At 35.1% G+C, this 144,179-nt stretch overlaps 11 protein-coding genes, 1 long non-coding RNA gene and 3 pseudogenes across 18 annotated transcripts in view; 7 read left to right on the top strand and 8 right to left on the bottom strand.

Annotated features, from left to right (window-relative positions):
- Positions 1-15,442: 15,442 nt before the first annotated feature.
- Positions 15,443-17,532, bottom strand: LOC146935911 (G2/mitotic-specific cyclin S13-7-like). The gene has a single exon (XM_085749117.1). The coding sequence runs from the start codon at positions 16,385-16,387 to the stop codon at positions 15,443-15,445; it is 945 nt and encodes a 314-aa protein (XP_085605243.1). The 5' UTR covers positions 16,388-17,532.
- Positions 17,533-31,982: 14,450 nt separating this feature from the next.
- On the top strand, positions 31,983-34,734 carry RPL27 (ribosomal protein large subunit 27). Its single transcript, XM_085750941.1, has 3 exons — positions 31,983-32,361; positions 34,111-34,212; positions 34,303-34,734. Exons 1-3 carry the CDS (start codon positions 32,062-32,064, stop codon positions 34,480-34,482), a joined length of 582 nt encoding a protein of 193 aa, XP_085607067.1. The 5' UTR covers positions 31,983-32,061; the 3' UTR covers positions 34,483-34,734.
- Positions 34,735-36,128: 1,394 nt separating this feature from the next.
- Positions 36,129-40,151, bottom strand: ABA2 (NAD(P)-binding Rossmann-fold superfamily protein). Its single transcript, XM_085750940.1, has 2 exons — positions 39,703-40,151; positions 36,129-37,109 (listed from the first exon to the last, which is right to left on the bottom strand). The coding sequence occupies exons 1-2, from the start codon at positions 39,744-39,746 to the stop codon at positions 36,311-36,313; spliced, it is 843 nt and encodes a 280-aa protein (XP_085607066.1). The 5' UTR covers positions 39,747-40,151; the 3' UTR covers positions 36,129-36,310.
- Positions 40,152-43,434: 3,283 nt separating this feature from the next.
- Positions 43,435-46,324, top strand: LOC146935908 (nascent polypeptide-associated complex subunit beta-like). The gene is made up of 6 exons (XM_085750939.1): positions 43,435-43,490; positions 44,759-44,826; positions 45,112-45,260; positions 45,349-45,405; positions 45,782-45,820; positions 45,905-46,324. The coding sequence occupies exons 2-6, from the start codon at positions 44,759-44,761 to the stop codon at positions 46,069-46,071; spliced, it is 480 nt and encodes a 159-aa protein (XP_085607065.1). The 5' UTR covers positions 43,435-43,490; the 3' UTR covers positions 46,072-46,324.
- Positions 46,325-51,161: 4,837 nt separating this feature from the next.
- LOC146935907 (disease resistance protein Roq1-like) lies at positions 51,162-61,463 on the bottom strand. Of its 2 annotated transcripts, XM_085750937.1 has the most exons (4): positions 60,819-61,463; positions 58,787-59,891; positions 58,312-58,584; positions 51,162-52,771 (listed from the first exon to the last, which is right to left on the bottom strand). In XM_085750937.1, the coding sequence occupies exons 1-4, from the start codon at positions 61,313-61,315 to the stop codon at positions 51,557-51,559; spliced, it is 3,090 nt and encodes a 1,029-aa protein (XP_085607063.1). In that variant the 5' UTR covers positions 61,316-61,463; the 3' UTR covers positions 51,162-51,556. The 2 variants fall into 2 exon arrangements, with proteins under 2 accessions (XP_085607063.1, XP_085607064.1); XM_085750938.1 differs by lacking the exon at positions 58,312-58,584 and having other exon boundaries at positions 60,819-61,440.
- Positions 61,464-73,150: 11,687 nt separating this feature from the next.
- On the top strand, positions 73,151-73,667 carry LOC146935906 (uncharacterized). The gene is made up of 2 exons (XM_085749116.1): positions 73,151-73,483; positions 73,602-73,667. Exons 1-2 carry the CDS (start codon positions 73,154-73,156, stop codon positions 73,665-73,667), a joined length of 396 nt encoding a protein of 131 aa, XP_085605242.1. The 5' UTR covers positions 73,151-73,153.
- A 4,972-nt stretch (positions 73,668-78,639) lies between these two features.
- Positions 78,640-79,170, bottom strand: LOC146935905 (uncharacterized). Its single transcript, XM_085749114.1, has one exon. The coding sequence runs from the start codon at positions 79,168-79,170 to the stop codon at positions 78,640-78,642; it is 531 nt and encodes a 176-aa protein (XP_085605240.1).
- A 588-nt stretch (positions 79,171-79,758) lies between these two features.
- Positions 79,759-98,641, top strand: LOC146935903 (disease resistance protein RUN1-like; annotated as a pseudogene).
- Positions 86,945-88,541, top strand: LOC146935904 (uncharacterized). Its single transcript, XM_085750951.1, has one exon. It carries the CDS (start codon positions 87,080-87,082, stop codon positions 88,076-88,078), a length of 999 nt encoding a protein of 332 aa, XP_085607077.1. The 5' UTR covers positions 86,945-87,079; the 3' UTR covers positions 88,079-88,541.
- Positions 98,642-99,913: 1,272 nt separating the features above from the next.
- On the top strand, positions 99,914-100,844 carry LOC146935902 (uncharacterized). Its single transcript, XR_015030395.1, has 2 exons — positions 99,914-100,445; positions 100,623-100,844. It is a non-coding gene; the product is annotated as an uncharacterized LOC146935902 (long non-coding RNA).
- A 75-nt stretch (positions 100,845-100,919) lies between these two features.
- On the bottom strand, positions 100,920-105,803 carry LOC146935901 (G-type lectin S-receptor-like serine/threonine-protein kinase At4g27290). 2 transcript variants are annotated; one of them, XM_085750949.1, is made up of 7 exons: positions 103,747-105,803; positions 103,213-103,329; positions 102,923-103,068; positions 102,630-102,840; positions 102,284-102,521; positions 101,747-101,897; positions 100,920-101,646 (listed from the first exon to the last, which is right to left on the bottom strand). In XM_085750949.1, the coding sequence occupies exons 1-7, from the start codon at positions 105,008-105,010 to the stop codon at positions 101,353-101,355; spliced, it is 2,421 nt and encodes an 806-aa protein (XP_085607075.1). In that variant the 5' UTR covers positions 105,011-105,803; the 3' UTR covers positions 100,920-101,352. The 2 variants fall into 2 exon arrangements, with proteins under 2 accessions (XP_085607075.1, XP_085607076.1); XM_085750950.1 differs by having other exon boundaries at positions 103,204-103,329; positions 103,747-105,802.
- A 784-nt stretch (positions 105,804-106,587) lies between these two features.
- On the bottom strand, positions 106,588-111,049 carry LOC146935900 (G-type lectin S-receptor-like serine/threonine-protein kinase At4g27290). Of its 2 annotated transcripts, none has more exons than XM_085750946.1 (7): positions 109,502-111,049; positions 109,130-109,246; positions 108,803-108,957; positions 108,510-108,720; positions 108,178-108,415; positions 107,277-107,427; positions 106,588-107,017 (listed from the first exon to the last, which is right to left on the bottom strand). In XM_085750946.1, the coding sequence occupies exons 1-7, from the start codon at positions 110,796-110,798 to the stop codon at positions 106,727-106,729; spliced, it is 2,460 nt and encodes an 819-aa protein (XP_085607072.1). In that variant the 5' UTR covers positions 110,799-111,049; the 3' UTR covers positions 106,588-106,726. The 2 variants fall into 2 exon arrangements, with proteins under 2 accessions (XP_085607072.1, XP_085607071.1); XM_085750945.1 differs by having other exon boundaries at positions 109,121-109,246; positions 109,502-111,027.
- A 1,089-nt stretch (positions 111,050-112,138) lies between these two features.
- On the top strand, positions 112,139-113,302 carry LOC146935899 (uncharacterized; annotated as a pseudogene).
- Positions 113,303-138,744: 25,442 nt separating this feature from the next.
- LOC146935898 (G-type lectin S-receptor-like serine/threonine-protein kinase At4g27290) lies at positions 138,745-142,608 on the bottom strand. Of its 3 annotated transcripts, none has more exons than XR_015030393.1 (7): positions 141,295-142,608; positions 140,996-141,112; positions 140,679-140,833; positions 140,386-140,596; positions 139,818-140,291; positions 139,578-139,728; positions 138,745-139,319 (listed from the first exon to the last, which is right to left on the bottom strand). XR_015030393.1 is itself a non-coding variant. In XM_085750947.1 (7 exons), the coding sequence occupies exons 1-7, from the start codon at positions 142,589-142,591 to the stop codon at positions 139,032-139,034; spliced, it is 2,466 nt and encodes an 821-aa protein (XP_085607073.1). In that variant the 5' UTR covers positions 142,592-142,608; the 3' UTR covers positions 138,745-139,031. The 3 variants fall into 3 exon arrangements, 2 of the variants coding, with proteins under 2 accessions (XP_085607073.1, XP_085607074.1); XM_085750947.1 differs by having other exon boundaries at positions 140,054-140,291; positions 140,987-141,112; XM_085750948.1 differs by having other exon boundaries at positions 140,054-140,291.
- Positions 142,609-143,874: 1,266 nt separating this feature from the next.
- The window catches only part of LOC146935897 (G-type lectin S-receptor-like serine/threonine-protein kinase At4g27290), a 4,106-nt pseudogene continuing 3,801 nt past the window's right edge, over positions 143,875-144,179 (bottom strand). Inside the window, exon 7 of the transcript XR_015030394.1 lies at positions 143,875-144,179. This exon is cut by the window's right edge and continues 541 nt beyond it. The product of XR_015030394.1 is annotated as a G-type lectin S-receptor-like serine/threonine-protein kinase At4g27290 (transcript).

The following is a 144,179-nucleotide window of genomic DNA, read 5'->3' as shown; positions in this document are numbered from 1 at the left end:
TTCATGCAGATTTTTGAAATTAATAAGAAAAATACAGATGTTTTGGTTTTTTCTGGCATTACCATTATTTCCAAGAAAAAAGGCACTAAAAAAAGTAAAAAAACAAAGAGTCGTGAGAAAAACGACAACTTTTTATTGATTAACGGCAATGCCGAAACAAACACGCCCTTACAAAGATATCACTTTCGCCTTGGGCAGAGCGAAAGGATTGTTATTTTGAAAACAAGAAACATGAGCAACAAAACACATTACATGGAAGCATGCATGACTAAAGGAACATCAATGGCTTCCCAATTTCTCACAGTGCCTCCTGGTACAACAAATGTAGGCACATGGTTTCTTTCAGCAGCATCTTCGGTAATAGCATTGATGAACCCAGCACTGTAGAAAGTTCCCTTTGAAACAGCAGATGTCGGGGAGAATCCAAGGCCTTCTTTACGCTTGTTTTCCAGAATCTGAATCACTTTGCCCCAGCCAGCAGCTTGCCCTGCTCGAACAGCCTTCTGGGCATCTTTCAGTGAAGCCATGCTAGCACCAGCCCTCCGGGGCTCTGCACCCTCAACAGTCAAGCCTTGAAACGATGTCCCTTCCGCGGACCCTGCTTCAACACAAGAGAATGATGATATTTGGCTAACCAGAAATGCCTCCTCACCATATACAGTGACAACCTTACCATTCCTCATGAACTTGAGCTTCTGATGCAAAGTGGAAGTTACTGCTCCAGCGTCATGGATCCATGGTCTTCCGAGGAGACAACTGTAAGAGGCATTGATATCCATGACTTGGAAAGTTATTTGGAATGTTTCGGGACCAACAGTAATTGGCAAGTCCACTTCCCCGAGAACATCCTTGCGGGATCCATCAAAAGCTTTAACCAGGTAACTGCTACCCCTCAGAGAAATTCCATGATGGCTCAATTGCCTTAGTGTGGATTCAGGCATTACATTCAGAGACGATCCAGTGTCTACCAATACGTTGGATATCAGGTCAGATCCACAATGTACTGAGATATGTAGAGCCAAGTTGTGGCGTTTCCCTGCTTCGGGGAGCTCATCATCTCCAAACCCTAGGTTGTTGCAGGCAGTAATATTACTCACTATTCCATCAAATTGATCCACAGAGACTTCGTGGTCAACATAAGCTTGCTCCAGTATCTTCATTAACACCTTCCTGTGAGCCTCTGAGCTCATGAGCAGAGACAAGATGGATATCTTTGATGGGGTTTGTAGCAGCTGGTCAACAATCTTATAGTCACTTTTCTTGATAAGCCTCAGGATTTCGTCCAGATTGGACTCTTCAATAGATTGGCCTGCTGGGCTGGTGTTCTTGTCAACAGGAGGAGCAACTGGTGGAGTTACCGTGGCAATAGGTGTTACCACCTGTCTTTGAAACAAGGGCGGACGGACTTTTCCACTTCTCAGAGCTGTGACTTCACTAGCAACATTATCAACTATAGCTGGGGATACCAGAGGTACTTCCACCCCATTTTCAACCATGGTTGCATTGTATTTGTAGGGAATTGCTTTGGTAGAGGTATAAGATACAGGACCAGGTAGCCTGATCACCAGAGGCTCAACATTCTTTGCACTTTCAACAGGAGAATCATGGAACACTGGTACAATCACACATACATCACTGGCAATCAAGTACTTGTCATCCATCAGGCTCTGGATATCACTTTGCACAACACAACAGCCCATAGAATTCTGCAGACATTCTGAACAAGAATCATGATCATGATTGAACAGAGAAGCCTGGCAAAGTTTGACATGTAATGGCACCAAGGGAGTAACGACATTGCGGACATCCAGCCTGGGATCCTCTTGATGGACAGGAACCCTTTCAAAGGCCTCAATCATATTGACAGCAGCATGGTTTGGAAGCGGGTTGTCAAGGACATGGGGAACACTGTTCTCAAAAGTCAAACGTCCCTTTTCTATCAGATCTTTCACAATATATTTCAGAGCAAAGCAACCTTCGATATCATGGCCTTGAGCACCCTGATGAAATTCACATGTTAAATCCTGACGGAACCTCGGAGGTAATGGATTAGGCGGAGGCTTGCCTGGTCTGGTGACACAGTGTCCCTTAGCCAATAGAGTTGGGAGCAGCTCACCATACGACATTGGTATTGGTGGGAAAGAAGGCTTGGGTCGGGGACCCTGTTGTTGCTGCCGTTGCTGTTGAATAGGAGGTTGTTGTTGTGCTGGCTGAGGAATAGCATTGACGGGCATTGGTGGTTGACCCGGTGGCAGAGGGTATTGCTGGTAGAATGGTGGGAAGAACGGATGCTGAGAGTATTGCATGTAGTGATAAGGCAGAGGTAGTTGCATGGCTGCTGCAGACGGGTTACCAGACACCATCCCTACGTCAGATTCTTTCCTCTTGTGATGTCCGTTACCGTACTTCTTTGGTGCACTGTTTGAAGATTCACCTTTCTCTAGGACAATAATACCATCTCGGACAGCCTCTTCTAGACGGGTTCCCATTGTAACCATATCAGAGAAGTTGTTTGGGGCAGAGACTATCATTCTCTCCTTGTATTCCTTCTTCAGAGTCTTCAGGAATGTCTGTGTCAACTCTTCCTCATCAAGTCGAGGAGAAACACGGGCAGCTGCCCCTCTCCACCTTTGAGCATATTCACGGAAGGTTTCATCTGATTTCTGAGATAGGGCTTTAAGAGAGTCCCTGTTTGGCCTTAGACGGGTATTGAATTCATATTGACCTTCGAAAGCAGCAGCGAGTTCCTCAAAGGTATGAATGTTATCTTTGCTCAGACTAGTGTACCAATCTGCTGCATCATCTGTCAAGCTACTCTGGAAGCAATGGATCATTAGTGCATCATTGTCGGCATAGTTAGCCATCTTTCGGACATACCGGATAACATGGTTATGTGGGCAAGAAGTCCCATTGTACTTGTCAAATTCTGGCTCTTTGAATTTCTTAGGAACCTCAAATCGGGACACCAAGCATAGATCACGAGCTTTAGCAGGAGCACCATTGTTTCCTCGGCTAGCCTTGACTTCACGGAGTTCTCCAGCCAACTCCCTTAACTGTTTCTTCATAGCTTCCATTGCGGGGTCTTGTCCACGCGGAGTGTCAATATCAATCACCTGTTGCACAGTGTGTACAATAGGGTCGTTAACAACAGTAGTTACTTGAGGCATAGCAGTAGACACAGGAATCTGTCCTTGACCAGCAAAACCAGAGACACCAGCAGCAGTATTAGGAGAGTAGTAAGCTGAGAGGCCATAAGGACGGCCGTTGGGCATAACAAAACGAGCATCAGTAGCCACAGTAGATAGTGGGATAGAGGGAATCACCTCAGCAGTAACTGGAATAGAAGTGGCTGGCTGTTCCTGTGAAGCCATCATAGCGGACATAGCGTCATGAGCCTTAGCCAAGTCTTCTTTCATAGCAGCCAGTTCGGCACGGAGCTGAGCATTCTCTTCTTCAAAATTAGCCATCATCCTTCTCTTGTGAAATCTTGTTTGATGAATTCTGTCTGGTTGGTAGACTTTGCGAACACGAGCCACTTTTCAGACTGCGGCGGACAAAACCAGGAGGCAATGAGCACGAGAGAAGTTTTTTGCAGCCAATGAATGCACATGATGCATGAAATGTGTTAATGCATATGCAAAAAAAGACTCTTTTTAGGTTACCGAAGGGTTTTAGACAAATTATAAACTTGTAAACATTACTAAACAACAATTAACATAAACGGGAAACAAACAACCAACATATAGTTTTACAAGACAATTTCAACATAAACAAATGGAAATAACAACAGAAAATGGCAATCCTCAAGCGTAGGAAGTGGAAGCGTCGTCCTCAGACTCAGACTCATAGTCGCAGTATCGTGCATAGAAGTCACGGGCCCCCCTAGCTCTCTTGGAGTCCCTCATAAGCAGCCTATCTTTCTCCTCAATCTCTCTCTTAGCCTTAGCTAACTCTTTCTTCAGTGTCAAGACCTCATGAGTCTTCTGCTCATCCTTCCCATCCAAAGTCATGATCAAATTCTCAGCCTCATAGTATCTAGCTCTCCACTGATGCTTCTCCCGACTCTCCATAGCTAGGTGCTCCTGATACATCTCCTGGGTAGGTGGGAGTAGAGGCAAAGGCATGGTAGGGACAGATGCAGACACATATCTCATAGGGGGGGTAAGGCGTACCAGCCTCCTCAGCTCGGTTTATCACCCACTGTGTATAGGCCTCATGAGCGATACCAGACCTCACACCCATATGCTTTACCTCTTTCTTCCGAAGCTTGGTCCAAGCTTGCATGAAATCTTCTCTAATTCCGGTAGGAGCATTGGAGTAGTGAAAGAAGTAAGGAGCTGTAGCAAGATTGATGGGTTTATCCTTCATCGGGAAACCGAATTGTCGCAAAGCAAGCTCCGGGTTATAGTTGATTCCACCCCGGGTACCAAGAAGAGGTACATTAAGAAACTTTCCACCACCGAAGATGATTTCCTTGACCCTAGAAGCGGGAGTGAGCCAAACCACTTCATTAGGAGTGAGAGCCATAATCCTCTGTGAAATAGACCAATTCCTCGGATTGTCGTGGAAAGACTGCGGAAGGTGCGAAATAAACCACCTATAGAGGAGAGGCACACAACAAAGAATGTATCCACGACCTTTGCTGGAACGGTCGTGAATAGCATGGTATGTGTCAGCTAGCAAAGTAGGAACCGGATTCTTGGAGTGGAAGATCATAATAGCATTCATGTCCACGAAGCCATCAAGATTCGGAAAGAGAATAAGCCCATAGATGAGAAGTGCAAGAATAGCCTCGAGAGTGTCCTGACGAGTGGTATTGAGGTTGGCTTTCCCAAGAAGATACTCTGAAGTGAACCCTCGGATATGTGCCTTAGTAACAAGATTCTTGGAGACATCGGTGGTCTTGAGATAGAGATCCTTAGCAATAACCAATGGAGGAAGAGGATTTTCAGGTCCTGAGAAAGGTACCCCCTTAGCAATAGACAAACCCATCAAGGAAGAATAAGCCTCTAGAGTAGGCACCAACTGAAAGTCTGGAAAAGTGAAGCACCGATACCCCGGATCATAGAATTGTACTGGAGTGTGCACAAGCTTCTCATCCACATTAGTATGGAGAATAGGAAGTAAAGCCCCGTAACGGCGTCGGAAACCAGTCGGATCCTCAATCTTGAGTGCCAAATCCCTCAAACTTGCCAAATCCACTTCCTTGAACTTGTAGGATTTAGTCATCTTCATCCCTACAATGTTTACAAATTCAACTTGTCTAAGCCCTTCGATAACAATGCATGACAAAAAGTTTATGCATGTATGCATGTATGCATGAATGCATAATTATGTTCAAGTTCGGAGAAAACATGGTGGGTTTGAAGTTCAAAGTCGAGGAGTCATGGGTGGACACGGTGTCCGGTGAAACTAGGGCTTTAGGATAATAGTAACCGGGTTCTAAAAAGGTTCCCAAGTTGCAACCTCTCCGACGTATCTCATGGTGTCACGAGACAACCCTCGCTCCATGATTATACGTGGAAGGTCTAACTTGAGTGTAGTATCGCGTGACGACTAAAACTCGAGACAACACCCGGTTTAGCCTCCGCACTACATCCTAGAAAATGGCCATGGATGGGTTTGGTAATCTACGGTTCATAGCGTCATAGAACAATTAGAAGTAAAGTGCCTAAACGCGACAACTCGCGCCGACAACATCACCTCCAAAATGCCTCAGCTATGTGGGATTGATCGCATAATCCAAAACACGAGGCAACCCCCGGAATGAATTGTCGATTATATCCCCCCTAAATCCTAAGTTCACTCAGCCCGGGTGCAGGACTTTTGATATTCTCACCCCACACGTTTGCAAGAAATTAAACATTTATTCAAATAGGAAAGCAAGTAAAAGAACAAGTAAAAATACAAGCGCAAGCGTGGAAATAAAGACTAGGCGTAACTCTCGAATCTCCCCAGTGAAGTCGCCAGCTGTTTTATCTTGGTTTTCGGGTGTCAAACATTGATTACGTTTGAACCTTTTAAACCGGTGATATCTTATTTTTTCTTGGGAAGGGAAAAAGTAAGCAAAACCCTTGAGAATCGAGGTCCGGGAGTTGTTTTCGCTACGGGAAGGTGTTAGGCACCCATAACGACTATAGTAACCTATAGGAACCGTCTTTAATTTCTACGCGCGCGCTTTATTTTTAAATGCTATTTGAAAATGTTATTTACACCTAAAAGTTACTAAATGAAGAATTGGGGGGAGAAGAATGTTTTTGGATTTTTATTTTAGTTGAATTGAAGGAATTTTGTTCCTTGCCTACGTACCCGATTAAGGGATCAAATCCACCGTAGTTCTCTTTCAAAAATGTTTTTGTTTTTGTTGGTTGATTTTAAGTTTGAAAATGGAGTTTGAAGAATAGAAAGAGGCCTCAAGGGCATGGGATTGGAAAAAAGTGGGGTTGGATTAGTCATTTGCAAAATATGATCTAAACATGGTTATTTTCATTGAAATTTGATTAAGAAAACAAAAAAGGAAAATACAATGGGATATTGGATCCCAAGGTTTATTTGGAAAAGATTTGAGTGAAGTTGTTCACATTTGTTTGGAAAATTGATTTTTTCTAAGTATAAGTCCTAGGCATTCATCTAAGCATACAATCCTAAACATACATCTAAACATGAATATTCTAGCTATAGTGGTGTGTGTGCATGTGTCGGTGCTTGTGTCGGTGTACATCATTAGAGTCCATAGTCCTTTACATCATATCCTAGATACATTCTATGGCCTCTTTGCCAAGAAATTAAAATGCATAAAGGAAAAATATTACAAAAACTCCTAAGTGTTTACATTCTAACCTTGGTACAAATTAAATTGCAAGAAAAATAGAAATGAATATGGGATGAAATGGAGATGCTTATGATGAATATGAAACATGAAATGAAGAGGTTAGTAGCATAAGGCAATATCAAAGAGGTGAAGTAAAAGAAAAACTAGAATATAAAAGATAGAAAATAAGTGCAAACATGGCTAAAATTTGTCCATAAAATGCAAGAACCAAGTGACCTATAATTCTCACATTCCAATTGCATTTTGAAGGTTTAGAAACAAGTTTTGGAATGAGAATTGAGGCTACTTGATTTACTTGACATTTTAAAACAAATTTGGGGCATATTTACATTATTTAACTACTTAATGACTTGTAAGCTAAGTAACCTACCAAAATTCACAATTATGCAACAAAATTAAACACAAACAGTAACAATAAACTCACAAACTTCAAGCAACATGTCCCACAAACAATCACCAAGAGCTTGACATGGAGTTAGACAATTTTTACAAGATCTTTCACATGAAATCAAAAAAATAATGCAAGAAAATGTGATAATATTTCCAACAAAATTTTCCAGTAAACAAAATGCATAGAAACATCACAAAAATAACAAGAAACATTCATGAAAATTTTCAGAATTTTTGAGGAATTTTTAAAGGACTTTTAGACTTAATATGTGCAAGAAAATCACCAATTTCAACAGGAATAGTAAAAAAAATGCTACACATATTTTTTATCAAATTTTATTATGCAAAAATGTTATAAAAACATCAAGAAAGTTATCAAGAACTCATGGAAATTTATTTGGAATTTTTTTAAGAAATTTTGAATGAGCAAGGGGCGTAAAAAACAAGATCCAGTGGTGCACATAGCAAGAAATAAGCAAAAACGAAGAATCTGCAAAGAAAAGATGCCCAGGCCCAGAAGGAGATGGATCCTGGATCATCCAAACGAATCGGGAGCGTTGGATTGATCCAGGGAGCCAAAACCCTAAATCTAACGTCTCAGAACGTAGGGGACCATGGTATGATGACGCACGCGCGCGCGTGTGATCACAAGGGAGTATAAAAACAGAATCCCTTCACAAACCCTCATTATTCTCTTCTCCTTCTCTCTCTAGACTGAAATCACTCTCCCTTCTCTCTAGAATCTGCAGATCGGAGAAGAAGGTGGGGACGGCGGCCGGACTTGCTCCGACGCGGTGGTTGGCCATGGCCGCCGCCGTGTCGGAGCTCATACTTTATTTTTTTTGAAAATTTTTATACCGGCGGCTTCGTCTCTTCCTCTTCTCTAAGAATCCGAAACTAGTTTTCTGATAACATGCTTCATAAACCCTAGATCTACAGTTTTTGATTCGAATCTTTTTTGAAACAACACTTATGAACACGATAACGGAATAGAGAGAAGAGAAAGTCACTTACCTTCGTGTTAGATCGGAGGAGGAAGCCTCAAGATTCGCGTCCTCTTCTCTTTTGCTAAGACCTGTTCGAATCTTCTTCTTCGTCGCTTGAACACGTCCGAATCTTCTTCTTCTTTGATTCGTGTTTATTCTGATTCTGTGGATTGATCCGTTCTTGGCTTGATGTATGTGTTGTACTGTGAATTTGTGTTTGGATTTTGTGGGATTTGAGCTTGAACGCTTGAATTCGACCTGTTGATGTTGATAATGAGTGATTTCAGTTTCTGTGATGATAGTGACGGTGGTTTGTGACTGTTGCGGTGGTTAGAGTGGCCGGAAAGGTTAGTTACGGTGGCTTGAATGGTGGTTATGGATTGTTAGGGTTTGAACATTCAAGAGTGTTCTTGAATGTTCTTGATTTTTTTTGTGATTTTTTGGTGGTTTTGATCGAAAAAATAGAGAGAGAGAAAGGGGAATTTTTTTTCTGATGAGTTGTTGAAATCTGAATGGCACTGCAATGATTGGAGCCTTTTATAGGCTGCCAAGTGTAGCTTCTGGACCAATAGAATATTGCCACGTGGCACTGGGCCTTGTAACAAACTCTTGGACAAATGGACCAATAAGGAACTGACACCTGTACAGACCTAATGACTTGGACAAAAAATGGACTAAAATGCAATTTTTAGGAATTTAGGACTAAAAAATAAAATAAAATGAATTAAAATTGGTAATTGGAAAATACGTAAAGTGAAACGTCTAAAATTTGACAAAACGGACTAAAATGAACCAATGGCCTAAATGAGGTACTTTAAAGTACCTCTCTGCCGAAATTTCGTGTGAAATGACCAAAATGCCCCTGGGGCTGAAAACGACTAAAAATGACTCAGATGCAGTTAAAAAATGGATTTTTGACAGAAATTGAATCAAAGACTCACACAGGCAAAATTAAAAGACTCAGGGATAATTTTTTAGGATTTAAACAGTGACTTGACACTTGAAATGACCAAAATGCCCCTAGGGGCAAAACTGACTCAAAATGACTTCAAATGTAGTTTTTGAAATGGATTTTGACATAGAATTGAAATGAAGACTTATTCAAACTATTTGAAAGGACTCAAACAAAATTTTGAAAGACGGAGAGAAATTTGGAAATGACTAAAATGCCCCTGCATGTGAATTTTGCAAATGAAATTGAAATGAAGCGCAGAGAAAGATGCAATTGATCAGAGATAGTTCAAATAACTTGAAATGCAAGGAAAGAAAAATTGACTAGTATTTTTAGGTCCAAAATTAGGGTATAACATATGGCAAAAATGGCATATGAGAGTTTAAGCCGAGATAATCGGGTAGATGATGAATTAAGAAAGGGAATGAATGTAGAGCCTCAACATAGTTGTCGGGAACTAGAAAGATAGCATGAATCCCTAAGTATGACAAGTATAGGAATATGAATGCATATGTAAGTAAGACGCGAAGTGTATTCTCTTCGCATGCATATGATTAAGTAAGAGTATGCACGCATGATAAGCCGTGGATTGATAAGTTAATCTATCCACAATGATTAAGTATGTAGTTTACCGTTAATCAGATCGATCCTGGATCCGAGGTAAATGAGAAAGCATGTATAGGTTTAACCTTACAAGAATGATTAAGACTATGACTTTATGAATGATGTAGGTGCCATGTCTCTTGTGATCCCGCTAGGTTGGATCCCAAGGGGTTCTCTTCATGGGAACGGGATAAGCTCCGCAAGGGGGGCCCGCATGTCACTGAGTAAGCAAGACGTAGGTGTCGTGAGCACGGGATAAGCTCCGCAAGGGGGGCCCCCACTTCACTGAGGGAGGTATGGGATTGTACTTGGGGCTACTCCACCTCGGGACTCTCCATAAAATGAATCAAGATGATGATTGTTTGTTCAACGCTAACATAATGAATGTATGAATGAATATGACTATGTATGATACAATATGAATATGTATGATATGATGTTAGCTATGAGAAAGTCGTGCATTAGATCAAGATAAGAATGTATACCGATGACGATCTTAGGTTTCCCTAATCGTCCAGTTTAGGACCGTGTTATGAAAATGTTATGTTTATGCCTCAAATGCATTTAGTGATTCTTGGCATAGCGGTATTAGGTTCCCTTTAACCGCCATGACACGTATGATGGTAGTAAGACCTATGACAAGTAAGATGAACCTATGACGGATCTAGCATGCACGATCGTCTAGGAAGGCATGACCACACACGTATAATCAACCGTCAGGTTGTATTGTAGACACGTGGTGACCGTAGGTTTTCCCGAGGTTACCTATAGCCTAGGATTAGGGGAAATCATTGAGACATTATGTCTCATCCCAATCCTTATTTGTTTCAGATAAGCAGGATGATTATGCATGTTCGTAGCCTGATGGATACTTCATCAAGGGTTCGTTCGTATCGCTGCAGGATGTCATGGTCATCAAGGATGTATTTTTATGTATGGACGAGATGTATTGTATTATTGCTTGTACGAACGTGACTTGCTGTATATATTATTCATTTTAAGCTTGTGAGTAACAGTGCCGGAGGTACAGTGCCTAGCCGGGACCCACCTGGGCTGTTACAATAAAAGGCACCTTTTTTTTTGTAACAGCCCTGCAGGGTGGGTCCTGCATGCACACCTTGGTGGCACCGGCCTCGCCTTACGACCCCCGGCACTATTACTCACAAGCTTAATCACTACTCCCTAGTAGTGTTTTTGCCTCCCGTGGGAATCGAACCTAGTACCTGGGGAACACGTCAGCACTGTTAACATCCCAACTTGACGGAGGGACTAATTTGATTGACATTTGACAACTTCGGGGACTAATGTGATATTTCGACAAATTGGGGGACGAATTTGGCTGGCCCTTGCAAATTCAAGGACGAATTTGGGTATTTGCTCATTAAAATTATCTTTTTTCATTTGGTTTGGTTTTGAAAAGTGATCTGAAATCAGATCTATGAGCGGTTTTTACAAAACACCCACACACAAGAAAACCAAACCAGCTGCAAAGTATATCAAAAAGATAAGGAATAACCGCCTAACTGAACAAACTGAATCAAATAATCTGAAATTCAAGGCGGGTCAACTAGAGAGATACCTAACCATTTACGGATAAGAGACCAAATAATGCCAAAAAGATAACTACAAGAACAGAAGATCAATTGTTTCATCCATCCCGCACCCACTGATAAAAAATGAGAGATTGCTTAAAGAATTTATCGCCATATTAAATTGTCCTTTATTGGAAGCCGATTACGTAAAATACGCCACACAAAAGCCAAGATATTCAAAAGAACCTCCTTATACCATATGTTAACCTCCCCAAAAGGTTCAACCGAGGGCTCAAAAGTTACAAGAAGTTGATAATCACTATTGACTGAATACCCTTTTACATGATCAGGAAGCCATTGTCACTTGTTGACCACCGCAACCTGCAAAACAATATTGTGAATCAATTGCACAACACACCCCAACCAAATTTTCCTCCCATGCAAACAACCCCTGCCTCCAGTTCCAAGCTTATCCCCCCTACCCCAACCCATCTGACACATATCTGCCACCGTCGTCAACCTGTCATGATACAACTCATTAAACCAACTAAATCTCATACCCCTTCATAAATCTTTCGTACATCTCTCCACAACACATAACTATACCCCCCCCCCCAAAAAAAAAAAAAATCACCATAACGGGTTACTAGAACTTAGTATGTAACATCCCAGACTGCTTACAGGATTGCCGACTAACCCCACAAACCAACACGAGTCTTTTCAGCATGCTTTGTCCTCACTCACATGCTTACCGGGAAACTTCCCCGGTAGGTCACCCATCCTAGTACTACTCCAAGCCAAGCACGCTTAACTGTGGAGTTCCTATGGATTGAGCTCCCGAAAAGAAGATGCATCTTGTTGATATGGGTAGTATCTAACAATTCTTATAAGCCTTCCTTCAACCATGTAGTCCCATACCTACACGGCCTCCGGATCCCTCTTATTCCGATGTGTTTCGGTTCCTACTATTGTCGTGGGGGTCCCTTGCGGCTTAAACCGTTCCCCTTAGGTCGGGAACCTTTCGTATCCACCTAGCGGGATATCGAAAGCCACGACGTGGGTGTTACATAGTACCACAACCATCCACTATCTATATGCATCCTCCAACACCATTTACCTAACAACACTAAATTGAATTCCCTCATCCTCCTAATCCCCAAACCACCATTGTTTTTTACCTAAACAAACTCCCAACTGACCCATGGCATTTTTCTAGAATCCTCCCCCTCCCAAAAAAAAAAGGATTTTAAAATAGAATATATAGAGGTGATTATATATGTGAGAGCCTTGAAAAAGGAAAGAAAATAGATCGGAAGAGAAGACATGATAGATTTCATCAGAATCATATGTCCTCCAAAAGACTAGTTTTTATTCGTTCACCTTGACAATCTAGTTTTAATTTGGTTAATCAACGGGTCAAATACATGCTATCAATAAACATAGAAGTTTCATAAGTCAAAACTACATTAGCAAATCAAATTCTTAATCCCAACGATCGAACTAAAATCTTCCACATATGGTTAATTGGTAAGAATAATGAAAGATCTACAATCTTTAATTACATCTATCTTAAAAAAAATAGTATTAATGTTCTTTCATTTCAACCATAGATAGTGTTTAAAATGACTGATTCAACCACATGTTAACAATTCATTTTAAAACAAAGAATGTTAAATTTAATGATAATCACAATAATTTCTTTACTCAAAATAATAAACCAAGCTTATTTTACATTCCAGATTCAATTAATTTTTGCAAAAGTAAAATAAAAATCAATTGTTTTTTGTAAGTAATCTAGTGGTTACAAATTCATCTATAAAGTGAATAAGTGTGAAATCCATATTTCAAACTCAATCGTGTATAATTAGAGGTGTAAATGGTTCGGACAAAACCAATGAAACCGAAATTCCAAACCAAAAAAGTATCCGACCTTGTTTGGTTTGGTTTAAAACCGAACCGAACCGATGCTAACCTCACTCCCCATTTTAGTAATATTATCCCTTCTCACACACACTTATGATTAAGCTCAAAACTAAAGGCCGCCATAAAATACTCCGTAACTCACTCTATAAAGAACCCTAGACACTAGTCACACCTAACTCATTGTTCCTCACCGCCGCTGGGATCATCCATCTCTTGTTAGTTTTTTCATGTTAGTTATACAAAGTAGTTTGAAAAACAGAGAACATGGAAAACAAAGTTCTATAAAATATTTGAGTATGATGTAAGCATGAAATATAAATTTGTGAAAATATAAAAAATATGATACTTAAAATTGATATTAAAAAATTTATAGAAAAAAAATCAAATACACTTTCCAGTTTCTAGATGTTCATGCTTCTGCGACGACATCATGCGAGAGCAACAAAAATTCTAGAAAAAAATTCCAAAACCAACAAATTCAAAATCTCAATACATGAATGTTACAACCATTGTTATCAAAAACGCGACTTAAGTCCCAAAATCCTGGTTTTTGCGACTTTGCGTAGCTTCAACGACTCAAATCCATAGCAAAGTCCCAAAAACAGACAAAATCCTATCAAAATCGCACAAAATCGCATAAAATCGTGAAATTCGTTCAAAATCGCAGGATTTTGATGGATTTTGAAGGATTTTGTTCATTTTTTGATAAGGGTCAATTTTTGACCCGGTTCGTAAATTGACCCGATTTGAATCCATGACCCGGTTCTATAAATACCCAAAAGGCCAAAAAATTTCATTCTTTCACTTCCCCCACACTTCCTCAATAGTTACACGGGCATTTAGGATTTGCCTTTAAGTATTTTGTTTAGATTATTTACCATTATTATGACTACTAAAGAATATTTGCATCTAGGCTTTGAGTCATTTATGTATATGTATTTTGTGAACTTTGAACTTTAGTCATTTATGTATATGCAATTTATAACATATATTTAACTTTTTTTTTTGGTAGAATTCTCGATTTTGATTGCGATTTTACGAGTCCCGACTTTGCTATCCTATATCGATTCTACAAAAGTCCCTGAGTAAAATCCTTCGATTTTGATTGCGATTTTACGAGTCCCGATTTTGCTACTCCCTTTCGACTTGAAGTAAAGTCCCGATTTTGATAACCTTGGTTACAACCCCTAGGGAAAAACTGAGAAAATATTTTTCTAAGTTGTGCAAATTTGGAAGAAAAAAAATTGATAATTTTTTGAAACAAAACAAAAATTAATACCTCAAAAGCAACAAAGGAATCGAAAAAAGTTAGGTTTCAAATAGAGGTGCTATTGAAGATGATGATAGATGAAGGATGGAAACTAAGAGGTGTTTTGCTTTGGTTTTTGGTGTTTGACATTCTACTCAGCTGCTTTTGCTTTGGTTTAGGAAAGAAAACGAACGCTCTGCTAGGGTTTCCTATCAAGAGCGTCGTTTTGCAATTCAATTAAATTCTTCACGCAACTTTTATTGAAGTAAGAAAACCAGAAAAATATTTCTGGGTAAAAACGGAAGGATCTTTTCATTGAATCAAAAGTAATATTGTTTTACAAATTGATTAATTAAATCTAAAGTACCTAGTGGGCTTATATAAGGCAAAAGGGGTCAAACTAATTAACTACAAATAGGAAAAAGCCTAACAAAGTAACAAACAACCCAACATAAAGGTAACAAAATACATCTAATACAATCAATAATCCTAATTTTGTATATTTGATACTCCCCCACAAGCTGGACTATGCAGGTTGATGAGGCCAAGCTTGGATACAAGAAAGTTTCAAACGCGGGTTTGAAAAGTGGTTTTGTGAGCATATCTGCAATCTGGGCAGTAGAAAGATATTGGGAATAATTTGATGAGGCAACGTTCAATTTTCTCTCGAATAAGGTGACAATCAATTTCTATGTGCTTGGTACGTTCATGGAAGGTTGGATTGTGGGCTAAATGTATTGCAGACTTGTTATCACAGGAATGAGATGTGGGTTTGGTAAAAGTGATGTGAATGTCAGATATATTCACGTTGTCAGATATATGTAACTCTCCTTAAAACTAAAACACAGAACGAAATAGAGCAGGGACTAAAAGAATCAACAAATTCCCATAAATTGGTACAGAACTTTCTACATTAAATGAAGAAAAAATTACAAAAACATGTTACAAACACTTTATAAACCTAAAAGAACAATGTTAAATTCTAGGATTAAAACAATTGTTCGAGAACTCTTGTTGAGCAACACATGCAACCTTAAAATAATCTGGACTTGAAAATTTGCTAAAAACATCCATGCTTCCATCTCTACAAGTTTCATTGCACAATTTCATCATAACCTTAGCACAAGACCTTAACTTCTTCTCTGAGTACCTTGTGCAGATCTTCAAAGCCTTGCTCCAAAACGGGTATCTTTTAAGAACAATTCTTGCACAATACACAGCAGAAGCAGCAATTATAGAAGGTTTATAGTCACACACAATTGGATAATGTGTCAAACTGAGCTCAGAAAAGAAAATAACCATATTCTCCATGATTTTGTCCTCGTCAGATAAAAGACACGCCTTAATGTTTCTGACAAGAAATACATAAGGTGTTGGAACTGTTAAAACCCAATCAAGCTTTTGCAGTATAACATGCTCCGTATCACATATTTCATCTAAAGTACAAGAATATTGTGTTATATATTCCAACTCATAAACACCAAGTTTACCTCTTTCTTCGTACTTGGAAGCTATTAGCAATGAGGCGAGGCCGAGAAATTCAATTTTCTTCTTTGTTATTGCTTCAAAATTGGATTTGAAAAGAAACCGATCAAGAATGTTGACAGATAGGTAAAGGGTTTCTGGTGCAAGTTCAAGACCATAGTGTGTGTCAATCAAAAAATCTACCACGTTTTTTCTCATTTCACAATCTACCTTACACCCTTTTGAGATGGTGTTAATCTGACACTCTTCAAGATGATGGAATTGGTAGAAATCATCTTCATAGCCACTCCAACTTAACTTTTCTTCATCGTGGTTGTGATTTGTAGAGTGGTGAATACGGTAACAATCTTCCTTAACAGCTACGGAATAAGAGCGAAAACAAAGCATCTTGATTATTGAGATTGAGAGAAAGAATAATAGTGCTGGAAGAAACATGAAAAAGGGAGAATAAGAATGATGTTTCGGGTGTTCAAAGGTGAACAAGCATGTGTATTTATAATAAAGATTTAGGTTTTTTTTTTTACCGTTGGTACTTGGTTGTGGTATTTTAGGAACCTTCCTAGAAGAGAATGATTGAACACATATACAGTGGCATTAAACTCTCAACTAAATATTCCGAAAAAACCGTAAGAGAGAGTTAGAAAAAAGTCATGTGATGTTATTTTTATAGAAAAGATTTAGGGTTTTTTTTTTACCGTTGGTTATGTGATGTTATTTTTATTTTATAGAAAAGATTTAGGGTTTTTTTTATACCGTTGGTTGTGGTGTGGTATTTCACGAACCTTCCTGGAAGCTAATGATTGAACCTATATACGTTGGCAATAAACACTCAGCTAAATATTCCGGAAAAAACGTGAGTTAGAAAAAGTCATGTGATGTTATTTTATTTTTTTAAAGATCAGGTTTTGGTTCAAAATAAAATTTATGCAATTAAAAATTAGATTTAAGTCATACTTACATTAAAAAGCATACAAAAGATTAAAAGGCATACAAGAGATAATTTATGGCTTGTTAACAATCTAAATTTTTCTCTCTTCCCCTTCTCTCTTGGAGCCGTTACCAAAATCCTAATTTCTTCACCTTCATCCACTAAATAGGGGTGATTTAGGGTCAATTTTTGACCCAAAATCACCCTTCTAACTCGTTTTTTCTATTTCCCTTTTATTGAAATAAGTGATTTTCACATCTAATTCGTTTTTTCTTTCGTGACTTTGTCGTCTTTGTGCGACGTTGTTTTGTTCGTCGTCTTTGTGCGACGTTGTTTGTCTTTTTTGTTTCGTTCAGGTATTTGTTCGATTCAGATTGTTAGATCAGCTTCGATCCAGTGCAGATCAAATCAATGACTTTGGAGTTATCAATGTTGCAGATCCGGAGACATGGGCATTCCGGTGATTTAAATATAGTCATATGTGTAGGCTTTATTACTTTGTCATTTTATGCTATTAACATGGATGTTGTAAGTATGTTCACATATTCATCCTTTTTGTTTTCGGCGAATTTTCATTGTATCGATGTACTCTATCAATTTGAATGAATGAATATCATTTATTTTTGTCAAAAATAAAAATAAAAATAAAGAAAAAAAACAATGTAAATTTTTCTTTCAAAAACAATGTAAATTTTCTCCTCTCAAATTAAACAATGGAAATTTCTTTGTCCTCGTCAACATAGAACAGTTGGCATTGGGGATATTCGCGATGCGATTTAGATCCTTTTTGAGGTAAAAAAAATCATCTAATCCAAAATAAAAATTACATGCGGTTCGGTTCGATTTTGATATATTAAAAAATCTTATCCGATCTAAATATGTTCAGTTTTATTTGCATCGTTTTTTGGATATCCAAAATGCAGCATGTATTTTTGTATTAATATTAGTATTACATCTTACTTACTAAAGCTTGCCAGGTCAAGCTAACACTAACCCTAAAATTAACCTAGCATTTTCCCTCCTATTTCTAACGCATTAATTCCAGGTTTGACCTCCTCACCCTTAATACACGCCATAAATACATTTAAATCTTACTTACTAAAGCTTGTCAGGTCAAGCTAACCCTAACCCTAAAATTAACCTAGCATTTTCCCTCATGTTTCTAACGCATTAATTCCAGGTTTGACCTCCTCACCCTTAATACACGCCATAAATACATTTAAATTCAGGTTGTTTGGCAATTCATTTCATTTAAACCCTTAATACACGCCATAAATTCATTTAAATTCAGGTTGTCTTGCAATTCATTTCATTTAAGGACACAGTTGTTTGGAAAATAAAATAATATGGTTGCAACATTTCAATAATAGAACACGGTTGGAAAATAAGATAATATGGTTGCAAAATTTCAATAATATGGTTTCAAAAAAATAAACACCGTTCAAATAAAAGAAATGCATTAAATAATTTAAAAAAATAAACGATATTGCAATTTAAAATAATATGGTTCAAGTCAAATCTTACTTACTAAAGCTTGTCAGGTCAAGCAAACCCTAACCCTAAAATTAACCTAGCATTTTCCCTCTCATTTCTAACGCATTAATCTTACTTACTAAAGCTTGTCAGGTCAAGTTAACCTTGTAACCTAAAATTAACCTAGCATTTTCCCTCCTATTTCTAACGCATTAATTCCAGGTTTGACCTCCTCACCCTTAATACACGTCATAAATACATTTAAATCTTACTTACTAAAGCTTTTCAGGTCAAGCTAACCCTAACCCTAAAATTAACCTAGCATTTTCCCTCCTGTTTCTAACGCATTAATTCCAGGTTTGACCTCCTCACCCTTAATACACGCTATAAATACATTTAAATTCAGGTTGTTTGGCAACTCATTTCATTTAAACCCTTAATACACGCCATAAATTCATTTAAATTCAGGTTGTTTGGCAATTCATTTCATTTAAGGACAAAGTTGTTTGGAAAATAAAATAATATGGTTGCAACATTTCAATAATAGAACACGGTTGGAAAATAAGATAATATGGTTGCAAAATTTCAATAATATGGTTTCAAAAAAATAAACCCCGTTCAAATAAAAGAAATGCATTAAATAATTTAAAAAAAATAAACGATATTGCAATTTAAAATAATATGGTTCAAGTCAAATCTATCTTACTAAAGCTTGTCAGGTCAAGCAAACCCTAACCCTAAAATTAACCTAGCATTTTCCCTCCCATTTCTAACGCATTAATTCTAGGTTTGACCTCCTCATCCTTAATACACGCCATAAATACATTTAAATTCAGGTTTTTTTGCAATTCATTTCATTTAAACCCTTAATACATACCATAAATTCGTTTAAATTCAGGTTGTTTGGCAATTCATTTCATTTAAGGACACGGTTGTTTGGAAAATAAAATAATATGGTTGCAACATTTCAATAATAGAACACTGTTGGAAAATAAGGTAATATGGTTGCAAATTTTCAATAATATGGTTTCAAAAAAATAAACACGGTTCAAATAAAAGAAATGCATTAAATAATTTTTCAAAAAAAAATAAACGATATTGCAAATTAAAATAATATGGTTCAAGTCAAATTATCTTTGTTTCTAAAGCTTGTCTGGTCAAGCAATCCCTAACCCTAATTTTTACCTAGTTTTTTCCCTCCCATTTCAACGCAATAAATTCACAGAGTTTCTAAAGCTTGTCTGGTCAAGCAAACCCTAATTTTTACCTAGTTTTTTCCCTCCCATTTCAACGCAATAAATTCGCAGATTTGACCTCCTCACCCCTTTGTCATGCAATAAATGTCATTCATTTCAAATTCAATTGTTTGAATTTCTCATTTAAATGTCCTTAAAGCATTTCGAATTCTCATATTTGACCTTCTCACTACTTTGTCATTCGTTAAATGCACTTTTACCATTCATATCAAATCTGAAAATTCTCTCCTCATTTAAATGCAATTGTTTGACATTTTTCTTTAAGATCAATCATTTAAATGCTCCTTTACCACACAATAAATTCTAACATTTGACCTTCTCACCCCTTTGTCACGCAATGAATTTCATTCACATCAAATCCAAAAAAATTCTCCTCATTTAAATGCAATTGTTTGACCTTCTTCTTTAAGATCAATCTTTTAAATACTCTTTTACCACACAATAAATTCTAACATTTGACCTTCTAACTCTTTGTCACGCAATGAATGTCATTCATATGCTCACATTTATCTCTTATTATTAAAACTTAACCCCTTCAGCAGAAATCATCTTCACCCTCTCACGGGTCAACATAATCAAGGAAATGTGTGTTTTTTTTTTTTGAGGTATTATAGATACACCATATTTTCTTTGAGTCAGTCCATGTTTTAGAAATTTCTAATTGGGGTTTTTCAAGTTGTAGATAAAATCGAATTTTAATTGTATTACACGAGATTCAGATATGGTTAGTTCTACGTATTTTTCTTATATTTTTTTAAGTTGTTTCTGTTTATAATCTGAGACTTACCAATGATGATTTAGAGATGTATTTTTGTTTTATGTTTTCAGTAACGTGTAAGATGTTTCCTTATCCTCATAAAATCTAATGAATATGTCTTTTTTGCGTTAAGTTATATGTCCACCTTTATTTTGATTCAGTATAATATAGTGTATTTGCAAATTATTCCATCTGATATAGTGTTAGAAGAAAATATAAAAGACAAAAAAAATTATGCGCTAACATAGGGTAAACAAAATTTAAATAAGTTAAACAAAGTTTGGATACATCGTTAATACTCAAATTTAAATAAGTTCAACTTATTTTATGATTTTAAGAGATAGAAGCAAAGTTATAAGACATCAAACAGGCTGAGATAGAAGCAAAGCTACAAGTTAACAATTATCGGACATCACATAATATATAGTATAAGCAAGTCACCTACATATAAATTTAGAGGATTTAAAATACTCAAATTTGAACAAGTTCAACTCAGTTTGGATACATTAATAGTACGATCAAATTTTAAAAAGTTCAACTTATTTTATGATTTTAACATGCATCCATATGGAATTTCAATCCGAAAATGGCCAAGATACTTTTCTATCATTAGTTATCCTTTTTTAATGTAAGTTAGTTGGTCATATGGTAAAGCACACCTGACTATGATTGAATGTATATGTTTGAAACCATTTATTTTAAGTAACATAATGTTGAATGAACGTGTAACCTCTCTTAAGCCTTAGAGGTTAGCATGTCGCAAACATCTGACCTCCACTATCTTCATTCCCATTTAGAGTTTATAAAAATCAAAGGTAGTTATATATTCTAATGTAGTAAAAATTTGCTTTGTAAATTGTCCATGTAAATTCAAGAACGTGTTTGCATAAATTGTTCATGTCTCTTATTTGTACTTTAATGATGTCACACTCTAACGATGTCAACTTAATACTAATTATGTAATACATCATATTCCTTATGGAAGTATTAAATTACAACCCAATTAGACGATATAACTTATTCATCGTTTTTCTTCGTTGGTTGGACCCGTGCGTTGCACGGGTCGATGTTCTAGTACACAGTAAAATAATAGGTTTGAATTTAGGGATGTCAATAGGTATCCATGGGTACGGATAGTATGATATTTGTCCCCGTCCCGTTGGATAAATATGTTACCCATACCCTCATGGGTACCCGTGGATTTTTAAATTTATTTATTTTTTTAGTACAAAAGTAACTTTGCTTTAATTACCAAAAAACTTAACTTTTAAAGATCAATACATAATATCCATTCAAAATTTCATAAATCATACAAATAAAAATGAAATAAAAACATAATGCATTCCAAACTATTTCATAAATCATACAAATAAAAATGAAATAAAAACATAATACATTCCAAACTTCAATAACTTCACTTGACTTTCCAATTTCTAAAACAAAAACATATAAATCTCTAAATAAAAATCCAAATAACAGAGGAATGAGAGGGAAATATCATGAGTCAATTAGACGAAGGACAATAACAAAACTACTGACCTTTTTGCACAATAGAAACATATAAAAGAAACCATAAACCTAGAAAATAACAAAATGAAAACTATAATTGAGGAAGGAGAGGGAAAAAATCAAATAAGAAAAATCATGAGGATATTTTAATAATTTAATTAATTTATTATCGGGTATGGGTACCCGTGGGTACGAGTACAAACAAATCTGTGTCCGTATCCATATAATAATGTGTAATTAAATACCCATTTATTATACTCATGGATACCCGTTTAGCTACCCGCTACGTGTCCGTGACGGATTTTACCTGTGGGCATGGGTATTTTTGCTATCCCTAGGTTTGATGCAAAATATATCATAAAATGTATTAAAAAAATTACTTTGCAGAATAAAAATGATCGATTATGTTCGAAATATATGAAGTAGTAAGAATATAGATTAATTAATGCAATATATATAAGATTAAAAACCAACAACAAATATATTAATGCAATATGTACACTACTAAAAGAATGTCTCCGTGAGCTTAGTTCAGTTGGTAAGGACAATGCATAATATATGTAAGGTCTGAGGTTCGAACCTCGAACACCACAAAAAAAAACAACTAAAAGAATAAATAAGTATTAAAATTTAAGTAAATACCCAAATTGTTCCTTGAATTTGCAAGGACCACCCAAATTCGTCCCCCAATTTGTGCATGCTCTGTTGTGTTGTGTGTCAAGGGAGCCACGTGTACAACGACCAATTTATTGGAAACGCAATAAATTTCAGTTTTAACTTTTCATTTTCAATTTTTTTTTTTCATCCAATTTGACCCCTTTTTACCCATTCCTTTCATCCTCACATTCCTTCCAATTTTGCCCCTTTTTTACCCGGTCCTTCCATCATCACTTGGCAAACAAAATAAAATTTCTTTCTTCGAAGCATTCAATAAACCTCCCCTCTGTTAAACTCAATGAAAAAGATATAAAAACGTAAAATTTCCCCATTAATTAATCATACAAAAGTTTGACATAACAAGAAATAGACACATCTCAAAAAATAAAATAAAAAATAGACACAATGTTAAGTACAGTCAAACAATGTTGGTCTAGCATGTAGCAGAGTCTAATATAAATAATAGTCTAACATAAATAACCTAATAAATAGTTCAACTCATTTCAAAAGTAAGGCAATCAAATCCATGCCATTAAGGGAACAGTACAATGATTTACTTACATTCAGAATAAGAGGGACAATCTATCCCTTATTTCTTATCTGTATAAACTTATTATGAGATCCAAAGCTTTAATAACTTGAATTTGATATCTAAACCTTTATTGATCTTTAAATTATCACCCTCTCTATTATTCCCTGAATTTAGAAATACAATAAGTAACCTTTACAAAAATTTAGACCATCATAGAGTTTATCCCAATCCCAAGATTTTTTAAAAAGTGATTCAATGATGCCTATTTAAATTATGTTTTTGGACTTGTTTAAATTATCCCCTTAGTTGGGTTTCTTTTTGGCTATGTAATATTTAAGAACATGGAATGTATGACTTATTATGACTTGTTAATGCCACATAGTTGGGTTGCTTTTTGCATATGTAATATTCATGCACTTGTAGTGCAATGACTTAATTATGGCTTATTTGATGGTATTTTCAAGAATCAAACTATGTCTCTTTGCTTTTTTACTTTGTTATGCACATATATGCATCAAGGATCACGTTGGCATATGTTTAACAAATTCAAGGACTTATTTGATGGTATTTTTATATAATGTAGGGATCGATTTGATACATAGACAAATATTTTAAGGACCAATTTGATGGAAATATTTTGACAAAAAGGTTGCATTCATTCATCTTCGACCTCTTTTCATTACAACATTACACACACCTAGTACAATAGAGTAGAATGTTAAACAACACAAACAAACAAATTATGACTATCAAATACTTAATACTTAATCAGCGGAAGCTCAAATTCTGGACACCAACATTCAAATACTCTCACATCACAATTAAACATAGAGCTTGAAGATGAAGACCGACTTTGATAACTGTTTTTGCCCATATGCCCACCATCCATCATTTTCGATTCAACCTGAACACCAAAGCTTGAAGAAATTTTGGGAATTTTTGGATTTGAGATTCAATCAAATAAAATTAGGTTTTCAAGTTTTTAGAATTGGGGAAGAACGTTGTCATCAATTAATGGAAGAAATTTTGGGGATTTTGGACTCTAGCTGACAAATTGTAAAATTAGAGTTCCAATTTTATAGATTTGGAGAAGAAAGAGCCGTTGTATATGTTTTATCTTGGTTTTCGGGTGTCAAACATTGATTACGTTTGAACCTTTTTAACCGTTGATATCTCATTTTTTCTTGGGAAGGGAAAAAATAAGCAAAACCCTTGAGAATCGAGGTCCGAGAGTTGTTTTCGCTACGGGAAGGTGTTAGGCAGACATAACGACTATAGTATCCTATAGGAACCGTCTTTACTTTCTACGCGCGCGCTTTATTTTTAAATGCTATTTGAAAAGTGATATTTACACCTAAGGGTTTACTATGTTGGAACAAAATGTGTTTAACAATGGACCTTAAAGAGTTTTGATGATAACAAGGTATTAAAAATTGTAAATTGGACTAGCTAATATTTGTTCAAGTGTACAGGACCACAGTTAAAATGTTACATCATTAATTGGTTCTGAATGAGCAAATAAAGAGCAAAAGAAGATGAAGCTTAGACAATTCTGAAGGCAATACGCTCCTGAAAGTGGAAAGAGCTCCTGAAGTCAAGCTGCTCCTGAAGATAGTAAAAGCGCTCCTGAAGAATAGTGCTCCTGAAGACAAGAGGTCCAGAAGCCACATCATCAGAAGTTGCATCATCAGAAGCTGCAGAAGCTGCATCATCAGAAGCTGCCTCATCAGAAGTCATTTCACTAGAAGCTGAAGATCAACTGAATTTGCAAAAGATTCAAAGATTGAAGAATCTACATTGCAAAAGCTGTCTATTGGATTCGAAAACATAGCAGAAAATTAGTGGAACATTGCAACGGTCATTTCAAAGGTGTTTGAAGGCAGGTGCTTGCAATTTGGACGAAAGCGTTGACATTGTACTATTGTACGAACTGTACAACCACCTTCTCCACTACTCTGTTTTGTGTCCACGCTACAAGATAAAAAAACAGCTCCAGAATACAGCTTCGCCTGCATAGATGTTCCTTTGGATAAGGAATGGATTTCAAATTGGTTCTTCATAGGACAACAACCAAATCAGGCAAAAGATCATTGGTGAAAGATCAAGCTTCAAACAACGACTCTTTGGTGTGCTGGCAATTTCACAACGTCTCTTTCACACCTCTATATAAAGGAGTGAAGACCTAGAGATTTGGTAATGCTGAACGACAGACTCTCAATATTTTTACAAGTGCCAAACCTCTGCTGAAATTGTTCTGCATTCACTTAGAATTTCTGTGTCTTAAAGTCATATCTTAGAAATTCTTAAGTCCATTGAGTCTGTATCTGATTTGTATTGTGAGCACCTCTGATTGTATATCAAGTGTTCAACCTTAAACAATTTTCTGTGTAATTTTGTTTAGTTAGGAAGTCTCTTGCAGTTGTGCTTGAGCAGGAAGTCTCTTGATTGTGTTCTTGAGCAAAGGAAGTCTCTTGCTTGTGTGCTTGAGCATTTGTAATCAGATATTACTCATAGTGAAATCTCCTTGGAAGTGCAAGGGGGACTGGACTACTTCCAGATTGTGGAAGGAACCAGTATAATTGCTTTGTGTCGTTCTTCTTCTCTCTCTCTGTTTTATTCCGCTGCATTTAGATTCTGATTATCACTTCAGAAGCTGTCTCACTTAGCTTCTGACCAGTGTGTTCAGTTTTTAGGAGAAACGAAGAATTTTCCAAAACACAATTCAACCCCCCCCCCCCCCCTCTTGTGTTTTTCTCACCTTCATACTAAGTGAAGAATTGGAGGGAGAAGAAGATGTTTGAATTTTGTTTTATTTGAATTGAAGGAATTTTGGTTCCTTGCCTACGTACCCTTTTAAGGGATCAAATCCACCGTAGTTCTCTTCCAAAAAATGTTTTTGTTTTTATTGGTTGATTTTAAGTTTGAAAATTGGAATTTTGAAGAATGGAGATTGAGAGGCTTCATGAGCATTGAGATTAGTGGGGTTTGATTAGTGATTTTGGAAAAAAAGTCAAGTATGATTAATTTTCATTGAAATTTGATTAAGAAAATAAAGAGAAAATGCAAAGGAGTTTTGACTCCTATATTTTTGGGAAAAGGTTTTCAAGTGATGTTGTTCAAGTTTTTTGGAAAATTGATTTTTCTAAGTGTAAATCCTAAGCATTCATCTAAACATTCAATCCTAAACATACATCTAAACATGCATATCCTAGCCATACATCTAAAGTAACCAAGTGAGGTGTGTGCTAGTGTCGGTGTGAGTGTCGGTGTACATATTAAGAGTCCATTGTCCATATTACATCATTTCCCTACATACACACTACTTCCATTGTGGGAACTTAATCCCACATAAATGAAATTTAAAGCAACATAAAAGTGTAAAGGGAAAGAAATGAAGAATTGAGATGAAGATGAAAGTGATGGAAGATGCTTACGAAACAATGAACAAATGGTTAGTAATAATAGGCATAGGATAGTGGAAAAATTGGCAAGGAAATAAAGCATAAAACATGGTAAAAATGCAAGAAAAAGTAGCAAAAATGCACTTAATAAATCACCAAAACTCCAAGGCAAATGCAAGAGACTCATAACTCTCCATTTTGGCATTCTTCAAAGGGTTTAGGTTCAGCCCCAATATGAGAGTTATGAGAAAATTACAAGTCAAGAAACTATGGTATGATATTAAGCCTATTTTTACACTAATTCACACATTTAAACATCAAGTAACTTGCTATGTAAGTAACCAATTATCACATGTTCAAAACAGCCCCAAACACTACTTATCAAGCATCAAACAACACTCCAAGATCATACGATGAAGAGGAAGAGGAAGAGGAAGAGGACGAAGAGGGAGAGGAAGAGGAATAGGGAGAGGACGAAGAGGGAGAGGAAGAGGAAGAACTTGCTATGTAATTAACCAATCATCACATATTCAAAACAGCCCCAAACACTACTTATCAAGCATCAAACAACACTCCAAGATCATTCAACAAAACACAATCATTATGAGCCAAAAGATTGGAATTAGAAAGTGCAAAAAACTTCATAAAATTTGGACAAAACAACACAAAATCACAACAAATCCTACAAGTATATTTTCCTAACAAATTTCAGCATACAAAAATCCACATGCAATAATCCTAAATCAATCAACACAAATGCAAAAAGAACTCACCAAATTTTACAAGCTTTTCATCAAGATTTTTCAACAAAAAGTAAAAGAAAAAGCATTAAACCAAGGCAAAATAATTTTCTAGTATTTCTTGATCAATCTTGACATGTAATATATCAAAATTGATCAAAATATATTAGAAAAATTATAGGAAGAAGCACAACAAGAAAATTTTCTCTCTCTAAAACCAAAACAACACATAAACTCTCTCTTCTCCCTCTAAAAAAACGTGTTGCTCTCCCTCTCTCTACATGAAGACTTCATCTTCCTCACAAAGCCTCGCCGGAAACTTCATAGAGTTCGCCGGAATCTTCAAAGGTTCGCCGGAAAATTCACAACTCCGGCGACACTTCCGGATTCCGGCGAGCTCCGATTTAAAAATTTTTACACTTTTAAAACCGGATCGTTATCCTCTTTTCGAATATGAACTCGGAAACATTCAAAACACAATCAATCCACCTAAATCTAACACATACAGCAGCGCCAATTTGAAAAAAAAAGTGGAATAAAAAGCTTGGATCAAGGACAATACCGTGATGCTTGACGAAGCTTTGAATGGCTTCGGATTCTTTTTATGTATTCGAATTTGGTGCTGTTTCTCTTCTCTCTTTGCTTCGATTGAATTCCTTTCCTTCGTCCGATTCCGGTTCGTCATTAATGGAATTGATTGAAGGTTGTTGTTTATGGATGTGATTTTTGTGGAGTTGAAGGTTAATTTGTGGTGGTTGAAGTTTGTTAGAGATGAAGATTGTGGTGGTTGAAGTTTGTTAGAGATGAGGATTGTGGTGGTTATGGAGGTTTTGTGGTGAATTTTAATGGTGGATGTTGTTGATGATGATGATGGAGGAAGAAGATTGTGGTGGTTAGAGAGAGATTGAAGATGAAGTTGTGGTGGTAGAAGTTAGTTAGGGTGGTTAGAGGTGGTGGAAAGAGTTTGTTATGGAGGTTAGAGGTGGTGGAAAAAGTTTGTTATGGAGGTTGTTGTTGTTGATGAAGGTGGCGATGGAGAAGAAAGAGGGAAAAGAAAATTTGATTTTTTGTGATTTTTGTGTATTTGTGAAAAATGATTAGTGTGTTTACTCTTTGACCATGGGACCCATTATATAGGTGATGTGTGAATTTTTGGACCAATAGGAGTAGGACATGTGGCGTAACTAACTTCTTGGACAAAAAATAAACTAAAATGCAGTTTTAACAACTTGAGGACTAAAATGCAAAATTAACTAAAGTTGCATAAAAAAAGTAATTTGAAAATTAACGTAAAGTGAAACGATTACAAATAACAAAACGGACTAAAATGAACCAATTACTGAAATGAGGTACTTCAAAGTAACCTTTCTCTGTCAAAATTTTACGTGAAATGACCAAAATGCCCTTAGGGACTAAAATGACTCAAAATGACTCAAATGCAATTTTTAAAACGGTTTTTTAACAGGGAAATAAAGCAAGAGTTTATACAAGCAAATTAAAAGACTCAAAGACAATTTTTTTAGAGATTAAAAAGAATTTTAACACAGGAAATGACTAAAATGCCCCTAGGGGCTAAACTGACTCAAAGACTTCAAATGTTATTTTTGAAATGGATTTTAACATGGAATTAAACAAAAATTCATTCAAACCAATTGAAAGGACTCAGGGACAACTTTTCAAAGATTGAAAGAAATTTTAACATAGGAAATGACCAAAATGCCCCTAGGGGCTAAACTGACCCAAAATGACTTCAAATGTAATTTTTTGAAATGGATTTTAACATGAGAGTGAAGCAAGGACTTATACAAATCAAATGAAAAGACACAAACAATTTTCAAGCACTAAAATGAATTTGAATGCAGGAAATGACTAAAATACCCTTTTTCATGAATTTTGTAAACAATATTGAAATAGAATGCAGAGAAATATGCAATCGATCAGAGACCAATTCAAATGACTTGAAATGCAAGAAAGATGTTTTGGATGACTTGAAATGCAAGAAAACATGGACAAATACACAGTTGAAAAGATTTTCAGACATAGACAGTAGAAATATGCAAATACAGCAGCGTAAAATATCAGAGTAAACAGTAACAAATAGGCAATCTTTCAAAGGTCCAAAGACACATATCAGAGATAGAAAACATCTTGAGAAAATATTTTTAGGTCCAAAATTAGGGTATAACAGTATAACGGTCATTTTTTCTGCAAATCAGGGTTCCAATTTTCTACAAATCAATCAATTTGGTCCTTAGAAATTCTGCCACTTCTGGCCAAATTAGTCCCTGCTTGTGTGGCATCTGACATGACAAACCTTGTGAGAGGTTAACAAAACACGTTAGCATTGTTAACATCCCAACTTGATGGAGGGACTAATTTGATTGACATTTGACAACTTCGGGGACTAATGTGATATTTCGACAAATTGGGGGACGAATTTGGCTGGCCCTTGCAAATTCAAGGACGAATTTGGGTATTTGCTCATTAAAATTAACTTTTGTCGTTTGGTTTGGTTTTGAAAAGTGATCTGAAATCTGATCTATACAAAATACCCACACACAAGAAAACCGAACCAGCTGCAAAGTATATCAAAGAGATAAGGAATAACCGCCTAACTGAACAAACTGAATCAAATAATCTGAAATGCAAGGCGGGTCAACTAGAGAGATACCTAACCATTTACGGATAAGAGACCAAATAATGCCAAAAAGATGACTACAAGAACAGAAGATCAATTGTTTCATCCATCCCGCACCCACTGATAAAAAATTAGAGATTGCTTAAAGAATTTATCGCCATATTAAATTGTCCTTTATTGGAAGCCGATTACGTAAAAGACGCCACACAAAAGCCAATATATTCAAAAGAACCTCCTTATACCATATGTTAACCTCCCCAAAAGGTTCAACCGAGGGCTCAAAAGTTACAAGAAGTTGATAATCACTATTGACTGAATACCCTTTTACAGGATCAAGAAGCCATTGTCACTTGTTGACCACCGCAACCTGCAAAACAATATTGTGAATCAATAGCACAACACTCCCCAACCAAATTTTCCTCCCATGCAAACAACCCCTGCCTCCAGTTCCAAGCTTATCCCCCCCCCCCCCCCCCCCCCACCCACCCAAACCCATCTGACACATATCTGCCATCGTAGTCAACCTGTCATGATACAACTCATATAACAAACTAAATCTCATAACCCTTCATAAATATTTCGTACATCTCTCCACAACACATAACTATCCCTCCCCCCCCCCCCCCCCCCCCCCCAAAAAAAAAAAAATCACCATAACGGTTTACCAGAACCTAGTACCACAACCCTCCACTATCTACATGCATCCTCCAACACCATGTACCTAACAACACTAAATTGAATTCCCTCGTCCTCCTAATCCCCAAACCACCATTGTTTTTTTACCTAAACAGACAGACTCCCAACTGACCCATGGCATTTTTCTATAATCCTCCCCCCTCCCAAAAAAAAAAAAGATTTTAAAATAGAATATATAGAGGTGATTATATATGTGAGAGCCTTGAAAAAGGAAAGAAAATAGATCGGAAGAGAAGACATGATAGATTTCATCAGAATCATATGTCCTCCAAAAGACTAGTTTTTATTCGTTCACCTTGACAATCTAGTTTTAATTTGGTTAATCAACGGGTCAAATACAAGCTATCAATAAACATAGAAGTTTCATAAGTCAAAACTACATTAGCAAATCAAATTCTTTATCCTAACGATCGAACTAAAATCTTCCATATATGGTTAATTGGTAAGAATAATGAAAGATCTACAATCTTTAATTACATCTATCTTATATGTTCTTTCATTTCAGCCATAGATAATGTTTAAAATGACTGATTCAACCCCATGTTAACAATTCATTTTAAAACAAATGTTAAATTTAATGATAATCATAGTAATTTCTTTACTCAAAATAATAGACCAAGCTTATTTTTACATTCCAGATTCAATTAATTTTTGCAAAAGTAAAATAAAAATCAATTGTTTTTTGTAAGTAATCTAGGGGTTATAAATTCATCTATAAAGTGAATAAGTGTGAAATCCATATTTCGAACTCAATCGTGTTTAATTAGGGGTGTAAATGGTTCGGACAAAACCAATGAAATCGAAATTCCAAACCAAAAAAGTATCCAACCTTGTTTGGTTTGGTTCAAAACCGAACCGATGCTAACACTCACTCCCCATTTTAGTAATATTATCCCTTCTCACGCACACTTATGATTAAGCTCAAAACTAAAGGCCGCCATAAAATACTCTGTAACTCACACTCTATAAAGAACCCTAGACACTAGTCACACCTAACTCATCGTTCCTCACCGCCGCTGGGATCGTCCATCTCTTGTTAGTTTTTTCATGTTAGTTATACAAAGTAGTTTGAAAAACAAAGAACGGAAAACAAATTTCTATAAAATATTTGAGTATGATGTAAGCATGAAATACAAATTTGTGAAAATATAAATTTTTTTAATTGTATTTTCAAACAAACCGATCAACCGAACCGATCCAAACCAGACCAAATCGACTAGTTTGGTTCGGTTTCTTTTTTGAAAAACAGTAAAAATCAAACCAAACCAAACCGATGGAGATTTATTGGTTCAAACATTTTTTTGACCAAAAACCGATCACAACTGAACAGTTACACCCCTGGTCGTGATATCTTATCAATATGCTTAGGCAAAAAAATAATTAATATAAAAAAAAATTAAAAAAATAAATCAATTAAATTCCAAAATTCCCACTTTTCCCCTTATCCACCTCCTCTTCATTTCATTCATCCCTTCCTTGAGTCTTATCTCTCACTTCTTCAAACAACCCAGCAGTTTCCACCATGGCTGTATGCATGGGTTTCAACATAGCAACAGCATTCAAATCCCTCACTCTCTCTTCCCCCTCATCTTCATCTTCATCTTCCTTTTTATCAGGTTCCACCACTCTTCGTATGACTCCATCAGTAACTCTCCCTCGAATTCATCATCGGTCAGCACTGATAATCCGGAATGCTCACAAGAAAGGAGCAGGAAGTACCAAGAATGGCCGTGACTCGGCCGGAAGGCGTCTCGGTGTTAAAGTTTATGGTGACCAGGTCGCTAAACCTGGTTCCATCATTGTTCGTCAGCGTGGAACCAAGGTGCGTTTATAATCACTCTTCTCTGTTCCATTTTGAAATTTTAGAAAGAAAAGAATTGTGATATGTTAGTTAATTTAATTATCCTGAATTGTTATATGAATTTTGAAATTATGGCCATGTTAATTGTCATTAAGAACTATACTTTGGGTGAATTGAAAGAAAAAAAAAATGAAATTGGTGTAGTTTCTGTTCAATTAGGGCCAAACTCAACGACCAATGGTGATGTTGCTAGACCAGACACTTTTACTCGGTTCGAAAACAGGACCTCACACGGTTGTGCGTGTGAGTTTTAGGTGGTGTTTGTCACTTCGTCAATAAACAAAACAAAACAAAAACTTAAGTTTTTTAAAAAGTATATTTGCATAATTGAAACTTGACGCATTAATATTTTCATAAATTGATTCTTAAACTGCTTACCAAGTGCCTAGTTCTGTTCTGTTATGTTTAAATAATAATGAAGCATGATTAGTCGAGTAATTGTTGGTTTTATCTTTGTATGCGCAATTTGTGACTTTTGTCCTAAATTTTATCATTACTGCAAACAGGGTGTACTTGACATTAAGTGCGCTTTGGGCGGAACAATTTTTTGTAGTTTTACGCTGACATTCACACGAACATTCAAAAGAGAATCTATTATTTTGCCTCTTCGTATCATTACTTTATAAGAGTGACCTGACGTGGAAACTTAGTGTGTCATTCACGGATATTAGTATAAAACTGGTTTATACTAAGTGTGTGTTCTCTTTATATTATTAATTAAGAGTATATTTCAAAATTTAATTGCTTCAGAAAGAATGTTAGAGTGGAGGTTTATGGTTTGATGTGGCCTTCTGTATGAGTTTTCGATTGAGCTCCACAGTTTGTGCAATCTCACGGATTAAGGGTGTTATAGGCACACACAATATAGTAAATACGTGCATTTCCCCTCTGAATAGGTAGATATAGCCTGTTTGCTATGAAATCTACTGTCGGTGAATAAAAATTTGGCACAACTGAGGCACAATTTGGATCCATGTAGTTAACCCTGTGTACTGAGATAAGATTTGATTGTTATGATTTGGCACAATTTGGATTATCTTTTATTTTATGTGAATTTCCCCTTTTTTAAGTTTATGGATTTGTAAGTCAACTTAAACGTAGAGCTTCACTTAACTCAACTTATACTGCAAGTTATTTTGTTTTTAACTTGTTGTAAGATTCTTTTGATATTTCTTGGATACTTTTGCAACGTATAGCCTAGAAATGCATACAAAGAGAAGTAAAAATGAGTAAATTCGCGTGAATTGTTGAGTTGTATTGTGTAATTGACAATATTTGCATTAATACTGATACTTTTGATCAGTACAGTAAATCTGTAAGCTATTCCATAACTTTTAAAGAACTTCTTCATGTTTGTTCTATATTCAGAGTAATAAATGCTACTGTGGAAGTAATGAGGGTCCATGTTTTAAATCAAAGTCACCGTTAGTGGTGATCCTTGATATTATAGAAAATTACGGAAAAATGCGGTTAATGTAGACACTATTTGCTTTTGCGATGCCATTGGTGAGAGTTCAAGAACCTTTACATTGAGTCTGTATTTGTGGTTGGGGTTGGGGGCCGCAATTTAAAATCATGATAAGGGTGTTATAGGCGCACACAATATAGTAAATACGTGCATTTGTCGAACCAGTTTTTAAGATATTGTTGAACCTTTATTACCTTACTGTTCCTTTTAGTTCTGATTATTTTTCTTTGCAAAACTTGAAGTTTCACGCAGGAAAGAATGTAGGGATTGGTAAGGACCATACCATTTTCTCCCTAATTGATGGAGTTGTAAAATTTGAGAAATATGGACCTGACAAGAAAAAGGTAATAAATAGTCTTTCAGTGCTTGCTGTGTATGACCTGCAATCCTAGAGTACAAATTAACTAGCTAATAAAGTTGTAATAATATTACAGATCAGTGTTTACCCACGAGAAGAACCAGTTCCGAACCCCGATAGCTATAGATTAAGGAAGATAGAGTACTTCAGGATGAGACGTGAACGCAAAAAGGCTGCTCAAGAAAGAAGAGCTTTTCAACCACAGCTAATGCTCGCTTCCGTTGATGATGCCGCAATAGAGAATCCAGATTGTTGATTCTATACTTCATTGACTTCAATGTGTAAAATCTGTCCGTCTTCAATTGATTTGCTTCTATGTATCTGTTAAACACTTAGCATTGTAATATTGTCTTTGTTTTTTGGAAAAAGAAATTGAACCATACACGGCCAAAACTTTTCCTTACAGTGTCCCCAAACCAATTACAGGACAGTGTAGCCATTCACTTTCAATTTGGTTGGGTGTGTAATTTTCTATTTGAGTAAATGAAATGGTCTTTTGCTTTGTTTACATGATGTAATTTACACATTTCGCCTTTACAAGCTATCTAAGTTGATGCTTAGCTTCGCTTAAGTTTTCAAACTTGGCCTCTGTCTATGTGACTTGTCCTAGTGTTATCCTGAAGATTGTACCTGTTATATTTTTAGAGCACAAATATGCCAAACAAAACTATAAATGCAAGGCATATATTATTGGAGTGAAATTTATATGCCTTGAATATTTCATTGGTGTTTTAGTTAGTGAGGGAAAACTATGCACTTGTTTAAAGTAAAGTGAAGGGAACCATATATGACTTAGTTAAACATTTTGTGAACTTTGTAAAGCTTGGTAAAATTACAAAATGGTTTTTGATATTTTAAGACTATTATGCACTTGGGTCAAGAATAAATTTTGTACGAGTTCTGTGATTGGTTATTCATGATAATTAGAATTTTGAATAGTTGTGTGCCGTATAGAACTTAGAATTGATAATAGCATATCTTACCAAACATTTAATTCCAAGTTTCCAACAATTTGTGCTTTTCTTGTTTGTGATTCCAAAATGCAAAACATGGTTAAACTTGCTACTGCAAATAGCTTTTTACCTTCACCTTTGCAACCTAATTCTGAGAATAATTTTTTTACATGTCTGTTGCTTGTGTTAACATTGTTGAAAAGTGTAATATATCATAATGGCTCTAGTTTTTTCTTATAACTTACTCATTTCCAAGTCATAAACAAATTCCTCGCAGTAACTACGCAATATACTTATCGATCTATGCCATATATCACAATAGTGAATGTAATCTCCATCGTAGTTATGAAAATTTTAGATGAGCTTTTGTAAATGATTACAGAAATTTCAAAGAGGCACTGTACAACCATCCTTTCTTGTGTTTTGTCTACATCAACATCTGATATTGGTCATAGCTACTGTGAGCAGGAAGTTAATGAAGTTATTTTAAAGATTCGTTTAAATTGTCTTGTAGATCCAAATAAGTTGCATTTACACTTTCTTGTTCAGATGGTTCCCTGTCTCAGAGATATTGATTGCTTCTTCACAAGGGTGCTAGTATGTGACTAAAAAATTGTACGTATTAAATAATGCGTTTAAAGGGGGTGGATTGTCTGTTCAAAACAACTTTGCACAGACAACCGATGAAAACACTCAAAATTGCCACATCAGATTAAAAAAAAAAAACTGATGTTACGTAACTTCTTTCTCCCACATATGAAAATTTTCATTGGTTGTCAATATAAAGTTGTTTTGAACCGACAGACCACCACTTTTAAACTCATTAAGAATATGGTGACAATAAAGTCGGAATATGTGCTCCTTTCCATTGATAATCACACAAGGTTGGACAATATGATGTATTTTTATTTTAAATCATAATATGATGTTAATTTGCAATTGCCTAAGCTGATAGAGACAAATTTCCTCTTTGTTAATCACTTCAGAGAAAAATTCACATTATTACTTAATCACTTCATAGACAAGCTATAGTGGTTTTGTTATTTGAAAATCTATCATTAGACATTCTGTGTTTGCAATGCTCTAAACCCTGCTTAAGTAAATTAACAATCAGTTAAAAACAACTAATCATCATCTAAAAACTTTGAGTGAGTGATTAGATCTAGTGAATCCTCCATCAACCATCAGATTCTCTCCACTTATATACTTTGCATCATCACTTGCAAGGAAGAGCACGGCATTAGCCACATCGTCAGCAGTTAACTCTACACCCTGCAAGTTCGCGTTTTTCCCGACGAAAGAACGAAAACCAGCCATGGCATCCTCGGTTCTCTCATCCTCAGGCAAATGAGCCAAAGCCAAACCTGTTGCGACACAATAAGGTGACACACAGTTCACTCTTATTCCGTGATTCCCCAATTCAGCTGCAACATTCTTTGTTAATCCCCACACAGCATGCTTGGAACCTGTGTATGGATGTGGTCCTAACCCTCCTAAGGAACTTGCTACACTTGATATAGAAATTATTGAGCCACTTTTCTTTGGGATCAGATATTGAGCAGCATGTTTCATTCCATGGAAAACTCCCTTTACATTTATGTTAAATACTTTGTCGAATTCCGCCATGTCCACATTGCGGATATCAGGACAAGGTGCTCCGGAAATTCCGGCATTGTTGACCATGATGTCTAGAGTGCCGAATTTAGCGACAGCGATGGATACTGCAGTGGAGACATCAGCCTCTACCGCGACATCACAATGGACGAAAAAAACATTTTCCGGATCACTTAAGGAATCAAAGAGCTTGTGTCCAAGGTCGTCTTGGACATCGGCTATACAAACTTTAGCACCCTGGGTATGGAATAGGCGAACGATGCTTTCTCCAATTCCGGAGGCTCCACCAGTTACCACAGCGACTTTACCTAATAACCTGAGGGAGATAGATAGCAGAGAACTTTAACTCAAATGATTGAAACACTGAGAGTGGTTAACAATAACTGAAAACTTAAAGAAAACATTAAATTATAGAATGCGTCATTGTGTCACAGATAAACATGGCTAAAACCAGAATCCATAATTCAGAAATCAGTGATATGGAAAGAAAACAGCTAAATATTTCTAGATCTTTGTCACTTGTAAAAGACAGTGTTTTCCCATACTTTTTTGTCGTAACCCTCCGATTCCGATGGGAAAGGGACCCTGTTAATCCTGAATTTGGTCAAAAGTAAGTAAATTCTAGCAAAGGATTGTTCTAGTAATCTAGTCATAGTCTAAGCTTAGATACTCCTAAATTGATTCAACCTTCATTAAATTATCCTTTTTGAACTTTGAGACCGGTGGAAGATTTGAAGGTTGAAGAAACCTCAGATATTAGTAGCAAATTAGATATAAAATTTAAAACCATATCTGAGTAATACATAACTTAATAACCAAATATTAGCTTCAATTTCTTGTACAGATGAACTTAGCATATAAGAAAATAATAAGAATGATTAATCATACTTTAGTCTTTGCTTTCAATGTCATTGATCATTCAAACAATACATCATACAAGCATGATAATTTTATATGTTGGTGCATGATCAGCAGATTCAGCACCTACCTACATTATAAATTCTCATTTTATTATGATCAAAACATCCAGATCCTAAGGATGGCTGGTAGCATCATACCATAATTTTTTTTTCATGCCAAGCTCATCTAAAATACAAGAAAACTTGTAAAAATATAAAAATAGCACCGCGAAAGTCCTACACCGGATTTAAACTATGGTTCGCTTTAGACCTACAAATATGTTGGATCGGCCCTACTTCTTGGTTGAAGAAATACAGAGAGATAAACTCATTGATTCTTCGCCGTCTTACTATGGAAGTTAAACGTTTAGGGTTTAGGGTTGGTCAGGGGTTCCTAGCCTATTCCTCTCCGGTTTGGCTCCCTGGTTTTCTCCTCGCGCTCATGTTCCTGGCGGAGGGCGGTGTGTTGGCGGGGCCGGTTGGGGGTCTTCGGCGTCTCTTTTCTTTCCTTGTATTTTATTTTTGGTGTTTGGTGCCTTTGGGGTGGTTTCCCCTTCTTCGTTTGTGGGGCGGGGTCCACCTTTGTGGTCCTGGTTTAGGCGTCTTTGGACGACCTTTTGGTGTATTTGTACAATTATTTATTATTTATATATATTATATTTTGCCATTCAAAAAAAAAAAAACATAATTGATCAATATCTATTTACTTTTGCTCTCTCTTACACTATATTTTATTATCTTCAATTCTTATTAAACCAGCACAGCAGGGCAAAAAACTAACATTCTGAACAAGTACCGTAAATTTCTAGTGTCCAAAAAACATGCCTGAGAAATCAGCAGAAATCCTCAAATTATATAACCAATCTCATTATGAAGGAATTTGAATTTTGGCTCAGAAATGATAAATCTAAAATTCATAGGAATCACATTATTTGGGGGACAATGAGAGAGCCAAGTACACAAGGCTAAGGTTGGAAATGACATTTTTTTTCTCTTTTCTAAATTAATGAAGTTCTTTTTTTGTTTTGGTCAAGTAAAATTAAAGAAGTTATAAAATGCTTTAAAATAAATTAAGTGCTCTTAAAATGTTATATGATCATCTATCATACTATTCTTTCAATTTTTTCGAATCTCAAATATATACCAAAATATAGACATGGTGTGTGTTTAGTTGTGAAGTGGGAAGAATTGATTTCGAGAGAATTGATTATCTAGAATTGATTTTGGTTAAAAGTAATTCTAACTAAAAATGGTTTGTGGTTTGATACCTTCATGTAAAAGTAAGTTTAATTATAATTTTTTTTTTTGTGAAAATCAATTCTATAATCAAAAGCTACAAATCCTAGCTTCAACTAGAATCACTTATGGAGGCAGAATCAATTCTAATCAACAAAAATCAAACATGTCAGAATCAATTATAGGATGTATCACGCAAATAATTGGTCCGGTACTCAATGTAGAAGTGGAACCAAACATACACATAGTCCTTCTAAACCTTCCACCCAAACATACTCTCAATGAAAACAATCATAAAACAATTTGAACCCAATAAACATTAATTTAGATCTAAGACTAAACTAGCATTGAGAGAAGAATGAATATCTGATGAATTTCTAAAAACAATATTTGTTTTATATATTGCTGTTAAGAAAAATAAGTCAAATAAGTTCAAACAATATATGTTTTATATATTGTTGTTAAGAAAAAAAAAGAGGTTCAAATTCAAACAAGATCAATTCAATTTGTAAAAATATAACCATCAAGTCAACAACTTGAAGAATTCAAATAACCTCAGCAGATCTCTTGTTTGTTAAGATCAATAATAATTAAACAGACAAACTTAGTCAACACACAGTTATCATGTCAAAAGCTGACAAAAAAATTGATGAGATATTTTCTTAAGAAAATAAATAAATAAAAACAGAAGCTCAAACTATACCAAAAAAAGTCTTGATAAGAATTTGCATGTATGAAATAGATTCAAAACTCAGAGAATAATTATTAATGTACCTTTGTGCTGGAGCAGAAGTGGAAGCATTGATGGCAGTTGACATAGCTCAGCTGTGTGTACTTTCTTTCTCTCTCTTGTTCTACAACAGTTTGTTCATGATAGTGTTGTTGGCGGCTGATAATGTTTCATTTTATAACATTCTATTCTTCCTTTTTTTTTTTTTTTGTCTTTGAAGTGGTAAGCCATTAAAATTAAACCTACACATAATTTCGGGTTTGAACTTAGATCACGATGTTCGACTTTGCAAATTTGACATTTGTCAATTAAGTTAGGACTTCTAAAAAATGGCTTTTTAAAAAGCGACGTTTTTTCTTTGTTTGGTAAAAAAGCAACCAAAAAAGAAAAAAGAAATATATTTTGTTAATAGATTACTTTTGGAAGAAAAAGTTAAGTATTAGTAAGATAGAAATCAAATGCAACTTATTTATGAGAGGATTAGAATGAGATTGTTAGTTTGGAAGAGTGGTAACTTATGTCCTCTTGTTCTCTTCAAACTTATCTTGTATAAATTTTTGGTTTATTTTCTTTCTTTTTTCTTAAAGCTTGATCAGATATTCTTTCTTTTTTATTTTATTTTGTGGAATTTCGGATAATCTTTCTAAAAATTTTATTTTGTGGAATTTCGGATAATCTCTCTAAAAAGCATGTGATATTATGTGAAGAGGTTGTTATGAATTTTGGATCACACATTTGATATTTAATGTGTTAGGGATATTAAATTAAAATGATATAAGATTCATGGTTAAGGAGATATTCTTCATAAAAAGCATGACATTTTGTATAAAGACTCCATTAGTGATAAAAGTGGAAAAGAGATGTCAATTGAAATAAGACGTAACTTAGTGATAAAAGTGGAAAAGAGATGTCAATTGAAATAAGACGTAACATTACATGACTAAATGTTTTCAACTATCTTTTCTAGTTTCCCTCAACAACAAAAAAAAATCCCTAAAAAAAAACTATGTTTTTTAGTTGATAAATTTCTTTGCCCGGTGATGAGTTGATCTTAAATGTTTAGATCAAGAATAGAATGTGAGAATTTCCCTAAAAAAAATAGGTGAGAATTCACACTGAGGCAAAGATTATTGGGTTTTAAATGTAAGTAATTAAATTTCGCAATGTTTATGAATGCATAAAATGTTAGATACTCCATCCCGTCACTATTATAAGCAAAAATCAATTTTTTAGGCTCATTCATTAAATGATGTATTTGGTCTATATTATTGACCAAATACATCATTTAATGAATGAACATAAAAAGTTGATTTTTGTTTATAATAGTGACCCGAGGGAGTATATAAGAGAGGTGGCATATATATTTAATGTCTTAAAATTTTAGATGGAGATGTGACGTTTCTCTTGTGGTCCTAGAGCATTGGTTTATTGTTTCTCTTATACCCCTGAACTCCTCAACACCTAGCTTGTTGCTAATTTCCCATGATGTTGATCTTTCCTCACATCATTAATCATAAGGCCAAGTTTCCTTCCCAAAAACTTTGAGGTTTAACCTTTGTGTTGAACTTGTTTTCAAACCTAAGTTTGGCAATATGTTCGGTTATGTGCGCTATCTCCTTGACTTAGTCGAGCAAATCAAGGTTTATACATTGGCTTTTTTCCTTTCAAAAATGGACTCTTCAGACAGGCCAACTCGGAATGACATTGTTGTTAATTCCACTAGTATTATCACATTTTATATGTAAACAAGCTTGGATGGTGATTCCTGTGTAGGAATGATGTCAATTCTTCGACTCATTCTCCTTTCTCTTGATCAAGACACTTTCGTAACCCGTTAAAAATTACTTTGTTCGCTGATTCCACCCACCCATTCGTCTGAGGATGTTCAACTGAGGCAAACTTCAATTTGATCCCGAGATCATTGCAAAAATAATGAAATTTTTTGCCTGACTATGATCTTATGGGGGAGTCTGTGTCGACGGATAACATTTTTCCATATGAACTTCCGCATCCTTTCGGCTAGGATGACAGATAAAGGCTCAACTTCTATCCTTTAAGAGAAATAATATATGCTAACAACAATAAATTTTAGCTAACCCAACAATAATGGAAAGGGCACAAGGATATTGATCCCCCATGTGTTGAAGGGTCGTGATTTAACAATATAGATGAAGTGCCTCAATATGGCTGGTGCGATTTATTAGCAAATATTTGACATTTGTCATATTTCTAGACAACATCGTTGCAATCTGAGTGTAATGTAGGCCAATATTACCCATATTTAAGGACCTTATAGGCTAAGGTCATTTTTTCCCCTAATGTTTACCACATATTTCTTGTTGTATTTCCCGGATTATGTATTATGCTGCTTGTTCTTAAAGGCACAATAACAAAGGTTTGAAGAATCATTTTCTTGTATAATTTATTAGCAATGAAGGTGTTACATCTCACTTGAGTTTCTAAGTCTTTTCCATGTTGTTAGGAAGTATCTTGTTTATGCGATAGTCTTTGAATTCCTTTACCCGCATCGACACTGGAGTTATGTAAAATCTAGAAGGCTGTGAATTTGTGTTGGCTTGATGCTTTCATATTTTTCAGTTTTGACAGTTTATCCGATATGGTGCTTTCACCCAGGGAACCAAAATGATGTTGATGTCTTCGAACTTCATAAAAATTTGTTTTGATATAAAATTGCATGAGATGGGATGTCATACTCATGCGGTTCATCTAGCCCCAAAAACTTGCAGTTTAAGGTGAGGTAGAACTCTTAGAGTTTTCCTTTCAATGATATTCGTCTTCAATTTGATTAACGACGAGTTGGAAATTGTTTTTTTTTTTTTTAGAATTGTTGTTGACTTGGATATGTAAAATCCACATTTCCGCCTCTGATTATGTTCCTAGTGTCACAAACTCGTAGAATATTTGATTTTTTGTTTTGAAGTTAAACTAGGATTTTAGGGATATATAGGCCTCCAGGTCCTTCTAGTATGAATCATTCTTTGCTCCCATTGTTGTTGGATGATCTACTAATATGTGCTAGATAGATGTTCCTTCAAAAAAAATGTGCTAGATAGATGTGTACCTTACCACAAAGTTCACAAGGACATCAGATTTGATTGCTTATCTTGGCTCGAAATTGACTTAAATTTGGAGAGCTCTACTGACCTTGTTACCATTATTTTTAAAAGTTCAGAATTTTGTAGAATATTCTTGATAAAGAAAATCACCCTCTTAGACGTTGCACTTTTGTTGGACTTCGCATCTCCATGATTGGATGAAGAGAAATCTCATACAAAATAATGAGTAAGCACAACAAGTAAACAATTTCAAACTTCTCATTTGTAGATCCTTACGAATGGTCATGATAAAATTTGTAGATCCTTACGAATGGTCATGATAAAGTATCAACTGATTACCTCTTGTAGCGCAAAACCATTGCAGTCATAAACCAAAAAATATCACGAGCACAACATGATTGAACAATTAAACACTTAAATCCACCAAATGATTTTTTCAAACCACAAGGGGTAAAAGTGAATTTAACCCTTAAATTTATGATTTATTCCTAAAAGTAACAGAAGATGCAATTGTATACAAAAATAGGAGGTGTAATTAACACATCCCTAAGCTTATAAGTTTATGGGCTATAATTAAACGGGTCATAAATAACACTAAACCCAAAACCATGGATAAGAAGAAAAAAAAAAAGTGATAGGGTTTTTAACACAGTGTTCTTCGTAAGTATAAAAGCCACTCCTTATCTCTTTCGACCTTTTAGTTCTTCTTCACTTCGCAATCTGTTCCTAGGTTCTCAACCTAACCCTAATCAAAGGTACTGTTTTTATTCATTCATTTCGCTAATTTCAAATCTCTGTTTCGTTTTTCTTATTCGGTGTTTGATTCATACAAATCTTGGTTGAACCCTAGTTTCGAATTTTTAGTTTCGATTTCTGATTTCAATTTCATTTTTGAGATTTCAGTTTTCCCTTTGTTGATTTCATTTAATTTAATTTTTTTTTAATTTTTGAAATGATTTCATTTTGTTTACTAGCTTCAATTAGTGATATTATTATTATTAGTATTAGATTTAGATTATAGATTGATGGATTTTGATTATTATATATTAATTTACTATATAGTTTTATAGTTAGAATAATTGGAGATAGAAAAATGGTTAATTTTTTATTAATTTTTTTTTTTTTGAAGTGGAAATGGGGATTTTTGACTCAATTAATCCAATTAGAAATTGTGAAGTGTGGCATTTAAAATTTTCATTTTTTGGAAATTAAATACTGTTCCAGTAGTTTAGTATTATTTAATATTGTTTAGATTGGTTTTAGGGCTTAACCTAAATGCATGTTGTAACAAGAAACATGATGAAATAAGCTTTATTTTTAGTAGCAGATGGCCCTTTATACTATTTTATATGATTGATTTGAATTTTCACCGAGTATAAGCTTATTGTTCCTACCTATGAAGCACTGACACCGGCACCGCTAATAATTTGAAAAAAATCACACATTTTTCTCCGTAATCACATGCGTCGGTGTCGTGTTGGTGTCAGACACCGGCGCGTGTCCAACACCGGGACACTACTAATCCGAGGAGTGTCTGTGCTTCATAGGTTCCTACAGTGTATGTTTACACTGAGATATCTGGTTCTTTCTTTGATTGGTTGTATGTAATAAACTTATAAATTATAATACAGTAATAAGAAGGATAAATTATACTGGCTTATGATTGTGTAAAAAATATTTGGATTCAGTCAATATGATAGGTTTTTGTCTTTGTTTTTTAATGTAATTCAATTAATTATTTGATTTCATTTATATTTTCGGTGGTTTCTAACTTTGTTCTTACCAGTTAATGTTTAATTGTACAAATTCTGATGATATGTGTGTTTGACATATATAACAGAACCTTTTTATACTAATTTTGGAAAATCAGTGCATTTTTGTTCCTGTAATTTTTGTCAGTAATTTCTTATCACGTGTCTTAAAATTTAGTATTGTCAACATTCATTTATTCATCTGTACAAAGGTGTACGTAATTAGCTTTATCTAGTGAAACTTATTTATTTTATTCTTTACTTCTAAACAGATGAATGTAGAAAAGTTGATGAAGATGGCCGGTTCTGTTAGAACCGGTGGAAAGGGTACAGTCAGAAGGTATATCATATTATATGATTTGATACTACTATTAACTGTCCATTAATGTACTACTAGCAATCATGTTATCTCTCAAACAACTGAAACCTTACCACTTTGGCTGGCTATCCATGTATCTCTTAAACTCCAATTTTTGTTTTGTAAAACTATTATTTTCGAGTCATCGTATAATTGTTTTTTATTTGATTGTGGTGCCTGTATTATTTCTGTCTGATACTCTGATAAGCAGATTGTGTCTGTTAAGTTGTTTCTTTTTATTAATGTTTTGTTTTCTGCCCATTTTAGAAAGAAGAAGGCTGTCCACAAGACAGCTACTACAGACGACAAAAGACTTCAAAGCACTCTGAAGAGAATTGGAGTGAATGGTATCCCTGCCATTGAGGAAGTCAACATATTTAAGGATGATGTAGTTATTCAGTTTCTAAACCCCAAAGGTAATATTAATTTACGATACTTATTGTGTGTGTGTGTATTATTATTAAGATCTAAGTAAACTAACTGTTAAACTTGAATTGGTTGCAGTACAAGCATCTATTGCTGCCAATACTTGGGTTGTTAGCGGTTCTCCTCAGACAAAGAGTAAGCATATATATCTTTTTCTTAATATCCTTAATGATACATTATCAAACATATCTTGTGCTGTTTATTTACTCGTGTGGTACACGAAACTGCAACACATATCATAAAACACTGTCAACATCTTAGAACATTATGTGTGAATGAGTTATTAATAGTTATGTTTGCATCAATGTTCAGAAATTGTAGGTTTCATAAGCACCATTATATGATGTGTGCCATGTTGGAATGTTCAAAATTTCGTACAATTTGTAGTGTACCATACCATGCATTGTTTTCCTCATTTTAATTGTGAGACTTCACACTAGTGATCCTTTTGATTTTGATCTGATTTCATGCTGGACTGACATTTCACTTAAATAATTTTTCCCTTTTTCAGAGTTGCAGGATATTCTCCCCAACATCATTCACCAATTAGGTATGTGATTTACATCTTATCGAAGTTGTATTATATTTTGTCATATTTTATAATCTTATATTCTTATTTCTTGGAAAAATTTAGGGCCAGATAATTTGGAAAATCTGAAGAAGCTAGCTGAGCAATTTCAGAAGCAGGCTCCTGAAGTAGGAGCTGATGCAACTGCAGCACAAGAGGATGATGATGATGCTGTACCAGATCTTGTCCCCGGGGAGACCTTTGAAACTGCTGCTGAGGAGACCAAGGCTTAAATGTTTTTCTGTGCCATCTTTATTTTTGAATGTCATTTTTTTCCTCTCCTCTTTTTCTCTCTAAAATTATGTATTTCAGGTGATTTTTGTTGCTCCTCTTTTAGATACTTAAGTTGTTAAAAACTCTTAAATCTGCTCTATGATCTAACGAAGTGTATCTAACTGACAGCACCTAAGTTTGTCTGCTGAGTTTGTCTATTGTATGTCCACCATTATTGGAGGTAGCAATCAATTTTGGTATCTGTATTCATAATATATGGTCTCACTTATGTGTGTAAAACTAAAATGTTTAGGGGAATTTACAAAGCCATAATATTTGTATGGTTCTTGTTGATTCTCCAATGGTTATTTTGGACTGCTGATCCATTACCATCTGACATTTCAGTCATGTCTGTATGCATTGTTGGAAGGATTGCTCTCCTTTTGCAGATGACTTCAAATAGAGGTGTCTTAAACTTCATCTTTCATCAAGTTTTTCAATAGTTGGTTAAAATTGGGTCAAAGTACCTCGTTTTTAAAAATTAACCAAACATCAACCAAACAAGTAAGATGCACAAATATACAAATAATCTCCCCATTTTTTATTTATTATCTTTCTAATTTACCATAAGTTCTAAACTAGCTTTCAAGAACCTGCCTCTAGTTTTGTCAAAAATAAAAAGAACCTTTCCTCTAGCATTTTTACAATTTTTTTGGAACAGATGTTTTGATTATTTTGGTGACATATTTTAGAACATAATGAATTGATATGATTATTTCTTTGCAGATGTACCAAAATTCACATAAGCAAGAATGATTCTATTAACTTTATTTGATGGGTATTTTCGGGAAACTTTTATCGTGAATCTGTCTTAGGTAATAAATATTTAGATTAGAATACGACTCCGAACTTGATGCGAGACATGTTCAATAAAAATGGGAAGATAGAAGGACATGATTGGGTTTGTCCCAAGACAAATTACCCCCCCCCCCCCCCCCCCCCCCCCCCCAACGGTATAATAGGGCACAGAAACATAGCTTAAACTTCTCAAATACGATTTTTCACACCATTTTTGTGAATTTCACCAAAATCAATAGCCAAGTATTACTTATCATAATTCATTGCATTTTTTGGTTTAAATTTATGATTTTTTTTGGGAAATTTGACATTTTTAGGTTTTTAGATATTTGGCTTCCATGTTAGTTTTTAGGATTGTTAGTGATTAATTAAATTAGAAATTGTAGTTTAGATGTTTAGAGAAATTGTTTGATTTTAAGTTGATTGAAAGATGGACTCTAGGTGTTTGATAAAACGTCTCAATAAAAATTTGTTTGGTTTTTGGATTTTTAATGATGAAATTAGTTATAAATTGGTTTGTTAATGTTGATTATAGTTACTTTGGTTGCAATGTGGTAGTTTACGGATTGAAATGCCTTGTGTTCAATATAGACATGAGGGCAAAAAGGTAATTATACACATGAACATTATCACGGAAAGGTTTCGTCATATCACATGACATTCCCGTCACTTGGGTAGCAGTGATGTGTTGCTAGATACAGCTTATTGTTTATAATATTAAATATGTTATTTAATATCATTGCCAACGTTACGTGAACCTATAGGGTCACACAAAAAGGACAGATAAATGAGAGAAATAAATAAGTAAGACTTATTTATAAGATAATATTAAGTTTAAATATGTTATTTAATATCATTGCCAACGTTACGTGAACCTATAGGGTCACACAAAAAGGACAGATAAATGAGAGAAATAAATAAGTAAGACTTATTTATAAGATAATATTAAGTGAGACTTATTAATTAGTACTTAAATAATTATGTACGACTTATTATTTAATTTTTAAAATAGAGAAACACGGTCCACCGTAAGGTAGTGTTTAAGTGAGATATGGTGCACCGTAAGGTACAGTGTATTTAAATGATTGACTTGATGACCACACAAGAGGTTCTATAAATAGAACGCTTGTGCTGAAACATTTTGTTGGTTGAAACACTTAACCTAATTCTAAAAGGTTAGAGACCCTAGCCGCCGCTCTCTAAACCTAGTCTCTCTGAATCTCCGTTGGAATTGGCTAGCACCAGTCATCGGAGAAATTTTGTTCGTGTGGCCTGAGTAGAGGCATCACTCTCTTGCTTTGCTCATGATCAGAAACAATTCATCTACAAAGGTTCTGCGCTTCAAGAGGTAAACACATGAATCTTAAAGTGTTTAAGTTTGTGTTTGATTAGTGCTTAATGATTTAATCAAGATCCGTTTCGTTTCAATGAGATTTGTTCCGCTAAGAGGATTAAAATTTTGAAAACCCCCTCTTAAAATCCCTTCGTAAAAAAACTAAGGAGAAGGGAACCAGATGAGGATCCTAACAAAGGAAGGACAGCTACTTGCTATAGGTGCACCAAATGTGGGAAAAATGGACACAATACAAGAAGCTGCCTCAGTCAAGTCACTAACCCTAAATCTGCTAAGAGAAAGGTTATAATACTCTTAGTATCTATTTATCATATATGCATTGTTTACCTAATGATGTTGAATTGATCTTAACATTTTTTTTCATCACAGAGAAAGCCTAAAAGAAAACAACCTAAAGCTCCCCAACCTGCTGAAATTCCTAACCATGCAGCAGCTAATGTCCCAAATACTCAATCATCTGAAGCTCCAGACCATGTAGCAGCTATTAATGTAGGAAACCAAATAGGTGAAGACCCAGAATTTCAAGCCCTTGCTGCAGACCTTGTAGCAGCTTTTGAGGCTACTCAATCTCAACCAAATGTGTCCTCAGTCATGACTTTTGCAACAATTCCCCCTCTAAACCAGTTAAGTATTGACCAACTCTTTATATGATGCAACTAGAATTTATTAACCGATACAATTATGATGTCTTAGGTGAAGAAGACTAAACAACAGTCATGCAAGCAGACACAATCAAGCAAGTTGACACAGTCAAGCAAGCAACCACTATCACGCAAGCAGTTAACTCACAATTTGAAAAATGTAATGAGGAGTAATAGGTGCAGGAAATTGAGGTGTGTCAATGTTGCTGGACCTAGAGCTAATTCTGAGACACCATTGTTAATTGATGATCATGTTCCTCCAACTCAGGTTCAACCAGCTCATGTACGATAAAAGGCCTAGGACTGTTACTAATGTAAGTGAAACTACCTTAATTTTTAACTGTTGGCTTATATAAAACTGGTTTTTGGTTATAACACAATTTGCAATGTGACCAGGTTCAATCTAACAACACTCAGGCTCACAAAACCCTGAGCCAATCCCTACTGAAGTACAAAATGCTCAAGTACGAAATGCTCAAGTTGAAGATGCTACCCAATCAAGCAACACTCTGTCAGCTCAATCCAACACCAGTCAGTCATCTCAGGCAACTCAACAAAACAATGATGTGGACATGATAATTAATGGACTGTAGGCATTGCCACCAGCTCAAAGTAATGAAGCAGTGACAAAATGGTTGATGAACTGTTGAACTAGGACAAGAATATTGCAAAGGTTTAAGGCAAAAGGGTGAAGACAGTTGGAAATCCATCAGAAAATCAGACAGAGCAAATGATGGATGGACTGAGAAGCTTTCCACCAGAGGAGCTAGAGAAGGTCACCAGAGAGCTACTTGCATCACTAGTGAAGGGGAAAGACAATGTTGACAAGTTCAAGAAGGGAGATGAACAGAGTAGATGAATGCTCTGTTCTACTTTTTTTGCTACAGACTTATGAATGTTGTTTTCCTATGAACCTTTTATCCATTTTGATGTATTTTGGCCTTTATAATTGGCCATAAGACAAAGTTATTTTGATTTGAAACTGTTATGCATTTTGGTTAGTACATGTTTTCATGTAATCTGGCTTTTATAATTGGCAATATGATAATGTTATTTTACAGACAATGTTATTTTGCAATCTAGAAACTTTATGCAATTTGGCAGGTTATTATCTACATACTTTATGAATGGTTTTACAATCAATTGCAACAAACATCACTAAATTAATCTAACTTAAGTAGCATACAATGTTTCAACTTAACATTACAACCAAAACACACAAATGTTGAACTAAACCATTACAACCAAAATAATCAAATTCATCAGGGTTGTTACAAACCATGTATGAACTACACCAGTCAATTAAAATTCATTACAAACCCAACAAAAAATACTCAAGAAACAATCAACAAAACCATAAACAAGTTCGCCTTCTTCCTTGAATGTTGTAGCTTCTTCTTCAACTTCTCATTTTTGTTGATTCCCAAATCTTTCAATATCATAGTCAAATCTTTCATCACCACTTCACAATTGCAATCACATGGAAGCTTGTTCATGGATGAGGTTGATGATTCAGCTGCGATTACTGGACGAACATATGGAGGATGTCCTTCAATTTCATCATCTCATATGTACAACTTACAACTACTAACAGCATGAGATGAAAAAAACATATACAGCTGATTAAAATGTACGCAATTAAGAAAACAACAAATTATTACAACAGAAAACTCACCATATAGGTTGGGCATTTCCAATATCTCCTTTTAGGGCTGTCAAGTGAATTTGATATGAACATTCTCATGATTTTGTTGCAACCACACATAGGTAACCCATTTGATGATGATTAAGTAATGGAATTAGAAGACATTGTTGAAAGAGATGGTTTTTGGCTCTAGGGCGCAAGGTATGGGAGGGATTGGGGAAAGTATGAGAGGAAGAAGAAGACTGATATTTTAGAGGAGGAAGAAGACTGAAACTTTGGTTTTAATTTCAAATTTTGATGTTTTCGTCTTTTAATTTCATCCCTGTGGTAATTTACGTTTTTGATTTTAGTACTTGTCTTTACACAACTAATCATCTCTCATGCCATCTCATCAAATGTGCCAACTCATGACCTGCCACGTGTGCTATGTCAGCCACAATGGCGTTTTAGTTAACGGAAGCTGACGGCAAGGACCTTTTTCAAAAGGTTAAGAAAATACATGGTTTATTTTAGAACAAAAAAACTTACAGGGACGAAAACAAAAAATGCGCGAACTTACATGGACCATTTACATATTTAAGCCTTTATTTTAAAATATTTTGATGCACCAACTGCTAAATAATGATGTGTATATTCAGTACTTTGATGACAACATCACAACAATTATAGTCATACTAAATTCATAGCTTTGAAAAACCATTGACCTCTCCAAGTTACATGTAAATCATGAAAACAACCTTACACAATCAGTATTAGATTATAGATACTCAACAAATAACAAAATGAACTAACTAGCATTTCAACAAGTAAATTCCTCAGAAATAATATAAACTTATTCATGTGGTTAAAATAGTTGTCTGTTCATCCAATTTACCACCTGAATAACACAATTTATTCAGATGGTAAAATACAGACAATAAGTAGCCTTTTTGTCCAACACTTCTTCCAAGTCAGAGATCATTGAAACTCATTTATCACTTGTGGAATCCTTTGGCATTAAACAACATCTACACTGTTTTAGACTTTCCGTTGAGTTGACTTTGAATCAACAATCTAGAGAATTTGGAGTGGATGACCATTACTACTTCCTTTATTTTCTGCATCTCTTGAAACTTGTGTTCACTTGACAGAGGAGAATAAGGATTGTCAAATAAGTTGAAATCATCCTTTTCGTTTTCTAAGTAGACATATATGAAAGACCACTTTAGAATCCTCTTACTGGTCCAGTCCGAAAAGGTCATGACCCTTTTAGAACCACATGGCATGAGATGTTCTATCTCAAATAAAATCTCCACATGGTTCCATTCATTCTCTAAAATTACACCTTCCACTTTGCATCGTATATCAAAATAAAGCATTTGCTCCGTCCTTTTTTTTGTATAAAATATGTATTGACATGAAGAAGTGAGTTGCTTATTGCCATTGATGAGTACATTCAACTTGAAATCCAACACTATGTTGTCCAAATGCTTTTCAGGCTCTACAAAACAACATAGAGCTATTCTGGGGAATTTTTTTCGGAACCAAAAACACACCGATGATTCGTTGCTTCTAAGCTTACCCACATTTACTCTACCTTCTGAAAACCCAAAACGAACATGTTTATTTTCACATTGAGAGCTACATACTTCTATGACATTGTTGGAGGTTATGTCATGAGCATACATATTAAGGAAGAACTCCCCATTTTCATTAGAAACACACATGGCATTTGTAAACACTTTCGGACTCAGTTTATCTTCATCTGTAGATGATCGAAATCCCCGACAACCATAAGCTGTTATTATCTCAACTTTGGGCAATATGGAGCGTGGTAGCTGAATCAACTTTTGGCATCCCCTCAAGAACAAACGTTGGAGCCCAACAAGATTTCCAATTGTAAAAGGCAATTGTTCTAGGTAAGTCTGGTCTAAATAAAGATCTTTTATATTCTTCATCACTCCTAGTACTTCTGGAAAGCTCTTCAGACACGAGCAACCTCTAAGATCTAAAGTCTCTAAAGATGGCAAGTTGATGAAGGGAACCAAACCTTCTAGCTGTGTGCATCCTTGAGCACTTAGTAACACAAGCTTGTCAAGAAACCCGATCGAGTCATGCATTCTAATTAAATTAGTGCAATAATCAAGACACAATGCCCCTAAGTTTGGTACTTTTGATAAACTAGGTATTTCAGTTAGGAACTTGCAGCCTTCAAAATCTAGAAAGCTCAACATGTTAAACACCTACAAAAAATAGTCGCCTCATATTGTTAGGCTTCAACCGGAAATTAACATTAGTTTAAAACAAACAGATCTGTTGAGATATTGATATTTATTATATTTAATATAGTATGATTTGTTAGTATCATTAGGAGTTATGATAGGATTGCATTCCTATTTAGATCATATCTCATGTATATAAATAGTTGGTTTTCATTCCTTTCAATATTATGAGAAATAGTCATATTCAAAATGGTGTCTAGAGCTAGGTTTTTCTTTGGGTTCTGCCGACAAGGCTAACCCTAGTTTTTTTGTCTGTTTGGTCTCAAGTCAGCTGTGAGAGCCCAACCACCGCTGACAGTTGTTGGAGCCACCGACATAGACACGCGCTCTAGAATTAGAATCAGACGGCGCCAATCTGCTTTCCACCATCAAACATCAATCGACGCGCCGCCTCCCGCTGCTTTCAGTTGCCATTGTCATCATCTGACTCACCTTGCTCTTCTGTGTAAGCTTACTGATTCTCTCAATTGTTCCATAACATTTTCTTCCAAGTCTTTCTGTATACAGGATTGTAATACAGGAAAGACAATTGGAACAGGATCTATATCACAGGGTCTATATTTCCTTCATAGTCAATCATCCACTATATGTGGTGTTTCTGCATCTCCGGATATGATTCATCGTCGTTTGGGTCAGCCAAGTTTTGATAAGTTAAAGGTGTTGGTTCCTCAACTTTCACATTTGAAGTCATTTGAAGTCTCCCTTTGATATTGATGTGTGGGGTCCTAGTCGGGTGATGTCTACTTTGGGATATAGATATTATGTCACTTTCATTGATGATTTTTCTAGATGCACCTGGATCACTTTACTGAAGGACCGTTCACAATTATTTGGTGCCTTTCAGACATTTTGTTAAGAGATAAAGAACCAATTTAGAAAAGGAATTCGAATTTTGCGGAGTGACAATGCAAAAGAATATTTTTCTGCACCATTCAACTCTTTCATGGCTTCTCTTGGTATCATACATCAATCCAGTTGTTCCCACACACCACAACAAAACGGCGTCGCTGAAAGGAAACATTGCCATTTAGTTGATACAGCTCGAATCTTATTGATCAATGCTCATGCACCTTTTAAATTTTGGGGTGATGCTATTCTCACTGCTTATTATTTGATAAATCGTATGCCATCCTCAGTATTGGATAATGAGATTCCATACTCACTCTTATTTTCTAAGGACCCTTTGTACAGAGTCCCACTTCGTGCGTTCGGCTCTACATGTTTTGTTCATGATCTCACTCCTGGTCGTGATAAATTGTCTGCATGAGCTGTCAAATGTGTGTTTTGGGCTATTCTGTTGGAACAAAATGTGTTTTACATTAAACCCTTGAGAGTTTTGATGATAACAAGGTATTAAAAATTGTTAATTGGATAAGTTAATATTTGTTCAAGTGTACAGGACCATAGACAAAATTTGACATCATAAATAGGTTCTGGAAGAACAAAAGAGAGCTAAGGAATCAACAAAAAGGAAGCTTAAAGCGTCTGAAGAGAAGTGCTCCTGAAGTCAAAGTGCTCCTGAAGTGATGACGTCATCAGAAGCATCTCATCAGAAGCTAAAGATCACCAGAAGCTGAAGTTCATCAGGAGATGCAAGATTTAAAGATTCAAAGGTTGTTCAATGGATTTAATCTCGTCTAAGCATTGCAGAAGACTGGAAGAGTGAAGCAACGATCATCTTGAAAGGATTTGAAGGCATTGGATGCTTGTTCTTTAAAGAGCGTTGACAAAGTACAATTGTACGAAGTGTACAACCACTATTGGAACAAAATGTGTACAACAATAAACCTTGAGAGTTTTGATGATAACAAAATTTAAAAATTGTCAATTGGACAAACTAATATTTGTTCAAGTATACAGGACCATTTGACATCTTAAATAGGTTATGGATGAACAAAAGAGAGCTAAGGAATCAACAAAAAGGAAGTTTAAAGTGTCTGAAGAAACGTGCTCCTGAAGTCAAAGTGCTCCTGAAGACAAAGTGCTCCTGAAGTGATGACGTCATCAGAAGCAAGTTCATCAGAAGCATCTCATCAGAAGCAAGTTCATCACCAGAAGCTGAAGTTCATCAGGAGATGCAAGACTTAAAGCTTCAAGGGCTGTTCAATGGATTTTAACTCGTCTAAGCATTGCAGAAGACTGGAAGTGTAAAACAACAATCATTTTGAAAGAATTTGAAGGCATTGGATGCTTGTTCTTTAAAGAGCGTTGAAAAAGTACAATTGTACGAAGTGTACAACCACTACCTCCACTACTCTGTTTTTGTCTCTGCTACAAGACAAGAAAAACAGCTTTGCCTGCAACGATGTTCCTTCACAATGGGAATGAATTTAAAATTGATCCTTCATAGGAAAACAACCATATCAGGCAAAAGATCATTGGTGATTGATCAAAGCTTCAAACGACTCTTTTTGATGTGCTGGATATTTCACAATGTCTCTTTCACACCTCTATATAAAGGAGTGAAGACTTAGAGTTTGGTGTGTAGAACAACAAGAACTCAACAACAATTTACAAGTGCCAAAACTCTGCTGAAATTGTTCTGCATTCAAAAGTTCACTTAGAATTTCTTAACAACTTTCACATCTTAGAAATTCTAGAGTCTTAAGAGTCTGTATCTGATTTGTATTTTGAACACAACTGATTGTATATCAAGTGTTCAATCTCAAGCATTTTTCTTTGTAATTCTGTTTGATTAGAAGTCTCTTGCAGTTGTGCTTGAGCATTAAAAGTCTCTTGATTGTGTTCAGGAGCATAGGAAGTCTCTTGCAGTTGTGCTTGAGCAATTTGAAGTCTCTTGCTAAGTTTAGTAGTGAGCAATTGTAATCAGATATTGCATTATAGTGAACTCTCCTTGGAAGTGCAAGGGGGACAGGACTACTTCCGCTTTGTGGAAGGAACCTGTATAATTGCTTTGTGTCTTTCTTCTCCCTCTGTGTTTTTATCCGCTGCAAGTTGGTCCTGAACATCACCTCAGAAGCAGAACTCTATTTGCTTCTGATCAGTGTTTTCAGCTTAGGAGAAAACGAAGAAAAAGCTAACACAATTCAACCCCCCCTTCTTGCGTTTTTCTCACCTTCAATTGGTATCTAGAGCCTTGGTCTGTTGTCTTAACACTTAATAGTGTAACAAAAAAAGATCTGAGAAAAACATGTCTGGTGATTTCTCCAGTTCGAACAACAATGATGTTTCATATGATTATGGTGACAACAAGAAATCTAACTCTGGAAAAGTTCCTAAATTCAATGGAGATCCTGAAGAATTTCTTGGTGGAAAACCAAGTTCTACAGCTATGTCATGGGTTTATATGAAGAACTATGGGACATACTTGAAGATGGTGTTGGTGACTTGGTCCTTGATGAAGAAGGAACTGTTGTTGATAGAAAGAAACATACTCCTAATCAGAAGAAAGTTTACAGAAGCATCATATTATCAGAGGAGCACTTGTCACTACTATACCTAAAGCAGAGTATATGAAGATGAGTGACAAATCCACTGCTAAGGCAATGTTTGCTTCTCTGTGCAAACTATGAAGGAAGCAAGAAGGCCAGAGAAGCAAAAGCTCTTATGCTGGTTAATCAGTATGAGTTGTTCAAGATGAAGGATGAGGAGATGTACTCAAGGTTTCAAACCCTAGTCTCTGGACTACAAATACCGAAGAAGAGTTATGTTGCTTCTGATCATGTTAGCAAGATACTGAGAAACTTGCCTGCTAGATGGAGACCTAAGGTTACTGCCATTGAGGAAGCTAAAGATTTAAACACTTTAAGTGTTGAAGATCTTGTCAGCTCTCTCAAGGTTCATGAGATAAGTCTTAATGAACATTAGTCTGCTAAGAAGAGTAAATCTATTGCTCTACCATCTAAAGGGAAGTCATCAAAAGCTCTTAAAGTTATTGAACCTGAAGAAGAGTCACCTGACTAAAGACCCTTAAAGTTGATCGATTAATGGCTAAAGGCTATACTCAGGTCTATGGTCAAGATTACAGCGATACCTTCTTACCAGCTGTAAAGATGACATTTGTTCGTCTCTTTATAGTTATGGCCACCATGAAACGTTGATCTTTATTTCAGTTGGATATCAAGAATGCTTTCTTGCATGGTGACATGGAAGAAGATATTTATATGGAGCAACCTCCTGGGTTTGTTTCTCAAGGGGGGCGTAGTCTGGTATGCTAATTGTAGAAGTCCTTATATGGCCTGAAACAATCACCTCGAGTATGGTTTGGTCGATTTAGCAAAGTTTTGCAGCAGTTTGGGATGACCCGTTGCGAATCAGATCATTCTGTCTTTCTTAAATAATCATCATCAAATCAATATATCTATTTTCTAGTTTATGTTGATGATATTGTGATTACAGGTGATGATTATGAAGGTATCAAAGCATTAAAACAACACATATTTCAAAACTTTTAGACTACGGACTTAGGTCCTCTACGTTAATTTCTTGGGATTGAGGTGGCTCAATCAAAGTCAGGAATTGCTATCTCTCAGAGAAAATATGCCCTTGATATTTTAGAGGAGACAGGTCTTATAAATTGCAAACCAGCCGACACTCCTATGGATCCTAATGTGAAGCTCCTTCCTGACCAGGGGGAGCCTTATTCGGATCCAGGAAGATACCGAAGACTAGTGGGAAAATTGAATTATCTTACCCTAATAAGACCTGACATATCTTTTCCAGTTAGCGTAGTAAGTCAGTTCCTTAACTCTCCGTGTGACAGTCATTGGAATGTAGTTGTTCAAATTCTTAAGTACATAAAAAGAGCACCTGGAAAAGGACTTGTTTTCACTAATAGAGGCTACACTAATATCGTTAGGTATTCAGATGCCGATTGGGAAGGAGATGCGAGTGATAGACGGTCTACTTCTGGTTATTGTATTTTTGTGGGTGGAAATCTCATTACATGGAAGAGCAAAAAGCAAATAGTCGCTGCTCAATCAAGTACAGAAGCCGAGTATCGAGCAATGGCTCATGCTACAAGTGAACTTATGTGGTTAAAACATTTACTACAAGAGTTAAGTTTTTGTGAGGTTGGTCAGATGGAACTCGTATGTGATAATCAATCAGCTTTACACCTCTCCTCCAATCCAGTTTTTCACGAGAGAACAAAGCATATAAAAGTCAACTGTCATTTCATTAGGGAAAAGATTCTCTCTGGAGTCATCAAAATCTCATTTGTCAATTCTAAGGATCAACTTGCAGATATCTTTACTAAATCTCTACGAAGTCCTCGGATAACTTACATATGTGACAAGATGGATGCATATGATATGTATGCTCCACCTTGAGGGGGAGTGTTGAGATATTGATATTTATTATATTTAATATAGTATGATCTGTTAGTATCATTAGTAGTTATGATAGGATTGCATTCCTATTTAGATCATATCTCATGTATATAAATAGTTGGTTTTCATTCCTTTCAATATTATGAGAAATATTCATATTCAAAAAGATCATGTTCCACATATCTTGTTTTTTTTCTAAAGAATACTTGCCTTGAGTGATTCAAACCGTTTAAGGCAACTTTCAGGCAGGTTAAGTATTGCAAGATTCTTGGGATTAAAATCAGATGGTAAAGAGGATGATTGATATCCACTCCAATCAAGCACTTTCAAACTATTTGGTAGAATTTGAGGACCTCTGGAAAATCGTGCATTTCTAATTATAAGAATTCTCAAGTTCTTCATCTGCCCGAAGGCTTTTCCACACCATTTCACTTTTCTGTCTTTATGCAAGTCAGCGACTATGACTTCAATTGTATCAGTTCCCTTTCAATTCCAAATCACAATTCAAACACAAATTAAAGATTTAGTATTTGTGATCTATATACCTTTTTGTACTGGTAAATAAATTTCATCAAACATTTGTAGTTGAGAATGGAAAACCAACAATCCTACAAATTAACTAATACATATTAATCAAAATGTATAAATAAAAGAAACAAGAGACAGGATATGCGAACAACCATACCTTATTTTCTTCCAAAACATGAACAATGTCATCACTAAACCATAATCTGCTACGTCTCCCAGGCTCCAATGTTGATTCCTGCCTCACGATTTCTCTGCCCATGTCCTGAATCAAGTCATGCATTCTCACAAAACCATGGGCATCAATTTTCATGAGAGAGTTGTCAACCAGCACTTGAATACCATCGTCCGCATGAAAACCATGTAAGTATAACATTTCTTTAACATAACCTATTTCATAAGAATTGAAGAAACAAGCTATGTCTAGAAAAATATACTTCTCATCTTCTTCCAAATCATCGTAGCTAACTTTAAGAACATCATGGATGTCTTTACGAGGGACTTTTTCATATTTATCCAATGAAGATTTCCATACATCTAAACTTTTTCCGAATAAGTGAGAACCTATCACTTCCAAAGCCAAGGGAAGACCATGACAATAAGATACTGCGCGTTTTGCAATATCTACATAACATGGATCAATCTGTTGATTTTTAAATGCATGCCACCTAAACATATTGAGAGCCTTTTCATTGTTTAGCTGTTTAACCTCATATACTTTCACAATCCCATGAGTGGCCAGCAAATGCTTGTCTCTTGTAGTGATTACGATCCTGCTGCCAAATCCAAACCAATCATGTCCTCCTACAAGTGCCTGCAACTGTTCCACTTTGTCAATATTATCAAGAATCAAAAGAACTTTCTTTCTTTGAAGCCTCCTTTTAATTATTGAAATTCCTCTGTAAACATCTCCAACATTAATATCTTTCTCCCCAAGTATATCAGAAAGTAGTGTTTCTTGGAGATGAGCAAGACCTTGATTAATTGTCCTCTCTCTTACGCCACCGAGAAAACACACACTTTCAAATTGGTCAGAAATCAAGTTATGCACAGCACGAGCAGTAGTTGATTTGCCTATTCCGCCGATTCCATAAATGCCTATCATGTTGACTCTCTCTTCAGACCCTAGTCCTAGGAGAGATGTCACTTCTAACATTCGAGACTCCAACCCAATTGGGTTGTTTGCAACATGCAATGGAACACGGTTGATCTTTATAGAGACCTCTTCAACAATCTTTCCAATAAACTTATATTCTGATTCAAACCTGCACATTACAGAAGTACATGACGATTGAAATATAGTCATTTAATGTGCTTAGTTCATTCACTTCAACCAAAATTAATTACATGAAAATTATTACTTCTTCCCTCTATTTCCTTTATTTAATGAAATTTATTACTAGTGAAGATCTGTGCAAAACTGGCTTATGAGGTGAGGATTGTTCGCACTTATAAACACTTGTTCAGGTCATGTCTCATCCAATGTGAGACTCTTTAACAAAGGTTGCACGGATGTGGAGAAAAATAACAGGAAACAAATGTTGAAATTCTGCTGTCATTGAAAGACTTTTCTTATAATGAATATGTAAGATCAACAAATCTAGTCATGAAGGAAAAAAAACACAATCGATTGATCACCGTGTTTGGCTAATTGTGCTTACATCTTCGCCAGCAAAGGGGTTGTTATTGTTTTTTCGATTACGTAATACTTATGGTGAGGGCCCAAATTCCCCCGAAAAACATTAAATTGTAATGTTTAAGGGTACAAATTTAAAACAAATTTGAAATTCTGAAGTTAATTATATCAATAAATCTCAGATTTTGAGGTCCTTCTAAGTTTAAGGGCTCAAATTCCTCCATTTACCAATTTTTAAGGGCTTAAATTCCTGCCTATATCAATTCGAGTGTCCAAGATTTTGTGCGCCCAAAATTAGAACAAAGTCTCCAAAATGTTTAAGACAGCCTTGCTTATGGTTACAATAATGTTTAACAACCGAATTAGAATCAGAAACAGTACGGAATTATAGTTTTAACTGTCCGATTTGATTTTTAAAATTTGGTTATAGATCACGGTAGTCACTCTTGTTCTGCTACACTCGAGTGACTACCCACTTGAATAATGAAAATATGAGCCATATTCAACATAATAGAATATATAAACAGATGTCATTAACCTTATGTGAAGTACATACCCTGGTTTGAAATGCCATCCAGACACATTAGCAGCATGGTGCAAGGCATCTCTCCACTTCTGTACCTTTTCCTTCTCATCTCCAAATCTCACCTCATGTTTTGCGAAAGCCTCGGCGTAAGTCCCGGTTAGATTTCGAATTTGGGTTGGTTCTACATCATAAAATATTGGCAAAAACAACCGTCCTTGTGATTTGGAACACTCAAGAATGGTAACAAGTTCAGTCAAACAAAAAGTTGAAGATGCATAGTTAGGGGAGAAAATAGCAATGAAAATTCTAGATTCTTTGATCGCTTGAAGAAGAGTAGGTGTGATTTCTTCTCCTTTTTGTATTTCTTCATCATCCATAAAAGTTTGTATACCTCTTTGATGCTGTAGAGAATTGTAGAGGTTCCCAGTGAAGTTGTTTCTAGTATCAATGCCTCTAAAACTGAGAAAGACATCATAAGTCCAATCACATGTGAAGGATGATAACGAAGGCAGAATTGGTTGTGCCATGATAAGAGAGTGATACCTTCTTTTTCTACTTGATTTTTGTCTCTAAGCGTTTCTCTTTCTCTAAATCTTAATGTCTGAATCTCAAAAAATGAACGTGCTGCAGTGGTAAACACGCTCCTCGTGCTTTTGTCCAACTTGACTGCACCTTGACTTTGTTCCTCGGGCTGTGGAAATACTCCCAGTTTTCAATGATAAATACACCCTCCGATTCTATTTACAAAAGAAAGTTGACTTTTTAGATACATTGAATAATTTATTTATTTAGTCAAGAATTTAAACTAAATATATAAATTATTTAATGTATCTAAAAAATTAATAGTCTCTTATAAATAGGATCAGAGAGAGTAATAAATTTGAATTTTTAGCTTGGTTCACCTTATGAATCACATGCATCATTGATTAAATGAATTTTAAAAGTCAAATTTGTTTATAACTAGTAATGGAGGGAGTACTCATTTTGTCCTTAAATAGAAAAAAAATTTGACTAAAAATTGATTAATTTTTTGACTAAAAATTGATTCTTAGATATAAATTCTTTTTCAAATTACTAGATGCATTATTATTTTCCTAAACATACCCTTAATTAATACTATTAATTTATCTTGAAATATGAAAAATCAAATTTAATACACATATAAACAAAAGATAATTTGAAAATATTAACACATAAAATAAACATATTAATTGCACTAACAACATTTCGTAAGAAACGTGAAAAAAGTAAAATTAGCTTATATATAGGGACAGAGGGAGTATGTTAATGGAAAATAATAATCATTCGTCTCATTTTAAAATACGTTTTAAGGTTGTGTATGATTTTTAAGAAAATGATTTTTTTATTTTAATGATAAAATTATTATTTATTAAAATACTATTATTAATTGTAGTTAATGAAGTTGTGAATTTAGATGAAATTCAATAAATAATAATGAAATAATAATAATAAATGTTGTATTAATATTTTAAAATGACAATTATTTTGTGAAAAAATATTAAAGTGGGAGTTTAAAATGAGACAAAGGGAGTAGTTGTTTTCTTCACTTGAGTCAAGTTTGGCTATGTATCGTCATAACCAAATGAATTATAAAACTAGTCCGCACTGTATATTTATATCTTTGGAGCAAATGCTATATTGATATTATAAAAGTGACGGATAATTTAAAATAAAGAAAAATCAAAATGACGTATAATTTGAGAGAGGGAAATTACTATTATCCTATGTGGTGTTATTGAAAATTAATTTTTTTTCTCAAATAGTTTTACGTCTCAAAATTCACCACTTAAGGAGAATAAATTATGAGGAATCCGACGTTTGAACTCAGTCCCTAAATATATAATGTTAGTTTATACCAATTGAGTTAAGCTCACATAAATTATATATTAGCATCATATATATAATCCTTTTCCATACCAATTTGTTTCATATATAATAGCAGTTTGACATAATTTTTCCATACTCCTTCCTCTCCAACAAGCTGGCTCTTATTTTCACTCTAGGTTCTCTTTTAGATTTCCTTCATTAAAGGAGTTATTTTTAGTCAATTTTTTATTCGAAATTATCTCTCTTCATTTTTCTATGTATTTTAATCAAAATAAGTGATTTTCACATAGATCTAAGTTTCTTCTCCTTGATTTCGTCGTCTCAGTGTAGCAATGTGTTGTTCATCTTATTGTGAGACATTACTTGATTTACCTTCTTGTTACGATGATCATTTGATTTCTTTTGAAAGATCGTCACTTTAATTTTATCTAATATTGTTGTTGAGATTGACTAAAAATTATTGATTGATGTGCCGCAAAAATCGTGTAACGAATTGGTTCAAGTTTTGGAGGTTTTATTTCGACAATGTGTTAAAATCAGGGCGCGACTTTATCGGGATCTGAGCACTATTTAAGGCTTCATTCTTCATGTTTTGAGAAAGAGCTTCAAGATAGAGAAACTTGAGAAACCATAGGAGGGAAAATTAGGGTTGAGTGTCTTTGGTTAGAGTTTAATTCTTAGATTGGGAAAAATTTGTAAACACCTTGGGTAATGAGATTTCATTATTGGAAAGGATCAAAAGGCCTCCTTTAATGTTTTCTCTTAGGATTCATTTATGAGTGTGAGTGACTTGAAAAATGGGTAGAAATTGTCATTCGTTCATTGTGAGATTTTAAGCTAATTTCTTATTATCTCTTTGTATCACTCTTATCATAGTGGATCAGAGCGCCGCTCTCTCCCCTAGAGCAGGTCATTTTGGATTGGACTGGGTAAAGAATATTGGTGTGTTGTTTTATTTCTCTTCTTTCTTATCTCTGTTTCCTTGATTATGCTTGTTGAGTTGCTTCACACTTAGATCTAGGTATATTTGTTGTTGTTGTTGCTGCTGCTTGAGACTACTTTACTCATTTACTACTACTCCCTTTGATCCACACATCTCAGTATTTTTGGTGTGATTATTTGTTCATACTCAAAACAATTGGCTCCCACCATGGAACAAATTAGTAATTTGACAAAGTGTGTATAATGGGTTCAAAGTGGGACATCTAGAAGTTCACCGGAAGTAATGATTCCAAATTATGGAAAGTTAAGATGCAAGCGGTTTTGACACATCAAACGTGTGTGAAAGCATTAAAGAGTGAAGAGGCTATGCCGGCTACTTTGACATATGCAGAGAAGGGTAAAATGATAGACAAGGTAAAAAATGCTATTGTTTTATGTCTCACATATAAGGTTTTGAGATATGTCGCAAGGGAAGCTACCGCGGCATCGATGTGGGCTAATTTGGAGTCATTGTACATGATGAGATCTTTGGTTCATAAAACTATTGAAATAGTAACTCAACTCATTCAAGATGGTGGATTCTAAAATTTCGGCAGGCTGGCTTTCATGTGTTTTATACGATGTTACGAACAGAATGTCGAGTAAGATGTTTTAACATCGAGCTAGCAGAAAACAGACAGATCAAGGCAAATATAACAGATGTAGAATTTTAGCGCGTTAGTTAGAAGCTGTTTTTATGTGATGTTTCAATTCCAGATGCGCAGAAAGCAGATGTTCCGTTTAATGTTCCAACATCATGCTAGCAGTAAGCATAAACTAACAGCAAAATAAACGACAAGAAAGTAAAAGGCACATAGAGTTTGTTCACCCAGTTCGGCACAACTCACCTACATCTGGGGGCTACCAAGCCAGGAAGGAAATCCACTAGTGTAGTCCTTATTCAATAGCTCTCAACAAACTCCTCGTTTACGCTATATGACCTAGGACCTACTGATGGGACAAACTGCAAGTGCACGGTTTATCGAAGTAGTAATAACAGAGAGTATCGTTCCGACAGGGAGTTGTTCAATTTAATTAACTTTTAGTGAATGATTAGAGGAGAAGAAAGATTGTAAAGTAGATGTTTGTGTTGGTTGAAAAGAAATACAATAATAAAAAGGAGCCTTGGGATTATTGGTTTGTCATAATAACAAGTCCTTCACTAGCCAAGACCTTAACTTATAATTTCATGTTTTATACCTAATTTCTAAAGACCGGTTTCCCTTTAGCCCATCACCTTTCCGACCAAGTCCAGTGAGAGGTTACCTCTAGCAACCAAACCTATTTTGCTGATTTGATCACTAGAAGAAGCTTATAAGGATTGAAACTACCCATGTCTCAAGAATTGCAAAGACTATTTCGCTGCCTTTGTAATTCTTGTCTAAATTCAATTATTCCAATATCAAAGTTCCGCTTTCGCATTATGAATTGTTATTTAAGATGATGGATTAACAATTATCAAACCCTCCACTGTCGTTTCCACAGTTTGATAATGGTTAATTCATGTTAAAACCGTGAATTTAGATTAGAAATTAAGGTTACATGAAATTAGGGTTAAAGCTTGGTTCGATTAGGATTATGTCTTTAGACTTATCCAACTATCCCAAGACAAGAGAAGTCTACTCACTCATGTTCATCGTAGACATAGAGCAGAAGAGAGAAAGCATAAAGTAAATAACAAGAAAGTAAATAAATAAAAGGATGAACTTTATTGAGAAAGACAATTGTCACTTATTGAATTCCAAGAAATAAAGATGATAGTTTGTGATGGGAGGCTACTCTATTTATAGTTTACATCTGACTTAAAATCTAAGCAACTACATGGGCTTTTCGGTAAAACTAAAACAGAGTAGCTTAAGTCCTAAGCAAAAGCAGCAAAAGGGTGTTCTGGGGGGTGGCACGGGCGTGCCACATGTTGGCACGGGCCGTGCCAAGCTTCTGATTTGGGGGTATTATATTTTTGTCCCCGAATCTTCGTATTTTTGTTCCGAATCAGCTCCAAACTCCTTTCTTTTGCGCCAAGACTCAATCCATCAAATATTTATTCCTGAAATATAAATATATGCAATTGAAGTAAAATAGCTCAAAAAGGAAACAATATTAAAATAAAATAAAATCAAATCTAATTAAAACGAAACTAAATATTATGCTAAAACTAGCTAATTATTGACTCATCACCTACCCGTCAAGACTTCAACCTAGGAACTCCTAGATCTGAGATCCCATCTCACTATCCTAATGGTCAGTCACTGCCCCAGTGACCTTATCAGACCTGAATCAAAACAAAAGTAGAAGTTACCTTCCAACACAATCTACCTAACACCTTGTTTCACAACTTTGGTGTAGTACACAATCTACCTAGCTCCTTGCTTCATAACTTTGGAGAAGTGAACATGTCAACCAGTCCTAGACTTGCATCACAAACGATACCAGAGAAGAACACACAGGGAAGACGACTAAAAACCCTAAAAATCTATTCTTTTGACAATCTATGGTTTTGACACATTACAACTCAACTAAAGGTCCATCTCGATGCATCAAGGTGATACAAAGAGAGGCTCACAAATAAAGCATGAGTTGAAACCCTAAAAGACTCAATCCAATATTCTTGAATTTGTGAATAAAACAAGGGTACAAGTCTTCCTTATATAGCCTTTCAAAGCATGGGCATTTTCGTCATAGGCTTAACATATATTTGTATCAAATATTCTCTTAAGAAATATATTGAAACAAATATTATGTAGAAAATATATTTTCCAAAATCTCTTTTGAAAATATATTTTACAATTATGGTAACTCCTAAAAAGTAGGAACATTTTTAGGAACTGATAGATATCTGGAAAGTGTACCAAAAACTATCGCATTAGTAATAAATATCGATCCACAAGGACTGTGTTAATTTCAATTCTAGCAAGCGCGTTATACGTTAGGATGTGTAAAGTTTGTATTAGTTGCCCTAGGCAAAAAATTTTGGTTTTATCAGACTTAATTAATAGTAGAAAAAGTGCGAGAGAAAATTATATTGAGATGAATGATTAAGCCGGTGAATCCGCTATTGCTTTATATGAAAAGTCTACCTCTCTTTACTCTCAATTGCTACTCAATCTTTACGATACATTAACTAAGTGGTTTTGATCAATCTCTTGACTCAAAACCCTTTCCTAAGTTATAACCCTATTAATCTCTTAACTAGATTGAATAACCGTGGAAGCGATGGTGGAACGTTAATTCATATATTATAACTCTCAATTTCCTATCTCTAGGTTCCTAGTGTTGAGTTAAACAAAATTACTAAATCAGGATTAAACGCTAGGGCTAGTAGTCATTCAATTCCTAAGATAAATTCATGTGGTTGCAAGAAGCTAGGGCTAGTAGTCATACAAAACAATTACATGAAAAGCAATAAACACAAGTAATTCTGAATAAAGACTGAATAACATTGATTATAAAGAGAGTTCAACTACAAATTCATATATTACAATAGTTTTATCATGGCTCAATCAAACTAAGAGTTTAGCTACTCATAACTAAACAATCATAAGCATAAACAAGAGAAAACATACATAAATCTAACCAACGGAGAGTTGGTATGACATTCAGGGCTAGTTCTTCGGTCTCCTGAAGTCTTCTGTGCTCAAAATCGCAATAAAAATCGGTACCCTAATCCTTGCTTGCAGCTGGCTTTAAATAGAAAGAATTTTAGGGTTTTAGAAAAGCCCACCATCGTGCCACGTTACGGGCTGGTCGTGGCACGATGGTCTCATTAATCCTACGTGGCAGCAGACAAAACCTAGCATCGTGGCACGTTGCATATTGCTTCGTGCCACGAATTTTCCAGAAGTTGATCCTTTTCCCACGCCTCATCAATCGTGCCACAAAGGTTATAAACGTGGCACGATGCTTCATACTTGGGCAATTTTCCTTGTTTTCTCCAAATTTCTTCTCTTGCGCTCTTGTCCCTGTTTTGGTCTGATTTCACCATGAATTTCATGTAGTTGACTCTTTAAATGCTATAATAAAGGCATAAATGCGACTAAAAAACTAATGTTGATGCACCGTCATCACAACCCCAAACTTAATCCATTCCTTGTCCTCAAGGAATCCAATTTGTAAATGGAACAGTAAGATAACAAATTACCAACCAATGATATGCTTAAAAAGTTCACTCCTTTCCGATGTAATGATGTACCAGATGCCTAGCTCTTACCTCCAAATCCACAACTCCACGCATATGTTTGAATAGGGTCACGCAATCATCATGCAGGTCTGCTGTATTACCATAAGCTTGAAAAATTTCTAAATTGTCAATCAAAGTCATAGTCAAGTACACACTTTTAAGGTCTTTTAGGGTTATAACGGGGCTTAGGTGAAAGGTGGATATATTTTGGGAAGTAGTGTTATAAAACAATGAAGTTAAGCTCATACTACTTGGGTATCTTTGATAACAACACAGAAAGCCAATCTCCTTCCTATCAAATTTAACACAAAAGAGTACTAGAGAACTTATTCTTCTGAGACATATAAACCTTGTTGGTCTCATACACAAGATTCTTTTCTTTTCATTTTTTTTTCTGCACATTTTCAAGTGCTTTTGCTTTGAATTTCAAGAGAAAAAAATATAAAATTTAACAATTTATCTTTTCTTCGTTCTCTAGTACCCCACCCCAAACTTAGTAAGTTGCTAATTCCAGAAGCAACCCCAAACTTGAACATTTCACATATCCTACCTATCTTCACCAATCACAAATCCACCTATATTGCACTTCAATCTGTCAGCAAGTGGTGAAATCTTAACATGCATCTACGCTCTTAGATTGCAGTAATGAATTACTAGGAACATACTTTTATAAAATGGTTCACTAATATTCATGTTTTTCATGTCTCTTGAGAAGTGGAAGAAATAGTCACAAGAAGGGAGGGTTTTAGTTTGAATTGTGACCCTTTTAAAATTATTCCTGAAACTTAAATTAAGTTTATATACTCAAGAAAATTCTTAGTTAATATTTTTTTTTGGTACAAATTCTTAGTTAATATTAGTACAGCAAATAAATAAAAATTAATATATATGTAGAACCAGAATGTTCTGGAGAATGATTATATAAACATGAATATTAAGCTGAAATGTAAAGTTATATTAAACAAGGACCATAATCTTTTGGAGGAATATAAATGCAGAATGATAAAACACTATTATAAACTGAATTTAAACTTTAGTAAAATATTTAGACATTTGTTTTATCTTAAACCAGAATGTTCTGGAGTCAGTTAATAAAATAAATATGGAGAATGTTAACCATTGCCCTTGGGGCATTGGATAAGGGGATAAAAATAGAAATATAGTATTGGAAAATGGTGAAAAGTGATAAATTTAACTTTTTAAAAGTCAAAATGTTGTTGAAACCAATGCAAACATGCTACTTTTGGCTTCCTTAACCATTGCCCTGAGAGCAATGGTTAGCAGGATCCAATAAATATTAAATTAGGACCAGAGAACACTGGATTAATATGTTTGTGATTAATTAGGACCAGAATATATTCTAGAGTCAGTTAAATAAATAAAGATTAAATTAGGACCAGAGAACTCTGGATTAATCTGATTGTGATTAATTAGGAACAGAATATTCTGGAGATAAATAAATATTAATGTGTGTGATCATGTGTGTGTATCGTGTAAAAAATAAGAGAGAGAGAGAGAGAGAGAGAGGAATAACACAGGAGAGTTATCCTGGTTCACCAAACCTAGCTACTTCCAGTCCCCATACTTCGTGTGAGATTATCCACTATAGTATTCAGCTAGTAGAAACTTCTAACTAGCACTATAAGGTGTTGATCGCACCAGATCAGTCCGGAACACCTGCATTATCAACCTCAACAGACTTATACAATTCTTTGCTTTCGCACAAGAAAGGTTGGAACTTTTCTATCTCAAACTATTAAGCCCAATAGACTTGAGACCTAGATTTCACTTTGTAGGATGATGGATTTTGGTAGAAAATGGAATCTCAAACACAAACTCAAGAGATTATGAGACACAAAATATAATGTGAGAGATTATGGAGTTTGTTTTTGTTTGTTGAAGAGATTGATGAAGAGAATCGTTTCTTTAGCTTTGAGAGAGGTATATATCAAAGCTTTTGTATATCAAAATCTTGCAATTAACCTTCATGGACGTCCTCTATTTATAGGAGATGTATCCTTGGAGAACAAGCCAAAAAAGAGTTGTTGGAGCTTAATTCAAATTCAAAAAAATTAGCTCCATTTGATGCTTGGAGAGAAAGTATGAAAACTGTTCGCCGAGAACGTTCTTATTGTTCCAGCCTTAATTTGGGCCCAAAGCAACACGTTTTGCAAGATGTCATTAGTTGTACTCTTGATGTAGAAGCTTGCTGGTCACTTGTTAAGACGTGTTGATGTCATATACTTTTATCACAAGGAACAACTTTTGAGATCTTTCTTTGGTGGTTTTGCTTTCCCATAATGTTCTCTCTGTACAAGCCAAACTTGAGCAAAGACGGAACACATTTTGCAAGTTGTTATGCGCTGTTCTCTTGATTGTAGAAGCTTGGAGGCCACTTAAGATGATGTCTGATGATGTCATATGGTAGTAGCTTTGGAGACATATTTCTTAATGGACCTTTTCCATTCATTCCTTAATGGGTTGAACTTATAAGAATCCTTCTTTTTTTTCAAATTTTATTCCTTTGTTGGTTTCATGGCCCATATGCAAATAAAATCTTGATTTGCTTTGCTTTTTAATGCCATTTTAAGGAATCTTGATCTCTTATGATTTTGATCCTTCTTTTGGTGGGATAAAGAGAATAACAATTATTCTTGATCTTTGATTATGCATATTCTTGACATTTATCAAAAGATCATATTTATCATTTGCTTTAATGAAGATGCTTTGTTATCTTTGCGAGGTCGGAACGTTCTCGAGAACATTCTCACAAAACACATTAGTAGATAACAAGATAATAAATGTAAATATGTGTTATCTTTAAAAACATAAAGTGAGAATGTTCTCTTCACTTTTTATGACCAGAATGTTCTTTTGTAAGAATACGTGAAACCTTTCTCAAAGTAAAAATTCCTTTGATTGATTTCTATTCTCCCAAATCATATCTTGAAAAATGATGGAAGATTCTTGGATCATCACAAGTCTTTTATGATAGAATCTCAGGCATATGATCATGATTTTTCTTCCTTGATAATTCTCCAATTAATGAATGACTTAATGAATAATTCATTCATCGGTTAGTTTATCTTCAAAGTTGATTCTAATTATTTTGATGAGAATAATTTCGAGTGTAATAATCATCTTCATCATGAGAACCTTCTTTTCATAAAAGTTGATAATGTTCTCTTCTATATAAGAAGACAATATCTTCTTGGTCAATTAACCTTGAATTGTTTGATGAAGACAATATCTCCATTTTCTAAATCTTTTGTCCTAGTGACAGGTCTTACCCTTCGCTCTCAATCTTAAGATATTTTTCACTCCATTTGTCATTCCTCATAATGTCTTCCCCCTATTCTTTTAGGCTCATTAAGTTTAGGATCCTATCTTCATATATAGTTCCATCGTGATTATCTTCTATTGTTTTACGCCACTATCACCAGTTCATGTTTTAGACTTGCCATTTCCTTAAGGTAATCACTTCTATTTATGCCTAAACACACTTCTCATTTAGATATATAGTCTAGGGATCCTTAATTTTTACCTTTCACGTTAGCACCTTTCTTAAAATCACTATTATTTTCTATGATGTTTTGAGGTCCATCGAAAGGATTGTGCTGAAGTTCCATGAAAAACGCATTATGACCCATGCACGGTAATTCTCAAGTTGTAGGAGTTTAAAAGGAGTCCCTCCAAAGCCACATCAAAGTTGACATCCATATCTACAACTTTCATGAAGACATTTAAGTTTGAATCGATTCACATTTATATGAATCGATTCAACCAAGTCCAAAAGCTTTCGGTGATACAATTCAAGGAGTCTGTGAGTCGATTCAAAATCCCTAGACGAAGATTGATACGATTCACAGATATTTGAATCAATTCAGAGGCCTGAAAAATAGAGTTTCTGACCTCGAGATCAATCCTAAGTCATCCCAAACTCCCATTTTTGGACCCTTAACTTACCCAAATCGTCCCTGAACATCACTCTAGAGTTATCCTACTGTGTAGACGTTAATTCCGTCTTATCCTATCCAATTTTACACTCTTTCATGTCCAATTCTTAACCTTAATCTCTAAACTAGGTTCCTTTAGTTTTACTCTTTCAACAACAATTTTATATTCACTTTTCATAATTTTTTAGTGGAATTCTTCGTCATAACAACAATCCTATATTAAGAATTAAACAACCCCATCAATAATTTCATCACCATTGTAACATCACCCATTCTCTAATCTCTTTATAGCCCCACAACAAAATATTAACCCTATAGACGAAGAGATTCTACCCTTACCTCGAATCCGTAGAAACCTTCGGTTTGATCCGATGTTGCTGCACTAGGGTTCCGCTTCTCTCCCTCTGCATCTCTTCTCCCTTTTCTATGATTAGAAAAACTAATTTCTAATCCCTAATATTCCTATTTATAGCTGGGCTCACTAATCTCTATAATTGCCTTCCTTTCTTATGCATTACTCTTTTACTTCCCCCTTCCTCACTTATCAACTTTCTACACCCACGACTCTTTATTTATTTTGTTAGGACTCTCCTCTTCGTTCCTTTTTATTTTCTCAAACCACCTCTCACTCCACATCATTATTTATATTTCATCGACAACAAAATAATACTCAAGCACAAACAACATCAACAATAATATTAATCGTCTTCGTGAGCTTAGTTCAGTTGGTATGAACACAATATATCCATGGTTCGGGGTTCGAACCTATCATTAGAATGAGTCAAATTTAGTTTACAAAGAGAGTATATTAAAGGCTTAATAACAGATTTAGCCCCCTAACTTTCAAAGTTGCGATTTTTGCCCCCTAAGAAAAAACTACAAAACCGCCCCTTAAGTTTTGCACTTGTGGCAGTTTTGGCCCCCAAGACCAATTTTGACTCATTCTATGCTGACGTGGCACCCTAAGTGAGGTGCCATGTGTTATTTATTTTTTAAATTTCTTTTTACCAAAAATTGGCATTGGGGGCCAAAACTGCTACAGTTACAAAACTAAGGTGGCGGTTTTGTAGTTTTTTTAGGAGGTCGAAATTGCAATTTCGTGAAAGTTAGGGGGCAAAAACTGCTACTAAGCCTATATTAAAATGAGTAAGTTTAGTTTGCAAACGGAAGATATATAGATGGATGGATGTTAGTTGCATTCCACTTTCTTTTCAATATGTTATTATTATCGCCGAAAGTATTTCAACGTTTGCTTTATAAATGACATGTAGCAATGTGGGCCCCACACTCCACTAATTGTCTCTCTTTTCCTTTTTCCTTCATCCCTCTCTTCTCTTTTCCTCTTTTCCTTCTTCCTTTGTCTCTTTTCTCAACCACCAACAATACCAACAAAACGCGTTACCATGGTTTTTAAGATGATGAAATGGCGTCCATGGCCCCCACCAATTTCCCGTAAATTCGAAGTCAAACTTCTCATCAAAACTCTCTTCGGTGGAATCGATCTATCGCCGGAGAATACATTCGCCGTTGAAATTCGTTGGAAAGGTCCTAAACTTGCTCTTAGTTCGCTTCGCCGGAACGCGGTTGTGAGAAATTTTACTGGTGAGGCTCATCTTAAGGGAGATGAAAACGATGTCGTTTTGTGGGATGAAGAGTTTTGTAGCTTTGTTAATCTTTCTGCTAATAAAGAGAATGGTTTTCATCCTTGGGAGATCGCTTTCACCGTTTTCAACGTATTTTTCTTATACCCTTTTTGTTCCATTTCATTGTAATATGTTCTAATTCCATAAAAATTGAATTTTTAAAATTTGGGATTTTTCTTATATCCTTGGATTTGAATTTTTGTTGCAGGGTTTGAATCAGAGGCCAAAGAACAAGATTCCCGTGGTTAGAACAGGTTCATTAGAAGGATTTTGATTTGAGCATTCCACTTACAATTCCTGGTGGTTCTGCTGTTGGCCCTTCTCTTTCACTCACTGTATGTTCAACAATCTCTATCCACAATTTCATTTTGACTTATTTTAAGCTTTTTATTTCATTAATTTTTACTAGAATGGTTTTTATTTTGCTGACTCAAAATTAACACTTTCAATTGCAATTTCTTCTTGGATAAACCATCAATTTTCTCTTGAATTTAATACCTAAAGTATATAAAAATTATAAGTATTGTATGTGAAATTGGTTAATTTAGTCCCTGAAGTATATGAAAATTCATTATGTTATGTTAGTCCCAAACATCTTAATAGAATAGACTAATTATATTGAAAGTGACGTTTTTTTTTGAACAAATTATTGAAAGTGATGTTAAAGGATAGCTATTGAAATCTTCTATTGAATTGTGAGTTTGAAGTTGTCCTTCTTCCCATGAACTAGTTCCATAATCATCATATTTTATAGCATTTACTTGGAACTGAAACAAAGGGTCCAATTTGTTCTCTGATCCATCCCAACAAAACCCTGCATTATTATTTTCCATCACAGTACTTCTCATTTGAGATGGATAAATAGTACTCATATTTGAGCTATTGCTTGAATTGCTTTCTTTCGCTTGATCATTAATGAACAATGAGCTGAATTTTGAAGCTGAATTGTTGTCTGAAAACTCTGTCATGGACACATATGCGTGATCCGAATTTGTTAGACTCGGCATTGAAGTGAATCAATAGCTTGAATTAAGTCCGAATTGACTCTGATCACATGGTTTAAGGCTTGTGTTAAACCTTTATAAAATTCTCGTTATTTGCTTCACCTATTATTGCTTTCATATCTCTCTATTTGTCAATTCAAGCAGCTCAATCTTCACTATAGTGCAGCCAATTTTTTTTCATCGTAAGCTTGTGTTCTGGTTCAGTTTCTGGTGTTGTATTGTGGGACTGTTATGCAGGTGTTAGTGTTGAAATGATGGCCTCTAATGTTGTCATATTGAGCTTGGGAGAGAGTTAATTGGCTAGAGTATATGGTTGGTGTTGTGATTCATCTATTTGGCCAGGGTACGATGGCCTTTTATGGCTGGATTTTTAACAGGCTAACATGCCAAAGAAAATTGATGATAACTTGAACAATATGGGTGCAAGAATACCAAATGTGAAGCTTGGGAATTCTACAATATAATACCAAGCAAAGGTTCGGGTATCCACATGATGAAGATCATCAAATGTATTAGATGATGAAGATCATCAAGCATCAACCGTGTTCACTCGAATAAAAGACAAGTCAAGAAATCGTGTCAAGAGCGGGGTTCTTGGAACACCGTGGGTGAAGAGTGATACGAGGAAGAATAAAAATAGTGTAGTGGCGCAATCAAAATTTAATGTAAATTTTTTTATGCTCTTTTAAGCTTGTAATGTACTATTCCTTCTTTTACTAACTTTCTTGAACAATACTATAGTATGGTACTCACTAAGCTTGTAATGTACTATTCCTTCTAATCGCACTATGTATGGTTTTATGGTTCTTAAGATAGATATTGACAGAGTATGAATATGAATATGTTTTGTGTGACCACATATTTTAAGGTGCGTGACCACTATTTTTTCAGAAATTAGAACTTGTCCGTCTTTAGGTGTGATAAACTCGCAGATTGTAAAATAAGTTATTTATTGTTGGAATTGCTTTTAGTGTAGTGATCAAATTTAGATTGTGTGTTTGATTCTCCTAAAACAAGATTATTTATACCTGGTAAATATAAACTAGCCAAATATATGGTATGTGTGACCACATTTTTTAATATGCGTGACCACTATTTTTTCAGAAATTAGAATTTGTCCGTCTTTAGGCGTGATAAACTCGTAAATTGTAAAATAAGTTATTTATTGTTGGAATTGCTTTTAGTTGAGTGATCAAATTAGATTATGTGTTTGATTCGCATAAAACAAGATTATTTATACATGGGAAATATAAACTAGCCAAATATATGGTCTGTATGATCACATTTTTACAAATACGTGACCACTATTTTATCATAAATTAGAACTTGTCCGTCTTTAGGCGTGATAAACTCGCCGATTGTAAATCAGGTTATTTATGGTTGGAAATGCTGTTAGTGCAGTGATCAAATGAGATCATGCGTTCGATTCGCCTAAAACGATATTATTTACACCTGGGAAAGAAAAACTAGCCAAATATATGGTCTGTATGACCACATTTTTACAAATACGTGACCACTATTTTTTTCATAAATTAGAACTTGTCCGTCTTTATGCGTGATAAACTGGCCGATTGTAAACAAGTTATTTATGGTTGGAAATGCTTTTAGTGCAGTGATCAAATGAGATCATGCGTTCGATTCGCCTAAAACGATATTATTTACACCTGGGAAAGAAAAACTAGCCAAATATATAGTCTGTATGACCACATTTTTACAAATACGTGACCACTATTTTATCATAAATTAGAACTTGTCCGTCTTTAGGCGTGATAAACTTGCCGATTGTAAAACAGGTTATTTATGGTTGGAAATACTTTTAGTGCAGTGATCAAATGAGATCATGCGTTCGATTCGCCTAAAACGATATTATTTACACCTGGGAAAGAAAAACTAGCCAAATATATAGTCTGTATGACCACATTTTTACAAATACGTGACCACTATTTTATCATAAACTAGAACTTGTCCGTCTTTAGGCGTGATAAACTTGCTGATTGTAAAACATGTTATTTATGGTTGGAAATGCTTTTAGTGCAGTGATCAAATGAGATCATGCGTTCGGTTAGCCTAAAACGATATTATTTACACCTGGGAAAGAAAAACTAGCCAAATATATGTCTGTATGACCACATTTTTACATATGCGTTACCACTATTTTTTCGTAAATTAGAATGACTCACTGACAATTGGCTTGAATTGCTTTTTTTTTTTTGCACATGTAAGTTACAGATAACCAAATAAACGGACAATATAACCATAATTTGTCAAAGGCGTAACCATTTTTTCGTAACTTAGAAAGTCTCACGACTAGTTTTAAACACATGAAAGAAAAAAAAAACATGGTTATGCCTTTGTAAAATTGTGGTTACACACTTCAAATATTTGGTTATACATAATTTTCCTGTGAAAACAATATTATTTTAAGGCTAGTTATCACTGAAATATCAAAAGTGATAAAATGTAGTGAAAACAATACCATTTTAAGGCATTTTAAGGCGATATATGTATTCGAGTTTAAACTATTTACTCATTGTTTGATGATAATAAAGTGAGGTGAATGATCTTCATTGTTTGACAGACTTTAGGAAAACTATCCAAAAATGTTCTGCATTTAACCATTTTTTAACAAAGGTGTAACCACATTTTATTTTCATGACCAAATTGTCTTTATCACTATTTCACATGATATTAAGAGTTCAAGAAACATAGAATCTATATCTTTTGATATTTCAGTGATAAATTTCCCATTGATTTACAATAAATAAGGAAAGTTTACAATACCTTAATATTACACATCCAAGTCAAAACATTACAAAGAAATCTGTCAATTATCAAAGAATCACTCATTCTTTCTTGAGCCACTATATCATGTTATGGTCCTTCCCTCCTCTTTGTTAAACTGGTAATACAAGACCTTGACTTTCATGATTCCAAGATCTTTCTTATCTTTCACCTTGGGTATATCAAGTTATGACAATTGACAACAACCTAAATTGAAGCTTCTTTTCAGTTTGTACTTCCAGATCAAGGGGTAATATTATAATTCCATTCCCAATCGTTTATATTGCTCAATGTCATCATTAAAAACCTGAAGTGTTAGTTATTGAGTCTTCTTGCAATCAACTAATTTGCGGAGCCCAAACAACAAACACATTACTAATCATTATCAAATGCAAAATAAAATATGCCACAAAACAACTCCAAAAATGAAAAATTACATACGGGTCCAATTTATACCAACAACAATCACATTAATATATGTACCTTGTTCCAAGAAACTTATAGAAACTGCTATTCAATTTCATACCAATGATCATCAATTGTAGAAATAGGAAAACTGAAATCCTCTAAAACATACATGTAGTACTTATAACATGAGTTATATGTGAATAATTTTCTATATTTGACAAACTTCTTCATTCCAATTAGTTTCCTTCTCACTATTTCTACGCGTATTTTCTGTGCAATGCCTACATCTGAGGCAATTTGCGGGATCTTAACTGATATGCAGGGTTCATATGTGAACTATTGTATAACTTTCTATATACGAGTTAGGAAAACTAACAAAAATTGTGCTAGAATTCACCATTATTTTTCAAATGAGTTACCCTGTGTGAGATGTGAATTACTAAAAAAAAAGATTGAGAATGACTGAACCATGTTTTATCCCGGGGTTTACCAGGTTTGGGTATAGGGTTTAACAACTAATTTCAAAACAAATTTCAATTTTGGAAAAATCTTTGTGGTTGGTGTTTCATGACTAGAGACATCTTCAACCACATCTTCTTTTGCTTTACCCTATAATTCATATAAAACTCATCTTCCTATTAGTGTTACCGATATCGGTCTTAACAATATAAAACATTCAAAATCAAAATTTACTAAATTCATAACTATTAATTACTTATCGGTGTTTATCCAATTTTTGAGAGCAATCACCAAAATCCACAAACCTTAAATACAAAGCCACATCACAAAATGGAATAAAAAAAATTAAGATAAAGTTCACCTTCAACATAGAGATTCAGTTCCGACCGGATTCCGACGATGTGATATCCAACGATGATAGAATAGGGTCATGACAGATAGAGGGAACAGGGTCACACGAAGATTATGATGCGGCCGTGAGTGTGAGCAGGGGCGGATCTAGACATTTCATGTGGCAAAAATTTTAAAGAAACTATAATACAAATTATACTCAAAATTTTAAAAATCGTCTACCATCCATTTGTTGAAAATGAGCTAGAATAACATCTGTGCTAATCGTCTACTCATGAGAGCATAACCCATATGCACACAATCAACATGAGAATTATTGGAAGTAGCATGATTAGCCAATTTTCGGGGATTCTTCCAATCACCAAAACCATCTCCCACAAAGTGATTCTCACCATAATTAGACACATTTTTAAACAAAAAACATGGCAAACAAAATGCTAGGTCCTTAGATTCACTATATTCAAGCCAATCATACAAATTAAACCAATTCTTGTTAAATCGACGTCTTATTCCACCAAAATCAGACCAAGGATAAACAAAGTTGCTAGGAGGTTGATGACGACGAATTTTTAAGTAAGCTTTACGTACCTCATCTTGGATATCAGGATGATAGCTTGAAATTGGAGGCCTAATTCCTGGATCCGTTTCCAACAATTCATAATCAACAACTTTAATACCCTCATTGGTCAAGTTGGGAGCAATATCCGTGTTCGATGCTTGACTAGTCGAAGAACTAGCTTTGTCTCTAGACAACACAGGAAAGAATTTCTTCATCCTATAAACACCATTGTACAATAATCAATTATCATAAACAAGCAATTTTTAAGAAGGTGCACTTATTTAGAACGCACAGTAGCAAAACAAACAAAGAAGGTGCACTTATTTAGAACCCACAGTAGCAAGAATTTTATAGCACTAACTGTTCTTGCTAAAAAGTTTAAGTCTTTAAACATAACATTCATATATATATATATATATATATATATATATATATATATATATATATATATATATATATATATATATATATATATATCAGAAGCTGAGGTTGCAATTTGCAAAACATAGTGGCAAAGACAAGTAACCTTTTTAAGACATTCAATTGATTTTCCTACAGTTGTCAACAAGGAGCACTAAAATCATATCAACGGCACTAGCAAGGGTGTGTGCTACTGCCTCAATACACATCAATCATCATTCACTACATTTTTAAGAATTAACAAAATACAATTCAATCCAATAACACAGAAAATCTCCAATTCAAACCCTAAAAAAAACCCCAATTCTAAAACCCTAAAAAAAGCAATTGTAGAATGAATGAGAAAGTAGAGAATCAATTGATTGTTTGACTTACCTTGCAATTTGTTTGTTAAGAGATTGTGATTTGTTTGTGAAAAGAGAAGAAGTTGAATGTTGTTTTGTTTCTGAGAGTAGAGAAGAGAAGAAAGATACGCGATTTTGTATTGTTTATGTGTGCTGTGTTTCCCACTTTCCCTTATGTTATGTGTATAAAAAAATAAAAAATAAAATTGGGCAGGAATCTGGTGTGGCAACTGCCACACCATGCCTCAGTGTAGTTCCGCCCCTGAGTGTGAGCCTACAGTGGTTGTGAGGAGACAATGACGGACAAGAGAGGCGGCGGTGGGAGGAGGTCGTAGTTGTTGAGGGAAAAGGAGAGATGGAAGAATGAGCTTAGAGAGATAGAAAGAGGAGAAGATTATGTGATTGTGAAGGAAACTACCAAACTACCCCTTATCACGTGAATTTACCAAACCACCCCTGCCACATCAGCGGGTGTACCAAAAGTGTGTACCAAAAGAGTGGTTTACCAATCTTTTTCCTTTTTATAAAGGTTCCTCTCTTCTTCCTCTCTCTTTCTCACTTCCATCACTTGAAATAAGAACAAAAGGAACACTTTAGAAAGAAATCAACGAGAATAAAAAAAAAAAAAAACTCTTATCATGGAACAACCAATACTACTACCTTTGTTGTCTTCTTTCATACGTGATTGGACTTATGATGTTTTCCTCAGTTTTAGAGGCATTGATACTAGAAACAACTTCACTGGTAATCTCTACAACTCTCTCCAAAATCAAAGAGGTATACAAACTTTTATGGATGATGAAGAAATACAAAAAGGAGAAGAAATTGCACCTACTCTTCTTAAAGCCATTAAAGAATCTAGGATTTTCATTGCTATTTTGTCCCCTAACTATGCATCTTCAACTTTCTGTTTGACTGAACTTGTCATGATACTGTTGGGCTCGACGAGCTCAACGCAAGCGTAAATTAAAATTCCAAAATCCAAAAGAGATTGGATCTTGCAGCGCAGCGGTAGCGATAAAAAAAAATGAACACCAATATTTAACGTGGAAAACCCTCTAATACCGAGGGAAAAACCACGGGACAAACTCCGAAAAATATTCCACTATATTAAAGAATATTACAATATTCTCTCCACTCTCTTACACACACAAGATATATAATATAGTGTTTCCCGTGAGACCCACTCCTATTTGAATGCTATTATTTTATAGCACCTAGAAGTTATAGAGATGATACCCACCCGATGTATTTTTCCCACACTCTCTGGATTTACTCAACACTCTATTTTCTTCTCACACACTTCTACACACACAGAAGCTTTGTATTTTTCACTTCTGCTTCGATGCTTTTCTTCCTCCAAATGCACCTCTATTTATAGTGGTAATGGACCGAGAGAGTTTGAAAAAATCAGCACTTCCATTTCACCTAAAGTCATGCACTTAAACGTGAAACCTGTATGTATGCCAATCTTTCAAACTTACTCACCGCAAGCTATGTGTGTATCTGAAGCAACCTATGCATAGCCTATCTATTTGATAGAAAAACTAAGCCATGCATTTATTGGATTGTAGACTTTGACAATTGCTTGTTGCAATTTTCCTTTTGGCTGGAACATGCCCACGTGGTGGGACCAACAATTCTCCCCGTCCAGCCAAAGGGAGATATCCTTGCAATTTATTCACTTGCGATCCATGCCGATCAACTCGGCACAAAGTTGAAGCTTTTCACGTGCTACAACTTTCGTCAACATACCCGCGGGATTTTTATCAATGTGAATCTTTTCCAACAAAAATTGTTGTTCTTCCGCTGCTTGACGCAACCAATGATATCTGACATCAATATGCTTTGTACGAGAGTGGTACATCGCATTTTTACTCAAATCCAAAGCGCTTTGACTATCGCAATGGATAACGTACCTTTCCTGCTTCATTCCCAGTTGATCAAGAAATCTTTTTAACCAAAGCATTTCTTTCCCTGCTTCAGCCATGGCAATATATTCCGCCTCTGTTGTTGATAAGGCTACACATTTTTGCAATTTAGATTGCCATGATACAGCTCCTCCTGCAAAAGTAAACACAGTTCTGGAAGTAGACTTTCTACCATCCAGGTCACCTGCCATATCCGCATATGTGTAGCCTTTCAAAATCGAATTTGATCCTCCAAAGCAAAAGCACTTATTAGAGCTTCCTTTCAGATACCTCAAGATCCACTTCACAGCTTCCCAATGTTCTTTACCCGGATTGGAAAGAAACCTGCTAACAACTCCAACTGCATGAGCAATATCTGGCCTGGTGCAAACCATTGCATACATCAAACTCCCAACTGCTGAGGAGTAAGGTATTGCAGCCATAGCTTCTTTTTCATCTTGACTAGTAGGACAACTTACTCTGCTGAGTTTAAAATGATTGGCTAACGGCGTGCTAACTGGTTTAGCACCCTCATGTTGAATCTTTCTAGAACCCGATCCACATATTGTTGTTGTGACAACCATAGCTTTCTTGCTTTCCGGTCTCGCAAAATTTTCATGCCTAAAATTTGCTTTGCAGGGCCTAGATTTTTCATGTCAAAGGATTTTGACAATTCCTTCTTCAAATCACCAATCATATCCGTGTCTTGTCCCACTATCAACATATCATCTACATATAACAAAAGGATGATGAATTTCTCACCTCGAAATGTTTTGACATATACACAATGGTCTGCATCTGTCTTGGTATATTCATGACTCATCATGAAAGAGTCAAATTTCTTATACCATTGTCTTGGAGCTTGTTTTAATCCATACAAGCTCTTCTTCAATTTACAAACCAAGTGCTCCTTCGAGTCTTCTCAAATCCTTCTGGTTGAACCATGTAGATCTCTTCATCTAAATCTCCATGAAGAAATGCAGTCTTTACATCCATTTGTTCAAGCTCCAAATCCAAGCTAGCAACCAATCCAAGTATAACTCGAATTGAACTCATCTTAACAACTAGAGATAATATTTCATCAAAATCTATTCCTCGCTTTTGTCCAAAACCTTTTACGACTAAGCGAGCTTTGTACTTCACTAATTTGTCACCATCTTTCTTGAGCTTGAACACCCACTTGTTCTTTAAGGCTTTTCTGCCTTCAGGAAGTTTCACAAGTTCATAAGTATCATTTTTGTGCAAGGAATCCATCTCTTCTTGCATTGCCTTCATCCATTGGATTTTATCCTTATGAGTTTGAACTTCATCGAAACTTTCTGGCTCTCCCTCATCAGTGATACAGATATACTCCGAACTAGGGTACCTGGTAGATGATTGATGTTCTCTATTTGATCTCCTGAGCTGAGATGTTGGGGATTCCTCTACATCCTGAACATCTTCATCATTATCACCATCTTCAATCACTGGCTCTCCATCAACCCTAGGGTCTTCATCAAGATCTCCCCCTTCTGTGGCAACTCTTACAGGAGGAGTGGTAAGCGTAAGATCAACCTTACCATCATGTTTAGGTTTTTCTGGAATAGCAGAATCTGACATAGTTTCTTGCTCATGAAACACTACGTCCCTGCTTCTAATTATTCTCCTCTTCTCTGGATCCCATAACCTGTAGCCGAACTCCTCATCTCCATAGCCCACAAATATGCAAGGAATGGCTTTATCATCAAGTTTTTGTCTATGCTCCTTATTTACATGAGCAAAGGCTTTGCATCCAAACACCTTCAAATGAGAGTAACTTATATCATGTCCGGACCATACTCTCTCAGGAATGTCAAAGCCCAAAGGAACAGACGGAGATCTGTTAATCAGGTAGCATGTGGTTTGAACAGCTTCACCCCAAAATGGCTTAGGCAGCTTAGCCATTTTCAGCATACATCTAACTTTCTCCAAAATGGTTCTGTTGATTCTTTCAGCTACACCATTATGTTGTGGGGTGCCAGGTACCGTCTTCTCATGTCTGATGCCGTGCTCAGAACAATAACTTTTAAATTCATGGGAAGTATATTCACCCCCATTATCCGAACGAAGACACTTCAAAGGTTTACCAGTCGATCTCTCCACCATCGCATGAAACTTTTTGAAGTACTGAAACACCTGATCCTTGCTTTTAAGGAAGTACACCCACACCTTTCTGGAAGCATCATCAATAAACGTCACAAAATATCTGCTACTACCAAGAGTCTCCACTTCCATGGGTCCACGCACATCAGAATACACCATATCCAGTATATTATCTTTCAGTTTTGAAGTTCTACTGAAAGATACTCTATGTTGCTTGCCAAATAAACAATAATCACAAGGATTCAACTTAGTACCTTTGTCAGACGGAATGAGGGACTTCCTTGACAAAATTTGCAATCCTTTTTCACTTAGATGAGCCAGCCTTTTATGCCACAAATCTGACAAAGCAACATTCTCGACCGCATTCGAGCCATCTTTGATCAGCTTGACTTGAGTTTTGTAAAGCGTCGAATACACGGCGCCTCTAGCAACAATCAATGATCCTTTGGTAAGTTTCCACTTTCCATCACCAAAGTTGTTTTGAAATCCGGCTAAATCAAGAGCATGAACAGAGATTAGATTTAGACGTAAATCCGGCACATGTCGCACGTCCTTCAGTGTTAGTGTGAAACCGGTATTGGTTTGAACACACACATCACCAATTCCAACAATATTTGCAATGCTATTATTTCCCATCTTTACTTTGCCAAAGTCTCCTACTTTGTACATCGTAAAGAATTCTTTGTTGGAAGTGGCATGATAAGAAGCTGTTGAGTCAATGACCCATTCGACACATGAATCTGCAACATGACATTCTTCTTCTTCAACAGAAAGCAACACCACTTCCCCATCAACTACTAGGTTTGTGGTATTTTCATCTTCGTCTGGTCTTTGATTCCTCCGGCCCTTCTTTTCTTTGTTCTTCCAAGACTTGCAATTTCTTTTGATGTGACCTTCTTCGCCGCAGTGAAAACACTTGAACTTTCTTGGAGGTTGAGATTGTGATCTGTCTTTGGATTTATTGGATCTCCCCCTGCTCTTACTTCTGCCTCTGTTCTCCGTGACAAGGGCTTGAGAGCTACTTGATCCCATGTCTTTTCTTCTTGTTTCTTCATTGAACATACTATCTTTCACTTGGGACAAAGTGAGCGCTCCATCTGGAGCAGAGTTGCTTAATGACACCACCAAAGTTTCCCAACTTTCCGGCAAAGAACTCAAAAGTAACAGTGCTTGTAATTCATCATCCAGCACCAGCTTCATGGCAACCAATTGGTTTACCAAGTCTTGAAAGTCACTCAAGTGCTCGACAACTGATCTTCCCTCCCGATACTTTAAATTCACCAACTTTCTAATAGCGAAAGTTTTGTTTTGTGCGGTCTTTCTTTGATACATCTTTTCGATGTTCTTCCACAGAGTCTGGGCATTTGTCTCTATGGCCACATGGTGGAATACACTGAGATCCACCCACTGCCTAATCAGACTGACAACCTTCCGATGAGACTTTTTCCAGTCTTCATCCGTCACCTTATCTGGCTTCGTGTCTCCCTTTTCTACAGGATCATACATATCCTTGTAGTAAAGTATATCCTCCATTTTTGGCTTCCAAATGGAGTAGTTTGTAGAAGTGAGTTTAATCATCGTACCAGTGTTACCAGTGTTCTCCTCCATTTAATTTACACTACAATCTCGAGCTCCAACTGGAGCTCTGATACCACTTGTTGGGCTCTGATACCACTTGTTGGGCTCGACGAGCTTAAGGCAAGTGTAAATTAAAATTCCAAAATCCAAAAGAGATTGGATCTTGCAGCGCAGCGGTAGCGATAAAAAAAATGAACACCAATATTTAACGTGGAAAACCCTCTATATACCGAGGGAAAAACCACAGGACAAACTCCGAAAAATATTCCACTATATTAAAGAATATTACAATATTCTCTCCACTCTCTTACACACACAAGATATATAATATAGTGTTTCCCGTGAGACCCACTCCTATTTGAATGCTATTATTTTATAGCACCTAAAAGTTATAGAGATGATACCCACCCGGTGTATTTTTCCCACACTCTCTGGATTTACTCAACACTCTATTTTCCTCTCACACACTTCTACACACACAGAAGCTTTGTATTTTTCACTTCTGCTTCGATGCTTTTCTTCCTCCAAATGCACCTCTATTTATAGTGGTAATGGACCGAGAGAGTTTGGAAAAATCAGCACTTCCATTTCACCTAAAGTCATGCACTTAAACGTGAAACCTGTATGTATGCCAATCTTTCAAACTTACTCACCCCAAGCTATGTGTGTATCTGAAGCAACCTATGCATAGCCTAACTATTTAATAGAAAAACTAAGCCATGCATTTATTGGATTGTAGACTTTGACAATTGCTTGTTGCAATTTTCCTTTTGGCTGGAACATGCCCCACGTGGTGGGACCAACAGATACTTGAGACTTCAAAGTCACAAGGACGCTTATTTTTACCGATTTTTTATGATGTGGATCCATCCGAAATTCGACACCTATCTGGAACTTGTGTGTAGGTTTTCGAGACATTGAGCTCTCTTAATTTTGAAGACTGCAAGTGCCTAACCGAAATACCTAGCTTATCTAGATCATAGTCACATAATTCGTTGCCTCATTGGAGAACCGCGAATTGGTTCGCGCGAACCGATTCGCGGTACTTCCGCGTATTGGTTCGCCGGAATTCGCGTTCCAATTCGCAGCCTCAAGCGTACCGAGTATCCGCAGAAAAATCTGGAAAAATAGATCTGAAAATAGGGAAGAAATAGTTTCTGAAAATGATGATGAAGTTGAGGCCGCCGCTGTTACAATAGGAAGAAACATGAATCTGGGTTTGAAATAGCGCAGCTCTGTTACAGTCACAAGGAGGAAGAAGATACTTCTGAAATTAGGTTTTTTCTATTGGGCCTCTGGACTGGACAGTATATGGGCCTTTGTTTGGACTATTTGAATTAAAATATAATGAATGAAAATTGCTAAATCTTACCCCCTTTCAAAAAAATTATAATCTTACCCATAAGTTATAATTGTTTTAGTATTATTATTTTGTTTATTTAATTATTATTTTTTATAACGTACCGATTAATATGTTAGCACGTACCGCGAACCGAAATAGCGTACCGACTATGTATACCCCCCTATGTACCCGATTCTTTGAAGGTTGCGTACCGCGTACCCGAACCCGTACCACGTACCGAAGCGAACTACGAATTATGTGACTATGATCTAGATCACCAAATTTGGGGTCATTATGTTTTGATTACTGCACTAATTTATTTAGAATCCATGATTCAGTTGGGTTTCTTGACAAGCTTGTGCTATTAAGCGCTAAAGAATGCATCCAACTAGAAAGTTTGGTTCCCTGCATGAACTTGCCATCTCTAGAGACATTAGATCTTACAGGTTGCTCGCGTCTTGAGAGCTTCCCAGAAGTACTAGGAGTGATGGAGAATATAAAAGATGTGTATTTAGATAAGACTAACCTATACCAATTGCCTTTCACAATTGGAAATCTTGTTGGGCTCCAACGTTTGTTCTTGAGGAGCTGCCAAAGGATGATTCAGATACCAAGCTACGTATTGCCAAAAGTTGAGATAGTAATATGGCATAATCGTCGGGGAGTTCAATCATCAAATTATGCAAAAAAAGTGAGTCCAATAGTGACTTCAAATGCCATGCGTGTTTATAATGAATACGGGAAGTCCTTCCTTCATGTGTATTCTCTTAATGTAAGTTCCAACAATGTCATCGAAGTATGTAGTCCTTCGTGGAATCAAGACGAGCAAAAACTCAAAAGTATTGGTTATCATCTCTTTTGTCACCCAGTTCATCACAGGAGAGTAATTATGGATAAGGTTAGAAGCAACGAATTGCCAGTGCATTTTTGGTTTCGAAAAAAATTCCCCAGAATAGCTCTATGCTGTTTGTTTGAAATTGGAGAGCCATTTTACGACGCGGTGTTGCATTTCAAGCTGAATGTACTCATCAATGGCAATAAGCAACTCTCTACTTCATGTGAATACATATATTATACAAAAAGAAAGACGCAACAAAAGCTTTGTTGTGATCTACAATGCAATACGGATGATATATTCTCAGACAATGAGTGGAACCATGTGGAGATTTTATGTGAGATTGAACATCTCAAGGTGTTTGATTCTGAAAGGGCCATGGACCACCATGACAGGATCACTAAGACGATTCTGAAGTGTTCTGTCATACATGTCTACAAAGAAAACAATGACGATGATTTCAATTTAGTTGAGAATCCTGATTTTCCTCTGTCAGCAGAACAAATATTTCAAGAGATGCAAAGAAGACTTAAAAGATTTCGTTTTATCCAACTCCATTTTGATTACATTTGAATGAGCATGTTACTAGATTTGTGCTAGAACCACGTGGCAATTTGCAATGTTTTCCACTGTAAGATATGCAGAAAATTGGGAGCCTACAGTTTCTCGTCTTTTGGACGAGCATGAAGGATTTTGATGGCTGCAATATTAATGGTGTTCCAATGTGTGAATGCTTGAAAGGTTTGTACACCAAAATTTCAAGCTAAGTTTGATTTATCAGATTGGTCTAGTTAGTGTGTACTCTGTAAGGAGAACGAAGTTAAATTGTCTCAATACCTCATCATTCTAATTGAGATGTTTTTTTTATATCTTTTTTCTTCTTTCTGAAATGAAGTATTTCAAGTGTTGTTTGTTGCTCCAACTCTTTGACGTATCCGAGTTTGTCTGTTGTACTTGCTTCATTATTGGAGGTAGAAACCAATCTTGGTATTTGTATTCTTAATTCTTAAAATATTGTCTTACTTATGTGTTTATATCTAAATGATCAGGGGAGTTAACAGTGGCACCATAACATTTTCATGGTTCTTGTTGATTTTTCTACAAAATGAAGGAAGATATTTTAGAAGAGGAAAAAGTTTAGTAACATTGGATTTTCGTATAATTTTTCAATATTGTATTTTATATTCAGATATTGTAGTCAATGATTGCATTTATGATTTATATAAACTAATTGTTGAAAATTTTGAAAGGTGATACTTATAGTTTACTATGAGTTATTTTTGAATCAACTTAGTCATTTATGTGCTGTTGATGCTATCGAGATTTCTACCCCTCGTTTGATAGTTGTGTAGTTTATCTTCTTTTTTCTTGATTCTGCCCTCTTTGTAATTAAAAAAAAAAATATCATGTATCATTTTTTGTCAATTTTGTTGATTCCACCGAGCTAGCATCTTATAAAATTATAAAATATGTAATGAAATTTAAATAAGAAAACAATTCACATCTAAATGTCAATTTTGTAATTGAACCTAACCTACCCCTCTATTCTCAAGTCCAAAAGAAGAAGAGAACTTCAAGAAGAACTGGTCTTCCAGAGCTCACTGATCATAAGAAATGGACTTTCTTGATGCAAATTAGAGAAGTATTCTTCCCACCTTGGTGAGAGCATTATATGAAAATGTTGTGGTCAATAATGAAAGGACCTCTCACACAACTGCAGTCTTAAGGGTGTAAGAATGGAAATTATATCAGCAACTCTCAGCAAAATCCTGAAGATTCCTAATGTAGGTGAGGAGTATTTTGATAAAACTTGGCATGTTCAAGCTCATGTTGACATGGATGATCTGATCTCTTAGTTTGTTACAAATTAAACCAAGAAAATGAGTGCAAATCTTCCATCTCAGTTATCTACCTTAAAAAGGGCCGACCATGAGAGATAGATGTTAGATTGACGTTGTTTACTGTAATATCCCATGAGATTTTTTTAGCAAGGGCAAAATGGGTATTTCCGATCAATATGGTTTAAGTAGAGAATTCTATAACATTCTTCACACAAAAAAAAATAAAAATATCACAACCATTTTTTCCTTCCCCTTCTTAAGAAATCCATCGGCTCTCTCTCCCTACTATTCATCATCATTTTCAATTTTTTTCCAATCTCTCAAAATCACTCCAAATGTCATGATTCAAGCTTAGTAGTTGTGGAATAAGCAAGTGGAGCTATTGAAAGGAGAAGGAATTTAGCTAGTGGCTTGGAGTTGGAGATTTTGCCATAAAGTGTTCTAGAGGAATCTCCACAAGATTGTGAGTTCCTTTAGTTAGTAAAACTTCCCTTTGGGTAGTTTAATTATACCTTTAGAATGACAATATATAATTTTGGGTTTAATATGTGATTCGTCCCTGCAAATAGGGGTCGCTTAAAATTTCGTCCCTCTAATCACTAATCCTTTTTTTTTGCCCCTGCAAAATTTAATCAGTTAAAAATTCGTCCTTTGACCCAATTTAATCACTGCCACGTCAGCAAATGACCAAAAGGGCACGCGAAAGGACGAAAATACCCCTGGCTTATTTTTTTTGTTTTTTCCTTCAAAAAACTTTTTTTTCCAGATTTTTCCCCATTTTTTTTTTACGATTTTTTCTCGGAAAAATTTCAGTTTTTTCAGTTTTAATTTTAAAATTTTTTCCGAAATTTTTTATGATTTTTTCAGATTTTTTTAAATTTAAAAAAAGAATTTTCAAAATTTTGAAATTTTTTTTTAAGGAAAAAAAATAAGCCAGGGGTATTTTCGTCCTTTCGCGTGCCATTTTGGTGATTTGCTGACGTGGCAGTGATTAAACTGGGTCAAAGGACGAATTTTTAACTGATTAAACTTTGCAGGGGCAAAAAAAAAGGATTAGCGATTGCAGGGACGAAATTTTAAGCGAGCCCTATTTGCAGGGACGAATCACATATTAAACCCTATAATTTTTATACATTAGGACATAATTAGTGATGTTATAACATTAGGTTAATTCCCCTTGCTAGTATTCTCTAAAATAGCTCTTATGATGTTAAATATGTTTATGGTAGTGTTGAAATTGGAGGAAGGATAATTTGATAAATTTTAGTGTATGTCTGCACAATTTCGGCTAGTGCTCTGGAAAGTAAATTTGTTGAATTTTTATAACTTTGACACAATTCTTTGATAGTGTAAATGAAGCTTTTATGGAAATAAATGGCTTTAGCTTGGTTAAGAATTTTAACACTCATTTTATCGAATTTGTAGCCGAAATGTGTATAATGTCCTATGTGAGTATTAGTTTGTAGATTAGATGGTTTATTAGAGTTTATTAGTAGTAATGATATCGTTACTTGTGTATTGACATTGATAGTTCGTGGATTTAAAGAAGTATATGGATGATTAGTAATAAAAAGGAACATATAAAGTTATACGATATGTGTATAGATAATTTAAGAACTTGTTTGGAATTGGATTAAGATGGTGATTGATGGAATGTCTATGAATTATTAGAATAAGTTGGCATAATTATAGCATGACTATTATGCCATATGAACGGTACATTTGAAACAGAATAAATATGAGATAGTAGAATGGTTATTTATGAATTAGTGTATCCTAAAATCTCTTTTATGTTAATAAGTATGTTTATGCTAGTATAAATGTTGGAGGGAAATTCTATAAGACAATTGATGTATAAAATTATAGAAATGATTTGAAAGAAAATTTGAAATGCAATCTATGAGTAATATGCTCACAGTGAATTATAGAAAGTCACAGAAAAATGGAAATGATGAGAAAAATTGAAATGAGTAATATGCTCATAGAAAAAGAAAGAAAGAAAGAAAAAAAAATAAAAATGAGAAAATTGATGAAAACTCCTTTTGCTACAACGAGAGATAATGTAGCCTATGACGTACGGGTCATAGTAATTGTTTTATCTTGGTTTTCGGGTGTCAAACATTGATTACGTTTGAACCTTTTTAACCGGTGATATCTTATTTTTTCTTGGGAAGGGAAAAAGTAAGCAAAACCCTTGAGAATCGAGGTCCGGGAGTTGTTTTCGCTACGGAAAGGTGTTAGGCACCCATAACGACTATAGTATCCTATAGGAACCGTCTTTAATTTCTACGCATGCGCTTTATTTTTAAATGCTATTTTGAAAGAAAATATTAAGTCTAAGAGTATTCTAAGTGAAGAATTGGAGGGAGAAGGATGTGTTTGAATTTTTGTTTTATTTGAATTGAAGGAATTTTGATTCCTTGCCTACGTACCCGTTTAAGGGATCAAATCCACCGTAGTTCTCTTCCAAAAATGTTTTTGTTTTTGTTGGTTGATTTTAAGTTTGAAAATTGGATTTTGAAGAATAGAAAGAGGCTTCAAAGGCATGAGATTGAAAAAATGTGAGGTGGAATTAGTTATTTGCAAAATATGGTCTAAGTATGATTAAGGTTCATTGGAATTTGATTAAGAAAACAAAAGGAAAATTCAATGGGATTTTGATCCCAAGGTTTATTATGAAAAAGGGTTTGAGTGAAATTGGTTCATATATTTTTTTGGGAAGAAGATTTTTCTAAGTATAAAGCCTAAACATTTATCTAAACATACAATCCTAAACATACATCTAAACATGCATATTCTAGCTATATATCTAAAGTGAGGTGTGTGCATGTGTCGGTGCTTGTGTCGGTGTACATTATTAGAGTCCATTGTCCATATTACATCATTGGCCTAGATACATTCTATGGTCTTGCAAGAATTTAAAGACATGAAGTAAAATATTACAAGATTCCTAAATTTTACATTCTAATTTTTGGTGAAGCTTAAAATGTAAGAAATAAGAGTGAAGGAGGAGATGAAGTATGGAATGCTCATGATTAAATGAAACATGAAATGAAAATGTTAGTAGATTAAAGCATAAAATGAAATGTAAGTAAGTAACATTTGCATAGCAAAGCAACCCAAAACAAACATAAAGGGAATAGCTAGACTTAACAAAAGGTAGTAAAATATACCTAAGAATTTATCACAACAATGAGGCAAATACTATGGCCTCTAATCCTCACATCATGACATTTTCCAAGGGGTTTTCTTTCCATCATGATCATGAGGATTAGAAACAAGTACCAAGCCAAGAAATCATGACTCACTCCTAGACATATTTTACACTTTTATTCACACACTAAAGCATTTTTATAACTTGTAATACAAGAAATTCACAAATCAACTCATGAGGCAGTGAAACAATCACAAATTTAAAGTCATATTCATCACAAAATCACACATAAAGCACTCACATCATGTGTCAAAGCATTGTGGCCAAATCACAATAAAATTTCACACAAATTTAACAAACGCAAGATGTTAATCAAAGAATTGTCACATACACTTCCATCAATTTTATCATGTAACAAAATATCACAAATTCATCAAACAACACGTAAAAAAAAACACATAGTATTTTTTAGGAATTTTCACAACAAATTTGGGCAAAACAGTGGTGTAAAAAAGCAAGAAACAAGGAGGAAATAGCAAAAAAACTAAAAAACGGAAGCAGGAGGAAATCCAGGCCCAAGCCCAGGGTTAACGGTGGATCTTGGACTATCCAAATGCCTCAGAGGCGTTGGATTGATCCAAGTCCATCACAAACCTAGATCTAAGGGCTGGGAATGCATGGCGCATGATAAGCTCAAAGAGACACACGAAAGGAACAAATCAGGACCACACATCTAATCAATCAGCAAGATCAACGGCTAACACAAGATCCAGGAGTGAACCAGACCGGTTCACATGAACCAATCCGGTTCACTCCTATATAAAAACAAGAGTGACCGGTCCAAATCATTTCAAACCCTAATTCCTCTTTCTTCCTCTCAGACTCTCTCGTTCTCTCATGGCTTCTCTCATGGTTCTTCTCACAACAAACATGATTTTTGAACTATAAACCATGAATCAAATCACGAATCAAACATAGAATGAACATGAAACACTTCGATCTTGCTATTTTCTGAAGAAAGTTGTTCAAACCGTTCGATCTTGACATTTTTGAAGAAAAAGAGTTCGAAACGTTTCGATCTATATGTTCTTTGAAGAAGAACGTTCAAAACGTTTCGATCTACGTGTTTTGCACAGGTTTGATTTTGGATCTTTACGGTTTTTAGGGTTTCGACTTTTCTTTTCTAAATTTCTTGAAACAAAACCCTAATTCGAACTACTTTCTTCACTGATTATGATTCTGAACCTAAATTTATGAAATAAACGGTGAATCCTGGACGATTTACACTTTTAGGGTTTCGTTCGAACTTCTTCGAATCTTTTTCAAAATCTTTCTTCGATTCACCATTTATTTGTGATTGTGAGCCTTCGTTGAGCTTTTTGCGATGAAAAACGAAGAAGTTTGGATGATTACCTGAGTTTGATTCGGAGATTCGAACAAAAAGATCCACGCAGCTTTAGATGCCTCTGGTAAGCTTCGAAACCGAAAATAAATCGGTGTTTTGATCTTCTTCTTCCTCGAACTGTTTTGATCGTACTTCAATTCCTCTTCTTCTCACTTTCTCCGAACTGTGATCGCACAATTTCTTTGAAATTGTGCTTGAATTGCAGTTTTCTCAATTCAGTGATGAAGATTCGACTGTGAATCTCTGAGAATTACAGTGAATTAACCTCAATTTGATTCAACTCTTTGTTCTGGAAAATTAGGGTTCTTCATTGTGTTCTTCGTGTTCTTGGAGAATTTTGGAAAACGGTTACGATTTTGATCCCTTTTGATAAGAGAGAGAATCTGTTTTGTGTTTGTGATGATTTTTGCTGAGTTGTGTGATTCTGAGTGGCATGGCAATGATTGGGGCCTTTTATAGGCTGCCAAGTGTATTACTGGACCAATAGGAATTGGACACCTGGATTTGGACTTGAAATGGCTCGGCCTTGGACAGACTCTGAACTTTGGGGCCTTTTTGCAATATTTGGAACCTTGGGGACTAACCTGCAAAATAAGAAAGACTAAAAAGATGACCTGAAAAAAAAGGACCACTTTGCAATATCTGGGACAAAAGGGACTTTAAAAAATCTTAAAATTCGAAAATAAAGAAAAAAGGACTTAAAAGTAAAAGAAGGACTTAAATGCAAATTTTGGAAATTTTTAGAACAAAAATAAAAAAAATAATAAAATTGAATTAAAAACGTAATTTGAAATAAACGTAAAGTGAAACGACTAAAATTGACAAAACGGACTAAAACGAACCAATGGTTTAAATGAGGTACTTTAAAGTAACCTCTCTCTGCCGAAATTTCGTGTGAAATGACCAAAATGCCCCTAGGGGCAAAACTGACTCAAAATGACTTCAAATGCAATTTTAAAATGGATTTTTAACAAGAAATTAAAGCAACAACTTATACACACAACGTTAAAAAGACTCAGAGACAATTTCAAGAGTTTTAAACAGAGTTTTGACACATGAAAAGACCAAAATGCCCCTAGGGGCAAAACTGACTCAAAATGACTTCAAATGCAATTTTTGAAATGGATTTTGACATAGAATTGAAATGAGGACTTATACAAACCAATTTAAAAGACTCAAACAATTTTCAAGGATTAAAATGAGTTGAATGCAAGAAATGACTAGAATACCCTTCTATGTGAATTTTGCAAATAACATTGAAATAAAATGCAGAGAAAGATGTAATTGATCAAAGACAGTTCAAATGGCCTGTAATGCAAGAAAAGAAGAATTGAACAAGTATTTTTAGGTCCAAAATTAGGGTATAACAGTAATGAATTCTATATCCGTTTGCTACAACGAGAGATAATGTAGCCTATGACGTACGGGTCATAGTAACGAATATGAAAATATCCGTTTGCTACAACGAGAGATAATGTAGCCTATGACGTACTGGTCATAGTAACGAATATGAAATACTCCGTTTGTTACAACGAGAGATAATGTAGCCTATGACGTACGGGTCATAGTAATGAATTCTATATCCGTTTGCTACAACGAGAGATAATGTAGCCTATGACGCACGGGTCATAGTAATGAATTTTATATCTGTTTGCTACAACGAGAGATAATGTAGCCTATGAGGTACGGCTCATAGTAACGAATGAAATGTATAATTAATGATATGAAATTTTAAGTCAAGAATTATTCGAATAATGTTTGAAAGAGAACAAAAATAAAATTTATGGAACTAAGAAAAAAAATTTAAGGACCCTCCAACATGAATACTAACATAGCATACACATATTAACATGAAGATTATGTTTAGAATGAGTTAGCTACGAAGAAATATTTCAGGGGCATTTTACCAATAGTTGGAAATGAGGAATAGCGTACTAAATTTATGTAAATTTCTCGATAAGATGGAATCTATATGCATAAGGCCATGTAAAATTCTTATTAAGGTTTAAGTTTAGAGATTTGATGTGATCAAATAGCGTGGATATGATTTGTGACTAAAGATATTTAAATAGTGAGAAGGATTAGAGACTAAGGGATGATAATCAAAATTAGGACTTAAACTTTGATATAATATACTATGAGTCGGTTGATTTATCTTATTTCCTTGAATGATTGTCTTAGTGTTGCTGATGATGTTCTAGATCAAGTAAGAACTTTGGGAATTATTGTGGTGTTGATACCTTTAGTTTAATTTTTCCTTTGAAGTTTTTTTTTTATGATTTCAAATCGAATTTTTAATCAATATCATTGAGGTTGAAATAGGATTGGAGAATATAGTTAGTATTGATGTAAATTGTAACTGTGATTAAGTATCTTAACTTTTGGATTCTATAAGTTGAATTGTAACTAAGGTTGATTGTGACCTTAAGATGATGATTATTAAGTGAATGATGGCCGACTCTTTTATTTATGTATATTTTAGTTTCAATTGATGTATATGCAGCTATTTGGATGTTTATGATGTTTTATTTTGAGTTGTACAAGTAGTATGAAAATAAAAACGTTATTTGAAGATTCTGGCTGATAGAACAGGTTTTCAAACAGGATTTACATCTTGGAAATGTTGAAAATACAGAGGAAACTCTGTCGAAATTTCAGTGAATATTTTTTAAATGAAATTCAAATTGGAATTTTTATTTATTTATTATAATTGTCAAGTTTGATTAATAGGCTTGCGGGGCTAGAATGATCTAGTTCGTGCGCCGGTCACGATGACTGTTTTTGGGTCGTGACATTTACGACAAAAGCTGAATGAAATTTGGGTTTTGCAGCTAGAATGGTTTGGCTGAACGTTGACCAAGTGTCATCAACGTTATTTGTGAGGGAAGTGGTTCCAGCCATGGAGATGATGAAGAAGAGTGGCGCTTTGGGGTATGAATTTAGGTGATAGCATGTAAGAATGTAATCCCCTGATTTCCATTGTAAATAATATACAACAATTGTCAATCCTATTTTGGAAACTAAATAATTGCTAATGAATATAATTCATGGATAATGAATTGCTAATGAGTATTTACAAGTCAAACATACAATGAATATAAACATATTCTAATACAAAGCACATATATTACAATGACTTTGTTTCATCTTACATGTACTACTTCGGTAATGCGCAGGTCTGAATTAGAAATAAATTTATTGTAAAGATAGTAGAAGAGGTCTCTATAAAGATCAACCGCATTCCTTTGCACGTTGCAAAAAATCGAATTGGGTTGGAGTCTTGAATGTTAGAGGTGACATCTCTCCTTGGAATTGAGTCTGATGAGAGAGTCAACATGGTAGGCATTTATGGAATCGGAGGAATTGGCAAATCAACAATTGCTCGTGCTGTGCATAACTTAATTTCTGATCAATTTGAAGGTGTGTGTTTTCTTGCTGACATACGAGAGATGGAAATTCATAATGGTCTTGCAAAACTCCAAGAAGCACTACTTTCTGAACTACTTGGAGAGAAGAATATTAAAGTGGGGGATGTTTAAAGAGGAATCTCAATAATTCAAAGCAGGCTTCAAAGAAAGTCCTTCTGATTCATGATAATGTCGACAAATTACAGCAGTTACAAGTACTTGTACGAGGACATGATTAGTTAGGTTTTGGCAGCAAGATCATAATCAGCACAAGAGACAGACATTTGCTGGCTACTCATGGGATTGTCAATGTATTCAAAGTTAAAGAACTAAAATGAAAAGGCTCTTGTTGTCTGGATGGCATGCTTTTAAAAATAAAAAAAATTGTTCCAGGTTTTGTTGATATTGCAAAACGTACAATATTTTACTCTCACAGTCTTCCCTTGACTTTGGAGGTGATAGGTTCTCACTTATTTGGAAAAAGTTTACCTGTACGGAAATCCTCATTAGATAAATATGAAAGAGTCCTTCGTAAATAAATCCATGAAATTCTTAAAGTTAGCTATGTTGATTGGGAAGAAGATGAGAAGGGTGTTTTTCTAGACATCGCTTGTTTCTTCAATTCTTATGACATAATCTATGCCAAAGAGATACTTTACTTACATGGTTTTCACGCAGAAGATGGCATACAAGTTCTAACGGACAAATGTTTAATTAAAATTGATTCCAATAGTTGTGTGTGAATGCATGACTTGTTTCAGGAGATGAGCAGAGAAATCATGAGGCAGGAATCAACCTTGATGCCTGGAAGATGCAGTAGATTATGGTTTAGTGTTGACATTGTTCATGTTTTGGAAGAAAAAAAGGTATGTTAGTTAGAATATTACATTTTGATTAATATGTATCAGTTAGTTTATAGGATTAACGTTCAATAGCATTAATCAATACTAGCAGAAAATGACATCAAGATTTAGAAACTTCTGTATACAACCAAATACATAGATGAAAATGTCTCAACCTCTAATTTGTGTTTGAATTGTGGTATGGAACTGAAAGGGAACTGATACAGTTGAAGTCATAATCACCGACTTGCACAAAGACAGAAAAGTGAAATGGTGTGGAAAAGCCTTTGGGAAGATGAAGAACTTGAGAATTCTTATAATTAGAAATGAACGATTTTCCAGAGGTCCTCAAGTTCTTCCAAATAGATTGAGGGTCAACAGAAAACTAATGTGTCTTCTAGGAAGGGTTGAAGATTACTGGAAAACCCATTTTCCTTCCATGACTTCACCTTGTTTGCCAAGTTATCTGCAAGCTGCTTTCCTCTAATGCGTTTACGGTCAAAAGTAATGTGTTTCGGGACCAGTTTTAGCTTTCAATTTGTTATCATGGAATCTCAAGTTCTATGTACTCATGTTTATCAATGCTATGACATTCGAAAAATCCCATTCAACAATTACTCCTTATTTTAGCCACTACCTTTTTGAGAGACATTTCAAGAGCAAAGAACTCTATCTTATAAAATTTGTCAATTGATACCAATCTGTTTGTATATTTCTTTGATTAAAGTTCTATTTATTTGATTCCACATTCACCAAAATACAATGGCGTCTAAAGCCTTTTCTGAAAATTACTATCTATTGCTCCCTTCCAATATTCAAAACACTACTTAGACATGGATGTTACAGCACTTAGACACATTCCACCAAGGGTCCAAAGTTCAAATGGCGAAAGATTCAATGGTATGTGCTTTGTAACAATCCTCATTTGATTCAAAGAGATGGATTGTTTTCAACAAAATCATTCCAACTCCAAAAAGTTAAAACAAACAGGTTAAGTAGATGTTTGGTTACTCGGTACACCAATGATTCTCACATCCCTTGACCCTTCAACCGTGATTTTTGCAAAGCTAGAAATTAGAGTCGGGCAAATGGACGGCACAAACTTGAAAACAAGAGTGCCTACATGAATTGTTTAAGTCATTACTGTGGTTTTGCTTCTGAGTCGATCAACTTAATTGACAAGAAGGATTTTGGTGGACAGCTAGTGCTGAAGATTGATGTTAAAAAGACTGTTGATACCATAGACTGGACTTTCCTGCTCAAAGTTTTGGAAGCCTTCGGATTTGACAACAAATTCTGTAGTTGGATTAAAACCATCCTACATTCTGCTAAGCTATCTATTGTCAATGGTCAGACGATTGGATATTTCCCTTGCAAGGGATGGGTTCGCCAAGGTGATCCGGTCTCCTCTCTTCTTTTCTGTCTTGCTGAGGAGGGTCTTAGTAGATGTATCACCAAGTTTGTAGGCGATGGTACTCACATGAACACAAAAATACCCATACTTAGGCTGTTATGCTTGGCATTTATCAACAAAAAAAGTTTGTATGCTTGGCATTTATCAACAAAAATAGTAGATGTAATCCACCCTACTGTTTCCACCATAAATATTATATATATTTACCCATTATAGAAACACCAAAACTATTATAATATTAACAAAAGTATAATTATTATACATCGAAAGTTAATAACAATGAATCATACATGTAACTTCAAAACTAGTTACGATTAAAATCAAGCGTTTTTATGATCCAACATTTGCAATTGATCGACAATGTACAATATTTTCTACACTGACAACATATATGAATAAAATCCGCAAAACAACTAATGTGGTATAACGCGTGCCACCTCCAAATAATTTGATATTTTTCAATAAAATTTGTAATGTCTTAGCTCCTAGACAAACTATATGGGTGGATTAAAGCATATTGATAATAATATTGAAAGTTTGATTTCCTACCAAATAAACATTACCATGTGCTGGCTTCTAGACATACTATTCGGGTGGATCAAAACAAATTTAAAATAAATTTTTTGATAAAGTTATTATCAATTGGTTTTGTCTTGTAACATTGTCGAAAAAATTATTAACAATTTGTTTTAATTCACCAGATAGTATGTTAGAGCCAGCACATAGTAAAGTTTTTTAATATCTCTCCCCAGCTAAATAAATTCAACTTGTTTGTCACCTCTACCTACATTGATTTGTATATATTCATAGATAAAATCATTTTGTTATTACATCTTGTGGAGAACTGGTTTAACATATAAAAATCATGTCTTCCTTTGTTAGTAAATTCTACACCATCTTCATGCTCCTCACCCTTGCTCTTCTTATTTTCACATGCGGTACAAACTAACTAAGCAATCTATATTTATGCTCTTGTTCTTCAATTTTAAACCTTATTTACATTCTTAATTTTCTTTATATTCTTATTTTTTTTATATCTTGTTTTTATGTGTAGAGGTGAAAGCTAAAATTTGTGACAGTCCAAGTAGAACATGGTCAGGGGCTTGTATTCATGACTCGGGGTGTAATACAACATGCATCAACATGGAGTATTCGTATTATGGTGCTTGTGGAGGCTTTGGTTTTGAGTGCATTTGCTTCTTCAATTGTTGAGCATCGAGTTTTTTGATCACGCAGATATGAAGTATCGTTAATCCAAAATTAATGTTGTACCACAGTGTTGTGTACCATATATATTGCCATGAACCAGCATTTCAGTCATATTGTAAAAAAAACAGAAGAAGACTAGTGCTTTACCAATGATATAATCTGATATTATGAAATATTTATATGCTGATATTTTTGCAAATGAACTAACAAACATACAAGCTTAGATTGTTTTGAAAACATTTATTTGAAAACATATAACCAGAAAAACAAACTGCAGGCAAAGAGACACCTGTGTTTTTTGACATGGGGAAAGAGTAGTTTCCTACAAAATGTGAATACCATTAGAATGTGAATGAGAAAAAAATCCAACCACTCACTAACTCGTTTCGCTCTCGCCAAGTATGACTAATATAAACTTATTTATTCAGAAAATGGACAAACTAGCACTTCAACCAGTTTGTAGGTGGTAAATTACTCAGAAATAGAATTTTCCCCTGTATATTTGCCAAAACCAAATTTTAGCACATTTTTGCAATATTTCATCCATGTCTGTGTCACAGACTCACAATGGCATTCTACCGGGCCTCTAACAATGAGATTGAAGCTTCATTTATTGAACACTCTTTAGATGAAGATCTTGTATTATCCCTTGCTGCGTAGAACCCGGGTTCATTTGGTTTGGGGAGTAACCTTTCACCCTTTAACATAAAGACCACAGATGACATATTAGGCCTATCTTCTGGTAGCTGTTGAACACACAATAGACCAACATGAATAAATCTTATTATTTCTGAACGTATGGCCTCATCATCATATAATATGTCAGCTATTAACTGCAGTGGTCTTTCTTCAATCCATAGTTTCCATGCCTAAAATGACATCAAAGTTAGGGCTATAGTAAGCAACTATAATATTCAATAGTGTGTCACAACTCACAAGATAGATAAACATATACACTCCAAAACTTACATGCCCAAGAAGGTTTAGGCGATGTCGAGGGTCACAAAATCCGCTATTCTTCTTACCGCTAATTATTTCAAGTACAACGACTCCGAAGCTAAAAACATCTGATTTTATTGAGAAAGATCCATGGACGGCATATTCTGGAGACATATATCCACTGCAAGAAAAAAAAAATGAAGTTAGGTTAAAGAAAATATTAAAAGGAATTGTGTCATGGCGTATTTGGTCCCTAAAAAAATTCTTATCAGTATTGATACTTGAAACATAGAAAACAATCCTTGTAATATTTGTCCATATTGAACACACTCCATGTATAGTCTCTATTCTAAGGACTAAAATGAATATGGTCTATATATTCCAATATGAAAAAATATCACAGAAATCCAAAATAGTGAGGACAAAAAAGCAATCATTCCTATATTTATTCCTATATTTAAGGAACTAAAACTGACAAAAATGTTTCATAGAAACGAAATACAGAAACCAATGTATATTACAAAAACAAAAGTTATTTTAAGGGAAATAAATATAAGTCGAAATTACTATGTTCCCATGACTCTATTTGTATTAGCTTCAGCTTGGTCTCCCATAAATGATCTGGCTAAACCAAAATCTGATATCTTTGGGATCATATCAATATCAAGAAGAATATTGCTGGTCTTGAGATCTCTATGTATGATTCTTAATGTAGAATCCTGATGGAGATACAGCAGCCCTCGAGCAATCCCATCAATAATTTCCAAGCGCTTTGTCCAATCGAGTAATTTACTTCGTTTTGTATCTAATAAATGACATTTTCTGAAGTTAGCATGAGAACTACATTCTAGCAAGAGTAAAACCGAAAGCAATAATTAAGATCAATATATTTAGTAGGTGTGAAAGTTCAAACCAAAAATAAAGTAATCCAAGCTTCTGTTGGGCATGAATTCGTAGATCAACAACTTTTCATCTTGTTGAATAGAACAACCAAGAAGTTTTACAAGATTTCGGTGCTGAAGTGTTGCCATCAACTTCACTTCATTTTTGAACTCCTCGGCTCCTTGTCCTGAGGTTTTAGAGAGCCTCTTAACAGCAATCTCTCGGCCATCTAACATTATTCCCTAGTAATATATTTAGGAATTTAAGTGCTTATAGTACTTTATGAAATAAGGGGATAAATTAACTTGGTATCCAAGACTATACCTTGTACACTGGTCCAAAACCACCTTCTCCTAACTTGTTCCTGACGGAGAAGTGATATGTTGCATTAGTGATGGTCGAAAAATCAAATATTGTTGCCAAGTCACTATCTTCATCGTCCTTTTTGTGAAATAACTTTTTTAAACATCCTGAAGTAACAATTCAAGTGGTTTAATGTTTAGATAGCAATCAAACTTCAGAATCCATTGTAAGCTATAACTAATTATTATTGCGATATTATTTTCGTAGTATTTGAGCTAATCATAAATATTTGAGCTTTTCACCTGGCTTACCAAGCTTCTTTCTATATGCTGATATGACCAATACAATAACAGTTAGTCCTATAAGAAATGCAATAACTCCTGCAACAGTCCCAGCACCCTTTGAGTTCCTCTTATTCTTTTTATGATCTGAGTATTGAAATAAATATGTCAGTCAACAAGCTTACTAAAATAATTACAGAGGCATCTAAGAGAACAACACAATTTCCACAACTTCTATTTGGAAGTTTTTTTGGTCAAGTAGTGGCAAGACTCGCACACTTTAAGTGTGGAGAAGTCGGTAATCCCTGGTTCAAATCCACGCCTGTGCATATCAATGTCCTTATAACTACCATCTGAGCGGTACTTATGGTACAAGTACAACTTTCATTTGGAAGTTGATTCATAACCAACTGTTCTTAGAAATAAGCTTAGGTATGTGCTTAAAAGTAATAAGCTTGGTGCTTATTCATATCAAGACAAATTAAATGCTGAAATATTTAAATTTATGCTATATAATATATATCTAACTGAAAAGGCAAAAGATGTAATAGGAAATGAAAATACCAAGTTCTGAAGATGCCAGCCGTATGTAAATGTCTTGTCCTTGTTCTGGATGTTTTCGCATGTCGACAATGTTGTCAAACCAAAGTAAACAGCCACTTCCACCATCTCTGATATCTAAATTTGCATATGCAGTGCAAGTACAGTTTTTCAAACACACTGTCTTGCATTCTTCAAGGCTCAATCTCTTGTCAAACCACGATGCTGACGTGTCTGGCAACTTCATGCTTGTGTACTTCAGAAAGCCATCTCCAGTGTGACAATTCAATTTTGTTCTCCTGAGGCACCCACCAGACCAATCCGATGACCTCCATTTTAGTTGAAATTTTGGCATGAAACCTTCCAAGCATTCACATATTGGAAAGTTATTAATATTGCAGTTAGAGTTGATACCGCACAAGGCATAATTATCACATTGGTCTGCAGGACGAGAAGATATAGCCTCCCAAATTTGTGTCGTATCTGACCATAGAAGACGTTGTGAATTTCCGGATGGATCTAGCTCCATTCTAGTAATGATTGAATGGTTCATAGTTTCATATTGATAAGAGAATTCTTTGTCAGTGAACACTACTGAGAAATTCAAGACTCTGTGCATTCTTTGCCAAGAAACACCATTGAAAAGAAATCCATTCCATGACCCTCCTCTATACAAAAATCTTGCTCCCTTTTCAGTAACCAGTTGAGGAAAACCATGTATATCTATCCTATATGAACACTCACCTTCAGCAGGATCTTGAGGGCTTCTCCAAGATGTGAGATATCTATATGGACCAGTAACTAAATTACTTTTCAGCTTCATTCCCGCAAGGAAATTATTACCAGGATAATCAAAACTTTCCCATAAAAAATTCTGTTCACTGATTGTATCATTCAGAACAAGATTTCCTGAATCCAAAAGCTGAACAAACGGTTTCACTCCAATTCTTGATGAATTGGAATTCCAGATAACGCCTTTGGAGCCATCAAGAATAACAAGACTTCCTTGATCGGTGAGTTTCAGCATTGCTGTAGAGTTTTGTACAGGAGTATTTCTATTGGCAACCCACACAATAGTCCTTGGTGATATGTTCTTGTACCATATACCAAAGTATTGGCGTTGTGAATCGCCAAAGTTGAAAAATCCCGCTTCAAAGGTTCCAGCTGCAGAAACAAGCGTATCACCGTATTGCATAAACTGATTTGAAGCTATAGTAGTAAAAGTGTTCTGTTTACAGAAAGTGGGCACCATTAGCATTAGCATTAGCATCTTATTATGGTTCTCCATTGTGTTGGTTTATTTGTCCTCATCATTTTCATTTTATCAAATTCCAAATTCAAATGACATTGCTTAGTCGTCCAAGTCTTCCCGTGTGTATGCTAAATGATGCAAATTTCAAACAAAATCAACAAGTTTGTGGTGCATAATCTAGTCTACTCAACTTAAAGTTTGGCTTGTTGACCAAGACTTCTAGCTTTCCGTGTAACATGGATAATGGAGAAAGAAAGGGTGCCTAAAGTTTGAATGTCAATAAGCATAGACTTAATTGATTCAAAATATCAGGTTAGAGGAAGGAAATTAAAAAACAAAAATTTAGAGGTTAATAAGTGTGATAGAAATATTACTAAAAAATATAACATAGGTTGGATAGAAATATGATATATGATGGAGCATTATGGCGTCGTTTGATCCATACAGCAGACTTGATCCATGCAGCCGACCTCACTCAGTGGAATACGACATGTAGTTGTTGTTTGTATGCATATAAACAAAAATATAGCAGGGCTATTATTAAAAATAAAATAAAAAAAATAGAGAAGAAATGGAGAAAGAAATATATGTGCATATTTTTGTCTGCTTACCTTAGTGGTAGCCCCCATGGCCCTACGAACATGTCCATTCCCTTAGTGGTGGTGCTGCTAATTGTCTATTTATCCGTTCACATATTGTCAACAAACCAAAGCATTAAGCTGATTATACACCACAAAATTGTTTAGATTTTTCATCAATTATCACACGAGAAGACTTGGACTAAGCTGTGCCAATAAAGACACCTTTTTACAAAACTCAACAGCTATGATGCTGCTATTTCAAAATAAAAGAAAAATTAATGCTGAAATTCATTGATCAAGAAAGTTTTGTTATTCTTATGGCTCCAGAGGCCACCCTACATAGTTTTTTTTTTTTTTTTGTTATACATATAAGTTTTTTTTGTTGTTATACAAAAGAACACAATCCATTGATGGCAAAATTCGGCTAATTGTGTCTACCTCTTCGATAACAGAGTGGCTTCTGCAGTTTATGTGATTATACAATCCTCGAATAAACAACATACATACACTAAAATTTGTCTATAAGAAAGAGGTTAGTAATGTATGTGATCATAGCAGATACAGTTATGTTATATTGACAACCAAAGTTGTCATCACACCGTATGTATATACGGTAGATTCCATTTTTCCAACTTTTCATGTGTCTTGGAATGCGGGCTATAGAAACAAAGAGTGTATATGGCCCACAAAAATGGTATAAGTTGTTCATAGGTTGTCATATTTTGGATGTCATTGTATCACTTCTCTAGCAGATAAATTCTATGTAACCAAATAAATTAAATGTAACCAATAGCGGATAAATTCTATAAGAGGACCAACAAGTGACACTAACATATGAATTCCAACACATTCTCTTAATTGTTGAAATTCAAATTGGCTCCACTGAATTATGTGGGATTCAATTTGGTGAGATCCATACGAATTTTAAGAAATACAAGAAGATATGTTGAGAAATGTGTCAGAAAGCGCGTTGATAGTATTATTCAAAATTTTATCACTTGACCATGTTAAAAGCCACGTCATTCCCAAATATGAACTAGTCAAATTTTTAATGTTATTAATTCTTTCAACCATTTGCAGGTTGTAAATTCCAACACACATATACGCTCCTAATGGCCATAACTTCAGAAATCATACACATTTGAACAGTATTTAATCCATGTTAGTCATTCTAACGAGCTTCTACCACTGTGATTGAAGCTTCATTTATAGATAAAGATCCTACGCTATTTGTATTATCTCTTCCTGCGTAGAACCCGGGTTCATTTGGTTTGGGGAGTAAATTTTCACCCTTTAACATAAAAACCACAGATGACATGTTAGGCCTATTTTCTGGTAGCTGTTGAACACACAATAGACCAACGTGAAGAAATCTTATTATTTTTGAAGATATGGCCTCATCATCGTATAATTTGTCAGCTATGAACTCCAGTGGCCTTTCTTCAATCCATAGTCTCCATGCCTGAAATGACATAAAATTTACAGCAAGAATAAGCTCAATCCATACTCAATTTTCATTCGATGTAATGATAATTGATAAATCCTTTCTGTGAAGGTCTGTGTGGTGTTTTCTGTTAACCAATCGTCGTGATATGAGTTAGTATTATTTTTGAATTTCTTTTACCTTCCAGAAGGTTTATTGCGACGAAATAAAGATAGAAGTAAAGCAACTACCAATAGTGTGTGACAAGATAGAGGAACATATACACTTCAAAACTTACATGACCAAGAAGGTTTAGATGATGCAGAGGGTCACAAAATCCACGATTCTTCCTACCGCTAATTATCTCAAGTACGACGACTCCAAAACTAAAAACATCAGATTTTATTGAGAAAGATCCATGCACGGCATATTCTGGAGGCATATATCCACTGCAAGAAAAAACATATCAGTACCTGTAAGATACAATACTAGTAACATAATTTTGTAGTATTTAGTCCCTTAATTAATTTATGGCTTAATTAATGATTTGGTCCCTTAAGTTATTTGTTGGTTACATTTTGGTCCCATAAGTTATTAACGTTACAATTTGGTCCCTTAAGTTACTTTTTGGTTTCGTTTTGGTCCCTTAACTATTAAAAGTTTCGTTTTGGTCCCTTAACTTATTTTTTGGTTTCGTTTTGGTCCCTTAACTTATTTTTTTGTTTCGTTTTGGTCCCTTAACTCTTCCTCCGTCAACCACTTTGGTCCTTTACGTTAGGATGAATGTATTAGAGTTAAGAGACCAAAACGAAACCAAAAAATAAGTTAAGGGACCAAAACGAAATCAAAAAATAAGTTAAGGGACCAAATCGAAACAAAAAAAATAAGTTAAGGGACCAAAACAAAACTTTTAATAGTTAAGGGACCAAAACGAAACCAAAAAGTAAGTTAAGGGACCAAATTGTAACGTTAATAACTTAAGGGACCAAAACGAAACCAAAAAATAAGTTAAGGTACCAAAAAAGTAATTAAGCCTTAATTTATTTTAATCAATATCGTCTACATATTCCAATGTGATCATATGAGGACAAAAAAACAATCTATCCTATATTTCAGGAATTCAAACTGATAAAAATGTTTCATAGAAACTAAAACCAAAATTGATGATATTACAGAGACAAAAGTGTTGATTGTATTACTATGTTCCCATCACTCTATTTGTTTTAGCCTCAGCTTGGTCGCCCATAAATGATCTGGCTAAGCCAAAATCTGCTATCTTTGGGATCATGTCAATATCAAGAAGTATATTGCTGGTCTTGAGATCTCTATGTATGATTCTTAGTGTAGAATCCTGATGCAGATACAGCAGCCCCCGAGCAATCCCATCAATAATTTCCAATCGCTTTATCCAATCTAGTAATTTACTTCGTGTTGTATCTAACAGAAGACACATTTTAACTTAGCATGAGAATTATGTTATGGCGAAAGTAAACCTGAGAGCAATAAATTAGGTTGGTGTCAAAGTTCAAACCAAAAATAAAGTAATCCAAACTTCTGTTGGGCATGAATTCATAGATTAACAACTTTTCATCTTGTTGAATAGAACAACCAAGAAGTTTTACAAGATTACGGTGTTGAAGTGTTGCCATCAACTTTACTTCGTTTTTGAACTCCTCAACTCCTTGTCCCGATGTATTGCAAAGCCTTTTAACAGCAATCTCTTGGCCATCTACCATTAAGCCCTGGTAATGTTTCTGAAAATTTTAGTACTTACCTTACTCGGTGAAATAAGAAGATACATTAACTTGGTGACTAAAACATTACCTTGTATACTGGTCCAAAACCACCTTCTCCTAACTTGTTTCTGTTAGAAAAGTTATTTGTTGCATTAGTGATGGTCGAAAAATCAAATATTGTTGCCAAGTCACCATCTTCCTTCTCTTTCTTGTGCTTCCGATGAATTAACTTTTTTATATAACCTGAAGCAACAATTTAAGTGGTTAATGTTGACAAAGTAAAGAGACAAATCAATCAAACTTTAAAATTCATTGTAAGTTGTTAAAAATTCTGATTGCAACTCTACTTGAGTACTGTTTAATTAAATAAAAAATATTTGACATTTACTTATCATAACTATTTCACCTGGCTTACCAATTTTCTCTCTATATGCCGATGTGACCAATACAAGAACGGTTAGTCCTATTATGAATGCAATAACTCCTGCAACAGTCCAAGCACGCTTCAAGTTTCTCTTATTCTTTTTATGATCTGAGGGTTGAAATAAATGTCAGTCAACAAGAAGGTATAGAAGCTTACTATAACGAAGGAAAAATGCATCCATAATCATGTTCTTAGAAATATCACAGGTATATGCTTAAAAGTGACAAGAGAATTTAAGTGTCACCTAATTTCAAGTTTACAATAGTGCTTAATAATATGAAGAAAAATGCTGAAATATATGAACTTGTGCTATATATATATCGAACTGACAAGGCAAAAGATGTAATAGGATAAGAAAAATACTGAATTCTGAAGATGCGAGTCGTATGTAAATGTCTTGTCCTACGTCGGGATGTTTTCTCATGTCCACAATATTGTTAAACCAAAGTAAGCAGCCACTCCCACCATCTCTGATATCTGAATTTGCATATGCCGTGCAAGTACAGTTTTTCAAACACACTGTCTTACATTCCTCAAGGCTCAAGCTCGTGTCATGCCAAGATGTTGACGTGTCTGGCAACTTCATGCTTGTGTACTTCAGAAAGCCATCTCCAGTGTGACAATTCAATTTTGTTCTCCTGAGGCACCCACCAGACCAATCCGAGGACTTCCATTTTGGTTGAAATTTTGGCAAGAAACCTTCTAAGCATTCACATATTGGAAAGTCATTAATATTGCAATTAGAGTTGATACTACAATAGACATAATCTTCACACTGGTCTAGTGCACGACTAGCTATAGCCACCCAATTTCGTGTCTGATCTGACCATATAAAACGGTTTGGAATTCCATATGGATCTAGCACAAATCTAGTAATCATTGAACTGTTAAACGTTTCGTATTGATAAATGACTTCTTTATCAGTTATCACAAATGAGCGATTCAAGACTCTATGCATTCTTAGCCAATAAGCTCCATTGAAATGATATCCATTCCATGACCCGCCTCTATAAAGAATTGTTTTTCCCTTTGCAATAACCTGTTGAGGAAAACCATGAGTATCTATCCTATACGAAAACTCACCGTCAGCAGGATCTTCAGAGGATCTCCAAGAAGTCAGATATCTATATGGACCGGTAACTAAGTTACTTTTCAGCTTCATTCCAGCAAGGAAAGTGTTACCAGGATAATCGAAACTTTCCCACAAAAAGTTCTGAGAGCTGATTGCATCTTTCACAACAAGGTTCCCTGAATCCAACAACTGCACAACAACTGATTTCACCGCCGCAAATCTTGATGAATTGGAGTTCCAGATGACACCTTTGGAGCCATCAAGAATAACAAGACTTCCTTGGTCGTTGAGTTTCAGCATTGCTGTTGAGTTACGTACAGGAGTGTTTCTATTGGCAACCCACACAATAGTCCTTGGTGATATGTTTTTGTACCATATACCGAAGTATTGGCGTTGTGGTGGATCTCCAAAGTAGAAAAATCCTGCTTCAAACCTTCCAGTTCCAGAAACAAGAGTATCACCGAATTGCATAAACTGATTTGGAGCAATAGTAGTAAAAGTGTTATGTTTACAGAAAGTGGGCATGGAACAAAAGAAGAAAGTAGACACCATTAGAATTAGCATTAGCATCTTATTATGGTTTTCCATTGTATTTGTTTATTTGTCCTCATCATTTTCATTTTATCAAATTCCAAATTCAAATGACATGGCTTAGTCGTCCAAGTCTTCCCGTGTGTATGCCAACTGATGCAAATTTCAAACAAAATCAACAAGTTTGTGGTGCATAATCAACAAGTTTCTACTCGACTTAAAGTTTGGATTGTTGACCAAGACTTATAGCTTTGCGTGTAACATGGATGATGGAAAAGGGAAGGTTGCCAAAAGTATGAATGTCAAGAAGCATAGACTTAATTGATTCAAAACATCACTTAAGAGAGAGAAAATTACTCCCTCCGTCCCATTTTAAATGACTTAATTTGAAAATGTGTATCGTTCACATACCATATTAACTCTATTTTTCTACTAATATATAAAGATATAATAAAAAATATAAGATATTGTTGGATTTCTTTCGATAAATATTTTCAAAATATTTTTTTCCTAATAGATTATTAAAGATTTTTAAGATCAAAATTGTGCATTGACATACGTGATAGTATTAACTGTCACATAATATGAGACGAAGGGAGTAAAAATAAAAAACCTAGAGGTTAATAAGTAAGATAGAAATATTACTAAAAAAAATTAACATAGGTTGGATAGACATATGATATATGATAAAACATTATGACGTCGTTTAATGCATGCAGCCAACCTGATCAATATAGCCGACCTCGTTTAGTGGAACACGACAAAAATATCTATAACAGAAAACTAAATATAGTACGGCTAATATTAAAATAAAAAATAAAAATAGCCGAAATGGAGAAAGAAATATACATGCATATTTTTGTCTGGTTACCTTGCAGGTAGCCCCCATGGCCCCACGAACATGGACCATGTCCAATGGTTGTGCTGAATGGGACTTTCAACATGTGATGAAGCTCCAATGGGATGTTGAATGGTGTTGAGAGATGATGTGGAGGAAAGAAGTGTTGAACACATTCAACAATGTTTAACCGGCTGCCACAGGGACACGCGGAAGCAAACCGTTGGCCAAGCATGGCGCGTGTACAACAAGCGCTGATAGGCGCGAGTGTGCTGCAGGAGAGGCGGAGAGAGAAGATTCTTTGTGGATAATGGGTGATACATGGCTGATTCTGATTGGTTGTATGGACTTTTATCATCTTAATAATTTCAACTCAATTATTTCACTCGAAATTAATTTTTTTTTTTTTTACCAAAATTCATGATTTTTTTTCTCTATAAATAGAGACTTGGTTCATTTGATTTTGACACAAAAAAAAAACAAGTTTTTCACTATCTTAATCTTATTATTATCTTTCTATTAGCGAACTAAGTGAAGTTTTAATCTTATTCTTAGTGAAATGGATCCCAATAATAACCATTTCAACACCCATAATTATTCTAATTATCCATTTAACCGCGAAAATCCCAACAATTATCCAAATCCAAATCAATTTTTCAACCAACGTCCTCAAAACATACCTAATTTTGGTTTTACACCAAATTTCAACCAGTCATCCTCTATTCCAAACTTTCATGCATATTATGGATCTATGATGAGATATCCATCTCAAACACCCCCATTTAATGGTTATATGCTAATGGAGAATGAAAATTTTCCTAGTGTTGGTGCATCTCAATATCCTGAATTTTCAACACAAATAACTCCTGGTGGCATGGCAGTTGCTAATGAATTCAGTCCAAATCCAGAAGATTCAACTCCTAAGAGCAAGGAAAGTAAGGAACCAGCATGGAACACTCAACAAAATTTGGTGCTAATTAGTGCATGGATTAAATATGGAACAAGTAGTGTTGTCGGGAGAAACCAGAGAGGAGAAATATATTGGGGTAAAATTGTTGAGTATTGTAATGAGTATTGCTCATTCGATTCTCCCCGCGATCTAGTTGCATGCCGAAACAGTTTTAATTATATGAGCAAAGTAATAAATAAATGGATTGGTGCTTATGAAAGCGCTAAACGTTTGCAAGGAAGCAGTTGGTCGGAAGATGATGTTTTGGCAAAAGCGCAGGAATTATTTGCATGTAGGAAGAATGTTCAATTTACTTTAAAGGAAGAATGGCACGCTCTCCATGATCAACCACGTTATGGTAGTCAAATGGGAGGAAATGTTGGGTCAGGAAGTAGTGGATCTAAGAGATATCACGAGGACTTTGTAGGATCTAGTGTTCGTCCAATGGGTAGGGAGGCAGCTAAAAAAAGGTAAAAAGAAAAGCAAGGACGCTGCCTTGGAGGAGGTGGAAAAGCAGTGGGTTGAATTCAAAGAAATCAAGGTGCAAGAGATTGAACAATTGAAAGAGTTCACCTTGGTGCAACAGGAGAAAAACATTGAAGAAAATGAAACTGTATGTAAAGTTAAGTTCCGAAGAGCATCTCGATGACCGGAAAAAAGAGCTGCTGGAAAACTTGGAGCATGAGCTGTTTGGAAATTAATTTCAGTCAAATATTTGTTTGTATTCGGTTAAAATTTCATGTGTTGTCTAGTCCCCAGTGTTTGCTTTAATAATTGTCAGTGTTGTCTAGTCCTCAGTGATTGCTTTATCCCCATTGATAGTCCCCAGTGTTGTCTAGTCCCCAGTGTTGTCTAGTCCCCCGTGACATATTTCACATACTATTTGCTTTAATAATTATGCCCACTGTGTGCCCATTATTTCACATACTATTTGCTTTAATAATTATGCCCACTGTGTGCGCCCATTATTTGACATACTATTTGCTCTAATAATTATCTCCACTATTTGCTTTAATACAATACAATAACTTATTTCAAATCCGTCAATGTCCACCACACAATGTACTTATATATAGGGACTCATATCTACTTCCAATTTCACAAATCTCATTCATATCTACTTCCAATTTCACAAATCTCATTCATATCTACTTCCAATATCACAAAAAACTATTCAATCTACTTCCAAGGGTGAATTACTTTGTGAATCAACGTCCCTGTAATATGACATACTATCTAGCTGATGGTATCTACCGTTCTTATCCAATTTTCGTCAAATCAATTAGACTTCCTCAAAGTGAACCCGATAAGTTATTTGCAAAACATCAAGAGGGATGTCGGAAGGACATCGAAAGTGCTTTTGGAGTGCTTCAAGCTCGATTTAAAATCATCCGTGAACCAGCTCGCTTGTGGGACATAGCCGATTTGGGTATCATCATGAGGTCATGCATCATATTACATAATATGATTGTTGAGGATGAACGAGATACATATGCTCAACGTTGGACCAATTTTGAGCAACCTGGGGAAAGTGGATCTAGTACACCGCAACCATACTCGACCGAGGTGTTACCAGCTTTAGCAAATCATGTGCGTGCTAGATCCGAGTTGCGTGATCCAGATGTTCATCACGAATTGCAAGCAGATCTAGTGAAACATATATTCACAAAGTTTGGAATGTATCTTGATTGAAGATGATTTGTATCGTACTAAATAAATTACTTGTGTGTTGTATGTTTAGTTTGTTGTATTGCATTTTAAGTTATTTGTGTTCCGCGTGCTTAGTTTGTTGTATTGCATTTTAAGTTAAGAAAATAAAAATAAATTATTTTAGAAAATTTTGTTTTTCCAAAAAAACTAAAAAATAAATAGTTAATTATATTATTTTAATTTAATTATAATCGATAATTATAATCGATAATTTTATGTAATTATAAAAACAAACATTAAATAAGAATAAGAAATGAAAAATGGTGGGGTAGAGTGTTGAATGAAAAACCATTGGAGAGGGTAAAAGTTGAATGAATGTTGATAAGAGAGAGAAAATGACGTGAAATGTTGGGAATTGAAAAAGTGGCTGTTGAATGATGTTGAAAGAGAAAACCATTGGAGATGGTCTTAGTGGTGCTGCTAATTGTCAATTTATCTGTTCACATCTTGTCAACAAACCAAAGCTTTAAGCTTAGTAGACTAGATTCTACACCACAAAATTGTTTTGATTTTTCATCAATTATCACACGAGAAGACTTAGTGTAACACCCACGTCGTGGCTTTCGATATCCCGCTAGGTGGATACGAAAGGTTCCCGACCTAAGGGGAATGGTTTAAGCCGCAAGGGACCTCCATGACAATAGTAGGAACCAAAACACATCGGAATGAGAGGGATCCGGAGGCCGTGTAGGTATGGGACTACATGGTTGAAGGAAGGCTTATAAGAATTGTTAGGTACTACCCATATCAACAAGATGCATCTTCTTTTCGGGAGCTCAATCCATAGGAACTCCACAGTTAAGCGTGCTTGGCTTGGAGTAGTACTAGGATGGGTGACCTACCGGGAAGTTTCCCGGTAAGCATGTGAGTGAGGACAAAGCATGCTGAAAAGACTCGTGTTGGTTTGTGGGCTTAGTCGGCAATCCTGTAAGCAGTCTGGGATGTTACACTTCCTATTTTGTTTTAGATAAGCAGGTTGGACGACAAGTTAGTTGCCGGATGGACATCTCATCAAATGCTCGTTCGTACACGCTGAGGGATGGATATGGATCTCAAGGACGTATCTGTTATTATTTTAGGAAAAAGGTGTAGTAACGTATTTTACGAACGTGTATTGATGTATATTATTCATTCGAAGTTTTTATGTTGTAATTTTAATGTATCCAATACTAAAAATAACGCACGTGTTAAACTTTCTAGATACGTTTAGTATGGGTGTTACATTTGGTATCAGAGCAGACCTCTCCCAGTACGGTGTGGTTCGGGGACGAACCAAGCGGAAGCTGGTGGGCATGTAACACCCACGTCGTGGCTTTCGATATCCCGCTAGGTGGATACGAAAGGTTCTCAATTCAAGGAGAACGGTTTAAGCCGCAAGGGACCCCCACGACAATAGAAGGAACCGAAACACATCGGAATGAGAGGGATCCGGAGGCCGTGTAGGTATGGGACTACATGGTTGAAGGAAAGCTTATAAGTATTGTTAGGTACTACCCATATCAACAAGATGCATCTTCTTTTCGGGAGCTCAATCCATAGGAACTCCACAGTTAAGCGTGCTTGGCTTGGAGTAGTACTAGGATGGGTGACCTACCGGGAAGTTTCCCGGTAAGCATGTGAGTGAGGACAAAGCATGCTGAAAAGATTCGTGTTGGTTTGTGGGGTTAGTCGGCAATCCTATAAGCAGTCTGCGATGTTACACTTGGTATCAGACTGCTTACAGGATTGCCGACTAACCCCACAAACCAACACGAGTCTTTTCAGCATGCTTTGTCCTCACTCACATGCTTACCGGGAAACTTCCCGGTAGGTCACCCATCCTAGTACTACTCCAAGCCAAGCACGCTTAACTGTGGAGTTCCTATGGATTGAGCTCCCGAAAAGAAGATGCATCTTGTTGATATGGGTAGTACCTAACAATTCTTATAAGCCTTCCTTCAACCATGTAGTCCCATACCTACACGGCCTCCGGATCCCTCTCATTCCGATGTGTTTCGGTTCCTACTATTGTCGTGGGGGTCCCTTGCGGCTTAAACCGTTCCCCTTAGGTCGGGAACCTTTCGTATCCACCTAGCGGGATATCGAAAGCCACGACGTGGGTGTTACATGCCCACCAGCTTCCGCCTGGTTCGTCCCCGAACCACACCGTACTGGGAGAGGTCTGCTTTGATACCAAGTGTAACATCCCAGACTGCTTACAGGATTGCCGACTAACCCCACAAACCAACACGAGTCTTTTCAGCATGCTTTGTCCTCACTCACATGCTTACCGGGAAACTTCCCGGTAGGTCACCCATCCTAGTACTACTCCAAGCCAAGCACGCTTAACTGTGGAGTTCCTATGGATTGAGCTCCCGAAAAGAAGATGCATCTTGTTGATATGGGTAGTACCTAACAATTCTTATAAGCCTTCCTTCAACCATGTAGTCCCATACCTACACGGCCTCCGGATCCCTCTCATTCCGATGTGTTTCGGTTCCTACTATTGTCGTGGGGGTCCCTTGCGGCTTAAACTGTTCCCCTTAAGTCGGGAACCTTTCGTATCCACCTAGTGGGATATCGAAAGCCACGACGTGGGTGTTACATCCCTGGATCGAAACCAGGCTCTGATACCAATTGTAACACCCATACCAGACGTATCTAGAAAGTCTGGCACGTGCGTTAATATTAGTACTGGATACATTAAAATATACAACATAAAATTTTACGAATGAATAATAATTACATCAAGTCACGTTCGTATAAATCATAATACAATACAACTCATCCATACATAAAAATACATCCTTGATGTCCATATCGTCCCGCAGCTTTACGAACGAACCCTTGACGTAATATCCATCCGGCTCCGAACATGCATAACATCCTGCTTATCTGAAACAAATAAGGATTGGGATGAGACATAATCTCTCAGCGAGTTCCCCTAAATCCTAGGCTATAGGCAACCTCAAGGGGAAACCTACGGTCACCACGTGTCTACATTACAACCTGGCGGTTGATTATACGTGTGTGGGGACTTGCATACTAGACGGTCGTGCATACTAGAGCCGTCATAGTCTTATCTTAACTTGTTATAGGCTTTACTTCCTATACGTGTCATGGCGGTTGAGGGGAACCTAGAACTGCGTTGCCAAGAATATACTCTATGTATCGAGGCCTAAACATAACATAATCATGACACGGCTCTAAACCGGACGATTAGGGGAAACCTATGATCGTCGTCGGTATCATGCTCTTTACTTGCTCTATTCCATGCCTTGTACTTGTCATGTAGCATCTATTGCTCTTATTCTTAAACATAAACTTGCATGGATTCACTCTTGCATACTCATGAACATAACATAATCATAATCATATCATACATAAACGTATCTAAGTTCATTCATTGGGTTAGCGTTGAACAAACAATTATTATCTTGGTTCATTTTACGGATAGTCCCGGGTGGAGTAACCCCGAGATCAATCCCATACATGACCGATGTACGTACATCGGACTCCCTCGGTGTCGTGCGGGTCCCTTGCGGCTTAAACCGTTCCCCTTAGGTCGAGAACCTCCCGTATCCCCCTGGCGTGGATAACAAGAGACACGAGCACCTACGTCTTGCTTATTTCAGTGACATGCGGGTCCCTTACGGCTTGAATCGTTCCCCTTAGATCGAGAACCTCTTGTATCCCCCTGATGTGGATAGCAAGAGACATGCCACCTACTTATTAAGTCATAGTCTTGTCGTACGTATACATAAACATATTCATACTTGCTTGCTTATTATCTCGGACCCTTAAATCGATCCGATTATCGGTAAATACATACTTGTTCATGCTTGAAAGTTCTTAATCGTGATGGAGTGATTAACTAATCAAACCACGACTTAACATGCTTACTATCTTAATCTTAATCATGTGCGAAGATAGCATACTTCGCGTCTTAACATTCTAGGGATCTTGCTAACTAGCTAGTTCTCGACAACTATGTCGAGGCTCTAGTTTTCCCTTGCTTAATGAATACTTTGCTACCCGATTCATGACTTGTTTCTCTCGTATGCCATGCCTTACTAACATGCTTAATACTTGCCTCATATCATAAAAATCATGCTTTCATTGATCGTCATTTAGGACCTTGGTTTGAGGGGTTTACATTCGTTAAAAGATACCACAGAGAAAACCGCGTCGCGAATCCCCACGCCTGCCTGAAGCGAGCAAAACAATGGGATTTCTCCCTGTCTTACTCGCCTAGGCGAGTAGATTTGCTGGGGAGGCGAGCAGCAGCTCGCAGCTGCGAGTTGGGGGCGAGCAAAACCCCCCATTTGCAGTTCTAGCTCGCCATGGCGAGTAATTGCTTGCCGTGGCGAGTTAGGACAGTCCAGAACACTTAAAATTGGTATTTTTGACCCAAAAACCTCAAACCAAGTGTCTATGTGTTTTGGAACATATTTGATCATTGGAAACTTATAAAACATGCATATGGCAAGTATTAACATGTATAGCATGCATGACATAAAAAGGGCAACTAGACTAATACATAAACCCTAGAATTTCTTGTTATTCATACTAAACATACATGGCATAATCATAATCCCAAAGGGTAGGAAAACTAGCTATGGAACTCACCTAATCAAGTTCTTGAAGCTTCACAAAGTTCCAAGCCCAAACAAGCTAAAACCCTAGTTTTGCTTCTCATGCTTCCTTTGTCCAAACCATAACCATCTTGATATTTTCTTGCAAATCTAAGGCATCTTAATCCTTGCTAGCCCATCTCTAATCCCAAAACAAAGCTTTCTTCAACAAACCCTAACTTTTCATGAACTTCTCTTAAGGAGGAAAAGTGGTGAAATCAACCCATTCCAAACTTCATGTCTCTTCCTTGATCAAGATGTAACCATAACATACACAAGCCCCAAGATTCCCCTTTACTAACAACAAACCCTTGATTCATTAAGAAGAGGATAAATAGAGAAATTAAACATAATCCATACTTCCCTAAGCTTAAATGATCATAAGGGAACAAGTTTGGAAGTTTACCATGAGAGGATGAAGTTTTGAGAAGGATTGGTGGAGAGGAGAAGAGAAAATGGCGTGGGAGAAGAGAAGAGAGAAGGGAGAGAAATGTTTTCCCCAACTTAGAGAGAGAAAGGATAAGGGAAAATGAGATATTTTCCACCCAAAAACATATAAATATCCTTTTCCATGAAATTACCATTATGCCCTTGCCTTGAACGTGTTTAAATCCGACACTGATACTTAATCCGTATTATGCTGACATGTCATAAAATATTTTCCATTAACTTACTTTTCATAAATTAAATTCATCTGACACGGTCAACGGGTAATATACCGATACTGTCAGGCGGGATAATACATTCTACCCCCCTTAAAAAAATTTCGTCCTCGAAATTTAGAGATCGACTACCAATCCTCATGACATAAAAATATACAACAATAAAATTTTCGAATGAATATTTATACAACAAATTGCGTTCGTGCATACAATAACATACACATCTCATCCATACATAGAATTTACATCCTTGTTTTACTTGGCATCTTGAAGCGATACGAACGCGCACTTGTTGAAACATCCATCCGGCTACAAGCTTGCATAACATCCTGCTTATCTGAAACAAATAAGGATTGGGATGAGACATAATGTCTCAGTGAGTTCCCCTAAATCCTAGGCTATAGGCAACCTCAAGGGGAAACCTACGGTCACCACGTGTCTACTTTACAACCTGACGGTTGATTATACGTGTGTGGGGACTTGCATACTTAGACGGTTGTGCATACTAGGGCCGTCATAGTCTTATCTCACTTGTTATAGGCTTCACTTCCTATACGTGTCATGGCGGTCGAGGGGAAATCTAGGACCGCATTGCCAAGAATACACTTTAAGTATCAAGGCCCAAACATAACATAATCATGGCACGATTCTAAACCGGACGATTAGGGGAAACCTAATATCGTCATCGGTATCATATTCATAACTTGCTCTTTACATATCTTGTACTTGTCTTAAAGCATCTAATGCTTTTATTCTTATACATAATCGTGCATGGAATCATAATCATATCATACATAAACGTACTTAAGTTCATTCATATTGGTTAGCGTTGAACAAACAATTATTATCTTGATTCATTTTACAGATAGTCCCGGGTGGAGTAACCCCGAGATCAATCCCATACATGACCGATGTACGTACATCGGACTCCCTCAGTGTCGTGCGGGTCCCTTGCGGCTTAAACCGTTCCCCTTAGATCGAGAACCTCCCGTATCCCCCTGGCGTGGATAACAAGAGACACGAACACCTACATCTTATTTACTCGGCGACATGCGGGTCCCTTACGGCTTAAATCGTTCTCATCATGAGAACCCCTTGTATCCCCCTGATGTGGATAGCAAGAGACATGCCACCTACACTTATTAAGTCATAGTCTTGTCGTGCATATAAGTCAAACATATACATACTTGCTTGTTTACCTCGGAACCTTAATCGATCCGATTAGCGGTAACTTATACTTGTTCATGTACATACTTATTCAAGGTGGAGAGATTAACTATCCTATCCACATCTTAACATACTTGTTCTATCATTCTTAATCATGGCGAATATAATATAATTCGCGTCTTAACATCCTAGGATTTCTTGCTACACTTGCTAGTTCTCGACTACTATGTCGAGGCTCTAGTTTTCCCTTACTTATGGATAACTTGCTACCCGTCTCTTGTCATGATTTCTCTCGTATGCCATGCCTTACTAACATGCTTAATACTTGCTTCACATCATAAGAATCATGCTTTCTTTGATCATCATTTAGGACCTTGGTTTGAGGGGTTTACATTCGTAAAAAGACACCACGGAGAAAACCGCATCGCGAATCCCCATGCCTGCCTAAAGCAAGCAAAACAGTGAGATTTCTCACTGTCTTACTCGCCTAGGCGAGTTATTTCACTGGGGAGGCGAGTGGTAGCTCGCCGTGGCGAGTTGGGGGCGAGCAGGACCCCCCTTTCGGAGATCTAGCTCGCCGTGGCGAGTAATAGCTCGCCGTGGCGAGTTAGGACAGTCCAGAACACTTAAAAATGGTATTTTTGACCCAAAAACCTCAAACCAAGTGTCTCTATGTGTTTTGGAACATATTTGATCATTGGAAACTTATAAAACATGCATATGGCAAGTATTAACATGTATAGCATGCATGACATAAAAAGGGGCAACTAGACTAATACATAAACCCTAGAATTTCATGTTATTCATACTAAACATACATGGCATAATCATAATCCCAAAGGGTAGGAAAGCTAGCTATGGAACTCACCTCATAAGTTCTTGAAGCATCAATAAGCTCCTAAGCAAAAACCCTAGCTTTTGTACCACTTGCAATCTTTTGATCAATATATATCATCTTTGTACTTTCCAACAAACAAACCCTAACCCTTGATTTCAAAGCAAACCCTTAGTTATTTCTTGCTTGATTCATCAATCCCATGAAACATATTCTTCAAGAGCTCCCAAAACCATAACCCAAAGCCCTAGCTTCTTGCTCAAAACCAAACCCTAGATTATGAATCCATTCTTGGAAGAAAGATTAGAGAAAACCAACAAATCCCAAGCTTCCTTGAGTTAGAGAGATCAAAAGGGAGTAAGATGAATTCACTTATCATGGGAGGAAGAAGATTTAGAAAGATTGGTGAAGATAAGAGAGGAAGAGGGCGTGAGACTAGAGAGAGAAGGGAGGGGAAAAATCTTTGCCATTTTAGAGAGAGAAAGAAAATAGAGAATGAGATATTTTTGGGATAAAATCAATTAAATATCCTTCCCACGTGAAATTACCAATTTGCCCTTGCCTTGAACGTGCTAAAAACGACTCTGATAATTTTCCCGTAAATAGCTGACATGTCATAAAATATTTCCCATTAACTTACTTGTCATGAATTTAATTCCTTTGGCACGATCGACTGGTAATATCTCGATACTGACAGGCGGGATATTACACTTGGACTAAGCTGTGCCAATAAAGACACCCTTATATATATACACACACTAGTTTAGAGACCCGGCGTTGCCCGAGTTGGATATTAAATAAGTTTTATAAGTTTGTGTGCACGAATACACGTGTCAGTATATTAGATTGAATTTATTTAAATTTACAATTATAATAATATCATAAAAATAAATATAAATGATGAGATAAATGTCCAATGCAAGAATAAAAAGTGTAACAAAATCAATAATGAATTAGTCCAAGTGGTAAGAGTTTTGGGTCCCTTTAAACATGTGGTCATGGGTTTGTTTCGTGGCCCATGCGTATGAGAGAGAAAAATCGATTGAAAGGAAAGAAAGTGTTTGAAATATATATATATATATATATATATATGTGTGTGTGTGTGTGTGTGTGTGTGTGTGTGTGTGTGTGTGTGTGCGCTTGTGTGTGTGCGCGCGCGCGCGCGCGTGTGTGAGAAATAATAAAATTGGTGTTTCGCAAACATGAAGAAGGAAAAATGTTAGATGAAAAGAAGGTTTGGGGTTTCTGCTTGTGCTCAAAATATGTAAATATGTGATTAACGAAAATTTATTTATTTATAGTTAACATTTGCATTAGAAGATGCTGCTAAAATCAAATTAATTAATTAATTTATTTCCCCTTCCCTTCAAAAGAAAAAACTAATCGAACCTTTTTTTAATAAAAAAAAACTAATCGAACCTTTTTTTGCTCAAGCATAAAAACTAATTGAATGATATAGTGCTAAAGATTAGTAATAACTAATTGAAGCTTCTTTTCCTAAAAACAAATTGGAATCTTTTAATCATAAAATAAGATCGTATATGTAAACATTGTTGAAAGTATTATGTGTAGTTTGTTGAGATATTTCTGCTACATAAAATTTTAGAAATTCAATAAAAATTTAAAGAAAATATTGAGTGGATAAGATCAAAATGTTGTTGAGATATTTATGTTAAATAAAATAGGGTTAGTTAAGTTTTTATTCCCTATAAATATTCACAGTATTGTTTTTAGTCTCTAAAAAATAATCACACATTTTAGTCCCTGTGACATTTTCCTTAAGCATTTTAGGGACCAAAAATGTTGATGTAAATTGTTTATAGGGACTAAAAATGCTAATGGAAAAATTTTATAGGGACTAAAAATGCTGATGGAAAATTTTATAAGGACTAAAAAATGTGATTTTATTTTATAGGGACTAAAAACAAAATTCTGAATATTTACAGGGACCATTTACTTAATTAACCCAATAAAATATTGGTTTTTTAAAAATAGAAAAAATAATAAAAATATTGAGAATGAATGTGGAAGTGACATATACATACATACATACATATATATATATATGATACCAAAAGTTGCTCTTGTTGCTCGATTAATGCAGATATATAAAGATTCACAGGGAATTTCACAATGTTTTTATATAAACTGGAAAATAGATTACAGGCGGAAGCCAAAGCGTGCCTCTACCAAACAACAAGAGTTCCTTATAAAGGAAAAAAAAAGGGTTCACTATTTGAACCGGTAAAATACGACCTAACCAAACGGTGGCCGGTTACAGACGAGAAAACAACATTATTGCAGAAGCCGGGTGCTCATTGGGCCCCATCGACACTTTTACAATAAACACAAAAAACAAACAACTTTAACAAAGTTGACAAAAGAAAAAGCAAAAGCTAAAGCTAAAGCTGATTACGACCAAAGCCTAAGCTGAAAGGACCATTTGTCAACCAAAAGATTCTTCCGAATTATTGCCAGCTTGCAAAATGATAATTATGGATTTTGCGTTCCTTTCTTGGCTATTATTTCAATCATTGAGTCCCAAATATCTTCCACTGTTGGGTCTGGTTGTGATTCACCAGCAAGAATCTCTTCATCTTCATCATGATCTTTAGAACCTTTTGAAGATACAGACATACTATCTTCTGGGAAAGAACAGAAAAGCTGGTCTTTCATAAAATCAAGAACTCTGACCTTAATTTGATCATTAGTCTCTTGAGGGTATTTCCTCTGAAAATAAGTCGTAACATCATTCATAGAAAAGCTTTGAGTGTTCAAAGTTTTAACACTCTTAGCTCTTTCTGAAGAAATAGAAGCACTAATTTTTTCAGATATAATTTTTCTATCATCTGAACTCATATTAGTCCAAAATTTATAAAAGAAATTTCTTTGTAAAATAGGAACATTAAACTTATCTTTAGAAATGGTAATATTCCATCTCCAAATCCAAGGGATTTGAAATTTACAAAAGAAAAGACAAGGACATTGCCCTGTGATAAGTTTACTGGATGCAACCTTTTCAATTAAAGGACTAGTATTGCACCAAGAAGTATACAAATTTTGTATTTCAGAAGGAAGAATTTCTAAAGATGGACCAAATTTTTGCCACCAAGAGAAAAACCAATTTGGAATGGATTTTTCCACGATATCAGGATTGACTGAAATGAACCAAGAATGCTTGTTCTTAGGGTTTTGATAATAAAATGCTTGAGTGAAGGCATTAATATAATCCCAATAATTAAAATTGATAGAATTATTTTGGCTATCTATAATAGCTTTTTCATGGTTTGGGCTGATACCCCAATCTTTAGGTAACAAAATCTTGTTAATATGACATTTTGAAAAGCTTATAAAGTCTTTAGTATTACCATTATGATGATTATGAGTAATGGTAACTGATCCAGATCCGATCAGAAGCATTTCAAGATGTGGTCTGGATTTTCCAGCCATACCAGGGTATCCTCTGGTGTCTAAATATTTATCTTTAACAGACCAACCATCACTATTATTTAGTGAAAGATCTTCATCATCAATATACATGATGGTTTCCACAATAGGATTTTCAAAATACTCTTGGGAAGATTCTTCCTGAGTTGCTTGTTTGTAAGATATTATCTTACCTTTTACAGAAGAAGAGGAAGATGCTTCTTCTTTCTCTTTTTTGACATTTGAAAAATTAGGTCTTCCTTTGTTGTATTGGACAACTGACCAGTCCCCAATTATAGGAACATTGCTAGCAGCTTGACCCTGGGGCAACATATTATTGCTCCCTTGGTAACCACGACCAAATTGGCCACGGCCTCCTCTTCCCCTATAAGGGGTTGTCATAGCCCTGTAAAAATTCGCGAGTTAAGAAATCAGCAAGAGAATTATTTTCTCCTTTAATATAATGAATATCAAAATCAAAAGCAGATAATTGAGCTTGCCAGTTAGCAAAGATTTGCTTTGCCACAAGATTTTTAACATCCTTTTCTATAATAGGTTTAGCAGAACTACAATCAATTCTAAGCAAAAACTTTTGATTGAGTAAATCACTCTGAAATTTAGAGATACATTTTATTATAGAAAGCATTTCTTTCTTAACTGTAGAATACTTAGCTTGAGTAGGATTCCATTTTCCTGAAGTAAATCTAACTAAAACTTCTTTATTAGAATTAGGGATAACCTGTTTAAGAATCCCCCCATATCCTAAATTGGAAGCATCAGTTTCAACAATTTTAAAATAATTAGAATTAGCTAGAGAAAGACAGGGCAAACACTTGACTTTACTCTTAATCCTTTGAACAACCTGAGTATGTTCATCTGTCCAGGGTTTAGGTTTAGATTTTAACCTATTATACAGAATAGCTGTATCTTTGGATAAATATTCATAGTAGTCTGACACGTAATTAAGACTACCTAAAAATCTTTGTAATTGAGTTTTATCCAGAATAATATCTGGAAACTTAGAAGCAAATTCAATACTTCTATCAATAGGAATAATAGTTCCTTTATCAATGGTATGACCCAGAAATCTAATTTTAGTCTGGAATAATTTTATTTTGGGCGCAGAGACAACAAGCCCACTTTTTTTAATAACTTCTTTAAAGATTTTTAAATGTTTAACATGTTGATCAATAGTTTTTGAAAAAACTAAAATATCATCAATGTAAACAATGATAAAGTCTGAGTATTTCTCAAAAATATCATTCATAATTTTCTGAAATTCTGATGGCTCATTTTTTAAACCGAAAGCCATCACCAACCATTCAAACTGTCCAAACGGAACAGTAAAAGCCGTTTTATATCTATCGGATTCTTTGATTTGGATCTGCCAATAACCAGATTTCATATCAAATTTAGAAAAGATAGCCGCATTAGCTAATCTATCTAACAAATCCTTTTTATTTGGAATAGGATACCTAATCCATTTTAAAACCTTATTAAGAGGTTTATAATTAATAACCAATCTAGGAACACCACGTTCTTTTTCAGCTGCGTTATTAACATAAAAAGCAGTACAACTCCAAGGAGATTTAGATTTTCTAATTAATCCCTTATCAAGGAGAGATTGAACCTCTTTTCTACACAAATCTTGATACTCATCATTCATTTGTGCCGGCCTAGCCTTAGTAGGAATTTGACTTTCATTGAAGTCATCTACATAAGGTAAAGAAACAGTATGTTTCTTTCTATCCCAAAAAGCATTAGGAAGATCATTACAAACTTCATTTTTAAATTGAAGTTCTAAGGACTTAATCTGTCTTTGTATCTCAACTTTCTTAAGTTGATCATCAATATTGAGAAGATTAATTTCTTCTTTCAGAAAACATATTTGTCTTTCTTTTTTGTTAAGGATATCCTTAACTTCATTAATCATTCTAGTATGAGGATCAGTGATAAATTCAAAAATAATTTCCTGATTATTGATATTGGTAGTAATACCCTTTTGATCAATATTAATGATAGGCATAATATTATGCAAAAAAGGAGTTCCTAATATTATCCTATGAGTAAGGTTTTTAACCAAAATAAAATTAGTAGGCAAACAAATATTTTGATTACAAATATAAGTATTAGAAAGTTTGTAATTAACTTGAAGTTTATCTCCTCCAGCTTGGGTAAGAGATTGAGTGGTTTTTGAAAAATATTTTGTAGGAATAATTCCTTCCTGTATGCAGTTAAGATCTGCACCACTATCGACTAGGGCTATTTCATTTTTAAGAATATATTCTTTGTTAATAACATGGGTTATTTTAACAAACCATTTTTGTGAAGTAACTCTTTGTATAGTAGTAAGAAAAGAGTTGTCAGAACTAGAAGGTTTAGAATCTTCTATCTTAAGATCATTATCAATAATTTCTTCTATTTTCGGCATTTCTAATTTAGAAATTCTTTGAGATAATATATTATTATCTCTTTTTATCTGAGCTATTTCACTCTTTAAGAGATTAATTTCTCTTTTAAGATCACTAGTAGAAACAGGAGTTTCTTTGACATTGGTTTCATTAAACCTGGCTAAAACCTCACTAATTCTGTAAGGTGACTCAATGAATTGAGGACCTTTATCCTTATTAGAACCATCTTTAATAAGGAATTCTAACATCATTCTTTTTAGATTAATGTCTGAAATATTATCAATAGCTTTTAAAGCTTCATCATGTTCTGCAGTTAGAACATTGAGACCATTCATTTCGACTATTTGTTTCCAATAGTCTATCTCATCACCACACTGACAATCTTTATTGTCATCTGAAGAATTAGAATCGTCATTAGACGTAGAATCTTCAATTAATTCTATATCCTCATTGTTATTTTCTGATTCATTGTCAGAATATTTAAATAGAACTTTCTCAAGTTGAGAGCGAAGATTTTCATCTTCTATGTCATTTAGCTGCTTCTTAGTCCAGCATTGATTGGCATAAGAAGCAGCTAAATGACATAGAAGATGAAAATCTTCGCTCTCAACTTGAGAAAGTTCTATTTAAATATTCTGACAATGAATCAGAAAATAACAATGAGGATATAGAATTAATTGAAGATTCTACGTCTAATGACGATTCTAATTCTTCAGATGACAATAAAGATTGTCAGTGTGGTGATGAGATAGACTATTGGAAACAAATAGTCGAAATGAATGGTCTCAATGTTCTAACTGCAGAACATGATGAAGCTTTAAAAGCTATTGATAATATTTCAGACATTAATCTGAAAAGAATGATGTTAGAATTCCTTATTAAAGATGGTTCTAATAAGGATAAAGGTCCTCAATTCATTGAGTCACCTTACAGAATTAGTGAGGTTTTAGCCAGGTTTAATGAAACCAATGTCAAAGAAACTCCTGTTTCTACTAGTGATCTTAAAAGAGAAATTAATCTCTTAAAGAGTGAAATAGCTCAGATAAAAAGAGATAATAATATATTATCTCAAAGAATTTCTAAATTAGAAATGCCGAAAATAGAAGAAATTATTGATAATGATCTTAAGATAGAAGATTCTAAACCTTCTAGTTCTGACAACTCTTTTCTTACTACTATACAAAGAGTTACTTCACAAAAATGGTTTGTTAAAATAACCCTTGTTATTAACAAAGAATATATTCTTAAAAATGAAATAGCCCTAGTCGATAGTGGTGCAGATCTTAACTGCATACAGGAAGGAATTATTCCTACAAAATATTTTTCAAAAACCACTCAATCTCTTACCCAAGCTGGAGGAGATAAACTTCAAGTTAATAACAAACTTTCTAATACTTATATTTGTAATCAAAATATTTGTTTGCCTACTAATTTTATTTTGGTTAAAAACCTTACTCATAGGATAATATTAAGAACTCCTTTTTTGCATAATATTATGCCTATCATTAATATTGATCAAAAGGGTATTACTACCAATATCAATAATCAGGAAATTATTTTTGAATTTATCACTGATCCTCATACTAGAATGATTAATGAAGTTAAGGATATCCTTAACAAAAAAGAAAGACAAATATGTTTTCTGAAAGAAGAAATTAATCTTCTCAATATTGATGATCAACTTAAGAAAGTTGAGATACAAAGACAGATTAAGTCCTTAGAACTTCAATTTAAAAATGAAGTTTGTAATGATCTTCCTAATGCTTTTTGGGATATAAAGAAACATACTGTTTCTTTACCTTATGTAGATGACTTCAATGAAAGTCAAATTCCTACTAAGGCTAGGCCGGCACAAATGAATGATGAGTATCAAGATTTGTGTAGAAAAGAGATTCAATCTCTCCTTGATAAGGGATTAATTAGAAAATCTAAATCTCCTTGGAGTTGTACTGCTTTTTATGTTAATAACCCAGCTGAAAAAGAACGTGGTGTTCCTAGATCGGTTATTAATTATAAACCTCTTAATAAGGTTTTAAAATGGATTAGGTATCCTATTCCAAATAAAAAGGATTTGTTAGATAGATTAGCTAATGCGGCTATCTTTTCTAAATTTGATATGAAATCTGGTTATTGGCAGATCCAAATCAAAGAATCCGATAGATATAAAACGGCTTTTACTGTTCCGTTTGGACAGTTTGAATGGTTGGTGATGGCTTTCGGTTTAAAAAATGAGCCATCAGAATTTCAGAAAATTATGAATGATATTTTTGAGAAATACTCAGACTTTATCATTGTTTACATTGATGATATTTTAGTTTTTTCAAAAACTATTGATCAACATGTTAAACATTTAAAAATTTTTAAAGAAGTTATTAAAAAAAGTGGGCTTGTTGTCTCTGCGCCCAAAATAAAATTATTCCAGACTAAAATTAGATTTCTGGGTCATACCATTGATAAAGGAACTATTATTCCTATTGATAGAAGTATTGAATTTGCTTCTAAGTTTCCAGATATTATTCTGGATAAAACTCAATTACAAAGATTTTTAGGTAGTCTTAATTACGTGTCAGACTACTATGAATATTTATCCAAAGATACAGCTATTCTGTATAATAGGTTAAAATCTAAACCTAAACCCTGGACAGATGAACATACTCAGGCTGTTCAAAGGATTAAGAGTAAAGTCAAGTGTTTGCCCTGTCTTTCTCTAGCTAATCCTAATTATTTTAAAATTGTTGAAACTGATGCTTCCAATTTAGGATATGGGGGGATTCTTAAACAGGTTATCCCTAATTCTAATAAAGAAGTTTTAGTTAGATTTACTTCAGGAAAATGGAATCCTACTCAAGCTAAGTATTCTACAGTTAAGAAAGAAATGCTTTCTATAATAAAATGTATCTCTAAATTTCAGAGTGATTTACTCAATCAAAAGTTTTTACTTAGAATTGATTGTAGTTCTGCTAAACCTATTATAGAAAAGGATGTTAAAAATCTTGCGGCAAAGCAAATCTTTGCTAACTGGCAAGCTCAATTATCTGCTTTTGATTTTGATATTCATTATATTAAAGGAGAAAATAACTCTCTTGCTGATTTCTTAACTCGCGAATTTTTACAGGGCTATGACAACCCCTTATAGGGGAAGAGGAGGCCGTGGCCAATTTGGTCGTGGTTACCAAGGGAGCAATAATATGTTGCCCCAGGGTCAAGCTGCTAGCAATGTTCCTATAATTGGGGACTGGTCAGTTGTCCAATACAACAAAGGAAGACCTAATTTTTCAAATGTCAAAAAAGAGAAAGAAGAAGCATCTTCCTCTTCTTCTGTAAAAGGTAAGATAATATCTTACAAACAAGCAACTCAGGAAGAATCTTCCCAAGAGTATTTTTAAAATCCTATTGTGGAAACCATCATGTATATTGATGATGAAGATCTTTCACTAAATAATAGTGATGGTTGGTCTGTTAAAGATAAATATTTAGACACCAGAGGATACCCTGGTATGGCTGGAAAATCCAGACCACATCTTGAAATGCTTCTGATCGGATCTGGATCAGTTACCATTACTCATAATCATCATAATGGTAATACTAAAGACTTTATAAGCTTTTCAAAATGTCATATTAACAAGATTTTGTTACCTAAAGATTGGGGTATCAGCCCAAACCATGAAAAAGCTATTATAGATAGCCAAAATAATTCTATCAATTTTAATTATTGGGATTATATTAATGCCTTCACTCAAGCATTTTATTATCAAAACCCAAAGAACAAGCATTCTTGGTTCATTTCAGTCAATCCCGATATCGTGGAAAAATCCATTCCAAATTGGTTTTTCTCTTGGTGGCAAAAATTTGGTCCATCTTTAGAAATCCTTCCTTCTAAAATACAAAATTTGTATACTTCTTGGTGCAATACTAGTCCTTTAATTGAAAAGGTTGCATCCAGTAAACTTATCACAGGGCAATGTCCTTGTCTTTTCTTTTGTAAATTTCAAATCCCTTGGATTTGGAGATGGAATATTACCATTTCTAAAAATAAGTTTAATGTTCCTATTTTACAAAGAAATTTCTTTTATAAATTTTGGACTAATATGAGTTCAGATGATATAAAAATTATAGGGTTAATATGTGTTTACCCCCCTGTAATATAGGCCATTTCCGGTTTTACCCCCTGTAAAATATTTTTTTTGGATTTCGTCCTCGTAATTTGAAGATTTTTGGTTTTGCACCTTCATGAGTTTTGACAGTACAAAATCAAAGATATGGCAGGGGGTAAACCGAAATTTGCTCAAATGAACGGGGGGGTAAACCAAATTTTTTTCAAATTACAAGAGTGTTAAAACACATATTAACCCAAAATTAACCCAAAATTATATCTGAAAAAATTAGTGCTTCTATTTCTTCAGAAAGAGCTAAGAGTGTTAAAACTTCGAACACTCAAAGCTTTTCTATGAATGATGTTAAGACTTATTTTCAGAGGAAATACCCTCAAGAGACTAATGATCAAATTAAGGTCAGAGTTCTTGACTTTCCCAGAAGATAGTATGTTTGTATCTTCAAAAGGTTCTAAAGATCATGATGAAGATGAAGAGATTCTTGCTGGTGAATCACAACCAGACCCAACAGTGGAAGATATTTGGGACTCAATGATTGAAATAATAGCCAAGAAAGGAACGCAAAATCCATAATTATCATTTTGCAAGCTGGCAATAATTCGGAAGAATCTTTTGGTGGACAAATGGTCCTTTCAGCTTAGGCTTTGGTCGTAATCAGCTTTAGCTTTAGCTTTTGCTTTTTCTTTTGTCAACTTTGTTAAAGTTGTTTGTTTTTTGTGTTTATTGTAAAAGTGTCGATGGGGCCCAATGAGCACCCGACTTCTGCAATAATGTTGTTTTGTCGTCTGTAACCGGCCACCGTTTGGTTAGGTCGTATTTTACCGGTTCAAATAGTGAACCCTTTTTTTCCTTTATAAGGAACTTTTGTTGTTTGGTAGAGGCACGCTTTGGCTTCCGCCTGTAATCTATTTTCCAGTTTATATAAAAACATTGTGAAATTCCCTGTGAATCTTTATATATTTGCATTAATCGAGCAACAAGAGCAACTTTTGGTATCATCGCCTTTACCGTTTTGTGTATCCAGGTACTACTCTTCCACCACTCTAATTGAATGACAATTAGAGGCTAAACTTTTGTTATGACTTAGTTAATTTCTTAGTAATATTTAGTATATAAGAAATTGTCATGATCATATTAACTTTTATTTCAAACATAAAAGAATTTTGGGACGGATCTGGTGATTCTTGTTTCAGACAAATTCTCGTTTTCCCGGGGAGGGAGTTTTAGAGATAATATATGTCTATTTTAACTTGAATTTTTGTCAGATTACTGCGTTCGATGTCTCGTTGAGAGCTTGGCTCTTCTATCCCTGCGGGTTGATAGGTTTAGAGACTTTTATAAAGTTTTTAATGTTTTAACTACCTGAAGATATGATCATGAGAAAGTCTTTTATACTTTAATGTACTTTGTTATTTAACTATGTCATAACACTGTTTGCCACATTTTCCTATGGAAGAACCAGATCAAAATGATCTTACAACCAATCAAGAATTGGCCGAATTCCCAAATAATTTAGAAAAATTAAATAAGTGGGTAATTCCATCTGTTCCCACAAACAAAATTTATAATTTTGGGATGTTCGAATTCAAATCTAGAATGGCTGTTAAGACCATAGAACAAAATGTTAGAATCTCAAAAGATTCACAAAATATATTCTTGTTATGCAAAAAGGATTTAGAATGCTTTAAAGATTATAAATATATGCATAATTGGTTAATACAAATTGCTATTAAACCCTTAACTCTGCACGGATTAAATACCAGTCTCATGGCTTATGTCAGAGATGGTAGATGCAATAATTTTAAACAATCTTTAGTTGTTGTTATTGAAACCAGCTTATGCCATGGTCCTGTTCATTTTGACATAGCACCAAATTTAAGCTTATCGCTTTCTTATGCAAATTTGTTTAAAGCCTTACAAATGAATATTCATACAAATGGTTATGATTTTCAAGCTGGTAGTCAAATTATGGCTGTGTGTTACAGAATTTATTTCAAAGTTTTAAACACTTTAAATCCGAAGGCTAAACGTATAAGTTTTCCTGGAACCACCGCGTTGGTTCAAACTAATTTATTAACTTCTAAAATCACCACTAATAGGTTGATAAAATGGGAAGAAATAGATTTTCCTGAAAACTGGAACCTGCCTCAGGTTGTTGAACCTGAACCTGTTTTGAATAATCAAGTTGAACAAATTGTTCAAACCACTGATGGAGACGTTGAAATAAGATTTACTCCTCAACGTATTTGTACTATACCTAGAAGTATATCTTCAAGGTACTCTTCTAATAGGTTTTATTCTGTTCCTAGTAATATGTCTAGGGCATCTTTTTCAGAAGCTTCATCATCTAAAATAAAGGATGATTCTAAAACTGTTGATCACATAAACCTTAGTGATAATAAAATCCCTTATGGAGTTTATCAGACTAATAATAGTCAAAATGAATGTAAAACGTCTCCTACGGAATCAGATTTTTAATTTGTTTTATGGATCTCACACCTAACAGTATGTGGAGAAAATTCATCAATGATGAATTTATGCTTGACAGATATTCTGATTTCAGAAATTGGTTTTTCAAAAAATTCCCTAATTGGGAACGAGAAAAAATTAAAGATGACTATTATAATCATCTAAGTCAAACTCAGAATTATATTAGATTCGTTGAATGGTTTATAACCTATTTTGTTGAGCGTTCTGATAATGAAATTCTAACGCTAAAATCTAGACCTTGGATTATCACTGGAGAAAAAGATCCTATTCATACTCCTTTTCCTCCTGAGAAAAATATCATTTTAGGTCAGGATGTTGAAGCCGTGGCCTATTCGCACACCATTTTGGGTCAAAGGTTGGGTAATACCCAAGTCACTCTTCAAGAGTTAAACTCGATAATAAAAGCTCAAAATTTTTCTAATGCTTATTTGACTCGTATAGGAGATCAACTTTTGTCTTTAGATAAAGATATTGCGTTTTTAAAGTTTTTGGTTGAAAAAAACATTGACAATCAAAAGATTATTATTGATAATTTTGGGAATAAGGATATTCCTACACCTTCAAAAGGATTTTGCGAACAAATTGGTGAAACTCCTATTATTCAACCTCCTACAAAAATTGAAGGATTTAAAATTGATGACAATTCAAATGAATTTATGAATACTCTTCATGAGAAACTTAAGAAATTAAATCTTAACGTTATTTCCAAAGAAGATGATTCTGATGATGATTCTAAAGAATCTAATAGCAATAATGAAGAAGTTGATAATATTGACCAACTCACTACCATGTTCGCCAATTACAGTCTTAATGATGACGCAAATATTAATACTGTTTACAGTAAAAGAGGAGTAGACAAAATCTACTACGATAGACCTTCACCGCAAGATTTACTTTTTGAAGAAAATGAGGATTTTGTTCAAAACTCTTATTCGGGAAGATCCATTTATGAATGGAATATCGATGGTCTAAATGATAGACAAATTGTCACCATGACTCAAAAAATGCTCATGTATGCAACCATTTGTAAACAACAGGGTAACCCTGATAAAAATATTGCTATTTTTATAACTATTGGCTTTGTGGGCCAACTTAGAGGATGGTGGGATTATTACCTCACTGAAGCTCAAAAGGAAGAAATTTTTTCTCATAAAAAGATCGTTAAAAATGAAATTACTGGTACTAGTACAGCCACTAATGAAGAAGACGTAGTTTATACTTTGTGTCTAGCTATAATAAACAATTTTGTTGGTACTAGAATGCCTGTAGGAGAGCGTATTTGTACTCTTTTACAAAACTTGAGGTGTCCTTCATTGACACATTTCAGATGGTATAAAGATACATTTTTATCCAGACTATTTATGATTGAAAATCCTAATAGTAGTCATTGGAAAGCAAAATTTGTTGATGGTTTACCCCATCTTTTTGCCGAAAAAATTAGGCAAACCTTGAGAAATAGAAATGATGGTGTAAATATTAATTACCCTGATCTGACGTATGGTCAAATAACGAATACCTGTATTCAAGAAGGCTTAGCTTTATGTAATGACATAAAACTAAGAAATCAAATGAAGAAGCAAAAATTAACAGAGAAACACCAATTAGGTGAATTTTGTGATATATATATATATATATATATATATATATATATATATATATATATATATATATATATATATATATATATAGGACATTTCAAATGAGAGGAGTTTTATTGTGAGAGATGAGAGGGTTAAACCATAACCCTTGGATCAATCTTAACGGTTCAAATTTTTATGTGGTCATTCATTACTCTGTACGTGTGATTATTCTTTCTCTTTCTTCTCCCCATTTCAGTTCAGACTTTTCCCACATCTCACAACAATTTGATAGTTGGAGATTCAATTCAACATCAGATGGAAAATTTACTGAATTTTATTTGGAGTTTAAAGTGAGAACTAATTATTATTACATTTTAATCAAAAGATAATTTCATGAAATTAGACCAAGAAAACTCTAAAAACAGATTCATGAAATAGACCCAGATTCATGAAATCGTTAGAGCCGATCATCTAAATCCAAATTCATGATTATCTGTGGCCGAAAATGGATTCTGAAAATACGATTGAAATTTCTTATGGTGAATCCACGCGAATTGAGCCGGTTTTGAAAATACGGTGTTGTCACGGCGGCGTGTGAGTGGAAGTTTTTGTTTAGACTTCAACAAGACAAACCAAGAACGATGAACGATTTGCCGTTTTGGAGTAGAGGAAGGATTCGAGGCGTTGATGAATGGTGAGTTATTGGGTTTGGTTCAGGAATTGGAAAAGTCTGAGAGGAAGGAGAGAAGACGTGCAAGAAGACAAGGATGTTGAAATTCTCTAAGGCTTTGTTTGGGAGTTTGGAGGGGAGGGGAGGGGAGGGTTTTGAAAAAAAGGAAGGAGCAAGTGGAAGAAATAGAAGACATTGGGAGGAGAGGGCTTTGGAGGTTAATTTTTTACTCATAATAATAAATCTCCCTCATTTGAGGGAACTCAAAAATTGTATTGGGGGAGGGTTTTGGGGGGTTATGGAGGGTTTATATGAATTTTTCAAATCCAATCTATGTTGTTGTTATATTCTTAAAATTAAAAGTATATTAATCATAAGTATTAGTTTATCATTCTCTAAAAAACCGTTCTTTCAAAAAATGTGAATTTCTTGTTCATTTTTCTATATATTTCCAACCCCCCAAAACCCTCCCCTCTCTTCCCCTCCAAACTCCCAAACAAAGCCTAAGGTTATAAAAATTGCATATCACAATAAGGATTAATCTAAGGGTGTGTTTGGGAAGAGGGTTTAGGAGGGGAAGGGAGGGGAGGACTTACATTCCTTTTTTAATTTAAAGGCATTATAAAATGATTTTTATAAAATTGAATTAACAACATGATAAATGATCATATAATACTTCAAAAACATTTAATTTATCTTAAAAAGACATTTTACATTGTTCGTAATTTAAAAAATAAAAATGAGCCCTCCCCTCCCTTCCCCTCCTAAACCCTCTTCCCAAACACACCCTAAGGGTTATGATTTAACCCTCTCATCTCTCACAATAAAACCTCCTCTCACTTGATACATCCCCTATATATATATATGGGTTTTGGTAGAAGACACCTTTTATGAAGGTGTCTTTTAGCAAGTTATTCTATGAGCATTTGCTAAAAGACACCAACTAATTTTTATGAATGTGTCTTTTAGCAAAGTTATAACTAAAAAGTGGAAATCAAACCTTGAGACGTGGGTTGCTAATAGACACCTTCATGGGTGACTTCTAACAAAACCCTATATATATATATATATATATATATATATATATATGTATATATATATCACAAAAGAACACAATCCATTGATGGCAAAATTTGGCTAATTGTGTCTACCTCTCCCATAACGGAGTGGCTTATGCAGTTTATGTGATTATGCAATCCTCAAATAAACTACATACACTGACATTTGTCCATAAGAAGGAGGTTACGAATGTATTCTATAAGTAGACCAACAAGTGATAATGCAGTTTATGTGATTATGCAGTTTATGTGATCATGGTGGATAAATTCTATAAGTAGACCAACAAGTGACACTCTAACATATGAATTCCAACACATTCTCTTAATTGTTGAAATTCAAATTGGCTCCACTGAATTATGTGGGATTCAATTTGGTGAGATCAATGTGAATTTTAAGAAATACAAGAAGATTTGTTGAGAAATGTGTGTTAGAAAGCGCGTTGAAAGTATTATTCAAAATTTTATCACTTGACCATGCTAAAACCCACGTCATTCCCAAATATGAACTAGTTAAATTTTTAATTGTATTAATTCTTTCAACCAAATATCTATATCAACGAGGATCAAATAACAATAGCTTTTAGGCAGTCAGATTCTGAAAGGCAAGACTTTTGCTTATAAGTATGATTAGTTGGAAGAATTTCAATCATCAATTTTATTGTCATGAACAAGAATTTCAATCATATTGTTAAAAAAAAAAAAGTAATTAACATAGGTTAACACTCACTAGTCAGTAACATATATCAGTAATTTCAATCATTTTGTTAACAAGGAGAAGTTATAACAATTGATATAATGAAATATCAATACCCTGATTTCTTTGCAAAGGAAAGGAACTAAGTTTCATCTAAGCTTAGATGAATAGTTTTCAAAACATTTATTATTGGTGATTCCTATAAAACATGAACACCAGTAGACTGTGAATGACCAAAACAAGCAAAGCCAACCTGCCAAGTATGACGAATACACCAGTAGACTGAGAATTTGCTGCACCAAGTGTGAAATAATAAAGGCTTAATTACTCTTTTGGTCCCTTAAGTTATTTGTTGGTTACATTTTGGTCCCATAAGTTATTAACGTTACAATTTGGTACCTTAAGTTACTTTTTGGTTTCGTTTTGGTCCCTTAACTATTAAAAGTTCCGTTTTGGTCCCTTAACTTATTTTTTTGTTTTGTTTTGGTCCCTTAACTTATTTTTTTGTTTCGTTTTGGTCCCTTAACTTATTTTTTGGTTTCGTTTTGGTCCCTTAACGCTAATACATTCATCCTAACGTAAAGGACCAAAGTGGTTGACGGAGGAAGAGTTAAGGGACCAAGACGAAACCAAAAATTAAGTTAAGGGACCAAAACGAAACTTTTAATAGTTAAGGGACCAAAACGAAACCAAAAAGTAACTTAAGGGACCAAATTGTAACGTTAATAACTTATGGGACCAAAATGTAACCAACAAATAACTTAAGGGACCAAATCATTAATTAAGCCAATAATAAATGTGTAAAATCAGCATTTTGATGCATAGATTACAATAATTTTAGGGTTATACTAAATTCATAGCTTCGAAAAACCTTGGCCATCAAGTTACATATAAATCCAACCGCATAATTACAAAATAAGCTACATTGCACTTCAATCAATTTGCAGGTTGTAAATTCCAACACACATATACGCTCGCAATGGCCATAACTTCAGAAATCATACACATTTGAACCAGTATTTGTAGAAACCAAATTTTAGCACATTTGAACAGTATTTAATCCATGTTAGTCATTCTAACGCGCCTCTACCACTGTGATTGAAGCTTCATTTATAGACGAAGATCCTATGCTATTTGTATTATCTCTTCCTGCGTAAAACCCGGGTTCACTTGGTTTGGGGAGTAAATTTTCACCCTTTAACATAATAACCGCAGATGACATGTTAGGCCTATTTTCTGGTTTCCGTTGTACACACAATAGACCAACGTGAAGAAATCTTATTATTTTTGAAGATATGGCATCATCGTATAATATGTCAGCTATGAACTCCAATGGCCTTTCTTCAATCCATAATCTCCATGCCTGAAATGACATAAATTTACAGCAAGAATAAGCTCCATCCATACTCAATTTTCATTCGATGTAATGATAATTGATAAATCCTTACTGTGAAGGTCTGTGTGGTATTTTCTGTTAACCAATCGTCGTGATATGAGTTAGTATTATTTTTGAATTTCTTTTACCTTCCAGAAGGTTTATTGCGACAAAATAAAGATAGAAGTAAAGCAACTACCAATAATGTGTGACAAGATAGAGGAACATATACACTTCAAAACTTACATGACTAAGAAGGTTTAGATGATGCAGAGGGTCACAAAATCCGCGATTCTTCCTACCGCTAATTATCTCAAGTACGACGACTCCGAAACTAAAAACATCAGATTTTATTGAGAAAGATCCATGCAAGGCATATTCTGGAGGCATATATCCACTGCAAGAAAAAACAACGAAGTTCAGAAAAAATAAATTAAAATGAGTTGTGACATAACAGAACTGAAGGTTTAAATAACTTTTCAGTACCTGTAATATACAATACTAGTGACATGATTTTCTTGTATTTAGTCCCTGAATTTTTTTTTAATCAATATGGTCTACATATTCCAATGTGACCAAATATTACCAAAGACTAAAACCAGAATAATGATAAAAAAACAATCTATCCTATATTTTAGGAATTCAAACGGACACAAATGTGTGGTAGAAACTAAAACCGACATTGATGTATATTAGAGAGACTAAAGAGTTGTTTGTATTACTATGTTCCCATCACTCTATTTGTTTTAGCCTCAGCTTGGTCTCCCATAAATGATCTGGCTAATCCAAAATCGGATATCTTTGGGATCATATCAATATCAAGAAGTATATTGCTGGTCTTGAGATCTCTATGTATGATTCTTAATGTAGAATCCTGATGGAGATACAGCAGGCCTCGAGCAATCCCATCATTAATTTCCAAGCGCTTTGTCCAATCTAGTAATTTACTTTGTGCAGTATCTAACAAATGACATTTTCTGAAGTTAGCATGAGAACTACATTCTGGCAAGACTAAAACTGAGAGCAATAATTTGGTAGGTGTGTAAGTTCAAACCAAAAATAAAGTAATCCAAGCTTCTGTTCGGCATGAATTCGTAGATCAACAACTTTTCATCTTGGTGAATAGAACAACCAAGAAGTTTTACAAGATTACGGTGTTGAAGTGTTGCCATCAACTTTACTTCATTTTTGAACTCCTCAACTCCTTGTCCGGATGTATTACAAAGCCTCTTAACAGCAATCTCTTGGCCATCTACCATTAAGCCCTAGTAATGTTTCTGAAAATTTTAGTACTTACCTTACTTGGTGAAATAAGAGGATAAAATAACTTGGTGACCAAAACATTACCTTGTATACTGGTCCAAAACCACCTTCTCCTAACTTGTTTCTGTTAGAGAAGTGATTTGTTGCATTAGTGATGATCGAAAAATCAAATATTGTTGCTAATTCACCATCTTCCTTCTCCTTCCTGTCCTTCCACCGAAATAACTTTTTTATATACCCTGAAGTAATAATATATGTTAACTAAGTAAAGGGACACATCAATCAAACATCCAACTTCATTGTAATTTGTAATTATTTCTGTAAGAAACATTATTTAGATACTATTTTGCAAATCATAAATATTTGTGATTTACATATATTAAATTTTTCACCTAGCTTACCAAGCTTCTTTCTGGATGTTGATGTGAGCAATACAAGAACCGTTAATACTATAATGAATGCCGCAACTCCTGCAAGAGTCCCAGCAAGCTTCAAGTTCCTCTTATTCTTTTTATGATCTGAGGGTTGAAGTAATTGTCAGTAAACAAGCAGGCATATAAGTTTACTAAAATGAAAGAAAAAGGCATCCACAGAGAGATTTTCTTGTTCTTAGAAATGCATTAGTGTCACATAATTTCTTGTTTTAAACAGTGCTTAATCTAACTGATAAGGCAAAAGATGTAACAGGAAATTAAATTACCAAGTTCTGAAGAAGCGAGTCGTATGTAAATGTCTTGGCCTAGGTCCAGATGTTTTCTCATGTCCACAATGTTGTGAAACCAAAGTAAGCAGCCGCTCCCACCATCTCTGATATATGAATTTGCATATGCAGTGCAAGAACAGTTTTTCAAACACATTGTCTTACATTTCTCAAGGCTCAAGCTTTTGTTAAACCATGATGATGACGTATCTGGCAACTTCATGTTTGTGTACTTCAAAAACCCATCTCCATGGAGACAATTTAAAAGTGTTTTCCTTACACACCCACCAGACCAATCTGATGACTCCCATTTTAGTTGAAATTTTGGCATGAAACCTTCCAAGCATTCACATACTGGAAATTTATTAAGATCGCAGATAGAGTTGATACCACAAAAGGCATAACCATCACACTGGTCGGCAGGACTAGAAGATAGAGCCTCCCAAATTTGTGTGCTATCTGACCATAGAAAACGTTGTGAATTTCCATATGGATCTAGTATCATTCTAATGATAACTGAAGCATTCAAGATTCGGTATTGATAAGAGAATTCTTTGTCAGTGAACTCTACTGTGAAATTCAAGACTTTATAATTAGTTATATACCAGTGCCAAGAAACACCAGTGAAAAGAAATCCATTCCACGATCCTCCTCTATACAGAATTCTTGCCCCCTTTACGGCAACTTGTTGAGGAAAACCATGCATATCTATCCTATATGAGCAATCACCTTCAGCAGGATCTTGAGGGCTTCTCCAAGATGTGAGATATCTATATGGACCAGTCACTAAGTTACTTTTCAGCTTCATTCCTGGAAGGAAAGTGTTACCGGGATAGTCAAAACTTTCCCACATAAAGTTCTGAGTGCTGCCTGCATCTTTCACAACAAGGTTTCCTGAATCCAACAACTGCACAACAACTGATTTCACAGCCGCAATTCTTGATGAATTGGAGTTCCAGATAACACCTTTGGAACCATCAAGAATAACAATACTTCCCTGATCAGTGAGTTTCAGCATTGCTGTTGAGTTTTGTACAGGAGTATTTCTATTGGCAACCCACACAATAGTCCTTGGCAATATGTTCTTGTACCATATACCGAAGTATTGGCGCTGTGAATCTCCAAAGTTGAAAAATCCTGCTTCAAACCTTCCAGCTCTAGAAACAAGCGTATCACCGAATTGCATAAACTGATTTGGAGCAATAGTAGTAAGAGTGTTCTGTTTAGATAAAGTGGACATGGAGCAAAATAAGAAAGTACATACAATTAGCGTTGGCACCGTAGTATGGTTTTCCATTGTGTTTGTGTTGGTTTGTTTGTTTTGTCCTATTCATTTTCATTTCATCAAACTCCATATTCAATTGACACGTCTTAGTCGTCCAAGTCTTTCCGCTTACGTGATAATTAATGCGAATTTCAAACAAAATTAACAAGTTTGTGGTGTAAAATCAACAACTTAAAGCTTTCAGTGTTGACCAAGACTTTCTAGCTTTCCGTGTAACATGGATGATGGAAAAAGAGATGGCTGCCAAAAGTATGAATGTCAAAAAAATTAAAAAACAAAAATATGCACAAAAACAAAGATCTAGAGATTAATAGTTGGATAAAAACATTGTATACGATATAGCCTCCTGGTGTCATCTAATCCATGTAGCCGACCTCTCGTTTAGTGGGATAGGCAATTGATTGATGTTGTAATCATATAAACAAAAATATAGCAGGGGTAATATTAAAAAAATAGATAAAAAATATAGCATAAATGGAGAAAGAAATATATATGCATATTTTTGACTGCTTACCTTAGTGGTAGCCCCCATGGCCCCACATATTGAATTACCTTAGTGGTGCCGCTAATTGTCAATTTATCCTTCACATATTGTCAACAAACCAAAGCTTTAAGCTGAGTAGACTAGATTATACACCACAAAATTGTTTGGATTTTTCATCAATTATCACACTGAGAAGACTTGGACTAAGCTGTGCGAATAAAGACACCCTTGTACAAAACTCAACAACTACGTTGCTGCTATTCAAAATAAAAGAAAAATTACTGCTGAAATTCATTCATAAAGGAAGCTTTGTTATTCTTATGGCTCCAGAGGCTACCCTCCTACACACACACACATATATATAGGGTGTATCGAGTGAGAGGATTTTTATTGTAAGCGATGAGAGGGTTAAATCATGACCATTGGATTATTATTAACGGTTGAGATAAAATTTGAAAACATGTGGTCTCTCCTCACTGTATCATTCGTCTGTCTGTGACTGGCTGCTCTCGTTTCCGGTTCTCTATTTTTCCCAGCCCTTCCTTGCATCACAACTCACCTTCTTTCTATTTTGAGGGAGATCAAGCTACCCTTCTTTCTCAAATCATTTCATGTTTCTCAAATCATCAAATAACTGGAGAGCTATGAGAAACATGAAATGATTTGAGAAAGAAGGGTAGCTTGATCTCCCTAAAAATAGAAAGAAGGGGAGTTGCGAACAAGAATTTCAATCGTATTGTAAAAAAAAAAAAATCAGTAATTAACAAAGGCTAACACTCCCTAGTTTCGAGTTACCTACTAGCTGTATGTGTAATTCATCAAGGCTTGTTTGTTAAATCATATATTCAGCACTTTGATTCATGCATTACAACAATTTTAGAGTCATACTAAATTCATAGCTTTAAAAAACCCTTGGCCACCAAGTTACATATAAATCCAACCACATAATTACATGAGAATCTTGAAAGCAACCCACTCAACCAAACATTAGATCCTCTACAAATCACAAAATTAGCAACATTGTACTTCAATCAATTTGCAGGTTCTTAGAAATCGTGGTTGAACCTAACTCAACCCGACAAAACCGGCTTGAAAGGAGAGGATTCAGGTCATCTT

The sequence above is a fragment of the Medicago sativa genome, chromosome 3 (genome assembly GCF_051527215.1).
Source record: "Medicago sativa cultivar Bolivia chromosome 3, Bolivia_mono, whole genome shotgun sequence".
Classification (NCBI taxonomy): domain Eukaryota; kingdom Viridiplantae; phylum Streptophyta; class Magnoliopsida; order Fabales; family Fabaceae; genus Medicago; species Medicago sativa.
The sequence above is the reverse complement of the archived record's forward strand: the minus strand, read 5'-3'. Positions and strand labels throughout refer to the sequence as shown.

Bases quoted from the DNA above. Each gene is read 5' to 3' on its own strand.
- LOC146935906 (XM_085749116.1), top strand. From the start codon at position 73,154: ATGGTTTTTAAGATGATGAAATGGCGTCCATGGCCCCCACCAATTTCC. The intron at 73,484-73,601 runs GTATTTTTCTTA...TTTTTGTTGCAG, and splicing joins TCGCTTTCACCGTTTTCAAC to GGTTTGAATCAGAGGCCAAA.
- LOC146935898 (XM_085750947.1), bottom strand. From the start codon at position 142,591: ATGGAAAACCATACTACGGTGCCAACGCTAATTGTATGTACTTTCTTA. The intron at 140,292-140,385 runs GTTTGAACTTAC...GTCATTTGTTAG, and splicing joins CTTGGATTACTTTATTTTTG to ATACTGCACAAAGTAAATTA. The intron at 139,729-140,053 runs GTAATACAAACA...TTTTTCTTGCAG, and splicing joins AATAGAGTGATGGGAACATA to TGGATATATGCCTCCAGAAT.
- RPL27 (XM_085750941.1), top strand. From the start codon at position 32,062: ATGGCTGTATGCATGGGTTTCAACATAGCAACAGCATTCAAATCCCTC. The intron at 32,362-34,110 runs GTGCGTTTATAA...CAAAACTTGAAG, and splicing joins TTCGTCAGCGTGGAACCAAG to TTTCACGCAGGAAAGAATGT. The intron at 34,213-34,302 runs GTAATAAATAGT...ATAATATTACAG, and splicing joins ATGGACCTGACAAGAAAAAG to ATCAGTGTTTACCCACGAGA.
- LOC146935905 (XM_085749114.1), bottom strand. From the start codon at position 79,170: ATGAAGAAATTCTTTCCTGTGTTGTCTAGAGACAAAGCTAGTTCTTCG.
- LOC146935908 (XM_085750939.1), top strand. From the start codon at position 44,759: ATGAATGTAGAAAAGTTGATGAAGATGGCCGGTTCTGTTAGAACCGGT. The intron at 44,827-45,111 runs GTATATCATATT...TGCCCATTTTAG, and splicing joins GGAAAGGGTACAGTCAGAAG to AAAGAAGAAGGCTGTCCACA. The intron at 45,821-45,904 runs GTATGTGATTTA...GGAAAAATTTAG, and splicing joins CAACATCATTCACCAATTAG to GGCCAGATAATTTGGAAAAT.
- LOC146935907 (XM_085750937.1), bottom strand. From the start codon at position 61,315: ATGGCACAACCAATTCTGCCTTCGTTATCATCCTTCACATGTGATTGG. The intron at 59,892-60,818 runs GTATGTACTTCA...TGTAATGTGCAG, and splicing joins GGATGGCATTTCAAACCAGG to GTTTGAATCAGAATATAAGT. The intron at 58,585-58,786 runs GTATGGTTGTTC...TGGAATTGAAAG, and splicing joins ATGTTTTGGAAGAAAATAAG to GGAACTGATACAATTGAAGT.
- LOC146935900 (XM_085750945.1), bottom strand. From the start codon at position 110,798: ATGGAAAACCATAATAAGATGCTAATGCTAATTCTAATGGTGTCTACT. The intron at 109,247-109,501 runs GTATTTTTCTTA...TTCAACCCTCAG, and splicing joins ACTCGCATCTTCAGAATTCA to ATCATAAAAAGAATAAGAGA. The intron at 107,018-107,276 runs GTAAGTTTTGAA...ATGTCATTTCAG, and splicing joins ATCTAAACCTTCTTGGTCAT to GCATGGAGACTATGGATTGA.
- LOC146935904 (XM_085750951.1), top strand. From the start codon at position 87,080: ATGAACTTGCCATCTCTAGAGACATTAGATCTTACAGGTTGCTCGCGT.
- LOC146935911 (XM_085749117.1), bottom strand. From the start codon at position 16,387: ATGTTTCTTCCAGCACTATTATTCTTTCTCTCAATCTCAATAATCAAG.
- ABA2 (XM_085750940.1), bottom strand. From the start codon at position 39,746: ATGTCAACTGCCATCAATGCTTCCACTTCTGCTCCAGCACAAAG. The intron at 37,110-39,702 runs GTACATTAATAA...TATCTCCCTCAG, and splicing joins ACTTCTGCTCCAGCACAAAG to GTTATTAGGTAAAGTCGCTG.
- LOC146935901 (XM_085750950.1), bottom strand. From the start codon at position 105,010: ATGGAGAACCATAATAAGATGCTAATGCTAATGCTAATGGTGCCCACT. The intron at 103,069-103,203 runs GTGAAAAGCTCA...TTGTTACTTCAG, and splicing joins AAAGAAGCTTGGTAAGCCAG to GATGTTTAAAAAAGTTATTT. The intron at 101,647-101,746 runs GTAAGTTTTGGA...ATGTCATTTTAG, and splicing joins GCCTAAACCTTCTTGGGCAT to GCATGGAAACTATGGATTGA.